General features: G+C 40.9%; 3 protein-coding genes and 7 pseudogenes across 4 annotated transcripts; 2 read left to right on the top strand and 8 right to left on the bottom strand.

Moving 5' to 3' along the window:
• Positions 1 to 3,638: 3,638 nt before the first annotated feature.
• LOC146373462 (odorant receptor 131-2 pseudogene) lies at positions 3,639 to 8,152 on the bottom strand (annotated as a pseudogene).
• Positions 8,153 to 14,832: 6,680 nt separating this feature from the next.
• LOC146373461 (odorant receptor 131-2 pseudogene) lies at positions 14,833 to 15,744 on the bottom strand (annotated as a pseudogene).
• Positions 15,745 to 19,712: 3,968 nt separating this feature from the next.
• Positions 19,713 to 20,711, bottom strand: LOC146373460 (odorant receptor 131-2 pseudogene; annotated as a pseudogene).
• Positions 20,712 to 26,393: 5,682 nt separating this feature from the next.
• On the bottom strand, positions 26,394 to 27,763 carry LOC146373459 (odorant receptor 131-2-like; annotated as a pseudogene).
• Positions 27,764 to 28,180: 417 nt separating this feature from the next.
• LOC146373458 (odorant receptor 131-2 pseudogene) lies at positions 28,181 to 29,103 on the bottom strand (annotated as a pseudogene).
• An 18,163-nt stretch (positions 29,104 to 47,266) lies between these two features.
• Positions 47,267 to 48,214, bottom strand: LOC146373457 (odorant receptor 131-2-like). Its single transcript, XM_084951647.1, has one exon. The coding sequence runs from the start codon at positions 48,212 to 48,214 to the stop codon at positions 47,267 to 47,269; it is 948 nt and encodes a 315-aa protein (XP_084807773.1).
• Positions 48,215 to 55,023: 6,809 nt separating this feature from the next.
• Positions 55,024 to 55,950, bottom strand: LOC146373456 (odorant receptor 131-2 pseudogene; annotated as a pseudogene).
• Positions 55,951 to 60,842: 4,892 nt separating this feature from the next.
• Positions 60,843 to 64,191, bottom strand: LOC146373455 (odorant receptor 131-2 pseudogene; annotated as a pseudogene).
• A 13,979-nt stretch (positions 64,192 to 78,170) lies between these two features.
• On the top strand, positions 78,171 to 82,777 carry LOC146373454 (diablo IAP-binding mitochondrial protein-like). The gene is made up of 6 exons (XM_084951614.1): positions 78,171 to 78,276; positions 78,686 to 78,818; positions 78,925 to 79,047; positions 81,570 to 81,680; positions 81,836 to 81,932; positions 82,285 to 82,777. Exons 1-6 carry the CDS (start codon positions 78,233 to 78,235, stop codon positions 82,488 to 82,490), a joined length of 714 nt encoding a protein of 237 aa, XP_084807740.1. The 5' UTR covers positions 78,171 to 78,232; the 3' UTR covers positions 82,491 to 82,777.
• Positions 82,778 to 87,418: 4,641 nt separating this feature from the next.
• nectin3a (nectin cell adhesion molecule 3a) lies at positions 87,419 to 125,808 on the top strand. 2 transcript variants are annotated; one of them, XM_084950451.1, is made up of 6 exons: positions 87,419 to 87,614; positions 112,113 to 112,460; positions 116,044 to 116,343; positions 118,102 to 118,219; positions 119,482 to 119,633; positions 121,922 to 125,808. In XM_084950451.1, the coding sequence occupies exons 1-6, from the start codon at positions 87,527 to 87,529 to the stop codon at positions 122,575 to 122,577; spliced, it is 1,662 nt and encodes a 553-aa protein (XP_084806577.1). In that variant the 5' UTR covers positions 87,419 to 87,526; the 3' UTR covers positions 122,578 to 125,808. The 2 variants fall into 2 exon arrangements, with proteins under 2 accessions (XP_084806577.1, XP_084806576.1); XM_084950450.1 differs by having other exon boundaries at positions 87,421 to 87,614; positions 112,110 to 112,460.
• The last annotated feature ends 18,371 nt before the right edge of the window (positions 125,809 to 144,179 follow it).

Raw genomic sequence — 144,179 nt, 5'->3', positions numbered from 1 at the left:
CAGAGCCAAACGTCTTCTCCTGCATTCCCTGCAGTTTTCTGAAAAATGACTGTGCATCATTAATTTGAAGCTTACAGCAACTAAGAATAACAATAACACATGAAACTTCCTTCTACTGTGTTGTCATCATCCCCTAGCACCCATTCTCCTCAGTTTCGATGCCTCTAAATAGGTAATTGATGGTATACTCAGGAGACTTTGTAGTAAACTCAACATAACTGACCGAAAAGAATTGAAAAGTTGTTGTTTGCTGAGGAGGCAATCACCTGTAGTTAGTGCAACAAGTGAGACTACATCCCATTATTTTGGCTCTATGTCTTAAAAACTCCTAAAGTGATGTGACTGTGACAGGTACTAGGTCTGTTTGTGAGGTATTCAGTTAAGTGAAAACTGTCCTTTCTTTACTAAGCATTGTCTCTTAATTTTCCATAAATGAGAAAGTTTAAAATAGCAGAGTTTTGTATTTTTTTTCGGCCTTTGATTATATTAAACTGTATAGAGACAAGTGCATAACACATGTAAGAAAGACTTGAAAAACATCAGACATTTATATCCTAAAACTTATCACACATAGATTGACCAGTTGGTAGGTTTACTGATGCTAGGTGCGTTTTAAAGATATGTGGCTACTTCAGCTCATCTGTAACCCACCCAGCAGAGACTTCATGGTCCCATTTGTGGCTAATATAGGTAAAAGAATTTGCTACTAACTTACGAGTCAAAACGGAGAAGAGAAGTCAGATGCAAAATGTATTGTTTTTTCTTCAGGTATTTTTCCTCACTATTTCCTCTTTTAAGTGCACATATCAATTTTTGTTGTATTTTGTCTTGCTAAAGCAGTTAATGAAAAGTGGGTAACTGTCACAGCTGGAAGCCAGAATGTGGAGTGGACCCAAAAACAAATTCAAGCCAAGAAACAGAACTTTGACGTGAACAAGGGTTTTATTTACAGTGGCATGAAGGTACAAGAGGATAAGAACATGAACTGTGAAATACAGTGAATGTGAACTAAGAACAAACTGTGACATACTAGGAAATGTGGGATGGAATAAAATGCCTTTTGTTATTATCTAACCTGCAGAATCCATATTGTACTAACAAACATAGCTTATAGCTTTTAGGCCATATTGAGATGAGCAAACATACTGGCAATCTTTGAACTCTTGACCAGTGTTGCACTTTTATCCCGAATAACACTGCTCCAGATGGCTCGGTGACTCGAGCTTTGGAAGGGCTGAAGAGTCTCTCTAGGACCATGCATGAGCACTCGGGAATTGACAACCCGCTGGAGATGGATGGATGGATGACCTCAGTGTTCGGACAGTGGAAGGGGTTTGTACTTTCAATCATGCTTTCTCTAGCTGTTTTGGTGGGTATTTTGGTGACCTGTGGTTGTTGTCTCATTCCTTGTGCCCGAGGATTGTTAGAAAAGGTCATTACGAAGGCAGTGGACCCTGGGGCGGTGGCCCCAATGTCCTTGATGCCATTGATGGATATGGAAGTAGCTGAGTGGGCCGAGGAGTGACACAACACACAGTATGGTGACCTCTGGTAGGCCAGAGGTCAAGAGAGGGAATTGTGGGATGGAATAAAATGCCTTTTGTTATTATCTAACTTATAGCTTTTAGGCCATATTGAGATGAGCAAACATACTGGCAATCTTTGAACTCTTGTTATGGGAATGACTATAATCATTTTATACATATTGCATCCTGTGCCTATAAAAGAGTTGTAGCTCAGTCCATTAATTGAAGGTCAAGAGCTTTGGCCAGCGATATGTCTGGCCAATCCAGTGTGAGGTTGACTAGAGCTGTGGAAGGAATTGCAACACATGCTTACAAAACACTTATATCAGGTTATTCTTTATTATCTTTTATTTGTTCATATTTTTTTATTAAGTTTTAAGTAGTATCATTTGATTAAAACATTTATTCAATATATTACACATATAGTTTCAGTTGTGTACGTGCTGGCCTTCTGTCTAGTGGAAAGGTTACAAGGTTTAGCTGGTGAGGTGAGAGGTGAAACTGAGTGCATTTCAGGCTGACACATTCACGCACACACCCACACACACACACAGTAGGTAGACTCATTTATAGGTGAGAGGTTAATCATGTTTTTCTTGCAACTGCAAAATTGTGCCTGCAAAAAAGAACAGTTTGTTGCAGAATGTGGACCTGATGTTCCAGACGATAAGCGAGCATTCGGCAGCGACAGGAAGACTTTAAGAGAACCATCATTATTAGCAAAGGCTGATATTAGCTTGGTATAATATCAAGCTAAATGGTAAGACTGCAGTTTTACTGTAAATCAGTCAAAATCCATCCACCCACTTCTGCTTATCCTTTTTCAATTCAATTCAATTCAATTCAATTTTATTTATATAGCGCCAAATCACAACAGCAGTCGCCTCAAGGTGCTTTATATTGCACAGTAGATCGTACAATAATAGATAGAGAGAAAAACCCAACAATCATATGACCCCCTATGAGCTAGCACTTTGGCGACAGTGGGAAGGAAAAACTCCCTTTTAACAGGAAGAAACCTCCGGCAGAACCAAGCTCAGGGAGGGGCGGCCATCTGCTGTGACCGGTTGGGGTGAGAGAAGGAAGACAGGATAAAGACGTGATGTGGAAGAGAGACAGAGATTAATAACAGGTATGATTCAATGCAGAGAGGTCTATTAACACATAATGAGTGAGAAAGGTGACTGGAAAGGAAAAACTCAATGCATCATGGGAATCCCCCGGCAGGCTATGTCTATTGCAGCACAACTAAGGGAGGATTCAGCGTCACCTGGTCCAGCCCTAACTATATGCTTTAGCAAAAAGGAAAGTTTTGAGCCTAATCTTAAAAGGCTCAAAACCAAAAATACAAAATCAAACCAAAACGTGAGAACTGAAAATACTGGGTCAAACTGATCCAGAACCGTGATACTTATTGCTGTGAGGCAACAGTGCTAACCACCGTGCCACCATGCTGCCTTCAGTCAAAACCAAAATCAGTTTTATTTTATTTTTAAACCCAGATTATTAAATACAACAAGTAAACTAATACTTTACTGAATAATTACTGAAAAACATAAATGATAATTGGTTAATTAAGAAAATAAGCTGGCTTAAGGGAAAGAACCACCACAGAGGCTATAGCTTTCTGAGCATCTAATCGCAGTTGTGAACATATTGAGCGATAAATCTGATTTTCCTTTCTGTAACTGAAAATAAATAATTATATCATAAAATAGTAAATTAAAAGATAAATATTTATTTTAAAAAGTGTGCATTGTTATGAACATAGATGTGGGCATTGTGTGTTACTGATTCAACTGGAATATGGCTATATAGTTAGAAACGACTCCCAGATCACATCCTTATTTAGATAGTTTTAAATTCATTCATTTATTTAAAAGGGTAAATTGTCCCTGACAAATAGTTTCTGATTGAAAAGTCAAATGCATAAAGGTTTCCTCTTTTTACAGTAAAACAACACATGACATACACAACAGCTAAACACAAAACCACCTCTTCAAATAGTGGAAAGATAAAGACTAATAAATAATCAATAGGATCAAAATGAGTGAATGCTTTGTTTAACAATGAATGTCAACATTATAATTATAATTGATATAGCATGTCAAATTAGGTTTCTTTTGAACATGATGAAGTAAGCAAAAGATTTTTAAGTGCAAAAAAGAATTTTTCATCCCAGAGTCCATAAATGAGAGGACTCAGACACCTTGGAACAATACTAAATAATAAATAATTAAAATATCTGAAATTTCAAAATTAATTAAAATGAATCTGAAGGACTGTGTTTTCTATAAATGGGGTAGGCAGCTAGATGAGACAGAGGAGCAGCTAGAAAGTATGAAGGATCACTGTTTTGAGGCCTTTGTGTATTGACTTCTTATCCTCTCCTGATGCAGCTTTGGCCACTTTCATTATTTGAACGTATGAGAAAATAATAATAATCTTCATAATCAAGAAATAAAACTGATGTATTGCTGATCAAACTTGATCCTGCCACCTGTAAAGAATAAACAACTCAACAGTGCAAATCACATATTTTCTGTAGTAGTTAAGTGAGACAGTAGCAAAGAACATGGACAGAATAATTATGCATGGTCCAGAGCTGAGAACATGAATGATCAGGATACAGTACATAGTGCTGCGTGTGGAGCAGAGCTGTCCATGACGCAGTGGCATACAAATGGCCACATAGCGCTCCAGAGTCATTGCTGTCAGAGTAACTGGTGTGACAATAGTATACAGAAGCGCAAAAATAGTGATGATTATACACAACCACACTTGTATTGCAAATTGAAAATAGGTTAAGATTACCAGGATATCACTCACAAATAACAAAAGGCTGTCCGACAGTAATGTTACAGAAAATAAGATGTAGCGTGCAGATGTGTGAAAGGATTCTTTTTAAAAAAAATAAAAGTCAGGATAAGCGGGGACTTCCGCTTCCGGCCGATGGAGTAAGTAGCAGTGAAAGGCAGCTCCGCTAAGATTTTTGATTATCCAAACCTCCTGGGACACCTATTGACTCTGATTTGGACTAAGATACAACTGTACAAACTCCTCCTGAACAAAGCGAGTCATGAAGAGTAGTCGGAAATACACGCAAAAAACTTTGTCGTCAATCTCTGCTACATCTGGCGGTGAAGAGCTACAACACGACATGGCGGACGAGAACTCACCAATCTCTATGAGGATCCTTCGGAGCGAATTGCAAGCCTACCGAGACGGTATGATGAATGATATTAAGGCACAGATAGAGAATATGCATGAAAACTTACGTGAGGATATTTCCTCGCTAAGAGAAGAAGCTAAAGCAGACACTGATAAGCTTCGACATGAGCTAACACAGAAAATAGAGGCACTGCATGAAACTCATGCAGAAACAACAAGTATACAGAAGGACATGGAGCGGGCTCTCTGCGACACTACAGACAGGTTGACAGCCTTGGAGAAAGACCACGAGTCTCTAAAGAAAGATTACAACAAGCTGCACGACAAATGCCTGGATTTAGAAAATAGAAGCCGCAGAAAAAATCTGCGTGTGGTGGGCATTAATGAGGATGCAGAGGGGGGAAACCCCAGCCATTTCATGGCAGAGTTTTTCTCAGAAGTGCTCAGGAAAGAAAATGATGATTCGCATATAATAATAGGCCGAGCCCACAGAACCCCCCCCTGAAACCACGGACAGGGGAGCGTCCAAGAGCCATGATAGTCCGCTTGCACTACTACACCGACAGAGAGAAAATTCTGCGAATGTCCAGGGGAAAAGGCCGCCTCTTCTACAAAGGATCACCTGTACACATCTTCCCTGACATGAATCCCGAGGTCAGCAAACTTCGAGCGTCATTCAACCCCGTGAAAGGGAAACTGCGGAATGCTGGCATCCCGTACAGTCTGTACTACCCCGCGAAGCTGACTATAACGGTGAACAACGCTAAGCACTCATTCACGGATCCGCGCGAAGCAGAGAAGTTCGTCAGTACCCACGTCCAGAATCCAGCCACATCTACCGCCTAGGAGAGATAGTGGGTGCCATCTCTACAAACAACATGACCCAGGAGGGAATAGTATATAATAATAGACAATCTTAAGGAGTTAAGTGGTAAGTCTGATGTCTACAGCCTGTAAAAAGCTGGACAAAAATTGTTTTTCTTTTCTTTTCTTTTCCATTTGCAGCTCGATTTTGCTGCAAATGCAAATGAAGAAAGGGTTCTGGTTTGAGTTCATGAGGTTGTTCTTTAGTTTGGTTCAGGAGAGTTGTGAATTTCAGAGGATCACATTTAGAAAGCTCAGAGTAAGATCCATCAACCATTCAGTAACGGTTAATAACTATTGGCACCTCTACTAACAGAGCGCCACAAAATCTTGTCAACTTTGTAACATGGAACTGTAGGGGACTCAGGGGTCCAGTGAAACGTGGAAACATTTTAGCTCACTTAAGAAAAGTAAATGCGGACATAGTCTTTTTGCAAGAAACACATCTAAAAGTACAAGACCACAACAGATTACGATGCAAATGGATAGAACAAATATTTCACTCTACGTTTAATGCTGGAAGCAGAGGCACAGCCATACTGATCAAAAAATCAGTACCATTTACAGCAGCAAAAATACTACCAGACACTCAGGGTAGATATGTTATCGTAACTGGCAAACTTTATGGTCATTTAGTTATGTTAGTAAATATTTACGCTCCAAATGTGGACGATGAGCAATTTATACAGTCGATAATATCAAAGCTTCCGGATATCGACACTCACCAATTAATCATAAGAGGTGATTTTAACTTGGTGTTAAATACTAACCTTGATAGATCATCAAGTAGACCAGCCAAAGTATCTAAATCGGCAAAGGCCTTCCAGGAATTTATGGGAAATTATGGAATTAATAATCCGTGGAGAGTTCAGAATCCTAATGTGCGACAATATTCATTCTATTCTCCGGTCCACCAGACATATACCAGGATAGACTTTTTTTTAATTGACTCTAAATTTCTACCGTCAGTAAAGCACTGTGAATATGGCACAATAATGTTGTCGGATCACAGCCCCCTCCTTTTGCAGCTAGCCCTCGGGTTCAATCACACAGCAAAGATATGGAGATTTGATAATAGTTTATTATCAAATAAACAGGGGATAGAAGACATTAAGAACCAAACTGATTTCTACCTGTCAATTAACAACACTCCGGATATTACCAAGTCTACCTTGTGGGAAGCGCTAAAAGTGTACATTCGGGGGCAGTTAATTTCGCGGAAGAGTCTAATGAATAAACAACAAAGAGAAGAAGAAAGTCGTATAAAAGACAGGATGCAGGAAGTAGACAGACAATACACGGCACGGCCCTCAACAGTCTTGCACAAGAAGAAACTGTCCCTGCAAGCTGATTTAGAATTGATGTATACTACAAGAACAGTTAAGCTTCTAACCAAGGCAAAATATAAATATTATGAACAGGGGGGAAGGATGGGTAAATTTCTAGCACAACAAATCAAGAGACAAGCTGCAACAAGATTGATCACAGAAATTCGCACCAATACGGGACAAATAACGAGGGACCCAAAGGTGATAAATAGTATATTCAAAAGTTTTAATGTAGACTTATACACCTCAGAATCAAAAAAGAACCCCGCACTTTTTGAGATGTTCTTTAACAAGTTTAGTGTACCTGTGATCAACCCAGACAAAGTAGAACAACTCGAAAAATCCATAATTATACAAGAGATACAGCAAGCAATAAATAATTTGCAGAACTCCAAGGCTCCAGGTCTAGACGGTTATACTTCGGAATTTTACAAGGCCTTTAAAGATCATATCTCGCCCCCGTTACTGGAAGTATATAATGAAGCGCTGGACAAAAAAGCCCTACCGCCGACTCTATATCAGGCTAACATTTCTTTGATCTATAAAAAAGAAAAAGATCCTTTAGCCCTGGCTTCATATAGACCGATCAGTTTTATTAATGTAGACAATAAGATACTTGCAAAGATTTTGGCAACATGCCTGGAAACGGTTCTGCCAACGATTATATCTCAGACCAAACAGGATTTATTAAAGACAGGCAGCTGTTTTTTAATATTAGAAGACTTTTAAACATTATCTATACGCAAGACAAGCATAATCCTGATCCTGAAATTTTACTTTCTTTAGATGCGGAGAAGGCCTTCGACAGGGTCGAGTGGGATTATCTCTTCTCGACCCTGTCGAGGTTCGGATTTGGCCCGAAATTTATTTCTCTGGTTAAACTACTATACACCCAACCAAAAGTTTCGGTACAAACAAACAATGTCCACTCCGTCTACTTCGATCTGAATCGTTCAACAAGACAAGGCTGTCCTCTTTCACCTCTGCTTTTTGCATTAGCAATTGAGCCTTTAGCTCTTCTACTGCGCTCAACAGACGAATATACAGGAATCAGAAGGGGAAAAGTAGAACATAAAGTCTCGCTTTATGCAGATGATTTACTACTGTATATCTCTAACCCTGCAAAATCAGTCCCAGTCATCATGGAAATTTTGCAGAATTTTGGAGAAGTGTTAGGATACAAATTGAATTTATCTAAAAGTGTGCTGTTCCCAGTCAACTCTAAAGCAATAGGTAACCCAAGTTGTTTCAATACCTTACCATTTCGGGTTTCTAATCAGTTCCAATATCTTGGAATAAATATCACTCAGGAATATTATGGTTTATTCAAACATAATCTCTCTAAATTATATGATGAAACCAAAAATAACATAGACAAGTGGATTAATTTACCAATTTCACTAGCAGGGAGGATAAACATTGTTAGAATAAATATTTTCTCCAAATTCTTATTTTTATTTCAGTGTATCCCTATTGTGATTAATAAAGCCTTTTTTTAATAAATTAGACTCCTTAATATCCTATTTCTGTCACGGTTCTGGGTCAGTGTTGGCCCAGCATTTTGAGTTTCTTATATTTTGGTCTATTTTTGCATTATGGATTATTTTCTGATGTTCTGGTGCTTTGTTTATTATTATTATTATCATCATTATAGATCTGTTTCAGTTATTCTTGGTGAGGTATCAGTTCTTAGGTTTTGGGTTCTCATGTGTATTGCAGTTTCTGTTCAGTGTCTAGTCTGTCTCTGTGTCGTGTCTGCATCTTTGTTTAGTGGTTTCTTGTTTCCTGTCTTATTGTGAAAGTCTTTGTCTTATGTTAGTGTGTGCAGCTTAGCTTCCCCGTCTCGTTAGCCCTGATCTCTCCCAGCTGTGCCTCCCTCCTGTTGCCCATTCCCTGATTACCACCCTGTGTATATAAGCCCTGTGTTTTCCGTGCTTAGTGTCGCATTGTACCCTCAGATTATGCCTGTGTGTTTTTTGGTTTCTGTATTCACGTCACTTCACGTTTGGTTTTCATGTCAGTAGGGATGGGTATCGAAAACCGGTTCTTGTTGAGAACCGGTTCCCACTGTTTCAATTCCTTGGAATTGTTTGCCATCTTTGCAAACGATTCCCTTATCGATTCCAGTCGCCCCAAATGACGTCACCACGTTGCGGAGCGTCATTTATCTGGCAGGAAACACGGCGCCTAAGCGGCTCAAACGCTCAAAAGTTTGGTTATACTTTACGAGAACGGATGACAACAGGGCAACTTGCAATACTTGAAAAGTAGATATTTCATTTAAGGGAGGAAACACTACGAATATGCAAAAGCATTTGCTCACAAAACACGCGATGACCTTAAATGAATGTCGTGTTTTTAATTCCGCTCCGGACTCATGAATCTCAACCCAGCGGTAACGTTTGCACGTCCTCTCCCGTTAATGCGGCAGGTAAATAATCAACTAACAGTACATATTATGTTAGCGCGATCTGCCTTATTACAAAACCTGCCATTACTGTGCATTTAGGTGACCATGATGAGAGAGACAGACAGAGTCTGGCTCAGATGCTGGCAGTTCTCGCTGCAGTCTACTGGTAGCGTCTCCTTTCAGGCCAGGATAGACAAATGTCACCGAGTAGTGACTAAGTTTGTGGTCAAAGGCTTGAACCCATTTGCCACAGCAGATGCCCCCGATTTTTGGTAAGTGAATGTGTTTAATTGTAGGCAGGGACATTACTGGATATTCTTGTGTAATTGCTACTGAATAATTCATGTTATACTTTGTTATTGCAACAGAAGAATATTTATTTTATAATTTTACATTTACAATTTTTTTTTCCTGGGGACCCTGTGAAACCTCATTGAAGAGCCGTAGGCTGGATCTCTTAAGATCTCACTGTTGGGTTTGTAAGGCCATGTTACTCCTAAATTTCTATCTTGTTCAAAGAGAAGATCTAAAACAAAGTTCTAAGCTAATCGACCTTAGTGTTCTCCTTTTTTAAAAAAAGAATCGATAAGAGAATCGATAAAGAATCGAATCGTTAAACAGAATCGATAAAGAATCGAATCGTTAAACAGAATCGAAAATGGAATCGGAATCGTGAAAATCTTATCAATACCCATCCCTACATGTCAGCAATAAAGCTGAGGTTTTGATTTACAATTCTGTGTTCGAGTCCTGCGCTTGGATCCTCCTCTCCGCCTGCCCGCACACAGAGCCCTGACAGAACGACGCGACCGTAATGGATCCAGCGGACTCACGCTTCGCCTCTGAGGGAGCGAATCTCGCGCTCCTTTGGGATTACTGTTGGAGGGTAGTCCACGCCGCGAGCCCCTACAAGAGGCAGCTGGAGGTAGTATTTTTTGATAATTTTTTGTCATCCACTGCCTCCACTGTCAGTTTTCTAAATATAAATGGACTCAAACAAAAAATAACAGCTCTAAGAGTGAGGCTAAGTTTTGAACTGTTTGGCATGGGCGGCCCAGGGAAAGAGGATTCAGTTGTTCTCCTGGAGGAACTCGCCACTTGGTACTCAAAACGACAGCAGCATTTTTTGCCAAGGTTTATCGCCAAATCGTTTGATCCATCCTTGAAGAAGAAATGCAACCCTCGCCATCATCACCCAACCACACTTCCATTCTCTCCTGTAGTACGGACTGGTGCAGTTTTCATTTCCACACCTTCAGCTCAGTTAGCTGATCAGCAGCCACCTTCAGCTCAGTTAGCTGATCAGCAGCCACCTTCAGCTCAGTTAGCTGATCAGCAGCCACCTTCAGCTCAGTTACCTGCTCAGCAACCACCTGTAGCACAGTTTCCAGTGTCACCTGCTCAGCAGCCACCTTCAGCTAAGTCTCCAGTATTTTCTGCTCAGCAGCCACCTGTAGCACAGTGTCCAGTGTCCCCTGCTCAGCAGCCGCCTGTAGCTCAGTGTCCAGTGTCCCCTGCTCAGCAGCCGCCTGTAGCTCAGTGTCCAGTGTCCCCTGCTCAGCAGCCGCCTGTAGCACAGTTTCCAGTGTCACCTGCTCAGCAGCCACCTTCAGCTAAGTCTCCAGTATTTTCTGCTCAGCAGCCACCTGTAGCACAGTGTCCAGTGTCCCCTGCTCAGCAGCTGCCTGTAGCTCAGTGTCCAGTGTCCCCTGCTCAGCAGCCGCCTGTAGCTCAGTGTCCAGTGTCCCCTGCTCAGCAGCCGCCTGTAGCTCAGTGTCCAGTGTCCCCTGCTCAGCAGCCGCCTGTAGCTCAGTGTCCAGTGTCCCCTGCTCAGCAGCCGCCTGTAGCCCAGTGTCCCCTGCTCAGCAGCCGCCTGTAGCCCAGTGTCCCCTGCTCAGCAGCCGCCTGTAGCCCAGTGTCCCCTGCTCAGCAGCCGCCTGTAGCCCAGTGTCCCCTGCTCAGCAGCCGCCTGTAGCCCAGTGTTCCCTGCTCAGCAGCCGCCTGTAGCCCAGTGTTCCCTGCTCAGCAGCCACCTATAGCCCTGTCACCTACTCCACCACCGCTTTCATCTCAAATTCAGTCACCCGTAGCTCAGTCTTCACCCCCGCTACCCATAGCTCAGGCTCTACCACAATCAGACTTTCTCCAAACCTTGTTACAGTCCATAGCCCAGTCAGTAGCGCAGTTAGTAGAGGAATCATTAGCTTTGTCATCTGCTCAGTCAGCCACTCATCTTCACCATCTTTCAGGGGTCCCTATTGCCTCTGACCCTGCATCCGCTCCAGCTGGAGGGCCCGAGTCGCCCGTCCAGCCTCAAGTGTCGTCAGCTGGAGGGCCCGAGTCGCCCAGCCAGCCTCAGGTTTCGTCAGCTGGGGGTTCGGGAGAACCCAGCCAGCCTCAGGTTTCGTCTGCTGGGGGTTCAGGAGAACCCAGGCAGCCTCATGCCACGTCTGCTGGAGGGTCCTAGGAGCCCACCCAGCACCACGCCTCGTTAGCTGAGGGTCCTGGAGGACCCAGCCAGCACATCCTCACATCTGCTGACGGTTCGGGGAAGTCTGTTCAGCTGTCACCTGCTGAATCTTCCCCCGCGACTTCTACATCACCGCCTGCAGCATCGCCGCCATCAGGTTCCGCAGCCGTCCCGCCGCCGTCAGGTTCCGCAGCCGTCCCACCGCCATCAGGTTCAGCCTCTGTGCCTTCATCCACGCCTGGTCCAGCCTCTGTGTCCTTCGTCTTCGTCTGGTCCAGCTCCGCCTTCGTCTGGTCCAGCTCCGCCTTCGTCTGGTCCTGCCTCGTCTGGTCCTGCCTCGTCTGGTCCTGCGGTTGCCACACCGCCGTCAGAGCCCGCTCGACCTGTTCCGCCTCGCCTCTGCCGGCCGTTTTCCAGGCCTCTAAGTTGGCCCAGCATTTTGAGTTTCTTATATTTTGGTCTATTTTTTGCATTATGGATTATTTTCTGATGTTCTGGTGCTTTGTTTATTGTTGTTATTGTTATTATTATTATTATTATTATTATTATTGTGAAAGTCTTTGTCTTATGTTAGTGTGTGCAGCGTAGCTCCCCGTCTCGTTAGCCCTGATCTCTCCCAGCTGTGTCTTCCTCCTGTTGCCCAGTCCCTGATTACCACCCTGTGTATATAAGCCCTGTGTTTTCCGTGCTCAGTGTCGCGTCGTACCCTCAGATTATGCCTGTGTGTTTTTTGGTTTCTGTATTCACGTCACTTCATGTTTGGTTTTCATGTCAGCAATAAAGCTGAGGTTTTGATTTACAATTCTGTGTTCGAGTCCTGCGCTTGGATCCTCCTCTCCGTCTGCCCGCACACAGAGCCCTGACAATTTCATATGGAACAAAGAATCCAAGAATCAAGAAAGGCTGCCTGCAGAGACCGACATGTCAGGGAGGGATGGGATTACCATGCTTCCGTCTGTATTATTGGTCATGTAATGTTCGTTCCATGTTGTTTTGGTTGCGCACTAAGGGGGCCGACTGGACAACGACGGAGAATGAAAGCTGTTACCCCTCCTCATTAGAGGCTATGATCTATTCAGCTCTCCCTATCCCTAAACATGACTTTAAAAATCCTGTAGTCTCTCACACAATTAAAATCTGGACACAGATAAGGAAACATTTCGGGTTGAGGGAAGCCTCTATACTAACTCCACTCATGAATAACTCAACGTTCACACCATCACTTTCAAATATTTCATTTCTCCAATGGAACCACAAGGGGCTGCACTCAATAAAGGATTTATTCATCAACAAGGTTTTTCCCACATTCCGGCAAATGCAAGAAAAATTTGACTTGCACAGTAATGACTTTTTTCAAATACTTACAGATCAGAAGCTTTGTAAGGAGGCTTTTTCCATCTTTTCCGGATCGGCCCCCAGACTCTGCCTTAGATAACTTATTTCAGTTTGACCCACTAATAACAAAAATTCACAATGCATTGTCACAACTGGATGGAACTGTCACACTTGACTATCTGAGAGAGGCCTGGCAGTGTGACCTGGGTACGAGAATCAGACAAAAGCCCAGGAAAATGTACACTCTTCCTCTGTTTGTATTCGTCATGGACTCTTACAGTTTAAAGTGCTACATAGATTCCATTTATCAAAGTTGAAACTGTCAAAAATGTTCCCCAATGTAAACTCGTCCTACGAAAGATGTAAACAGTAACCTGCTTCACTGGCGCATATGTTTTGGAATTGTCCCTGTATAGCAACATATTGGAATAATGTCTTTCATATCTTGTCTAAAATTCTAAAAAAAACACTTAAGCCAGACCCAATCTGTGCTTTATTTGGAGCGAGGCCGGTTGTTGTAGACCTATCAGCCGCCCAAAATAATGTGATACGTTTTGTGACACTGCTGGCATGCCGTTTAATTCTACTAAATTGGAAACAAAAGGTGCCTCCTACCACATCAGCGTTAATACAAGATGTATTAAGACACTTACAGCTGGAAAGGCTTAAACTCTATTAAGGGGGAGGTTGGAGGAATTCCATTCAACCTGGCAACCTTTTATAGATCTCTTTAATACGGAACAGATATAAATGATCACTGAGCCTCATTGGTAGCTTGATAGATGACATCCTCTGTCCAACGTTCTTACGTTGTTTGTTGTTGCTTTTTTGCCTGTTTATTTATTTATTTTACTTTTTATATTTTACTTTGTTTAATTTTTATTGTATATATGTAATCATTTATATTTGAATCTTTGTTGCCTTTATGATAAAGAAAACTGGAAAACCAAATAAAGAGATTTGGAAAAAACAAAAAGTCAGGATAAGCAACATGTTGATAAAAAGACAAATTGTTAGCAGAATCTGCACAAAGTTTTTGCGAGATCTCGCAAAAAGATCTTGCAAAAGTTCATCTTAGTTTTTTTTTTCTCCCATGTCCCTTGCGGGGCTCCGTAGGATTATGATCAGTACCAAAGAAGTTTGTCAAAATAACATTATTCCATCTTCATCATTCTTCCCCATTCACATAACAGCAATAAAATAAAAGTAGTATTTGTTTTCATATATCATTTGTTTGTCACATAATCCTGACTTTCAATGATATTTTTTAGGTCTTGTCATGTTGCACATACTCAATCATTTGGAAATTTCAGTTAAATTATGTTGCAACAATTCATAACAGATAAAGCTAAATCAATCAAGCTGCAACATCATAAAAACTCTACAATTCATTCTGAGAAAGTGAATCATCTTCTATTAGGAAAAAAAATTCTCTTGGACAAATTGTGTAGATACACTTAACATTTATTTCAATTTTATTTTCTCATTTTAAACTTGTGTGTAAACTACACCTGAAAAGTGACATGTAACTGCAGAGTTTTGTTTAAATGCATAACAATATAGCATCACTGAACATATACAGGAAAGCAAGTTGCAAAACTACTAATAATTTAAAATTAATCATTATTTACATAAAATTACTCTTGCATATTTAAACAGTCATTTCCTGTATGGTCTGAGGAAATATGAATGGCAGCATTTATATTTCTGATGTAACTCAAATTATGTTTATTTTGAACAGGATGAAGTAGGCATAAAACTTTTTAGTACAAGAAAAAAATTTTCATCCCTGAGGCCATAGATCAGAGGACTCAGGCACCTTGGAGCAATACTAAACATAATGTAGTTAGAATATCTGACATCTATAAATAACCTGAAATCAATCTGAAGTACTGCAGTTTCAATGAATGGGCACCACAGCTGAATGAGACAGAGCAGCAACTGGAAAGCATGAAGGATCACTGTTTTGAGTCCTTTATGTGTCAACTTCTTTTTCTCTCCTGATGCAGCTTTGGCCACTTTCATTATTTGAACATATGAGTATGCAATAGTGATGCCCATAATCAAGAAATAACATTGAAACACAGCTGATCGAACATGATCCTGCCATCTGTAAAGAGTAAATGCCACTACACTACATATCATGGATTGCTTGTAGAACTTAAGTGAGGCAGAAGCAAAGAGCATGGACAGAATAATTATACAAGGGGCAGAGCAGACACCATGAATGATCAGGATACAGTACATAGTGCTGCGTGTGGAGCATAGCTGTCCATGACGCAGGGGCATACAAATGGCCACATAGTGCTCCAGAGTCATTGCTGTCAGAGTAACTGGTGTGACAAAAGTATACATAAGCACAAAAATAGTGATGATTATACACAACCACACTTGTATTGTAAATTCAAAATAGGTTAAGATTACCAGGATATCACTCACAAATAACAAAATGCTGTCCGACAGTAATGTTACAGAAAATAAGATGTAGCGTGCAGATGTGTGAAACGATTCTTTTTTTACAAAAGTCAGGATGAGCAACATGTTAATACAAAGAAAAATTATTACCAGAATCTGCACAATAATCATCCGGTCATTAGGTCGCTGCAAAAAAACATTATTCACTGAGCTGTTATCTGCCATGTAGAACTGAAGCACTTCTCAGAGTTGAGAAAGTGTCATTATTAAATGAATTTAAAAAAACAAAAAATTAAGTGCAGTAAAGAAATCTTCTACTGTCTTCTGTAGCCAAATATCTTCTGCTGGACTGCTGAAGTTGTCTCACAGATGACTGTGCATCATTATTTTAAAGGTTACAGCCTTCAAGAACAACGATCACACAAAACCTTGCTACGCAGTGTCGTCAGCTTCCTTTCACACACATTCCCCTCGATGCCACAATATTGATAGATGGAGCACTCGAGAGTTTTTTTTTTTTCTTGTTGCCTGTCCTGTTCCATACTTTAGTAATCAGAATTGTTTTCTGAAGGCCAGGAAAGATGCCCAACGGATTTATTTTTTCAAGTGGAGAAAATATGGCAATGCCATATTGGTCCACTTGATTGATCCATATTATTATTCTTTATTTTATTTTATTTTATTTTATGTTAAGTTATGACAAATTGGACAGACATTTACACAGTAAAGGAGAAAGAGAAAGAAAGAAAGGGAGAAAGAAAAACGGGTGGAAGGGGGGACAGTAAGAGAAGACTGAGAAAATCTGTTGTATCACCTGTTAAAAGAAGAAAAAAGAAAACAAACAACCAGAGAAGAACACAATACAGAGATCAAAGCAACAACGTAGATACATGTAAATAACACTAAATGCTATATATAGAATGTTATTGAGCAGCACGCAAGACTGACAGCGCACGATATGCTTTAAGGTAGCAGCCAAGGAAGATATAGTTTGTGTCTGTGAGCACCAGTGTGTACACCTGTGTGTGTGAGCGCACTTGAGTTCAAAAGGTTTATCCATGTAACGACCTGCTAGAGCAGTGGTGCGGGGAGGGGGGGCAATGGCTCTGCAATGGCGGTATGAAAAAAAGATAATGAATGCTTGCACGCTGCTAGCATAATGAACATGTTTTTGGACTGGGCTCCCACGCAAACACAAAACAGAGGTTGAAGCATCGCCAAATATGCTTTCAAACCAACTTCCTTGCCAGCCAAAAAATAGAACACATAATGAAGCATATCTTGCCTTTGGCTTCACCTGCACAACACCTGTCGTGCCAAGGTAGGTATCTCCGACAGGATTTGTTTCCTCTTTGTCCTTGTAAAACAAAGGGGGGCCTAGCAACAAAGGTTTGGGAACCACTGTGCTAGAGGGTGTAGGGAGCCATAGCCCTGCCCCCCAGAGCATGAAGCAGACATGGAGGAGACCCAGGACCGAACATCCACAGGCCTCCCAGAGTGCAAAAGCCTAAAGACGACCACCGGAGAGGCAACCGCGCCACCTTCCCAGAAAGAGCTGAGGAGAGCACCAGATGTGAGATCACCCTGCAGCCAAGGTGCAGAAGCCTCAGGGAACTACGGTGACGAGCCTGCAGCCTCTGCCAGCAGCCAGTCGTGCCAGAGCGGACCGAGCCCCGGTCCCATAGGCACGAGGTCCGAGGGCACCCAACCTCCCGGAAGGGGCCCGACCCGGCCACGGGTGCCAGGCCCTGCCAAGCTGCCGCTGGGAGTGCATCAGGTACATACCTGAGCGCTCAGCCCCGGACACCGAGAACCACCAACGCACAGACAGCTGAAGACATCAGCCACCAGCAGGGAGTGTGGTGGGGGGAGACAGGCCTCCACACCTAGGGGGGCCTGAGATGTTCCCAGAGAGGCGGCGTCATGTTGCTCCTTGCTGTTCTAAAGTGCATTTATTAAATATGTGTATGTATATATTAGAGATGGACCGATCTGATATTACGTATCGGTATCAGTCCGATACTGACGTAAATTACTGGATCGGATATCGGAGAGAAATAAAAAATGTAATCGATCCATTAAATATCAAAAAAGCACCTCACAAAACTTGCGACATGGCATAACTCGGCTCATAACCGTAGCACGTCGGAGCAGTATGCGTCAAGTGATAGAGTGGCTGTGTGTATTTGTAGCCTCGCTACCAATCCGGCATTTCATCCCCGAGGAAGTTATCCCAGAGAGAAAGCAAGTGTGTAAGTTCATCTCTGAATGTTTGTAAAGCATTCCCGCGTTAAGCTTAACAAGCGATATTTGGAGAAACTGCCTCTTCTCCCTCCCTCTCCTGCTGCTGCTTCAATCATGAAACTGATCAATGATCAGCTGATCGGCTTCTCTGTTGCGAGTCCGTCTCTCTTGTTTGTTTATCGCCCACTTCGCGCCAGATAGAGGAAACCAGCAGCTGAACAACAGCAGCACGTTTAAGCTTAATAATCTGTTGTTAAAATTTATTTAATATTACTTTCTACACCAGGATCCTTTTCTAGGTAGCTGACGGCTGGTAACTGTGCAGGGGCGGATCTAGCAAAGTTTAGCCAGGAGGGCCGATAGGGCATTAACAGGGAAAAGGGGGCACAAAGACATACTTTTCTTTCTTATTCTCATTTAAAATGTCTAGCTTTTAATAAATAATTATCTGAATCTTACACCCAAAGTTTTAATCTGATGTAAAATGTATAGAAGTCCATTACTGTATATAGTAACTATTAAGTCTAATATACCCTAGTAAGCTATAGTACTTTTTCCTTTGGGAAGGTACCATCTGTGCAGTCTGCAATTCTGTTGAAGAAAGATGTTGAATCTATTTAATTATTCTTGAAAAATAATTTATTTCTGTTCATTTTTTTTCACACTGCATCAAATTAAAGTTGATTACATCGATTAAGCATCATGAGGTGGAGGGTGGTTCCCTATTTTTTTTTTTTTTTTTGCTGGGAGTTTTAGAACCCTATTAGTTAGGTTGCTTACTCTTTAAAATACCAGAATAGGTAGGATGGAGTAGGTTTAAGTTTATTAGATTCATCAGTATTGCTGAACTATGAAATATTTTGGGCGCAGTGTATTTTTTGCATACAGGTATAACAGAATAGCTTTAGTGTTTTTTTTTTTGTTTTTTTGTTTTTTTTTACATGAGTATGAACTTAGACAAAAAGCAGCAAGATATTAAAAAACAGTTTTATTTGATTAAAAAACACACTATATCGGATTCATATCGGTATCGGGAGATATCCAAATTTATGATATCGGTATCAGTCATAAAAAAGTGATATCGTGCCATCTCAAGTATGTGTATATGTATATATATATATATATATATATATATATATATATATATATATATATATATATATATAGAGAGAGAGAGAGAGAGAGAGAGAGAGAGAGAGAGAGAGAGAGAGAGAGAGAGAGAGAGTTTGCGGCATCATGGTAGAATTGAACTGAACTCAGGACCTTCTTCCTGTGAGGCAACAGTGCTAACCACCATGCCTTCAGTCAAAACCAAAATCAGTTTTATTTTATTCTTAAACTCAGGTTATTACATACCACAAGTAAACTAATACTTTACTGAATAATTACTGAAAAACATAAATGATAATTGGTTAATTAAGAAAAAAAGCTGGCTTAAGGGAAAGAACCACCACAGAGGCTATAGCTATCTGAGCATCTAATCGCAGTTGTGAACATATTGAGCGATAAATCTGATTTTCCTTTCTGTAACTGAAAATAAATAATTATATCATAAAATAGTAAATTAAAAAATAAATATTTATTTTAAAAAGTGTGCATTGTTATGAACATAGATGTGGGCATTGTGTGTTACTGATTCAACTGGAATATGGCTATATAGTTAGAAACGACTCCCAGATCACATCCTTATTTAGATAGTTTTAAATTCATTCATTTATTTAAAAGGGTAAATTGTCCCTGACAAATAGTTTCTGATTGAAAAGTCAAATGCATAAAGGTTTCCTCTTTTTACAGTAAAACAACACATGACATACACAACAGCTAAACACAAAACCACCTCTTCAAATAGTGGAAAGATAAAGACTAATAAATAATCAATAGGATCAAAATGAATGAATGCTTTGCTTAACAATGAATGTCAACATTATAATTATAATTGATATAGCATGTCAAATTAGGTTTCTTTTGAACATGATGAAGTAAGCAAAAGAGTTTTAAGTGCAAAAAAGAATTTTTCATCCCTGAGTCCATAAATGAGAGGACTCAGACACCTTGGAACAGTACTAAATAATAAATAATTAAAATATCTGAAATTTCGAAATAAATTTAAATGAATCTGAAGGACTGTGTTTTCTATAAATGGGGTAGGCAGCTAGATGAGACAGAGGAGCAGCTAGAAAGTATGAAGGATCACTGTTTTGAGGCCTTTGTGTATTGACTTCTTATCCTCTCCCGATGCAGCTTTGGCCACTTTCATTATTTGAACGTATGAGAAAATAATAATAATCCTTATTGAACATGATCCTGCCACCTGTAAAGAATGAACAACTCAACGGTGCAAATCACATATTTTCTGTAGAACTTAAGTGAGGCAGAAGCAAAGAGCATGGACGGAATAATTATGCATGGTCCAGAGCTGAGAACATGAATGATCAGGATACAGTACATAGTGCTGCGTGTGGAGCACAGCTGTCCATGACGCAGGGGCATACAAATGGCCACATAGCGCTCCAGAGTCATTGCTGTCAGAGTAACTGGTGTGACAATAGTATGCAGAAGCGCAAAAATAGTGATGATTATACACAACCACACTTGTATTGCAAAATGAAAATAGGTTAAGATTACCAGGATATCACTCACAAATAACAAAATGCTGTCCGACAGTAATGTTACAGAAAATAAGATGTAACGTGCAGATGTGTGAAAGGATTCTTTTTTAAAAAAAAATAAAAGTCAGGATAAGCAACATGTTGATAAAAAGATAAATTATTAGCAGAATCTGCACAAAGTTTTTGCGAGATCTCGCAAAAAAGATCTTGCAAAAGTTCATCTTAGTTTTTTTTTTCTCCCATGTCCCTTGCGGGGCTCCGTAGGATTATGATCAGTACCAAAGATGTTTTTCAAAATAACATTATTCCATCTTCATCATTCTTCCCCATTCACATAACAGCAATAAAATAAAAGTAGTATTTGTTTTCATATATCATTTGTTTGTCACATAATCCTGACTTTCAATTATAGTTTTTAGGTCTTGTCATGTTGCACATACTTAATCATTTGGAAATTTCAGTTAAATTATGTTGCAACAATTCATAACAGATAAAGCTAAATCAATCAAGCTGCAACATCATAAAAACTCTACAATTCATTCTGAGAAAGTGAATCATCTTCTATTAGGAAAAAAATCCCTGGGACAAATTGTGTAGATACACTTAACGTTTATTTAAATTTTATTTTCTCATTTTAAACGTAGTTAGTGCAACAAGTGAGACTACATCCCATTATTTTGGCTCTGTGTCTTAAAAACTCCTAAAGTGATGTGACTGTGACAGGTACTAGGTCTGTTTGTGAGGTATTCAGTTAAGTGAAAACTGTCCTTTCTTTACTAAGCATTGTCTCTTAATTTTCCATAAATGAGAAAGTTTAAAATAGCAGAGTTTTGTATTTTTTTTCGGCCTTTGATTATATTAAACTGTATAGAGACAAGTGCATAACACATGTAAGAAAGACTTGAAAAACATCAGACATTTATATCCTAAAACTGATCACACATAGATTGACCAGTTGGTAGGTTTACTGATGCTAGGTGTATTTTAAAGATATGTGGCTACTTCAGCTCATCTGTAACCCACCCAGCAGAGACCTCATGGTCCCATTTGTGGCTAATATAGGTAAAAGAATTTGCTAATAACTTACGATTCAAAACGGAGAAGAGAAGTCAGATGCAAAATGTATTGTTTTTTCTTCAGGCATTTTTCCTCACTATTTCCTCTTTTAAGTGCACATTTCAATTTTTGTTGTATTTTGTCTTGCTAAAGTAGTTAATGAAAAGTGGGTAACTGTCACAGCTGGAAGCCAGAATGTGGAGTGGACCCAAAAACAAATTCAAGCCAAGAAACAGAACTTTGACGTGAACAAGGGTTTTATTTACAGTGGCATGAAGGTACAAGAGGATAAGAACATGAACTGTGAAATACAGTGAATAATAATAAATTTTATTTATGAGCGCCTTTCAAGTCACCCAAGGACACTTTACAATAGGATAAAACACTTAGTAAAACAATGGCAGAATAAGAACAATAAAATAAAAGCACAAGATAAAATGAACAAACAGTGGATTCACAGTGAATATGCAGATTTGAACAGATGAGTTTTGAGTTGGGATTTAAACTGGGGGAGAGAACCAATATTTCTTATTTCAGGGGGCAGAGAGTTCCACAGCCTGGGAGCAGAGCAGCTGAAAGCTCTGCTTCCCATGGTGGTGAGGCGGAAGGAAGGTACAGTAAGCTGGATAGAAGAAGAAGAACGAAGTGAACGGGCAGAACAAGTGGTGGTTAACAGGTCAGAAAGGTAAGAAGGAGCGAGGTTATGAATGGCCTTGAAGGTGAGCAGAAGAAGTTTGAAAATTATCCGGAATTTCACAGGGAGCCAGTGAAGTTCCTGGAGAACAGGGGTGATGTGCTGGTAGGAGGGGGTTCTGGTGATAATGCGAGCAGCAGAGTTCTGAACCAGTTGAAGCTTATGAAGGGATTTTTGGGGGAGACCATGCAGAAGAGAATTGCAGTAGTCAATACGGGAGGTAACAAGACTATGTACAAGAATGGACGTAGACTGGGTGGAAAGAGAAGGAAGCAATCTGTTAATGTTACGTAGATGGAAGTAGGAAGGACGGGTGAGATTATTGATGTGAGATTTATAGGAAAGTGAACTGTCTAGGATGACACCAAGGCTCTTAACCTGAGGAGAAGGGAAAACTGTGGAGTTATCGATGGTGAGTGAGAAATGGTTTGCCTTCAAAAGGTTGGATTTGGTGCCAATAAGGAGGATCTCAGTTTTATCCTCATTGAGCTTTAGAAAATTAGAGGTAAACCAGGATTTTAACTCGGATAGACATTCTGTAAGGGAAGAAGGTGGGAAGGAGGAATCAGGTTTGCAAGAGAGATATAACTGGGTGTCATCAGCAAAACAGTGAAACTGAAGATCAAATTTGCGGAAGATGGTACCTAGAGGGAGAATGTATATTATAAAGAGAAGAGGGCCTAAAACTGAGCCTTGGGGTACACCAGAGGTGACGGGGAATAGACGAGAGCGGAATGATCTTAGTTGAATAAACTGGGAGCGGTCGAGGAGATATGATTGAAACCAGGCGAGGGGTATGTCAGAGATGCCGAGAGAGGAAAGTCTGCTTAGAAGGACAGAGTGAGAAATGGTGTCAAAGGCTGAGCTCAGATCTAAAAGGACGAGGATGGTGAGAAGACCAGAGTCAGCTCCGATTAGAAGATCGTTAGTGACTTTAAGTAGAGCAGTTTCGGTACTGTGACATGAGCGAAAACCAGATTGAAATCTCTCGTAGATGTTATTATTAACCAGGTGTAAATGAAGTTGAGCTGCAACCACTTTTTCAAGTATCTTAGAAATGAAGGGTAGATTGGAAATCGGACGGAGGTTGTTAAAGTTGTTAGGATCTAAAGAAGGTTTTTTCAGTATAGGAGTGACTAGAGCAGTCTTCAATAAGGAGGGAACGATACCGGTGGTGAGAGAAGAGTGAATGATAGCAGAAATGAGTGGGAGTAAAGAAGAGAGGCAGGATTTCACAAGCCCCGTGGGCATGGGGTCAAGATGACATGTGGCAGGCTTTGATTTACATATTAACTCGGAAATATCAGATAAATCAGGAAGATGAAAAGTGGAAAACGGCTCAAAAAGGAGAAAAGGTTCTGGAGAGGGCGTAGACACAACATTTGATCTGAGTTGCTGGTGGATGTTATTGATTTTCGTAGTCCAGAACAGCATCAAGGAGTTGCAGGTTTCAGAGGAATAGAAGTGCGGTGGTAAAGCGTTGGGGGGTTGAATTAGTTTGTTGAAAACTGAAAACAGAGTCCTTGCATTACCCTCATAAGAACTGATAATACCAGAGTAGAAGCTTTGTTTGGCCTTGTTAATGGAGTCTTTATACTGAAGTACGTGGTATTTATAGATTTCTGAATCAACAGTTAAACCAGATTTCTTATATTTACGCTCTAGCTGCCGAGCTTTGGCCTTCAGAGCTCGGAGGTCAGAGGTAAACCAGGGAGCAGAGCGAGCGAAGGAAACAGAGTGGGTTTTTACAGGAGCCAGAGAATCAAGGACAGTGCGTAGACAATTATTATAATATAACAACAAATCATCAGGAGTAGAATAGAAGTCCGGAATCTGAACATTGTCCAAACTGGTAGTGAGAATGTCCATATCAATGTTCTTGATGTTGCGGAACGAGATGAGACGGGTTGGCTTGGTAGAAGAGCAGCAGAGAGTGAGATTAAATGAAAGGAGGAAGTGGTCAGTTATGGGGATTTCAGTAGCAGAAAGATTCGAGGGAGTAAGACTAGAACAGCAGACCAAGTCCAGGGTGTGTCCTTTAGAGTGAGTGGGAAAGTCGATAAATTGTTTAAATTCAGAGCCTTCGAGAATGTGAACTAAGAACAAACTGTGACATACTAGGAAACATGAATGAAGTGGAGACTAGGAAGACAAGCTTTGAGTAAACTGTGAGATGCTATGAACTAGCATGGTGTTACTGGGGTTATTAAATATGCGTATATGGGTGAATGCCTTTATTGATGAAACTTCATTCATTATAAACCTGGTGTCCTATCCTGCAAGTTTTTCAGTTAAAACCATTACTATGAACTTTATTATATCATATCATATCTGTTATTAACCTCTGTCTCTCTTCCACAGCATGTCTTTCATCCTGTTTTCCTTCTGTCACCCCAACCGGTCGCAGCAGATCGCTGCCCCTCCCTGACCCTGGTTCTGCTGCAGGTTTCTTCCTGTTAACAGGGAGTTTTTCCTTCCCACTGTCGCCAAAGTGCTTGCTCATAGGGGGTCATATGATTGTTGGGTTTTTCTCTATACCTATGAAGCGCCTTGAGGTGACTTTTTTTGTGATTTGGCGCTATATAAATAAAATTGAATTGAATTGAATTGAATTATTATTTTAGGCAAAGAGTAAAACATCTGTGCTATAGCTTTAAGAGAACCATCATTATTAGCAAAGGCTGATATTAGCTTGGTATAATATCAAGCTAAATGGTAAGACTGCAGTTTTACTGTAAATCAGTCAAAATCCATCCATCCACTTCTGCTTATCCTTTTTCAATTCAATTCAATTCATTTCAATTTTATTTATATAGCGCCAAATCACAACAGCAGTCGCCTCAAGGCGCTTTATATTGCACAGTAGATCGTACAATAATAGATAGAGAGAAAAACCCAACAATCATATGACCCCCTATGAGCTAGCACTTTGGCGACAGTGGGAAGGAAAAACTCCCTTTTAACAGGAAGAAACCTCCGGCAGAACCAAGCTCAGGGAGGGGCGGCCATCTGTTGTGACCGGTTGGGGTGAGAGAAGGAAGACAGGATAAAGACGTGATGTGGAAGAGAGACAGAGATTAATAACAGGTATGATTCAATGCAGAGAGGTCTATTAACACATAATGAGTGAGAAAGGTGACTGGAAAGGAAAAACTCAATGCATCATGGGAATCCCCCGGCAGGCTATGTCTATTGCAGCACAACTAAGGGAGGATTCAGGGTCACCTGGTCCAGCCCTAACTATATGCTTTAGCAAAAAGGAAAGTTTTGAGCCTAATCTTAAAAGGCTCAAAACCAAAAATACAAAATCAAACCAAAACGTGAGAACTGAAAATACTGGGTCAAACTGATCCAGAACCGTGATACTTATTGCTGTGAGGCAACAGTGCTAACCACCGTGCCACCATGCTGCCTTCAGTCAAAACAAAAAATTAGTTTTATTTTATTTTTAAACCCAGATTATTAAATACAACAAGTAAACTAATACTTTACTGAATAATTACTGAAAAACATAAATGATAATTGGTTAATTAAGAAAAAAAGCTGGCTTAAGGGAAAGAACCACCACAGAGGCTATAGCTTTCTGAGCATCTAATCGCAGTTGTGAACATATTGAGCGATAAATCTGATTTTCCTTTCTGTAACTGAAAATAAATAATTATATCATAAAATAGTAAATTAAAACATAAATATTTATTTTAAAAAGTGAGCATTGTTATGAACATAGATGTGGGCATTGTGTGTTACTGATTCAACTGGAATATGGCTATATAGTTAGAAAAGACTACCAGATCACATCCTTATTTAGATAGTTTTAAATTCATTCATTTATTTAAAAGGGTAAATTGTCCCTGACAAATAGTTTCTGATTGAAAAGTCAAATGCATAAAGGTTTCCTCTTTTTACAGTAAAACAACACATGACATACACAACAGCTAAACACAAAACCACCTCTTCAAATAGTGGAAAGATAAAGACTAATAAATAATCAATAGGATCAAAATGAATGAATGCTTTGCTTAACAATGAATGTCAACATTATAATTATAATTGATATAGCATGTCAAATTAGGTTTCTTTTGAACATGATGAAGTAAGCAAAAGATTTTTAAGTGCAAAAAAGAATTTTTCATCCCTGAGTCCATAAATGAGAGGACTCAGACACCTTGGAACAATACTAAATAATAAATAATTAAAATATCTGAAATTTCAAAATTAATTAAAATGAATCTGAAGGACTGTGTTTTCTATAAATGGGGTAGGCAGCTAGATGAGACAGAGGAGCAGCTAGAAAGTATGAAGGATCACTGTGAAGAGAAAATTGTTAGAAGGCAAAGAAACCTAGACTCAGATATCTTTTTTACATGTACATATACATGGGCGATCCCCCATCACGGTCTGATCTGCTCTGCACCCACGTGTGCAGAACAGATGTGACCCAGAGGAAAACCGCCCAGGGCTCTTAGCACACTCTTTATTTATACTTCAAGCAAGTTTCCACAACAGTAGGAATGGCATGTATGGAACTGATAATATTTCCTTAAAAGGAGAGACCTTTAGCTTGTCTGTTGAAACAGGAGATAGCTTGGTATGTATAGATCTCAAAACATGTCCATAAAAGGAGAGAGAGAGAGACCGTTAACTTGTCTGTTAACACAGGAGGTAGTATCGTATGTCACCGCATTCTTTTGCACATCTGGTTTCACTCCCTTTTCCTGTGGTTTCCAATTCACAAGCTCTCCTTCCTTTAAATGAAGCTACAACTAAACATAACACAAAATTAAAAATCTTTCATCAATCACTGTCTTGAGGCCTTTGTGTATTGACTTCTTATCCTCTCCTGATGCAGCTTTGGCCACTTTCATTATTTGAACATATGAGAAAATAATAATAATCTTCATAATCAAGAAATAAAACTGATGTATTGCTGATCGAACTTAATCCTGCCACCTGTAAAGAATAAACAACTCAACAGTGCAAATCACATATTTTCTGTAGAAGTTAAGTGAGACAGTAGCAAAGAACATGGACGGAATAATTATGCATGGTCCAGAGCTGAGAACATGAATGATCAGGATACAGTACATAGTGCTGCGTGTGGAGCAGAGCTGTCTATGACGCAGGGGCATACAAATGGCCACATAGCGCTCCAGATTCATTGCTGTCAGAGTAACTGGTGTGACAATAGTATACAGAAGCGCAAAAATAGTGATGATTATACACAACCACACTTGTATTGCAAAATGAAAATAGGTTAAGATTACCAGGATATCACTCACAAATAACAAAATGCTGTCCGACAGTAATGTTATAGAAAATAAAATGTAGCGTGCAGATGTGTGAAAGGATTCTTATTTTTTTTTATAAAAGTCAGGATGAGCAACATGTTGATACAAAGACAAATTGTTAGCAGAATCTGCACAAATTTTTTGCGAGATCTCGCAAAAATATCCGTAGGATTATGATCAGTACCATAGAAGTTTTTCAAAATAACATTATTCCATCTTCATCATTTTTCCCCATTCACATAACACCAATAAAATAAAAGTAGTATTTGTTTTCATATATCATTTGTTCGTCACATAATCCTGACTTTCAATGATATTTTTTAGGTCTTGTCATGTTGCACATACTTAATCATTTGGAAATTTCAGTTAAATTATGTTGCAACAATTCATAACAGATAAAGCTAAATCAATCAAGCTGCAACATCATAAAAACTCTACAATTCATTCTGAGAAAGTGAATCATCTTCTATTAGGGAAAAAAATTAGCTTGGACAAATTGTGTAGATACACTTAACATTTATTTCAATTTTATTTTCTCATTTTAAACTTATGTGTAAACTGCACCTGAAAAGTGACATGTAACTGCAGAGTTTTGTTTAAATGCATAACAATATAGCATCACTGAACATATACAGGAAAGCAAGTTGCAAAACTACTAATAATTTAAAATTAATCATTATTTACATAAAATTACTCTTGCATATTTAAACAGTCATTTCCTGTATGGTCTGAGGAAATATGAATGGCAGCATTTATATTTCTGATGTAACTCAAATTGTGTTTATTTTGAACAGGATGAAGTAGGCATAAGACTTTTTAGTACAAGAAAAAAATTTTCATCCCTGAGGCCATAGATCAGAGGACTCAGGCACCTTGGAGCAATACTAAACATAATGTAGTTAGAATATCTGACATCTATAAATAACCTGAAATCAATCTGAAGTACTGCAGTTTCAATGAATGGGCACCACAGCTGAATGAGACAAAGCAGCAACTGGAAAGCATGAAGGATCACTGTTTTGAGTCCTTTATGTGTCAACTTCTTTTTCTCTCCTGATGCAGCTTTGGCCACTTTCATTATTTGAACATATGAGTATGCAATAGTGGTGCCCATAATCAAGAAATAACATTGATACACAGCTGATCGAACATGATCCTGCCATCTGTAAAGAGTAAATGCCTCTACACTACATATCATGGATTGCTTGTAGAACTTCAGTGAGGTGGAAGCAAAGAACATGGACAGAATAATTATACAAGGGGAAGAGCTGAGACCATGAATGAGCAGGATACAGTACATAGTGCTGTGTGTGGAGCAGAGCTGTCCATGACGCAGGGGCATACAAATGGCCACATAGCGCTCCAGAGTCATTGCTGTCAGAGTAACTGGTGTGACAATAGAATACACAAGCACAAAAATAGTGATGATTATACACAACCACACTTGTATTGTAAATTGAAAATAGGTTAAGATTACCAGGATATCACTCACGAATAACAAAATGCTGTCCGACAGTAATGTTACAGAAAATAAGATGTAGCGTGCAGATGTGTGAAACGATTCTTTTTTTACAAAAGTCAGGATGAGCAACATGTTAATACAAAGAAAAATTATTACCAGAATCTGCACAATAATCATCCGGTCATTAGGTCGCTGCAAAAAAACATTATTCACTGAGTTGTTATCTGCCATATAGAACTGAAGCACTTCTCAGAGTTGAGAAAGTGTCATTATTAAATGAATTTAAAAAAACAAAACAAAAATTAAGTGCAGTAAAGAAATCTTCTACTGTCTTCTGTAGCCAAATATCTTCTGCTGGACTGCTGAAGTTGTCTCACAGATGACTGTGCATCATTATTTTAAAGGTTACAGCCTTCAAGAACAACAATCACACAAAACCTTGCTACGCAGTGTCGTCATCTTCCTTTTACATCCATTCCCCTCGATGCCACAATATTAATAGATGGAGCACTCGAGAGTTTTTTTTTTCTTGTTGCCTAACCCGTTCCATACTTTAGTAATCAGAATTGTTTTCTGAAGGCCAGGAAAGATGCCCAGCGGATTTATTTTTTCAAGTGGAGAAAATATGGCAATGCCATATTGGTCCACTTGATTGATCTATATTATTATTGTTTATCTTATTTTATTTTATGTTAAGTTATTACAAATTGGACAGACCATTAGACAGTAAAGGAGAAAGAGAAAGAAAGAAAGGGAGAAAGAAAAACGGGTGGAAAGGGGGACCGTAGGAGAAGACTGAGAAAATCTGTTGTATCACCTGTTAAAAGAAGAAAAAAGAAAACAAACAACCAGAGAACAACACAATACAGAGATCAAAGCAACAACCTAGATACATGTAAATAACACTAAATACTAAATATTAAATGTTACTGAGCAGCACGCAAGACTGACAGCGCACAGTATGCGCATGATATGCTAGCAGTGTCCAAGAATGCTTGGACACTGCTACCATAATGAACATGTTTTTGGACTGGGCTCCCACACAAACACAAAGCAGAGGTTGAAGCATCACCAAATATGTTTCCAAACCAACTTTCTTGCCAGCCAAAATCTAGAACACATAATGAAGCATATCTTGCCTTTGGCTTCACCTGCACAACACCTGTCGTGCCAAGGTTGGTATCCCCGACAGGATTTGTTTCCTCTTTGTGCTTGGAAAAAACAAAGGGGGGCCTAGCAACAAAAGTTTGGGAACCACTATGCTAGAGAGCATAGGGAGCCATAGCCCTGCACCCCAGAGCATGAAGCAGACATGGAAGGTCCCAGGACCGAACATCCACAGGCCTCCCAGAGTGCGAAAGCCTAAAGACGACCACCGGAGAGGCAACCGCGCCACCTTCCCGGAAAGACCTGACGAGAGCACCAGACGTGGGGTCACCCTGCAGCCACAGTGCAGAAGCCACAGGGATCTGCGGTGATGAGCCCGCAGGCTTTGCCAGCAGCCAGTCGTGCCAGAGCGGACCGAGCCCCGGTCCCAGAGGCACTAGGTCTGAGGGCACCCAACCTCCCGGAAGGGACCCGACCCGGCCACAGGTGCCAGGCCCCGCCAAGCTTCCGCCGGGAGTGCATCAGGTAAATACCTGAGCGCTCAGCCCCGGACACCGAGAACCACCAACGTACCGACAGCTGAGGATATCATCCACCAGTAGGGAGTGTGGTGGGTGGAGACAGGCCTCGACACCAAGGGGGCCTGAGATGTTCCCAGAGAGGCGGCGTCATGTTGCTGCTTGCTGTTCTAAAGTGCATTTAAAACACGGGAGGGGCATGGTGCTTCCTGCCAGAAAGCAGTAGTTGTCAGCACGTCCCCTCCTGAGAACCCTCAATTTCTACATGTATTTAAAATTGAGAAGTGGGCACCGGCCCCAGAGGTTAGGTTGGATATACAAACTGTACTCTGGATACCGTACTCCCAAAGCCCTATATGTATGTGTGGCACTCCTGTGAGGGAATGACCACATTAATATTATTTTGTGTAAAACATCCATGTAATGGGACATTTTTCATTACTATATGTATTTATTTTCAGTTTCTTTAAAAGTCCATGTAACAGGGATTCATTTTATGTTAGAAAGCAGTGAGGGCGGAACTTTGGTGGTTGCTCCGGGGTTTCGGGGTGCAGTAAGTGGAGCCCACCTTCCGCTGCTTCCTCAGACACGTTCTGGAGGAAAGCAGAGACGCATCGTGTCTTCCTTACTCTGCTCTTCACCTGCTTTTACAGGTCGGTAAATGGTGCTCGCACCGAAAATGTTGTTTATTGTTACCATGGTTACCCACGTTAATGTGAATGAGAGAGTCCGCCCAAGTTATTTATATGTAAACACGGGAGAAACCAGAGGGGTGTCCCGCGCGGCCGCACCGCAAGCCCGCTCGTTAGGTGGAGCGCTCGTGAAGCAGAGTCCGTGCGCTCCTATGCTCTGTGCAAACGTGTTGTAATGCTCCAATCAAATCAGTTCTGTGAGATGTGAATGTTAATAGTTATGTTAAAGTGACTGAGTAGATAGTGTAACACAAGCACTCTGCGCAACTCTGTGTAGCTAACAGAGGCATTCACAGGTTAATTAAACAAGCTGGGTTTCATGATGCACTAAATAGTGATTTTGCCAGTAAATTACTGAAGGCAACAAATGTGATGTATTTACCGATGCTGTTATTGAATATAACCGTTTAGCCAGTAAGACACTGCAGAAGACAATGTGATGTGTTTATTGATATGATAAAGGAATGTAACTGTTATGGAAAGAAGTGTGAATTTGAGAAACTAAACCAGTTAAAGAGAGTATATTTCACTGAGGATGTGAAATAAGTAAATGTAATTGATGTGAATGAGGAACCAGGTGAACAATATATTGAAAGCTCATGTTTAGTGTTTTTATAGCATTTATTTGTGTGAAATAAATCAGACTCAGACACGTTCTGGAGGAAAGCAGAGACGCATCGTGTCTTCCTTACTCTGCTCTTCACCTGCTTTTACAGGTAACATATTTGTCATTGTGGTCTTCATCCTTGGGACCCGTAACAAATCTTGGGGGCTCGTCCGGGATCGGCGCCACCTTGCGAATGGGGCTGATCCATAAATGACATCTGGGACCAGGACGCGAGCTGATGCCGGCTGAGCGAGCTGGCAGTTGGAGCTGAGACTGATCCATCGTCGTGCTGAGTGGCCCATTGAGAGGGACAGCAAGGAGTTGCAGCCATGGCCGAGGACGGGAGGAAGTGTGGGACATTAGGAGCGCCTACTCACCCTGTCAGCGGGAGAACTCTACAAGGTCGCTAAGAAGGTGGGTCCAGCGGACCCGTGTCAGCCAGAGCTTGACGCGACAGACCAGGAGGGCTGCTTTGACCACATCAGTTCTTTCATGTACAGTAAGCCATTGCTTGAGGCAGAAGATGGTGGGATGGTGGACTTGCTAATGTTAAAAGACTTCATTGATGAGGTGATTGAAAATCGACAAGTATGTGATGATAGTGAGGACGTAGATTCACCTGTTACACAGACATTTACACAAACTCTGCAACCAGCTCACCCCTCAAGTGGCATGGGTGATAGTCCTACACAGCCTGTTCCGGTGACCACGATAGCTAACATGGTTAACCGGCCGCCAGTTGCAGGTACAACTAGTCCGACTGGCCTAGCCAGCTCTATCCCTGATATCACTAACGCCGAGCTGCAGGAGATGTTAAATAGCTATGAGGAGCTTGGTAAAAGACTAAGACAAAGTGTAATGGTCCCCACTGAACAGTCACCTCGACAGCCAACGGGTTTGCTAGTTCAAGCTAACCTAACACATAGCGACCCACTTAAACCCAACCCACCCGGGCAGCCAAGGGCCCAGCCCACTCGTGAGGGGATGATCTCTCTGAGAGACCTCTCTTATCTCCAGAGAAGAGAATTTAGAGTACAAGGTGGTCAAGTTGGTGACCCTTCATCCGACATTAGCTACAACAACATTTGCAAACAGATGGATGAGGGGATTAGAGAAGGCTTCCCTGACGCAGAGATAGTTCGTGGAGTGCTCAGGATAATAAAGCCTGGAACTTTTAAAGATATGCCAATCAATAAAGACGATTTGACTGTACTTGAACTGAAGGGGTTCCTCCAGGCCCACCTGAGAGAGAAAAATAGTACAGAACTCTTTCAGGAATTAATGTGTGCCAGACAAGATGAGAGTGAGACACCACAGCAGTTTCTCTACCGGGTGATAGGGTTGAAGCAGCGGGTCCTCTTCACATCCAAAATGTCTGATGCAGGCATAAAGTACAGTCCAGCTACTGTTCAGGATGTTTTCTTGCACTCGGTCTACCAGGGGCTTGGGTATAAGCACAGTGACATTAGGCGAGAGTTAAAACCTCTGTTGTCAAGCGGAGAGTTGAGTGATGAAACAATCTTGCACCACATAATGAGAATCACTAGCAAGGAAAGTGAGAGGCAAAAGAGAATAGGCTCGTCCCGTCGACAGAACACAACTAGCGCACATAGTGCTCAGTCTGAGCTCAACTCCATCCAGGAATGTAGTAAGCAAGACCGACCAATTGACACGACCAAGACTGACCCGATTAAAGAACTCACAGCTAAAGTTAATGAGCTCGCTGGGCTGGTGGAGGCAATGAGACAACAGACTCTAGCACGAGCCTCAGACCTAGCGAACCCATACTCACAAAACAGGTCAAGAAATAGAAGAGACAAAACCTTTGGGTGTCCAAACTGTGTTGAACAGAACCGTCCAGATTGTTGCCATTGCTTCATCTGTGGGGAAGAGGGTCACAGGGCGGTCAGCTGCTTAAAAAAATCTAAGAACCAGGGAAACGTGAACCGGTCTCTGCAGCAGGGCGCCCAGTGACCGAGTCCAAAAGAGAGCCCCACAGTGAGCGCTTAAGGGAGGTGAGGACCCAACCTAGCCTTAACAGTAGCAAACCCAGTCTCCCCTCACCAGTCACATCAGAAGTAGTTAACTGGCAGCAGGGTGAGGCACTCGCTACGTCTGGTGTTATGGCACCCCACACTAAACGTGGGGCAGTTGCTAAGCTAATTGGTAAGAAAGCTCTCATACAGTGTAATTTGAATGGCTTAGCAGTGAAAGCACTACTTGACACCGGTGCTCAAGTTAGCATCATAAGTCAAGATTGGAAAGACAGATACTTGCCTGACTTAGTCATGCGACCTCTGTCAGAGATCATCGAGGAAATTGATGAGTTGAAAGTGTGCGCAGTCAATGGGGAAACCATACCATTTGATGGCTGGGTACCCATCATGATCAACTTACCGGGGGGTGAAGACCCCAGCCTCTCCGTCAGCACTTGTCAGTACCTTGCCAATGGACAAACCATTGATCGGTTTCAATGTCTTGGAACAGATCATTGAGGGGCAACCAGAGCGGTTGATACCTACTCTTGTTACCTTGCTGTGTAATGCCATCTGTCTTCCCCCTGAGAAAGCTGAGGTGGTCGTAAGCTTCATCCAGACAGCAGAGCCAAGGGCGCTTGAGAACAGGTGAATGGGATGTGATTATCCCTGCTGGACAGGTCACCTGGGTAAAGTGCCGGGTTCCATCAACCGTGAATCCACCTGATTGTTTGGTGCTGTTTGAGGCTGATGAGGGTAACCAGGCCCTAGAGCAGTTGGATGTCTTGACGGGGTTAGTTGAAATACAGAATCCAGCTAAGCCATACGTCACCATTGCTCTGAGTAATGACACCAAACATGATATCACCTTGACAAGGAAGACGGCCCTGGGCACCTTACAGCCGGTTGAATGTATTGTGGAGGCCGAGGCCCCGAACGATTCCCGACCTACCGTAACAGTTCGTGAGGTAACGGTGGAGCCAGCTGAACCTCTCCCAACGTCATGGCATCTGCCAGTGAACCTTGAACATTTGGAGGAGGAACAGAAAGAGATTGTTGAGAGAATGTTGTTCGATGAGTGCAGGGCCTTTGCAAGGGAGGGGAATGATATTGGTTGTAATCCTGATCTGAAAATGGTGATGAACCTAAAGGATGACATACCAGTGCAGAGAGCATATACTTCCATACCTAAGCCGCTGCTACGGGAGGTTAAAGAGTACTTGCAAGACCTCCTGGTGAAGGGATGGATAGTAAGATCCAAGTCCTCTTATGCTGCTCCCATCGTGTGCGTGCGGAAGAAAGACGGTTCACTCCGTCTTTGCATAGACTACCGTCTATTGAACCAGAAAACCGTTCCAGACTGACACCCACTACCTCGGATACGCGACCTGCTTGACACCTTAGGGGGATACTCCTGGTTCAGCATCCTTGATCAAGGCAAGGCTTACCACCAGGGATTTGTGGATGAAGGCTCCCCCCATCTCACCGCCTTCACCACACCCTGGGGCCTATACGAATGGGTGAGAATCCCGTTCGGGCTCACTAATGCACCCGCCGCCTTCCAGAGAAGTATGGAAGAGATCTTAGGTTCGCTGAGGGATGACTGTGGCGTACCATACCTTGACGACATCCTCTGTTACTCACAGTCTTTTGAAGCCCATGTCGAGGTGGTCCGCAAAGTGCTTCAGGTCCTACAGGTCCATGGTGTGAAGCTGCGGCCTGAGAAGTGTGAGCTTTTTAAAGCAGAAGTTCATTATGTGGGGCGCTTAGTTAGCGCTGAGGGCGTCAGGATTGACCCAAAGGATCTGGAGGCTGTCTTGGCTCTGAAGACCAAGTCACCACAGACAGTAGGTGATCTTAGGCGGGTCCTGGGCTTCCTTAGCTACTATCGCTCTTTCATACAGAACTTTTCGAGGATAGCTCAGCCACTGTACGAGCTACTCCAGAGCAAGTCTTCAGAACGGCCCACTCATGGCCGTCAGAGTAAAACCAAAGGGCCCCAAATGCCATCGAGGGCGCCCATAGACTGGACTCCTGAGCATCAGAGGGTACTAGAACAACTGGTCGACATGCTAGTCCATCCTCCAGTGCTAGCATATCCAGACTTTGACCAACCCTTTGTTTTGCACACTGATGCATCCGAGCAGGGACTGGGTGCTGTGCTCTACCAACAGCAGGGTGTGAAGTTGCGCGTCATTGGCTATGGGTCACGAACCCTGTCGCCTGCTGAATGGAACTACCACCTGCACAGTGGCAAGTTGGAGTTCCTGGCTCTTAAATGGGCAGTGTGCGAAAAGTTCAGAGATTGTCTGTTCTACGCACCACACTTCACCATTTACACAGACCATAACCCGCTTACGTATATCATGAGCACAGCTAAGCTGAATGCAGTCGGTCATCGATGGGTCGGGGAATTGTCAGATTTCCGATTTAGCATCAAATACAGGCCAGGAAAAACAAACATAGATGCCGACACGCTGTCCCGCGTTCCTCTGGGTGTGAACAACCTCGCGTCAGTGTGTACCGAAGAGTTGTCACAGGAGGTGGTAAGAGCGGCTTGGGAGGGAGCAAGAGTAGCCCAACCAAAAGAAGTTGCGTGGGCGGCTGTCCTTTTGGCTTCCTCTCGCGACGTCATGCTGCAGCCAGGCGCGGCTCTCCAGGAAGTCAAACCTGATGACCTGATGCAGGCACAAAGGGATGACCCCACAATGAAGGAGGTCATCAGACTTAAAGAGTCTAATGTCAGACTCAGTGAGAGTATCAGGAGGTCGTTAGAAGGATCTGCTTGTAAACTCCTCCGCGAGTGGGACGGATTACACCTCGAAAATGGAATCTTGTACAGACGAACACCCGAACGGAAACAACTAGTCCTACCTCTCCTGTACCAGCCTATGGTATTGAAACATCTTCATGACCAGATGGGTCATGACGGTACTGAGAGGGTCCTTCATCTCGCACAAGAGAGGTTCTATTGGCCTCACATGAAGAGGTGCATAGAGGACTACGTCACTAAGAAATGCTGTTGCATTAAACAAAAGAAACCCACAGTTCATGTGCGTGCACCCATGGGCAACCTGAAGTCCAACTCACCGCTTGAACTTGTCTGTATAGACTACCTACATCTTGAGAAAAGCAAAGGCAGGTATGAATACATTTTGGTGGTGGTCGACCACTTTACACGGTTCGCTCAGGGCTACCCGACCAAGAACAAATCCGGGCAGACTGCAGCTGAGCGGATCTACAATGATTTTATACCTCGCTTCGGGTTCCCCAACAAACTCCATCATGATCAGGGACGAGAGTTCGAAAATGAGCTCTTCCGAACACTTGGGCAGCTCTCAGGGGTTGGTCATTCTCGGACATCCCCATACCACCCCCAGAGTAATCCCGCAGAACGATTCAACCGCACCTTACTGCAGATGTTGCGTACCATGACAGACAAAGAAAAGGAAACATGGAAAGATCATCTCCCACAGGTTGTACACACATATAACTGTACTCGTCATGAGTCCACTGGTTATTCCCCACATTTCTTGCTTTTTGGCTGTCACCCCCGCCTTCCGGTGGATCTTTTGTTCGGCCTGGTTGAGGAAACTGAACCAGTGTTGCACAGGGGGTATGCCGAAAAGTGGCGTAAGAGAATGACAGAGGCCTATCAGGTTGCCACCAAAAATAGCCTCTCGGCTAGTGCTAAGGGGAAGTCGTACTATGATCAGAAGGTCAGGGGAGTGGTACTGAAACCAGGGGACAGAGTGTTGGTGAGGAACTTAGGCGAGCGTGGTGGACCCGGCAAATTACACTCCTACTGGGAGAACAGGATATATGTGGTCAAGGAACAGGTTTCGGATAACCCAGTGTATGTCGTCCATCCAGAGGGTGATGACCAGGGAAGAACTTGGACCCTGCAGTGGAACTTGCTCTTGTTGGTCAATGATTTGCCAGTAGAGTTCCCACCACAACCAACTAAACTAACCTTAACATCGACACACAAACAGACCAATGCCCGAGTGAGGAGTAAAGACAGGGAAGGACGGATAGAAAATGCTGAGACCTCTGATTCAGATGATGACCTGGGCAGTGGCTACTGGCTGAGGGTACCACCAACCCAGGCTGAGTTCAGAACAACCATCCCTTCCGAGAAACAGGCTGTCAGCTAGGACAGATTGGAATCGGGGAGGCAGACGCAGGCTCAGTTTGAAGGAGGATCTGCTCTGAGGCCGAGGGATCTTGAAGAGCCAGGACGAAGGACACCTGTGACAGATGCCAAGGACATTGTTGAGAATCTGTCAGAGATGGCTGGAGCCCACGAGGGAGGTCGATTGGGAAGAGAGGGTCCCATGGCACCTGAGAATGGAGATGAAGTTGGGACTCACCAGTGTGAGGGGAGTAACAGTTCGGCAGCCCTTAGCTTGCCTCATTCAGAGGTAGAACCCGAGTCCCCTCGACATGAGTGCTGTGATGAGCAGGTAGGAGACTCTCAGTCTAACTCACCTGCCCCACTGAGGTGATCCACCTGACAGAGGCGTCCAGGCCAAATGCTCACCTATTCATCTCTAGGTCATCCAACATACCAGTCACGGCCCACTGTAAACATGGTAGATACTTACCTCGTGCCTTCGGCCGCCCTGTGGCCCCCACAACCAAGCCTATCTTCATTTCAAGGCCCACCGGGCATCCAGTTCCCATATATCTCTCTTCTCTACCCCATATGTAGTTATTAGGAAGGAGCCCTAAACTATGGTGGTTACCTAATCCTAGAGAACCAAACATTCCTAAGTGCTTGAAGTTTTAATTTAAGGGTTTTGATTATTCACTGTGTGCGATTTGATAAGAATACAGAGACTTGTAAGTACAAATTTGTTTCAAGTGTCAGGAGCCACTTTTGTTGTAGGGGAGTGTGTGGCACCCCTGTGAGGGAATGACCACATTAATATTATTTTGTGTAAAACACCCATGTAACGGGACATTTTTCATTACTACAGGGAGTGCAGAATTATTAGGCAAGTTGTATTTTTGAGGAATAATTTTATTATTGAACAACAACCATGTTCTCAATGAACCCAAAAAACTCATTAATATCAAAGCTGAATGTTTTTGGAAGTAGTTTTTAGTTTGTTTTTAGTTTTAGCTATTTTAGGGGGATATCTGTGTGTGCAGGTGACTATTACTGTGCATAATTATTAGGCAACTTAACAAAAAACAAATATATACCCATTTCAATTTTTTATTTTTACCAGTGAAACCAATATAACATCTCCACATTCACAAATATACATTTCTGACATTCAAAAACAAAACAAAAACAAATCAGCGACCAATATAGCCACCTTTCTTTGCAAGGACACTCAAAAGCCTGCCATCCATGGATTCTGTCAGTGTTTTGATCTGTTCACCATCAACGTTGCGTGCAGCAGCAACCACAGCCTCCCAGACACTGTTCAGAGAGGTGTACTGTTTTCCCTCCTTGTAAATCTCACATTTGATGATGGACCACAGGTTCTCAATGGGGCTCAGATCAGGTGAACAAGGTGGCCATGTCATTAGTTTTTCTTCTTTTATACCCTTTCTTGCCAGCCACGCTGTGGAGTACTTGGACGCGTGTGATGGAGCATTGTCCTGCATGAAAATCATGTTTTTCTTGAAGGATGCAGACTTCTTCCTGTACCACTGCTTTAAGAAGGTGTCTTCCAGAAACTGGCAGTAGGACTGGGAGTTGAGCTTGACTCCATCCTCAACCCGAAAAGGCCCCACAAGCTCATCTTTGATGATACCAGCCCAAACCAGTACTCCACCTCCACCTTGCTGGCGTCTGAGTCGGACTGGAGCTCTCTGCCCTTTACCAATCCAGCCACGGGCCCATCCATCTGGCCCATCAAGACTCACTCTCATTTCATCAGTCCATAAAACCTTAGAAAAATCAGTCTTGAGATATTTCTTGGCCCAGTCTTGACGTTTCAGCTTGTGTGTCTTGTTCAGTGGTGGTCGTCTTTCAGCCTTTCTTACCTTGGCCATGTCTCTGAGTATTGCACACCTTGTGCTTTTGGGCACTCCAGTGATGTTGCAGCTCTGAAATATGGCCAAACTGGTGGCAAGTGGCATCTTGGCAGCTGCACGCTTGACTTTTCTCAGTTCATGGGCAGTTATTTTGCGCCTTGGTTTTTCCACACGCTTCTTGCGACCCTGTTGACTATTTTGAATGAAACGCTTGATTGTTCGATGATCACGCTTGAGACTGCTGCATCCCTCTGCAAGATATCTCACTATTTTTGACTTTTCTGAGCCTGTCAAGTCCTTCTTTTGACCCATTTTGCCAAACGAAAGGACGTTGCCTAATAATTATGCACACCTGATATAGGGTGTTGATGTCATTAGACCACACCCCTTCTCATTACAGAGATGCACATCACCTAATATGCTTAATTGGTAGTAGGCTTTCGAGCCTATACAGCTTGGAGTAAGACAACATGCATGAAGAGGGTGATGTGGACAAAATACTCATTTGCCTAATAATTCTGCACTCCCTGTATATGTATTTATTTTCAGTTTCTTTAAAAGTCCATGTAACAGGGATTCATTTTATGTTAGAAAGCAGTGAGGGCGGAACTTTGGTGGTTGCTCCGGGGTTTCGGGGTGCAGTAAGTGGAGCCCACCTTCCGCTGCTTCCTCAGACACGTTCTGGAGGAAAGCAGAGACGCATCGTGTCTTCCTTACTCTGCTCTTCACCTGCTTTTACAGGTCGGTAAATGGTGCTCGCACCGAAAATGTTGTTTATTGTTAGCATGGTTACCCACGTTAATGTGAATGAGAGAGTCCGCCCGAGTTATTTATATGTAAACACGGGAGAAACCAGAGGGGTGTCCCGCGCAGCCGCACCGCGAGCCCGCTCGTTAGGTGGAGCGCTCGTGAAGCAGAGTCTGTGCGCTCCTATGCTCTGTGCAAACGTGTTGTAATGCTCCAATCAAATCAGTTCTGTGAGATGTGAATGTTAATAGTTATGTTAAAGTGACTGAGTAGATTAGCTAGTGTAACACAAGCACTCTGAGCAACTCTGTGTAGCTAAATATGTGGTTGTTTTCTCCAAAACAAAACTCAGATAAAAAAAATCACGTAATTCTTTGTTTTTACATTAAGCAGGTCCCAATCAGCCCAAATAGCGAAGAGAAATTAAAAATGCATGCCATGAAAGAGTTTGGTCCCAGGAGGTTAAATCTTTAAATACACAGTATGTACCTAAATTATGGGAAGATGATGTGGTAGTTCCAGCTCTAACTATAAGCTTTATAAAAATGGAGACTTTTGAGCCTAACCTTGAAAGTAGAGGGGGGGTCTCTCTCCCAAATCTAAACTGGTCCTGATTTTGCAGAAGAGGGGCCTGAGAGTTTAAGGCTTTGCCTCTCATATAACTTTTGAATATCCTAGGAGCCACAAGTAAGCCAGCAGTATATGGGAAGAGCATTGTGCTCTTTTGGGATGATGTGGTACTGTCATGGTCAGGCATGCCTTCCCAGGGTTCATCAGCTGGACTATTGTTTTTGTTGTTGTTCTCTCTCTCTCGCTCTCCCACCCCTCTCTGCCTGGGTGGAACTTGTTATGGGTTCCTGCCTTGGCCCAACACATGTGCGAGTCATCGACTCCACCGGTACCCAACCTTTTTTTGCATTACAGACCGGTTTATATCTGACAATATTATCAGGGACTGGCCTTTAAGGTGTTGCGAATAAATAAAACAAAATAAAACCAGTACCGGTACCAAAAAAAGATTTATTCATAACACACGGTAAAAAAAAAGACCCAGGGAAACCAAGTCAACGATAAAAACAATTAATAAAAAATAATGCTAAAAACTGATTAAACCTCTGAAAACCATACATTTCACACCTGAGCCTCAACTCTCGCAGCCTGGTACTAAATGACTCACGGACCGGGCCCAGGGGTTGATCTCCCGCTGATCTACTCCACTGCTGCTCATTATCTCCCTGTTCCTGCAACGAATTGGTGCAACGAATTGGTGCTACTCATCACTGGATTGTTGTACTACTCTCATCAGTGTAGTCCTGGCTCTAACTAAGCTCTTTTCTTCCATCAGTGTTGTCTTCAGTCTAACCTGTGTTTCTCTTTGTGAATAGACCTCCTGGACCCATCCCTCTTCTTCCCTGGAAGTGAACGTGAGTGAGTTTGTGAGTGACCAGCAGATCACAGTGTGTGGCTGACCTACCCTGTTTCCCTGGATTCCCTGGAGCCCCATCCGCTTGCACAGTTCCTCTGCAGATAAGCAGTTAGCTGTTTCACACATAGTCTTTCTAGATTTTTTGAGATAAATGGAAAGTTACCAAAAGGCAGAATGAGGAATGTCATTCAGCAAATACTTATCATAATATTAGCCCATTTGGATTCCAAAGTATGAGTGCAGTGTTGTCTGTTAGTCAGAAAAAAAGTAAAACAGTAAGTAAAAGATTGTGATGTATGTGAACGAGAGATGGTGTAAATTGGGGTACATCAGTGTTAAGGAGTAGTGCTGTACACGAGCTGTGGCGCTGTTAATGGTTAGCATCCGACCGTATTACCTGCTGCGGGAATTCTTGCAAGTCATCGCAATAACTGTTTACATTCTGCAAGCGGCAGATGCGGCAGCAGCATGCGAGACAATTCACACAGTAGTGTCCCAGCTGGAGACATCACACCCCCAAGCTTTCCTTTTCATCCTTGGGGATTTTAATCATGTTTCCTTGTCCTCAACTCTTCCTACTTTCACCCAGTATGTGGATTGTTTTACCAGAGAAAACAAAACACCGGACTTACTGTATGCAAATATGCAAATACCAAGGGTCCATATAGATCATCACCCCTCTCCCCACTAGGTCGCTCAGACCATAACCTGGTCGATCTGGTTCCCTCATACATAACCTGGTGTGTAAATAACCCCCCACCTCTTCAGAGGTAAAGAGGTGAGCATGGCACTGAAAGACTGCTTCCAAACTACAGACTGGGAGGTAATATGCAGCCCACTTTTCTGCTGGAGCAGAAAAGGAGGGCTGTCAGATCTGGAGACAGAGAGGAAATGAGGAGTCCAGAGGAGCTAACGAGAGAGATAAGGAGGGGAAAGGACAGCTACAGGAGGAGCAGCTCCAGCAGAGCAACACCAGAGGTGTGTGGAGAGGACTGAACACCATCACTGGACGGAGCACAGTGAGCAGAGGGGGTCCAGAGCCTGAGGACCTGGATAGTCAGGTTTGGGCTAATAGATTTAACCAATGTGAGTGAAGTTGCCCCCCACTTTCTTCAAATCTAACAAAAGCGGTATCAAACTTTTGTGCTACGTTTGTGCTGGTATGTGCTGCAAAAATTTTCGTTTGTGCCGCTCTCATTTTAAAGATATTAATAAAAATTTCTAGAGGTCATCAGAGGTCAACCAGCCCCCCCACATTGATGGAATCAAACAAAATTGATGTCAGTCAACTGTGCTATGTTTGGGTTGTGCTGCAAAGATTGTCGTTTGTGCTGCTTCTGTCTTAAAGATATCAACGAAAATGTAAAGGTCAAAAGGTCAACCAGCTCCCCCACATCACCCAAATCAAACAAAATTGATGTCAAACGTTTGTGCTGGTTTGTGCTGCTTAAATTTTTATTTTGTGCTGCTATCATTTTAAAAATATTAATAAAATAAAGTATTGATGAGTGCTTAATCATCCAGGCAAGTAAATCCCGAAAGGTTGATTCTGTTCATCTGGACATTTTCAGTGGGAGAAAATTCTCGTCACTCATCCAAATGACTTCTTCAGTCTTAGCTGACAGCAGGTTTCCCCAACCTTATAAACAGTACATGTAGAGTGAAGAGAAATACCACTTTTGTTAGATTTGAAGAACGTGGGGGGGGGGGGCAACTTCACTCACATATTGAACCAGTTTTTAAAAAGGTTTGATCCAGAAGCCCTTCCCTCTCCCATCCACTGGAGCTCTCTCTGCAACCCCCCATAGCACCAAGGACATCAGATGCACCTCACCTGCCCCCCTTTTCCTTCAACCACTCTACTGCCTCCTCCGCCCATGCCAGTCACCAGGAGCCACCCACCCACACCCTATACTACAGCCTCTCCATCACATCTGACCAGGTGCAGAGTCAGTTGAGGAAGATGTAATCTAGGAAGGCCAGGGATCTGGATGAATTCAGCTCCAGACCTCTGAGGGACTGTGCAGATCAACTTTGTGAGGTTATCACATACATCTTTAACCTGAGTCTCAGTCTGGAGAGAGTCCCCATTCTGTGGAAGACCTCCTGCGTGGTGCCAGTCCCAAAGACAATGCACCCCAAGGAGCTGAACCACTTCAGACCTTTTGCACTGACTTCACACCTAATGAAGACCATGGAGAGGATCATACTTCACCACCTTCGCCCACTAGTTGGGAGAGACCTAGACCCACTGTAGTTTGCCTACCAGCCGAACATCGGAGTGCATGATGCTGTCATCTACCTGCTGCTTCTCTCATCTGGAGAGTGCCAGGTGTACTGTGAGAATAATGGGGTTTTTTTTTATTTCTCCGGTGCCTTCAACACCATCCAACCCTCAGTTCTAAGGGGGAAGCTGCAGGGAGCGGGAATGGACCATCAGCTGCTCTCATGGATAATAATAATAATAATAATAATAATAATGGAATGCATTTATATAGCGCTTTTCTAGGCACCCAAAGCGCTTTACAATTCCACTATTCATTCATTCTCACATTCACACACTGGTGGAGGCAAGCTACAGTTGTAGCCACAGCTGCCCTGGGGCAGACTGACAGAAGCGAGGCTGCCATATCTCGCCACTGGCCCCTCTGGCTAGCACCAGTAGGAGGTAGGGTAAAGTGTCTTGCCCAAGGACACAACGACCAGGGCAGAGAGAGCAGGAGGATCTAACCGGCAACCTTCCGGTTACAGATGAGCTTCCCAATCCCCTGAGCCACGGTCGCCCCCGATTGTTGATTACTTACCAGTTGACCCCAGTATGTGAGGCTGAGGGACTGTATGTCTGAGGTGGTAGTCTGTAGCATGGAGGTCTCACAAGGAACAGTACTTGCACCTTTCCTCTTCACCCTTTTATCCTTATAACATGGACACTTGCCATCTCCAGAAGTTCTCAGACAACACCGCCATTGTGAGTCAGGTGTCGGTGGGAAACGAAGTGGAATACAGGGGGGTCATGAATGACTTTTTTAGCTAGTGCGAACAGAACCATCTTCACATCAATGCCAGCAAGACGGAGCTGGTGATTGATTTCAGCAAGAAGCCACCCCCTATTACACCAGTGAACATCCAGGGTTTGGACACTGAAACAGTAGAGGAGTACAAATACCTGGGTCTTCACCTTGGTAACAAACTGGACTGGTCCACAAACAAAAATGCACTCTACAAAAAGGATCTAAGTCAGGGGTCGGCAACCTGTGGCTCCGGAGCCGCATGCGGCTCTTTAGTCCTTATAGTGCGGCTCCGCGTGGTTTGGGAAAATGAATTAGAAGTATTTAGTGTATTTTATTTATGTTAGTTATTTTTTTTTTACTTTTAGTTCTAAATTGTAAGATTATTGTGATATTAAATTCTATTTTATTATTTTTTCATCGCTCAAAATAAGCGTCACACTCGCGGAAGCCGGTATACCCGCCGAAACGCCATACATTTATCGAGACTTTCAACCCCAGGTAGGCCAATTATGGATCTTCGGATCCACATTATGTCAGCAGCTGTTCTCCACCGTGAACTATGTTAAAAACAAACACCGCTCACGCCTCACAGATGACAGCTTACAGTCCTGCGTAAAGATGAAAGTGACTTCGTACAGCCCCGATTTGCAGATGCTGTGCGCATATGGGATATGCGCAGAGGTTCAAGAGCAGAAGTCCCATTGTAAACATATCACGGCAGACCCGACGATGTTTGCATGAACATGCTTTTCAGGATCTCTTTATTGACCAGTTTTCACACACGGTTGCTGACTCATACAGCCAGCTGAAGCTTTTCAGCTCACAGCCCGACATACACCAACAACAGCATAGATAGCACAGACGTTAAGGTGGCGAGGCGTGATTGCGGGTGCCGCTAAGGTGGGTCCGCCTCCCCTGCAGCGGCACTGCAGACAACGCCCCTCCACACACCTTAACCTGGCAAAATACATATTTAGGCAGAATTTTGCAAATATCTATTTTTGATTTTTTTTAGCAGCATAGTGCTTTTTTTCCAATTATTTTTTAAAAGCCAGGTCAAGGCTCCAAAAGCTCAAAGGCGATATAAGGGTGGCGGCTCACAACAGTTTTTGTTTGCTACATGGATCATTTTAGTTCAGCTGGGTGTCTTTCCTTTTGTTATATTTCTTTACGAGTTCAAAATGTGTTAATTACATAAATAAAATGTAACTTTCTCTGTAGCACTTCATGGATTTCATAAGCAACACATCTTAGTTGTTCACACAAAGCATAAAGGTAAAAAAAAACAATATATACAGTGTTATCTTAATTTTAGATGTCAAAAAGTATTTGCAGCTCCCAGTGTTTTGTTTTGCATGGAAACCGGGTCCAAATGGCTCTTTGGGTTTTAAAGGTTGCTGACCCCTGGTCTAAGTCATCTCCACCTGCTACGGCGGCTGAGATCTTTTGGGGTGAACAGGACTCTGCTAAGGAAGTTTTATGACACTGTGGTGGCATCTGCTATTTTTTACGCTGTGGTCTGCTGGAGTGGTGGAATGGCAGAGAGGGACAGGGGGAAACTTAACAAACTGGTCAAGAGGGCCAGCTCTGTCCTGGACTGTCCGCTGAAGTCCATCGAGCAGGTTGGGGAGGAGAGGATGTTGTCTAAGCTAAGATCCATCATGGACAATACCTCCCATCCCCTGCATGAACCTGTATGAGCACTGAGCAGCTCGTTCAGCAGTAGACTTTTACACCCACAGTGTAGGAAGGAGTGCTACTGCAGGTCATTCTTACCAGCAGCTGTCAGACTCTATAACACAGTTGAACTTTTTTTTTTTTGTCTCTGTACAATTTTTATACATATTTCTGTACATTGTTACGTGCATATATGAACTTCAGTTGCTTATGTATATAGGACCGCATTGTGTCTTCCTTCTACATTTTATATTCCCTTTGCTATAAGATCTGTGTAACACCCAAATTTCTCATTCGTGGGATAATAAAGGTTGATTCTATTCTATTCTAAATATTTTTTTATTGTTTAAAGAAGCTACAATCACAAGTACAACATGTTTTGTTTACAAACAAATGTTATTATCTGAACTGCATTTTCAATTCAGTCCAGTTGTATTTATATAGCGCAAAATCACCACAAAAGACTCTACAATAACATAAAGCAAGCTGCCTGTTATCGAAAAAAATTTAAATAAGAACAATAGAAAGGTGAAAAGGGTCATATTATGCACCAGTTTAATATAAGACCAGCAAAGTGAACAGAATGTCTGTTTTTTTTTTTCAGTAAAACTCTGACCATCCCTGGAAATCTGTGGAACATTAGAACCTAATGAATGAACAAGCTGTTGAATGTTTCTTATATAAGCCACAGAGAGCGTAGTATTTCAGTGCATTAACAAACATCTCATCCCTGAGGCCATAAATTAGAGGACTCAAACATCTTGGAGCAAGAATAAAGGTTATGTAATTAAAGTACCTCACATTGATAAATAACATAAAATCAATCTGCAGGACAGCAGCCTCTATAAATGGACACCAGAGCTGAAAAAGACACAGCAGCAGCTGGAAACCATGAAGAACCACTGTACTCAGCCCCTTCCATGTCGACTTCTTATTCTCTCCTGATGCAGCTTTGGCCACTTTCATTATTTGCACATATGAGAAAACAATAGTGATGGACATAATCAAGAAATAAAGCTGACTTATAGCTGACCTAAGATGATCCTGCCATCTGTGAAAAATGAGCATTTCAACAGCACAAATTCTGCTCTGGGTATAGAAGCTGGTGATTGCTGATGCAAAGAAAATAGAAAGGATAACAATGCAGGGAACAGAGCTCAGACCATGAATGATCAGGATGAAGTGCAGAGCTCTCTGTGTTCGGCACAGTTCTGCATGACGGAGGGGAACGCAAATGGCCACGTAACGCTCCAGGGTCATTGCTGTCAGAGTAACTGGTGTGACAAATGTGTACACAGACAAAACAATATATATAATAACACACAACCACACTTGTATGGTGAAACTAAAATAATTCAAAATGAGCAAGATATTGGTCATTAACAAAAAAAGCGAATCAGACGACAATGCAATGGCAAATAAGATGTAACGCATAGTTGTGTAAAAAATATCCTTCATAAAAAATGTTGTGATTAGCAAAAAGTTGATGCATAGAAACACAGAGATAAATACCTGGACTATGATGACCCGATTATTGATGTTGTTTATTGCCAACTGACCACCAATCACTGAGTTATTTGTTGCCATGTATTTCTAACTTTTAGGCAAATATTATTTTGTTTTATATCTTCAAATGTGGAGAGGCCCAAAATTCTAAGAACTTATCTACATATATTATTATATATCTGGTTATAGATTCTAAAACCAAATTCCCCACACACACTATCTAAACCAAAGTTTAAATGATGTCAACCTAAACAGCCTCACAGCTACAAGTGTATCTATTGAGTTAAGTATTCACGGTGCTTGTTGATAATATAATGACATATATCTATAATACCTAAAGATAACAACAAGTCACAAGACATCAGAGAGTCATTTTACCAAACCATCCCTGCGGTAAGTAAAACACATCTGAGGTGTGTGCTGTCACAAGCTGATTTTTATAGCTGAAACTGTAACACAAGAGGGAATGTCACGAAAGGAAGATGTCACCAAAGGAAAAGCATTTGGGAGTCATTTTGTACAACAGATCGATTCAAGTACTAAAATATAAAACTACTGCACATATCAGGTGTCCAGGTTTGACCATCAACTCTTATCTGTCAACACAAATTATTATTATAGTTTGGCAACACAACACCTCACACATAAAATTGAAGAGAACAATGCTACCTGAATGTGCAAAGCATTTCTTTTGTGTGTCCTGTGTGAATCCATTCTTCGAATAGATTTAGTCAAAAATAATTTACTTCTTAAATTGTTCAGCACCTGACTGCAGCGACTTTTAATTAAATGTAGTCCAAATAATTTCCTCAATGAATAGTTAATTCTCTGATTTACTTAACACTAACCTATCAGTCACAAAAGTAACTAATGGAGCGTAAAATTGATAACATTGTGGAGAAGCTCACGGCTCTCCAACAGGAGATCAAGAGACCAGTGTCAGACTGCTAGAACAGCTTTGAAATTCATATGAGTTGTTCGCACTAAAGTAAAAACCAACATCATTTCATGCGGCTACCACTTTGGCGTCAGCTGTGGTCTCAAGGCTGGAGCTGAACAAAAACACCCTGATAACAGACTGTGCATAGACTGTTCTTCCTATCCTACACAAGGCCACCGGGATTGGCTGGAAGACTGTTTACTTAGCCTGGCAGGGCGAAGGACACTGTCTCAGCTAAACTCTGGACACACATACACACACATATACAAACATATGCAGATATCCTTCCCTGGATCCAACGCCTCCTGCCATGTTTACCTCCCTGCCAATGGAGACAGCGGCTCAGCTGGAAGCGCAAAATTGCAGCGTCTGCGAGCACTGTGTGCATTGGCGTCATAGAGGTCCCTTTGCTACGGTTCGGAGCCACGGACCTGTTTTATATATGCGTGGAATAGTTTTCTATACGAGATCGCTGCAAAAAGTGCAGCCTTACCTAATGTCCACCCTACTGTTAATCATTTTATATTAAGATTTTAAAATCTAGTTGGTATTGGTATGGCGAGTAGCCTTCAGTAATAGTAATAAATCACACAGCAACAGTACATTCATGTAGTTGTAAAAAGCATGATAATATATTAAGTGATCCAAAGTATTCAGAATACGTTACTCTCATTAGGTAACTGTTGAGAGATTTTGAGTTTTGTGTTATGTTTATTTGTAGCTTCATTTGAAGGAAGAAGATCTTGTGAATTGGACAATTGCAGGAAAAGGGAGTGAGACCATATGTGCAGAAAAAATGCGCTGTGACATACCAAGCTACCTCCTGTGTCAACAGACAAGCTAACGGTCTCTCCTTTTAAGGAGATGTTATTGAGTTCTACACATACCAAGCTATCTCCTGTTTCAACAGACAAGCTAACGGTCTCTCCTTTTAAGGAGATGTTATTGAATTCTGAACATGCCACACCTACTGCTGTGAAAGCTTACTTGAGTATAAATAAAGAATGTACTGACAGCCCCGCGCGATTCCTCTGTGACACACACACAGTGCACACGTTGGTGCAGTGTCGGGGCATCGTCCATGTACATGTAAAAATATCTGAGACTGAGTTTCTTTGCCTTCTAACAATTTTCTCCTCACAGTAACGTAATGGAATACGTTACAAAATACATTATGGGGCATGTATTCTGTAATCTGTGGTGGAATACATTTTAGAAGTAACCTTCCCAACACTGGTTATGACGCACTGAGCGTCACTTTGCATTTAATTGTTTTAGTTTTTGGTGCAGTGGTTAGCACTATTGCCTCACAGCAAGAAGGTACTGTGTATTTCTATGTGGATTTTGTGTGTTCTCCCAGTGTTTGTGTGGGTTCATACTCTGGGTACCACAGTCCAAAGTCTGGCAACTTGTCCAAGGTGTACCCAGCCTCTGTTCCCCACTGGGTCCTTATCAGGGTTGCAGGGGGCTGATAAGGATAAGTGGAATGGATGAACTGAATTACAATCAGTCAATTTCAGTTAGTGGCACAGTCTGAGGAATGAATAAATGGTAAAGTGCAAGCTGCATCCAGGACAGAGACAGTTGCATTATGATGCTAGAACCCAAAGTGACTTTAGTTTTGTGAATGTCGACCCCAGCCCAGCAGACAGACCCTGAACTTCAACATATAACAAACTGATGAGTAGCCAGGCTGCAGCCTATATTTCTACCTTTTCATGTTTCTGAAGTAGACTCACCGCGACGATCGCTTTAAATTCTCTTTGTGCTGGTTTTTATCTTTTCTTTGTGCTGTCAGCTTTGTGTTCATACCTAAATACTAAGAAAAAGATCATGTTTGTCCTCATTAGGATGGTGTTGGTGTGTGGGAGTAAATAAATAAATAAAACATTTTTTATTTATATAGCACCTTTCTAGACAGAGTCACGAAGTGCTCCACATAGGACAACAAGTCATAAAACATAAAACAGACAGCATAACACATAAAACAAGGCAAAATCTAACCAAAAGCAATTTTAAAAAGGTGAGTTCTGAGTTGTTTTTTTAAAGCGACTACTGAGTCCACTGTTCTTAAGCTTAGAGGGAGAGAGTTCCACAGTCTAGGGGCCACAGTGGCAAAAGCTCGATCACCCTTAATTCTCGTCTTCGTGTGTTGTATAGCAAATGAGCCCTGATCAGATGATCTTAGGGACCTGCTAGGGACATAGGGCTGCAGAAGATCCAAAATATAAGCTGGTGCCAGTCGGTGCAAGGCTCTAAAAGTCAAAACCAGGATCTTAAAATGGACTCTGAATTCAATAGGAAGCCAGTGTAACTGAGATAGCAACAGTGTCACTGGAATATATTTTTAAATGGTAATTATGAAGAAAGTGATTTTAGGTGATTTTAGGGAGAAACACAAAAGTAATATAATGTAATGGATTACTTTTAAGAAAAGGGTTCTGTGTAATATATGCAACACTGATCACAACAAAGTGGGGAAATACCTCCAACAAGCACAAACATTTGACCACACACATGCAGTTAATTTGCGCGAATGTAATGTCTTTCATATACTGCTTAGCAATTGTGGTGACTCTCAAGGCGGAACCAGCGAGAAGCCAATGAGAATTGATAAGAGAATGATAGACTCCAGTGCAGCATTCTATACCGTTTACCATAATATTTTATTACAGCAATTAAACCATGCTGCAGATATTGAAAGTATTGCGCTACAGTGCTTTGAATCATATAGATTCAATTCCATCCATCCATCTGTCCAGGTCCGAGAGGCAGCAGTCTAAGTAGAGATCCCCAGACTTCCTTCTCCTCAACATCATCAAGACATGTAAGTTGACTGCTACATCTCTGCAACATCTCTCTGTATCCAGAAGTTTCCTATGCAATTATTTTAGTTTGCTGTACTTTCTGGTCTTTGCACTTAGAGAGTAGCAGGTAACACAGATGCCAGGGGACTGTTGCACACTTTGTTTTTCTCCATAAGGATTTAGACTGAAAACAAAACATTGATGCTCATTAGCTGATTTTCACTGTTCTCTTATGGCTAATCAGCTTCTGTGGTTAATTGTTTGATTAATTATTTATGCTATTCCTTGCTGATTTTGACTAAATTTGATGGTAAAACAGATAAAGAAAAGTAGCAGTTGGAGAACTATTGATTTATTTTTGAGTTTTTGTAAGACATCACCTTTGTAATCAAAACGATGATCGACATAAGACTTTTATTTTATCTTTATCTTTTTATCTTTATATTGTTTTAGTGTACACTGAGGGCCATGGGAGCATTGCAATTTCAAATTCCTTTGTATGACCTGTACATATGGTTTTTGACAATAAAGCTGACTTTGACTTTGACTTTAAACAATTTGATAGTTTGATCATTTGTTTTTTCCCCCAATACAATAGACATTTAGCAAAGGAAAGAAAGGTAAAGAAAAATACATTTCAATATTCACCTGTTCTGATTCAGTTACATATCGAAAAGCAACTAGAAGAAGTGCACACTTATTTATTCCCACCCGTTCACCATAAGTTATCAGGCAACATTTATTCAGCTTCTTTACAGATATAATCTGCAGTAATTGGTCAAATTAAATGCTGATTACACCAGTCAGCATCAGCAGCAAATTGACTGATTCATTGTTTTTAACGCATTCAATTCACCTCTTTGTGAACCAGTTACATCACTTGTACTAAAAACTAAATCTGTTCTCTGGAACAAGACCTTGCTTGTTTTTGCTGCCAAAATTCACAAATGTCATAAACTGAGAAATAATAAAACACATTCAACAACCAGGATATTGAATCAGAGATCTTGGATGTCATTCCTGGGATCTCCTGGAGCCACTCGCCCAGTTTCAGGACCCTGAGTGCTCTGATTATCAAGGGAACCACCGTTGCCTTCGCACTCTACATCTTCGCTATCACTTCTCTCAGCACTTGTTATTTCTCAAGTTCTTGTGTTTCTCCTTCCTGATGTAGCTATGATAGCAACATCTGTCATTATGGTCATCATCCTCTGCTTGTCAACTGCTACGATGTCCAGTTGGTTTGCCATCATCAGTTTGTCCTTATCTGGAAGTCCCACAGGATCTTAGCTCAGTCCTTGTCAACCACACTTCCAGGACATACTCAGCACAGATATTCCGGTATACCAAGGGTCAGCAACCTCTCTGACGATGAGTGCCGCCTAAAATTTCCTGAGATGTCAATGTGCCATATCAACCCTTGCATTAACAATAAATTTGATAATGCTGCATATCAACAGTTACACACTATATAGAACAACTTTATAGAACTATATTTGTTGACAGATGTTGGCAAAGTGCAGATCAGCTAGTTTCAAAAAACTTTTTTTTTTTATCCATAACAAGAACACCTTAACAGCAAAAGAACAATACAACAGAAAATGCAAATGCTATTTATGGTATCATCATAACAATGATAAGAAAAAATAAACTGGGCCAATATGACATGTTTGTTAATATGTTAGTATTTGTTTTCTGGGGATATACATGCTAATGTGATTCTACCCCTGCTTTGTATTTCCCAGTTCTGTTATCTGGGGATCATACTTAGCACTGAAGGTCTGCCAAACAACACTCTGAAGGCAAACGGGGCATACATGATCTTTCTGTTGCAAGAAAAAACCCCAGGCTTCCATACAAATCGTCATAAAGACTGAGAATTATGTTTTTAAGTTTGCTTTGAGGACATATTTCACAAGATTGACTGGCTAGCAATGTTGCTCTCACTGGTAGGCTAAGTGATTTTTAGCCAATTACAAGTTGAACCCAGTAGTTGGGGTTGTTAGCTAAGATGCCGTCACGAGCTAATATGTGATGTGCACTGGTGGCCCTTAAATTGCAATTAAATTATTTGATGTTTTTACTGAGCCATTTAAAACACTGTATATGATAAACAGTGCATAAATATAACAGAGGCCTTGATGTTGGTCAAGATCAAGCTACTAACCCTTATCTAGTTATAAGCTAAAACACAAAATGATCAGTCATTCATCATGTTGTCAGACAGTTAGGATCTTTTTGGAGATCATGTGAATATAAGCGCAAAGATGAGGCTAAAATGATTCTAAACAGGATGAAATATAGTTTAATGTGCCTTTTTAAATGCAGGCTGCAAACAGTCTGAATATGTTCCAAATGCTGAAATATGTATCTTGAAATCACCATTTAATGATGCTGGGCAACATTTTAAAACTGTAATGCCTGCACCCTCTGTCTGTCTTTGGCTGTGCTGCAGAGGAGTGGTAGTGCAGCTGGCTCAATGGGCAATGCCAGGGAGGCGGATGGAGTAGGTGGAGAGGTTCGCTAATCAACATTTTCCCTTTTTAGTGACTCCAGGACTGAAGAAAAGAGAGGAGTCAGCTGGAGACTTGAGTGGGTGCCAAAAGAAAGCACTGTGTACACTACAATAAACGAAAACACAATCTGAATCTGGTGTGGGTCGTCATGTGTTACATACTGTATGTTAAAATATTGTTTTTGTTGACAAATGTTTATTATATATGCACCTCTCAATGATCATTTATTATGTAAGTCTTTCACAAACATCAGCTCTGGCAGTTTGTTTCATTTCAGCAATGGCATTTAAATGAGTTCACTTTTACAATAACATGGTATTGAACCATACAAAACATTGTATATGACAAGTAGTGCATAAAGATACCAGAGGCCTTGATGTTACCAAAGCTCCAATGAATAAATCACTTCTGTAACCACAGTGAACTACAGTTATATGTTAATAGCTAAACACTGTATTCAGCATAGAACTATTAGTGTGTGTCATGATCCTCAGGTCCAAACGGGGAGACTAAATGATAGAAGATACTGTTTACTTACTTCCTTATGATTGCATTAATGCTCAGTGAGTAGCTTATCCTTTAGCGGAATCATGTGTTTAAGTGTGTTATGTGTTTGGTTAGAAAATGCTAATTTTTTTTTTTCCTGAATAAGTGACAGAGGACATGATATCTTAGTGCAAGGAAAAATTTGTCATCTCTGAGGCCATAAATGAGAGGACTCAGACATCTAGGAGTAAGACTAAACATTATATAATTGAAGTACCGTATCTTAACATACAACATGAAATTAATCTGAAGGACAGCATCTTCAATGAATGGGCACCACAGCTGGATGAGACACAGCAACAGCTGGAAAGCATGAAGAGCCACTGTTCTGAGCCCTTTATGTGTTGACTTTTTGTTCTCTCCTGATGCGGCTTTGGCCACTTTCATTATTTGAATATAAGAGAAAACAATGATAATGCACATAATCAAGAAGTAAAACTGACTTATAGCTGACCTCAGATGACCCTGCCAACTACGTATAATGAACGTCTGCCCAAAGCAAAACTGGTACTGCGTGAAGAAGCTTAAGGATACAGATGCAAAGAAGACGGACAGAATCAAAATACAGGGCACAGAGCTGAGGCCGTGAATGATGAGGATGCACTGCAGAGCGCTGCGTGTGGAGCAAAGCTCTCCATGACGCAGGGGCATACAAATGGCCACATAGCGTTCCAGGGTCATTGCTGTCAAAGTAAATGGTGTGACAAAGTTACACACGGATGACACTGCAAACATAATAAGGCACAATGACACCTGTATAGATAAACGAAAATAGGTCAAGATCAGCAACAAATCTGTCAGAATTAAAATGAGACAATCAGACAGTAATGTGACAGCAAATAAAATGTAGCGCATAGTTCTGTAAAAGGTGTCCTTAATAAAAAAGGTTATGATCAACAAAGTGTTGATGCAAAGGAAAACTCCTACCAAAACCTGAACAATGATGACTTGGTCATTGAGTTGTCGCATTGAGGATTCAACACCAATGAATGAGCTGTTGTCAACCATAAGTTTAAATGTTGTAAATGAATTAAAAAAAGAACCTTAGAGAGTTGTCATTACAAAACAAACACAGTGAGAGACAATTGCCAAAGCGTTCTGACACACAGTTCTTTGTGGTGAATGCTTCCCTCACCTGGAAGGTTTATTTATACATGTGACTCTGAAATGAAGTACCACAATGTCGTCACCACAGCATACTATTTCTCATTGCTATTCGCGATTGGATATTCGCTATATATATATATATATATATATATATATATATATATATATATATATATACATAGCTATTCGCTATTGGATATTCACTATATATGTGTGTATATGAATACATATATATATGGCTCGCGTGTGGAGTGAAGCGGAAAAAAGTGCGAGAAAGAGGGTGAGAGAAAGGGCTCGCGTTGTTCACTTCAAAGATCCGGCTCTAAGAGCCATTTTGTTCACAACCGACACATCACTAAAAGAAGGTGCTCTGGTCAGATGAGACCAAAATGGAACTTTTTGGACAAAATGCAAAACGCTATGTGTGGCGGAAAACTAACACTGCACATCACTCTGAACACACCATCCCCACTGTCAAATATGGTGGTGGCAGCATCATGCTCTGGGGGTGCTTCTCTTCAGCAGGGACAGGGAAGCTGGTCAGAGTTGATGGGAAGAAGGATGGAGCCAAATACAGGGCAATCTTGGAAGAAAACCTCTTGGAGTTACAAAAGACTTGAGACTGGGGTGGAGGTTCACCTTCCAGCAGGACAACGACCCTAAACATAAAGCCAGGGCAACAATGGATGGTTTAAAACAAAACATATCCATGTGTTAGAATGGCCCAGTCAAAGTCCAGATCTAAATCCAATCAAGAATCTGAGGCAAGATCTGAAAACTGCTGTTCACAAACGCTGTCCATCTAATCCAGGGGTGTCAAACTCAAATACACAGTGGGCCAAAATTCAAAACTGGAACAATGTTGCGGGCTAACATTAATATTTATTGAAAAAAAATCTTCCTCCAGATATAAGAATCAATCTTTTCTTATTGACTCAAACAAGTTTTTCTGAAAAACTGAATATGGAACAAGCAAGGCTTAATACTAAACGATATATATATAGATATTAGCTGTATAATACCAGTAGGCCAGCTGTAATAGTAATTTGGTATGGCTTCGCGGGCCAAATGTAATGACACTGCGGGCCAAATGTGGCCCGGGGGCCAGAGTTTGACATCTATGATCTAATCTGACTGAGCTGGAGCTGTTTTGCAAAGAAGAATGGGCAAGGATTTCAGTCTCTGGTTGTGCAAAGCTGGTAGAGACATACCTTAAAAGACTGGCAGCTGTAATTGCAGCAAAAGGTGGTTCTACAAAGTATTGACTCAGGGGGCTGAATAATTACACACACCCCACTTTTCAGTTATTTATTTGTAAAAAATGTTTGGAATCATGTATGATTTCCGTTCCACTTCTCACGTGTACACCACTTTATATTGGTCTTTCACGTGGAATGTCACGATCCTGGGTCTTTTGACCCAGCGTTTTAAGTTTTAGTTTATTTTTGATGTTTATGGTTTATGTTTAAGTTCATTAGGTTATCTAAGTTAATTTGTTTATTAGATTCCCCTTGTGTTTTCAACCCCTGTTAAGTCACCCTTGTCCTTCATGTGTTTCATGTCTGTGTTTCTTATGTTGTCAAGTTCATGTAGTCATGTCTTGTTTCATTATATTTCCTGTTTTATTTTGAAAGAGGTCCTGTGTTCCTGTGTTTTGTTTTACTCTTCCCCTGTGGCGTCGTTATGTTCATGTTGTGTGTACTGTGCCTTTCTGTCCCATGTTTCAGGTCCCTATGTTCTGTCTCCCCAGTCTGTTAAGTTTACATGTCTTGAGTTCAGTCAGTGTGCTTCCTGTTTTACTTTCACAGTCTATGTCCTATGTTAATGTTTCTAGTTTTGCTTCCCTTGTCTCGTCCTGCCTAATTACTCCCAGCTGTGCTCTCGTCCTGTGGCTCATTCCCCCTCGTTATCCCTCAGTGTATTTAAGCCCCATGTTTCTCTTAGTCAGTGTTGCGTCTTCCATCTTAGCTGTGTGATTCTCCCTGTGTTTCCATGTATGATTTAGTGTTAGTTTTCCCAGTTTAGTTTTGTTCTGTTTCCCTTCCACGCCAGCAATAAAGCTATGTTTTTTGAGTTTACTTTTCGTCTCTGCGAGTTTGCGTTTGGGTCCTACTCTTGCCTGCACACAGCCGTATTGGGACATGGAATTCCAATAAAATCGATTCATGTTTGTGGCTGTAATGTGACAAAATGTGGAAAAGTTCAAGGGGGGCAAATACTTTTGCAAGCCAATGTAATCTAGGTGTAACTTTAAGCTTTATCAAATGTGTAATTTTTAAGCCTAATTATAAAATTAGAGAAAGCATTTGTCTTCTAAAGCCAGACTTATGAACTGGGGAGAAGCCTGATAGCTGAAGCCTCTGCCTCCCATTCTACTTTTGGAAATGTGCCTTCTTTGGGGTAACTAACTGATATCGCAAAAAAACAAAAACAAAAAAACAACAACATTCTATTCATCTGGATATTGTGTTTTTTGGTGGGAAAAACGTTTAATCACTCCTCCAAGTCACTTCCTCTGTGTCAGTTGACTCCAGGTTTCCCCAAACCTGCAATTATCAGGGCATCGCAGTGTGGAGAGACGGAAGAGGTGACCCAACCGCAGGACTCATGGGTTGCTGAAGGTTGAGGATGGTGTTTATTATATAGGCAGGATGAACAGAACATGACTGACTGACTGACTGACTGAAAAACACATGTGGAATCAATGATGGCAAGATGAACTGAGAGAGAGAAACTAAGGACTTAAATACACAAGAGTGATAATGATGAGAGATGTGAGAACACAGCTGAACTGAATCTGACTAATCACACACAAGGAGTGGAACAGAACATATTGCACACAGACCGAGGCCAAAATAATAAAACAGGGAACATAAACAAACTGAAAACACTGAGTCAACCTAGGAACCCTGACCCTGACAGCAATTTTGGGGGGGATTTCATTACCTGGATGATTAGCATGCATTTTAACTAACTCATATTACTTGTAAATGGGTAAAGGGGTTTTAAGTTCAATTCTGGATTTAACATGGAGCTAATCAAGTGAAACCTCACTCAATTTGATTTTATTTATATGCCACCACAACAGTCAGCTTGAAGCACTTTATGAGCGATTGTGGCTCAAGAGTTGTCAGTTCGTCTTGTAATCGGAAGGTTGCTGGTTCGAGCCCTGGCTCAAACAGTCTCGGTCGTTGTGTTCTTGGGCAAGACACCTCACCCGTTGCCTACTGGTGGTGGTTGGAGGGCCCGGTGGCGCCAGTGTTCGGCAGCCTTGCCTCTGTCAGTGCGCCCCAGGGCAGCCGTGGCTACAATGTAGCTTGCCAGTACTAGTGTGTGGATGGGTGGATGACTGAGCGTGTAAAGCGCTTTGGAGTCCTTAGGGACTATGTAAAGCGCTATACAAATACAGGCCATTTACCATTTACCATGTTTCAAAGAAAAAAAAACTGTATTACTACAAGGAAAACCCCAATAATCAGATGAACAAGCACTTGACAGTGTCAAGAAAAAACTCCCTTTTAACAGGAAGAAACCTCTGGCAGAACAAGGCTGAAGAAATGGTAGCCATCTGCCATAGGGTTGGGAGAGGAAGAGGGACAAAAGACATAATGTGGAAGAGAGGCAGATATGAAAATAACTATGACTGAATGCAAAGCAGTCTACATAGAGAGTGAAAAGTTGTGAATGAAAAAGCAACATTGGAAAGCCCCCCAACAGCCTAGGCCTATTGCAGAGTAGCTAAATGTGGGTACATGTTCACCTGATCAATCCCTAACTATAAGCTTTATCAAAAGAAAAGTTTTACGCCTAAACTTAAAGAGAGTGTCTTTTCTCCCAAATCCAAACTGGAAGCTCATTCCACAGAAGAGGGGCCTGAGAGCTGAAGGCTCCCATTCTACTTTTTAATAGCCTAGGAACCAAAAGTAAACCAGCAGTCTCAGAGCAAAGTGCTCTATTCAGGAGCTAGTGCACTATGATGTCTTTAAGAAAAGATGGGGCATAATTTATTTTTGACCCTACATGAGAGTAGAAGGATTTTAAATATGATTCTGGATATACCAGCGAGCCAATAAAGAAAAGCCAATATAGGATAAATATGCCCACTCTTTCTGTAAATGGAATTTGTGCTGGCCTCTGCCTGCACTCACATGAAGTTATTTTTCTTTCTTTCAGCCAATTTATTATTCAGTATGACTTGCTCGTAACAGTGGGTTTGTGACAAGGAGAATTTTCACCCTAAGCATGTTAATATGGCGTTATTTTTGTGCCACTATTCTGAGTACACGTAAAAAGAATTTGCAGGTGCAAGTGTTGCATTTTGAGGAGAAATTTATTTTGAGCGAAGAAAAGCTAAATTTGAGTGAACAAAATTCATTGCTGCATGCAAAAAATGTATTTCAGTGTTTGCTATTATCCATACACACACACAATAGCAGCCCCTCTCGCTCAGTTTTTACATTTGCGCTTGCTTGCAATGAATGAATGCTTAGGGTTATGGTTAGCCTAACCCTGGACTTCATTTTTACCTGCTGGTTTTGGGGTCCTGTATTATCATTCCTGACATCATCACAGATTACAAAGACATATGAAAATGCAAAAATCTTTTTAAAAAAAATTAAATGCACAATAAATCCAATCAATTACTCATTTCTGTTTATTGAAAATGTAATCATTTAGAATGACCATTCACTAGTACATTTATTAGTTGATGTATCTCTTTCTCAGTGTGTCTCATGACTCGACATGAAAAAAGACCACAAGATGAATTGAAAAATCCAAATGAGGGACTTGAGTAAAATATCTAGAATACATAATAATAGTGCACTCAGCTCATAAACCGTAAAGGAAATCCAGGGTTCCCAGTTTTAGGAAATATAGAAAAAAATCCTTGTATACCAGTATCATTTTCTAAATGTTCTGCTACCTTTAAATAAAGGTAGCAGAACTTGAACATAGTTTTAAAGACAAAAGACATTTTATAAAAGTGTGACCACGTGAAAGTTTGACCTTATTTAACCACGAAGAAGAGCTCAAAGGTCCAAAATAGTGAGATATTTGGTATCCCCAGCTATAATTCCTATGTCCTTTTATGTTGTAAATACAAACAATGGCAGTAAGAAACATTGTTTTAAATAGCTCTATATAGCATTATTATCATTTGACCTTCAGATTTTAAATCTTTATACAGTACTTTCTTTATGTTGACAATACATACAACACTTGTAACAATCATAGTTTCTAAGTTATAAGGCTTTTTTTTCAAATGTTGACCAAGATATCATTAAGTTGACATTGAAGACCTTGTTGGATGTAGTCCAAATTTTATTGAATTGTTAACATGATCCCACTCTACACGCTTCAAAGTTAAATCAAGGTTCACTCAAAAGTTTTCAAGCTATCATAATTACAGGCAGAATGACATGCACACATGCAAATGCTACTAAAAACATAACTTACTGCAAGACTGATAAGAATGTAAAGAAATTATTTGTTTCATTCTGGTTGCACAACTACAGTGAACTTAATTTTATTGGTACAATCTTCTAAGAGTCTCAAATTAATAAACTATAACGTGCATGCCAATAATAGTTTTAAAAACTATGTTGACATCTTAAGAAAATATAAAAATGAAGCAATAGTTCAATAGTATAACTTCTAGAACCCAACACAGGGGAATTGTATAAATAATTGATGAACCACTTAATCATCACACGATCCGCTAATTATCAACACATTTCTGTTTTGAGTCTAAATCCCTTTGGAGAAAAACAAACTGTGCTATAACCCCTTGTGAAATATTGTTGTTGTTAACTTCTGCTGTCAGAATAAAAACATGACAACAGACTAAATTTCACACACGTGGGATTAACTTTCATCAACAAAAAAAACACATAGCTTAAGGCAAAACAGCTGATTAGAACTGATACACTGAAGGAAAAATTAAGAAAATGTTGCTTATTAATTCCATGACTGATAGATAAGACATGTTGCCATGGTAACCTAGCCTACTTGCTAGAAATGTTTTCTTCAAAAAAAAAAGGCTCAACCCTCCTGAACCAGCTGATGGACACTCACCTTTCTTTATATTTGTATTCATTATTAAAGCAAATGTTGGAACACATTAATTTGCAGAAGTTTATGTTTGTAGAAACACTGAAGTCCCAGATAGATGTTAAGCTGTTATTCTATTTAACATTTGCATTTTAACAATAAAAAAAGTCATCAGTGTAAGGATACAGACAGTGACTATTGGAAAATCATAATTATGATCTCTAAATAAAATTTATCAGCTACATCCTTCTAACTCTATGACTCTGTCGATAGTAAGTCAGGTTGTCAGCCAGCTCCCCTGCAATGAAGCATTTGCCATGTGTTAATCTAGTTATAAGCTAAAACACAACGTGATCAGTCATTCATCATGTTGTCAGACAGATGTCACAGTTAGAATCTTGTTGGAGTGAAGATGCGGCCAAAATAATTCTAAACAGGATGAAATGTAGTCCAAAGTGCTTTTTAAATGCAGGCTACAAACAGTCTGAATGTGTTCTAAATGCTGAAATATTAATGTTGAAATCATCATTAAATGATTCTGGGCAACATTTTAAAAGTTAAAAAATTAAGGTACCAGAGGCCTTGATGTTACTAAAGCTTCAATTAATCAACTGGTTTTCTCACCACAGTGGACTAGTTACACGTTAATAGTTAAACAATGTATTCTGCATAGAAGAATTACTGAGTGTCATGATAATAAGTTCCAGGTGCTGGGAGACTAAATTGATAGAGGATATACTGCTTGCTTAGTTCCTTATCATTACATTAAAGCTCAGTTCCTATCTTGTTCTTTAGTAGAATCATGTGTTGTTAGTTAGAAACCCCAACAGATTTTTTCCTGTGTAAGTGACAGAGGACATGATATCTTAGTGCAAGGAAAAATTTGTCATCTCTGAGGCCATAAATGAGAGGACTCAGACATCTAGGAGTAAGACTAAACATTATATAGTTGAAGTACCGTACATTAACATACAACATGAAATCAATCTGAAGGACAGCAGCTTCAATGAATGGGCACCACAGCTGGATGAGACACAGCAACAGCTGGAAAGCATGAAGAGCCACTGTTCTGAGCCCTTTATGTGTTGACTTTTTGTTCTCTCCTGATGCGGCTTTGGCCACTTTCATTATTTGAATATAAGAGAAAACAATGATAATGCACATAATCAAGAAGTAAAACTGACCTATAGCTGACCTGAGATGACCCTGCCAACTACGTAAAATGAACATCTCCACAGAGCAAACCCGGTACTGTGTGAAGAAGCTTAAGGATACAGATTCAAAGAAGACAGACAGAATCAAAATACAGGGCACAGAGCTGAGGCCGTGAATGATGAGGATGCACTGCAGAGCGCTGCGTGTGGAGCAAAGCTCTCCATGACGCAGGGGCATACAAATGGCCACATAGCGTTCCAGGGTCATTGCTGTCAAAGTAAATGGTGTGACAAAGTTACACACGGATGACACTGCAAACATAATAAGGCACAATGACACCTGTATAGATAAACGAAAATAGCTCAAGATCAGCAACAAATCTGTCAGAATTAAAATGAGACAATCAGACAGTAATGTGACAGCAAATAAGATGTAGCGCATAGTTCTGTAAAAGGTGTCCTTTATAAAAAAGGTTATGATCAACATAGTGTTGATGCAAAGGAAAACTCCTACCAAAACCTGAACAATAATGACTTGGTCATTGAGTTGTCGCATTGAGGATTCAACACCAATGAATGAGCTGTTGCCAACCATAAGTTTAAAAACACTTTTTTCTGCCTCTGAAGACAGAGCCATCCAGGAATAATTTATCTTTGTCTAAAGTGCCCTAAAGCACACATATGTACATCTGCTGCATTGTCATTATAAATCAAACAGACTGAGAGACATAAAGGTAGTTGCCAAACCATTCTACCACAAAACTGCTTTATGCTGAGCTCTGTCTTTAGATTTATTTGTGCATGTGACTCCGAAGTAAATATTCCCACAATGTCATTACCACAGCACACATCTGTTACTGCTAATCCCTGTTGGATTCAATACTGTAAATGATGGGGAAAGTTCATGTTCAACTCTGGAATTGTGGCTTCTGTTATGTTTTTCGTCTGGTACCTAAAATATTTCCTTCCAGAGTAAGTCTCTGTTTAAATATGTGGCCATTGTTTCTGAGTTTAGGCCCAATACTATGACCTCACTTTTGTCCAAATTATAAGGTGTTAGCTGTGCCTGTCTGTATTTTAATTTGTACACATTCAACACACCAAAGTGATTACTCTCCTGTCATCTCAGACAACACTGTCATAAAGATTCATGCCATTTTTCAGCAGATATATATATATATATATATATATATATATATATATATATATATATATATATATATATATATATATATATATATGTGTGTGTATATATATATATATATATATATATATATACACACAATATATATACACAATATATATATGTGTATATATGTGTGTGTATATATATATATGATATAAGGAAATATCCCTCCATAAATCCTCCCTGTCTAGCGTACTTGGGGCTGGAATATAAGAAAGCCCTTTCTCTAATAATTCTATTTGTCTCATAGTGGGTTGGAATAGAGTTGATAAATTTAATATATTACTCTCCTCAGCACGCCAAGTGTGTCTAGAGGATTTCAAATCATGCAACCCATCTGTGGGCAAATGAAAATCCAATTAAATTCTATTAAGTGGATCAGTGAAAGACTGTAAACGGAAGATGGAGGCCTGCTTCTCCTTACAGTGATCCCGAGTAGAATCTGAAGGGAGATCCCCTATATTAGGTTCAGTATGAGTTAAAAATCCAATTGCAACTCGCTGCACCACTGCTTGAATATTCGCCCCGCCGTTTCCTGAGTCCAGTGGATGTTATCTGTGACCGTATGGAATTGGTCCTCGGCTATACGGCTTATCACAGGCAAGCGCTTTAGCGCAAACTCATTCACAATGTCTAAATACTGTTTCTGTTCCCGAGGTAAGAAGTGTGAATAATTAATCAATGGGACGTAAATGTTTGCATTGGGGAAGACAGACTGAGCCTTCCTGTAGAGCATTCTAAGCTGTTTTATGGACGTTTTATGTGGGTCCTGGTCTCTGTTATTGAAACCAAAATTGGTTTGTTACATCTGAATTGCCAGTCCATAATCTTTCTCCCCTTACGGGCCTTATGGGTATTGGGAAAATGTACATATTTGTCTTTCTCTCTCTCTGTCATTTGTTTTGAGTTATTTAGTTTTTGATGTGAGGTTGCCGCTGACACATTTAGGGAGCCCGCACCAAGAGTAATTTTAGGGTCAGATGAGGTCGTCTGCGTCCCACAGTCGGCATTATTGCCCTTGACCAGGCCCTGCATCATCATGCTGTTATTTCCCGTTACTCTTTTAGCGGTGTCTTGCTCCCCTGTTCTTGTGTCCATTACAGCGGCACTCCCTTCAGCTTGCAACCTGTATTTTGCTGCCGTAGCAGTAGAATGAGAGAGAAGATGAGTGTCACTCTCCTGTTCAAAGCCATGAATTTGTAAGCCCGGGTCATTCTGAGAGACCGCCACATTGCTCCTTGCCTGTGTAGGCTGGTGAAGAGATACACTGGTCAATTTTGTGGGTCTAGAATAATGTTTATTTGTTCTTAAACTGCCCTCGCTTTTGCTAAATTTGCCGGCTGTTTCGATCCGATTAACATTACCTTCTGTGAAGTCACCTTCAGATGTTCGAAAGGGGGGTCTGTTTTCTTTCTCCCTATGTTGTCGGTCTCCCTCGCCCGCATCTCCTTGTTGTGAAGGCTGTGGGGCGGAGAGGCAGACCCCTTTTGACTTACATTAGCTTCACGTGTCCCCAAATGGACCTGAGTTGGTGCAGCCGAGTTATTTTCCACAATTGTGGGTATTGGTGTTATAGGGGAGAGGGTCCGATTACGGGTCCCCTCTAGTGGTCTATTCATATGAGGGTCTATTGTTAATTCCTCTCCAAACGGAGTGGATTGAGAGTCCCGTGGAGGTGGATGGACCCTCTCTGGGCCCTGGCTATTCCTCCCTCTGTCATTTAAGGCCGCAGCCGTTGATCTGGTCTGCTTCCCAACTATCACTTTGGGGTAGAGGGACGGGTGATGTTCTTGTTCTGATCTTTGCAATGGTGGAAAATCTCCTTCACTGTCTATGTCAAAATCTGATGTCGATGTTCCCTCCAGTGATATCTCGGGGGATGATTCTACATAAACTGACCTATCAGGTGATTCTCCCTCCCCTGAAAAGAAGTTCTGTATGGTTTCCACAGTAGATTGAGAGAATCTAGCCTTATATCTTTTTCCTGCCCAAGCAATTGGTATTTGGAGAGCATTTTCATTAAAAGAAAGGTTAGCGTAGTTTGTAATCACGCTGATGTAATGTTCTTGCAGCGCCAGCAGGTTGTTCTCTAACCACTGTTCTGTATTCCTCTCTACTGCCCTTTGAACCTCCTCAGAAGGTGAGGCTGGTTTAATGAAGCTCATGAGTTTAATCACTTGTTTTGCCATCCCTCTTGGTGGATTTTTATTTGTAATGGCTAGATCTATGATTGCTTTATGATGGATTGCCTGTATTAATTTGAAATATTGTTTAGTCACGACACTTAATGTTGCCCGTTGCTAGCCTGAGGTTGGATGTATTCTACGGACCCGACATTGAGGACAAAGTGGGTCCCCGAGGAATAGGTTACCCTGCCATCCAGACAACGTCCTGGTTGTTCATCCTCCTGGTTACGCTGTATGTGAAAGTGTCGCCTTTCGTAGCCCAGTGCTTTTCCCACGCACTGTCGCCGAGAGACAAAGGTATGGTTTCTATTTTCCTTGCTTTCATGAACCTGAGACTGGACTGCTCACTCCGGCTGCTGTAGCTTTGGTCAGCTTAACGGACTGGGACCCTGCAGTCAGCTCCTGTTCACTACAGTTACACCTCAAAAAAGACTGTATATGGTTGCATTTTCAAAGGACATTTTGTTGGGACTGACTCGTAGGAACTGGGACTATTACCCTATGAACATTGTAAATTGTGTCATGTTTGTGATACAGTGTTAATCATTCTGGAGAAGAGAATTTCTTTGTTTCATTATTTTATTTGTTTCGTGATTTTTTTTTTGGATCCCCGTCTGTGGCTAGTGTAAACCCAGGGTTTTACAACAGTGGGATCACAATTGCCTGTTTCATTCTTTGAACCTGATTTCTTTTTATTTCTTTTGCATTTTTGTTTCTTGCCATCTATGATTTCAGGGCCCATCATAACTGATGGATGGTAAAGTTCAAATGGCCATCTGAGCAAATTAAAGTTTAACATTGCTTAGAAGAGACCATTTCATGTTTTTGTCTAACCCAAGTTGCCTTGGAGTAGGGGCACCCTAGCTATCTGGTTGGGGTACAGAAAATCGGAGGGAAGGTAGGCTAGGCTGTGTTTATGTCTGATAGTATAGTATACTCCAGGCAGGCATCGTTTCTCAAGATTGAATCCTGGAGCCCCTCTTCTGTGCCTGTAGCAGCCAGACAGCTAAAACCATTCTTACAGAAGTAAGTATCAGGGTCAACTGTACTAGAGGGGGGGGGGAGTCATGGACTCAGATCCCACCACCCTTTAGTCGTTCAGGGCAACCTGTGCGCCTCTTCACCCCTATATAGCGGGGCTAGTAGCCCCTTACACATGGTTTGTATTTTATCCAGCTTCTCTCTCAATAGCATCCTCAGCTTCTGAGCCAGAGGAGACCCAATGGATGGTGATTTTTCCATTTGTTCATTGAGGCAATGATCCAGCATAGTGAGCAAAGGTATGACCTTTGACCCAGACACCCTTTTTTCCTGAGAGAGCTCAGTGGTTGCATCGTTAAATGGTGCTAGGACAACCAGACACTCTGAAATTATACCAAATTCCTCAGATGAAACAGGTGGGATGTCTGTTGTGAGACATCCCACCTGAGTTGAGGCTTCCTTAATTGTCCCTGCACCACTGAAAGCCTCTCCTTACAAAATACAATTAAAAAAGCATACATTAGATTGTCAAGGGAGAAGAACTATACACTTAAGTAGCATTAAAGAAACTGTAATTAAGCCACTTAAGAACTTACCTTTGCACTGGTACTGCTCCTGAAATATCCCACGATCTTCCTGGACTTGGCTCGGATGTCAGAGACCTCAGGGGTCTGGTCAAGGGCCTTCTTCACCACTAAGTTCAGGGTGTGAGCTATGCATATGGCATGTTTGGGTCGTAGCTCCCTTGCACAAGCCCCCATATTGGCAGCCCCATCTGTTACTAGGCATGTGACTGTCAGTAATAGCCCATTCTGTCATGAGTGAGCCTTTCACTTGTGCAATATTTTCTGCAGTGTGTGCATTAGGAAAATATTGCACTCCTAAAACAACAGTGTTTAATGTGCTGGACTCATCAACAAAATGGCAGGTGACTGCAAGATAGGCCTCTGTGTTGATGGAGGTCCACATATCTGATGTCAGACTCACAGCTGCTGCCTTCTCAATGCTGGCCTTAGCTTTCTCCTTCATCTCCTGGTACCTGGCCTCCACCTTGAATTTCAGGGCCTAAAGGAAAGAAAACATTTTGTTTAAAAGTACGACGTGGCTGTGAAGCAGTGTGTAGCTAGGCTAAAGTTCGAACCACTTCCTGAACCAGTCATGTGGTACAGCCGGGCAGCGAGGCTTCGGACGTCATTATTTTCAGCTCCTCCCATAAATGAAGCAAGCCTCGTTACGTGCATCATGGAAACGCCCCCTCAATTACTCAACACAAGCTTTGAAGCCTCTATACAGAACGTCACATCACTACTCAGCACCATCCAGTGACAGCAGACAGATCATCTAACATGTTAACTGCAAAAACAGATGAAAACAGTACAAAGGGTCAAGTACCACATGTGCTGTCAGTGAAAGCTGCAGCTGTTTTCATTGATACATTTAAAGACAAAAAGTCAAAGGATTAATCACTCATGTAACTGTGTCACTAAATATCAGCATTAACAGTACCTTAGTTTAGTGTTTCAGAAAGCTGCTGATCTCAGACCTGCACAGGTTCTGTTTTAAACACTGAATGTACTCATGCATGAAGACCACATGAGATTTTCTCTGATACAATTAAATAAAACCTGATCAAGGTCAAAGGTCGTCACTTGTATGTTGAACTAAAAACTTCTGATCTGGAATTATTTCAGTTTTCTGCCAATAGTGTGTTATTTACCATAAAGTAATTCAGAGTCAATCATACCAGAGTAACCAGAGAACATAATATTAAATATATAACTTTCTACAGGACTGAGTATAATATCTTTATGTAAAAATCCAGAGCCTCTGAGGATTATCCGGGTATTTATAACATCACACAAACCAAAGGTCTCCATCACAGTGTTCATGAAATGCTGGGTGTATCCATCTTCTGGGGCAGGCCTATGGAGGAGTGCTGAAGATTTTCCTGTGAGGGAGCTGCTGGTGAAGATCATGAGTCCTGCTTGATCAATGCGATGAGCTTCAATCTTCCTAGTGTTAAATTATGCCTCTCTCAGTCAGTAAACAGAACATCTGGCACAGGACAGCTGTGATGAAAGAAAGGGAAGATGTTTCTCCAAATCTTTGGACCCAGGAAACCCGGCTTGGTCCTCACTAGTTTCTCCCCAGCGTGAATGAAGCTGTTGATAATAATGTGGAATCTGTTATTAAATGAAAAGAACAAATTAAAATTACACTACTATGAAACCTTCTGCTGCTGTCTTTATTTAAAGTTTCCATGTTAGCAGGCTGTGGAGTGCTCTGTCAGTGTAATTGATCTAAAAGTGTTTAAGTCTTCAGTCTTATGTTAAAATCTCAAAGGACAGCATTAAATTTTTGATATTAACAGTAACTCTGGGCCTCTGTGGATTGGGCAGCTGATCTAATCTCTGTCTAAAACTGGATAACAAAAACTAAGGAGTGCTGAATCATTCATTAATACAGACTATTAGAGTAACAGGTGTGTAGCATCGCTAACTAGCTAGCAACAAGCCTCCAATACATTGTATATGCTAGCGGCTAATCTAGCAAACTAATTAACAACAGAGTGATTTTAGATGTTGTAGAACTATAAGATGATAAGCTGTGTGGTTTTTTTTGTTTTGTTTTTTTGATAATTGTGACATGGCTGTATTTACCTTAATTGAACGAGTCGTCAGTCGTGGTAAACCCATCAGCAGATAAAGGAGCAGCCGGACTACGTAAAAAGTGTAGGGGACGTGTTCGAGGTCACGTCCAGCGGGTGTGTGTGGACGGGAGCGTCACACAGACGCTCCACCTCAAGTCGCTACTGTGCAGACTCTGGCTCCAAAAGTGCAACATGGCTGCGTCGACAAGCGGGATATTTTGGCTTCATTTTTGTACAATGGGATGAAGTGCTGTAGTGTCGTCCATGTTTTCTACAGTCATTGGCTGGGACCTGACAACAGCACCACCTGAAGGAGGCTTCTCTCTCTCTGATAGCTTGTGTTCTGACACCTGAGACCTGACTTTTGAGACCTGACACCTGAGACATGACAACTGACACATGATACCTGACAACTGACACCTGAGACCTGATACCTGACACCTGATACCGGACAGCTTTTTTCCTCAGACCTGAGGATGTCCTAAAATGTACACCGTACTGGAGATAGACAGATGAATTGGTGCTGCAGCTGCAGTGATCCGGACGCTGTACCAGTCCCTCTTGGTGAAGAGACAGCTGAGTGTAAAATGGTAAATGGCCTGTATTTGTTTAGCGCTTTACTTAGTCCCTAAGGACCCCAAAGCACTTTACACTACATTCAGTCATCCACCCAGTCACACACACATTCACACACTGCTGATGGCAAGCTACATTGTAGCCACAGCTTCCCTGGGGCGCACTGACAGAGGCAAGGCTGCCGGACACTGGCGCCACCAGGCCCTCTGACCACCACCAGTAGGCAACGGGTGAAGTGTCTTGCCCAAGGACACAACGACCGAGACTGTCGGAGCCAGGGCTCGAACCGGCAATCTTCCGATTACAAGGCGAACTGCCAACTCTTGAGCCTCGATGCAAGAAAAGCTCTCAATTTAAAAGTTGGTCTACATCCTTTATTCTCCCATTTGGGTAGTGACTAAAAGAACGAGATTGCAGATGCGAGAAGTGGAAATGAGCTTTCTCCAAAGGGTGGCTGGCATTTGACTAGGAGGCCTCCTGGGTGAAGTGTTCCAGGTATGTCCCTGAAATAGTTTCTGTTAATTGATGCAAATGTGTTACTTTTTATTTTTTACCCTGGATGTTTTGTCAAATTTCCTTTAAGTCAGACTGAACTGCATTATTTTGAGTGGCAGTAGTACTTTTGTAGAAAACGTTTGAAAGTCCGCAGCTCGTTGGTCAAGATCAGGGTCAACATTTTTGCATTGCTTTGAAAAGTATTAAAAATGTTAAAATATGAGGAAAAAACATAACAGTATAAAAAAATATATTTTATAGTCATTTTCTGTTATTGGTTTGTTGAATACATAATTTTTTTTCAAAGTCAAAAAAGTGTCCAGGTGAGTAAACATGTTTGCAAACACCATGAAAAATGAGTTGGTAACATTTCAATTACACTGTTTGTTTGTTTTGATTTTTCTTCTCTAAAGAAAAATAAAAACTGTCAGAAATCACAATCACAAATCTTGACAGAAATATTGTTTCATGATTTCATAATTCATACATGAAACAGTTTAAATATAAAACAGCAGTTTTTTTTTTTTGTTTTTTTTTTGTTTTTTTTATGACATTTGAGTGTTGGAATCATTATATCCACATATGTCAGGAAAATGAAACTTTGCTTAGTTTTAAAACATTGCCAAATTACTGCTCAAAGTTTGACCTGCTCATCAGTTTGATGTCATGGGGGAGTTCCAGGTTGTTTGTCATCAGCTGATGTTTTCTTTAATGCAGTCATAATGATGATAATTAGCCAGTTGACTTTATCCCTTTGTGTAATAATAATAACCTCCACTGAAACTAATTAAAAGTGATCATTAATGGGATCATTAATTATTTAAAGACTGCTCTGTTGACTGGCGGTTAATGACAACACATGCAATAGCAGGTAAACAACAGAAGGTTAAAGTTACTGGGGAAAAAATGGTCAACAAAACTTAAATTGAAATTACTTATATTAATGTTAAGATATATTCCTGACTGCTAAATGAGTTTGAAGGTGTGGAGAAATAATCTAATGCTTATATGACAGGATCTATTGCAAAATGTAGGTGTGCAATATCTTTCACACCTTCCTATCTTCATATGACCTTTTAATTTGTTTAATTTGCATCCGTGGACCCTGATCATTTGTGAAGTACAAAAGTTAGTTACATTAAACTTCCAGTGCAGAAAAGTAAATAAGTGGTATTTAAAAATGCAGTCAAACATTTTTTCATACCCACCCCAAGAGCTATAATCAAAGAGAATTTTTTTTCTTTTTGTTCACCATAACTTTTTTAAGCTAGCTTTCAGCATCGTAGCATTATATTGTGATATGTCATAGTTTCAATAAGAAAAATCCGCTAATTTAACATCTCTGTGCAGAAGAACAATCATTCATAACCTGATTTTATCTGATTTCTGAAAAGTCACTTGAGAAAAATTCAGAAACTGCATTTTGGCAAAACTTTAAATGGTCATATCACCATTTGGGATAGGTGGCTGGTCAAAGCAAAAGGTATCCTTATTAGTTTCCCTTTTTTTTTATTCCAGGTCCATGTTTTAGGCATGAGTATATGTCAAAATAATTTTTGAATCATCAAATTTCGCTGAATACAGTTTTATCATTAGAAGCCACTGAAATCAAGACAAAGAAGCTCCTAACCATACATGGAGTGCTTCATCCCAAATCCAGCACCTTGAGACAGTACAAAGCAGACGGAAGGAGGGCAAGGACTAGTGAGATTCAGAACCACCATCCAGGATAAAACAACAAAGATCCATTAGTACATCAGGAAGATAGTTACAACTGATCATGTGCTTAGTGAATACGTTAGGCAGCAGAAACCTGAGCAAGAAGAGAAACCATCATGGAAGGATGGGCCCCTGCATGACAGATAGAAGAAGTGAGAAATATATTATTGATATATAATATACATAATATAATGTTGAGAAATCCTACCTGAAAGACAGCACAGAGGCATTAATCATGGCAGCACGGGAACAAGGTCTTAGCACAAGATCTAAAGAGGCCGGGGTCTGCTATACCAGGCAAGAAGCCAGGTGCAGGCTCTGCAAAGATGCCTCTGAGATAGTCCAGCACATAACAGCTGCAAGATGTTAGCATCCAGGCCATACATGAATGCCATGACCAAGTAGCTGGCATATACAGGAACACCTGTGGTAAGTATGGTCTGGAAGTCCCGAGGACAACATCAGGAAGATGCGAAGCTTGAGAAATACCAAGCACTGAGAGAGGACCTTGAGAAGATGTGGAAGGTGAAGGCAACAGTGGTCTCCATGGTAACAGAGCAATGACCCTCAAATAGGCTTCAGCAGATGCCAACGATGCCATTCAAAATCTCTGCCCAGAAGAGAACAGTCCTAGGAACAACACAGATAAACATGCAGAACCCTCAAGCTCCCGGGCCTCTGAAAAATGACCTGAACTAAAAGGATAAAGACTATTAACAAATATTAAGACATTCTTGTGATTCTTCAGTATGTTGGAACAGTGAAATTTGCAAGAGCCATCTAAGAGCATGGCTTTGCACAACACTCACTTTGTTATTTACACAATCTACAATTAAAAATAAAAATAATCCTGCTTTCTATTTAAAAAAAGACAATCCAATCCAACTTTATTTATAAAGCACTTTAAAATAGCCAGCACAGCACGTACAGTAAGTAAGTTAAGAACAGCCAAAAAATAAAACACAAATACATAAAATTACATTTGAAACAGCCCTATATTAAAAAAAAAAACATAAAACAACATAGAATAAACTAATAAAAAATAAACTAAAAAACAACATCTCACAAGGTGTCAAAGGCCAGCATCGCACTAAAATCAGCATCATCAGCTCACTACAACCAACTAAAAAAAACAACAACAACATCTTACATGGTGTCAAAGGCCATTGGTGAAGAGATGGGTTTTCAGAAGTGATTTAAACACAGGCAGAGAAGAGGCCTGTCTAATCTATAAAGGCAGATCATTCCACAGTTTTGGAGCTGCTACAGTAAAAGCACAATCTCTTCTAAGTTTACGCTCAGTCCTGGGTACATTCAGGAAACAGCTGACCTGAGAGAGCAGGTGGGTGTATAAGGCTGTAGCAGGTCAGAGAGATAAGATGAGGCAAGGCCATGGAGGGCTTTAAAAGCAAAGAATTTTAAAATGAATCCTAAAAGGAATGGGCAGCTAGTGAAGTGAAGCTTCACAGGGGAAATGTGCTCAAACGTTCGAGTGCCAGCTAAAAGACGGGCCGCAGCATTTTGCACCCTCTGTAGATAAGCAATGTATGACGCACTGATCCCTATATAAAGTGCATTATAGTAATCCAGCCGAGTGCTAACAATGGCGTGGATAACTTTCTCAAAGTGCTGCTTTCAAATAATTGGCTTTATTTTAGCCAACTGCCTGAGCTGAAAGAAGCTTGATTTTACGATTGCCTTAATCTGACTGTGAAGCTTCAGTTCAGAATCCACTTTGACCCCCAGGTTTGTGACAGTTGGCTTATTATATTGGGCCAAGGAATCTAAATACACATTGGGGGTCTCAGTGGGACTACCAAAAACCATCACCTCAGTCATTTTGTCAATGAATTTTAAAAAGATAAGAGACATCCAAGCCTTAATGTCATCAAGTCACTGAAGTAATGGCTTTATGGAATAAGTGCCTTTTTTCTTTAGAGGGACATAGATCTGACAGTCATCAGCATAAACGTGAAATGCAATGCTGTGTTTTCTCAGTATAAAACTAAGAGGGAGCAGATACAAAGAAAAGAGGAGGGTGCCTAGAACTGAGCCCTGTAGGACACCACAAAAGAGAGGAGCGGGGGACGACACATGGTCACAGAGACTGACACAAAAAGTTTGCTCTGCCAAGTAGGACTTGAACCACTCCAGTGCTGTGCCCCTAATGCTGTTCCTACTGTTCCAAACTAGAGAGTAAAATGGCATGATCCAGTGTATCAAACGCAGCTGTCAAATCTAAAAGCACAAGAACAACACAGTGGCTAGCGTCAGTAGCTAAAAATATGTCATTAAAAACGTTTAAAAGGGCTGATTCAGTGATATGTAAGGATTTAAAACCGGATTGGAAAACCTCTAAACATTTTGCTTTTCCAGAAAGGTCATTAATTGGCTGTGAACTCTCTTTTCAAGAATTTTCTAAAGAAAAGGTAGTTTGGAGATAGGCCTGTAATTTGCAAGAACCTAGGATCAAGAGCAGGTTTTTTAGTCAGGGGTTTGACAACAGCATGTTTAAAATCTTTAGGGACTACACCTGACAACAAACTGTGGTTTACCAGCTCAAGAACCAACTGTTGGTAACACCTCTTTTAAGAGTCAAGGAGGGACAGCATCATTTGGAGACCCCGCAGGCTTCAAATGACTCTCCTTTAAAGAGGACAGAGGCCATGTCCACACTAACGCATCGTTTTCTCTCTGTTTTGGTCTCCCGTCCACACTGAGACGGCGTTTTGAAAACGCTCTGGAAAATGCATACATTTAAAGCGGAGCTGTCCCGTCACAGTGTGGACACTCGAAAACGCAGACTTTCTAAAACGATGACGCATCTTAGTCATGTGATGCAGTCACGTGACCAATTAAACAAAGATAGCGGAGGGCATTATACAGCAGTTGTTTTGATTGCTCTCAATTTTGACAGCCCTAAAAAGATTAATATCAGTTTGTACATGCTCCAGATGGCTTTTCTTCAAATTCTTTAATTCTCACTCGCTTTTACGCATGCGCAGGACTGGAACGTAAGCGTTTTGGGCCGTTTCAATGTGGACGCACGTGTGGACACGGAGCGTTTTCAGACGAAAAACACAGTTTTCAAATCTATCCGGGCTAGTGTGGACATAGTCAGTGTCACCGGCTCAAACCTGTCAAAGACAGCAGAGCAGGAAGCAGAGACTGTGGGGTCGTGAGCAGAAGGAGAGATTTGAGCCCTGGTGGAGGAGACCTTCTCAATAAAAAAGTGTAAAAAGATTTTCACAGGCTACAGGCAAGGGCTCGATACAGTCAGTATGTGGTGCACTAAGAACAGAGTTAATGGTCTGTTATTAAAACATGCGAGTTGTGACATTTTGACAGATTAATGTCAGAGAAGTGTTTACTTTTGGTACCTTTTACACTTTTTTGATACTGACTCCAACAGTCCTTTAGCATCTGTAATGACACTTGTAGTTTGTCCTTTCTCCATATGCGCTCAGCTCACGGCACTCGCGTCTGACAGCTCGGGTCATGTTGTTCAGCCAGGGCTCAGATTTAGTTTTAGGCAGCCTGGTTTTTAATGGAGCCACAGTACCCAAAGCAGTCCCGCAGGTGGAATAAAACCAAGAGCTCAGTTCCTCAGTCTGGGTGCATAAAAACTCCAGGATTTTATAGCTCTGGTTAAAAACTCATGAAAACTGCTCAGCAGTGGAGGAGTTAAAAATGTGACAGCGCTGAGCAGCAGTACGAGGTTTAACTGAGGTACAGGCAAGAGGAACTACAAACATCACACTACTATGGTCAGAAAACACAGGATCTGTTAAAAACAGAAAAACCATGAGATAAAACAAGATCCAGTGTGTCCACGTTCATGTGTGGGACCGGTCACACATTGCACCAAATTAAAAGAATTGATGAGGTTTAAAATGCCCTTTGCCATGGGCATGTCAGGGCAACACACATGAATATTTAGGAAAAAAGACACACAGGAAGGAATTTCAAATGCATGCATGAGGTGCAAAAATGTGCCAAAAAGACCATAACACTTCTGTTTTTTTTTTCCTACTTTTAGTTTGGGTGTCTTTTTCTAAGGGCCTTTAACTTGTCTGCCTGTCTGTCCATTTGATTTTGATATGCACTGTTTATATATATATATATATATATATATATATATATAAACAGTGCATATCAAACATATATAAACAGTGCTTGTAGCTCTTTAACCACAGGGGGGCGACCTTGTGTGTCTTTGCAGAGCTTTCACTTCATTGTTAGATTAATTTACAGGTACAAGATTGTCCAACACAAGGCACATTCAGGCCTTGTAGAAATTGATATGAAAGCTTTGACAGTTACACAGAAATACCATGGGTGAACACTCCAATTTTAGTATTAGCAGCAGCCATTAATACCATTTAGTCAGAAATCAGAAAGCTGTAATACACTGTTTCAGGGTTTAAACATTGGGGGGGGGGGGGGGGTAAAGAATCAGTCATTGATGTGTGCAACCCAGAGAAGTGCTCACAATCTTAAAGGCCTTTCAAGAGAACAAAGATAATTTTTTTTCTTTTCTTCTTTACATCAAAAGCTATAAAAGGGCAGTTTAAGCAGACCTGATCATACAGAACTGGATATTTGGAGCACTTGACACATAGGAATATGATATTTCCATGAATACCTGCGTCTAATGAAGTCAAGAGTAATATCAAGAGTAAACGTCATGAGTATTGTATATATTAAACTCCTAGAAGAACAAGTCTCTTTGTATCTTTTGATTTTACTGAAGAATTTCCATATCCAACAGTCATACATCATAACATCATATCTTCATCATCATATCTTCATTTTTATTATTAGTTTTTATACTGTGGCAACCCCAATGCAATAACAGCCTAATGTTACGCAAAGTGTAAGATAATGAAGATATAAATTCAAAAAATGCACAAATATGCTCCCAGTGCTTTGTTGCACCCTTGTAGTTTGGATCCTGCTGGCATAGTTCGCATGAGTGAGTACAGAAATGATTTGTATTCTCACAGCAGTAAGTAGTCTAGTCATTATACTGATAGAAAATGTTTTCCGTTTTATTAGATATCCTTTAAAAAGAACAGCGTTATAAATGGATAAATGAATATAGAAATGCACCCTGTATTGTCTGTCCCTCCTCGGCTTCCGTTGGAGCCCTTTGCTCGATGCGTTGTAATTGCGGCCGATCAATATGGCCGCGCTTAGGAAGGGAGCAGTGTATCTCCGTTTCGTCAGGTAAGGCATTAAGGTTGAATAAACATACGTACTGATTTTGTCATCAGGTCGATTTATCCTAGGCTGAACTGACTTTTGAAAAGAAAATCCTTTAGTGTAGGAAAATGATTTTTTGTTCGATATCGCGGTTAACAATGGCAACGGGAAGTTATGAGTCTTAAAGTCATAACTCATCTACGCTTAAATGAGCGTTGTTTTTGTGACTCAATAAAAATGTTAAAAAATGACATTCATTTGTAAATCAGCTTCACTTTTGTTTAAATTTTTTTTATTTGGTTTTTGTTTGTTTGTTTTCTCCCTCGTTGGGCTTTTTGAGCTTTGGTACCTGACCGACTGGTAAAAACGTCATGGATTTCACTGGAATTCTCAGCCTGAAACTGAAAGTATTTATTTTTTGTTGTTTTATCAGGAGTTCCGGTGGTGTCCTGTTGAGCAGCAGAAAGCCTGCAGTCAGTAAACTGGGAAAATGGAGAAATATTCTATACACAGGTGTAGCGTCGTTAGCTGTGGGCGGTGGGCTGTGTGCTGTACCTTTCAAACAGGTGAGTCGGCCTCCCTGCCCCGGCAGTTGTTACAAACTTCACAGCAGTATATATCCTCTACTACCTGACCTACTTTACATGTTTATGTTCTGTGTCTTTGCTGCAGGTTGAACCCCTTTCTCATGACTCCCTAATCAAAAGAGCAGCCTCTCTGGCGACCGACAGCTCAAGCACTTTTCTCTCTCAGACCAGTCTAGCACTAATAGATGCCATCACAGAGTACGCCAAAGTAAGTCTGGCTCTTATGGGAAACTTTCTGTCCAATTAGTAAAATCTAGTCCAAGTTCATGTTTATTGTAGCATTTTTACCATCACAGTTGATGGGAATTTATCTCGATGGGCTCACATATACTGCAAGAAACATCCAACAACACACAACTCTGCACAACATGGTATAAAAATACAAGTTCATGCTATAGATCACCCCATAAAAAACTCCACTGGATCAGTTTTCTTTAAAATGACTTTAGTGGATCAACAGTCCACAGTGCAAGAGGATCATTTAATATACAGCTTAATATATAACTTTTAATTATTATATTTTTTATTGCTATTATAATAAAGATAATAGTATAAATTTCAGTGCATAATACGTTCAGATTATATCATCACAGCTGGATGTAAATAAACTGAATTAATAAAAGGTTCAGTGCGTATTTAAGCTTGGGGGTAGGTAGTACTCCTGAAGTCTGATATTCTGCTACTATTACTCTTGTATCTTGTGCCTGATGGGAGAACATTGAACAGGTTATGTGAAAACTAGTACTACATTTTTCTACTAAAGTATATACTGATCAGCCACAAAATTACAGTTGAGTAGTACCTGCCCAAACAGTTTTCACCTGTTATGACATGGTCGCTCTGTGCCCATGCTCAAATCTTGGCAGCAGATCCTTTGGATCCTGTGTTCTGCATGGTGGTGTGGGCTCCATAGATCAGATCGTTCTAGCCCATCACCTAAAGATTATACTGTGATTGTAGGGGTTTGGAGGCATTATATTGTGTTTTTGCTAATGTTTATTTATTTGGTTTCTTGTGTGTGCCCCTTAATTTTTGCATTAAGTAAACATAATTCAGTTTGTGGCTCCATAATGTAGTACTTAGTATAACAAATTTGATTTAGCAGATTAAAGGATGCTGGTTCAATTCCATTTGAGGAATTCCCCTTTGGGGTTGTGAGAGGAGGGACATCCGGCGTAAAATTCAGCCAAATCACTACCTGCCTACCTGCTGTGATGAGCCCCTGCGAAAAGGCAGTAGCCAAAGTAGCTGCTTGTTCTTTTTCCGACAGAATGCCTTTCCTGTCTGTGGGAAACAGTAGCCCGATCATGCCTTGCTCAAAGCAGTAACATCATCACTCTGTCATCAGCAAAGCAGACAATCACATAATTCAGTATATAAACACCTGGTCCATAGACTCCTCAGTCTAACATCTTGTAAAGATTATTACTGCTGATGACACCCACTGGCAACTATACCTATCATCAAGCGTTGCACAGTTCTAAATAAGAATTAGTAGACTATCAGTAACTATGATCAATACATGTGTTCACGAAATCCTCAAAACATAGCAAGAAAAACTGGTATAAAAACAGCATGCTGTGACTGTTATGAACTGTGTGTTTCAGTAAATACTATTTTCGTTAACATAACCGAGGCTGTTTCAGTTGCTTAGTTCAGTGAGAGAAAAACAAGTAACAATGTCTAAATTTGTCATGTGTAACAAAAAAAACCAAAAAAAAATCTTTCAAAAATTAGTTTTTCAGCATTTTGGGGGAGTTAGTTTCTTTTTTGTCACATCCCCATGAAAAAATTGTTCACACAGCACACTTGTTTTTATTTATTATAAAAACAACACAGTGTCCTTGTAAATAAATGTCAGTAAACGACCTGTGGATCATGTGTCATGTCTGGAACAAATACATCAGTGAGGTATTTTTTTGACCTCTGCAGTGGCATCAATGCTTGCACTGTGGGTATAGCTGGGTTTCACTGTCAAAGAGTTCGCACAAACTATCTGCTGATTCTTTTGCTGTGGTTGCTGCTGACACTGATGATGATCATAATGACATATGTTTTTTGGGCGTTTAGTGTCATCAGGTTTGTTCAGCAGTGTGCTGATCAAACATAGAAGCACCAGAAAAGCCACTTGTGAAAAATGGCATGAAACGAACCACAACATCAGTTAGCTGTGGTCATATGATGTGGCTATTTTGAACCATGTTTCAGAGCAATGTACAGAATATCATGTAAGGCCAGTATCAAGTTTCCCATTCCCAGTGAGTACACATCATGCCTGTTCAAAAATCTGCTTATTAGCTTGATAAATAAAGGTTTATAAAATCACGAGTTTGCAGACTGCAGTGCTTATCCTGCTCAGTGCAACACATTAAACTCCATGTGAAAATGCCTCCAAATATCACTTTGTTCCAACACTTTCATGCTCTCAGATTGCATTATAAATCTAGCAACTGTTTAATCTTGCAGTTAAAACCATTAAAATAAAGTTTAATTTGTTTGAACATGTGCAGTGGAGAAATGGACAACAGTAAAGGGTGACTATGGAGCTGTTTAGGGATGAAGTGAAGAAAAAGACGGGGAAATTGTTGGTGTGACTTAAGATAATGTAAAGGATAAGGTGAAGTGGGGATAGATGTTCTGCTGTGGTGACCCCTGAAGTGTTCCTACTCTATAAAACTATGCAAAGTACTACTAAGTTGTTCTTTAATAAGCTCCTTGTCCTTATTCCAGGCTGTGCACACACTCATTGCCCTACAAAAACGATATCTGGATTCACTGGGAAAACTGACCCCAGCAGAGGAGGATTCAGTCTGGCAGGTGATCATTGGCCAGCGTGCAAAGGTCAGTCTGCATTGCTCTCTTCGGTTAGAAGTATTTAAAGAAAAACATCTCGTTTTGTTTTTTTGTTTTTTCATCATTCTTTGTAAATGTGACCACAGATTTGCAAACAGGTTGCTGTAGATCTGTTTGGGTCTTATTCTGATTTGTCCTGACAGGTTAATGACAGACAGGAAGACTGCAAGCATTTCGAGTCAACCTGGTTCAGTGCAATGAAGCTCTGTGAAGCAGCAGCTGAGGCGGCATACACATCAGGTGTGTTTTAAAAAAAAAAAAAAAAAAAAATCTGAGCTATTTGGCCTGTGTGGTACAACAGTCAGGTTGTAGTGTTGAGGCAAGTTCTCTTAGGGTTCATCTTTTTGAAGCTTTCTACATTGCCATTTGTGGTGGTTTCTGTTCAGGTGCTGACAGTGTTGCACCTTGATCGGTGTATGGATCATTTGCTGTCACTCTGCAGACGGAGAGGTTTTTGCATTTAAACAGAATGGAGATGATGGACAAGGAAGGCTGCCTAATGACTTTAGCTAATGTCTGAACTGGACAGGGTTGTTGTGTAAGTCTTTGAACACTGTGTTTGCATTTGTGTATTTTTTTTTTTTTTTTTCAGGGGCTGAGCATGCATCTGTAACCGCAAGGACGAACATTCAGTTGGCCCAGTCGCAAGTGGAGGAGGCACGAAAACTCTCAATAGATGCCGATAAGAAGTTGGCCGAGACTAAAGTAATGGAGGTTCAAAGGATGGCACAGTATGCCGCCTCCTTAGAGAATAATGAGGAGGAAGAGGTGCCTGAGGCTTATCTAAGAGAAGACTGAAACAAACAGCCACAAGTATCAGAAAACAATAACTTCTCATTATTCTTACACTGTCTTCTTTTATGATGTGTAATATATTTGGTTTGGTCAAACTGATGTGCTAACATCAACAAAAACTTCTGAAAAAGTGAAGGGTATCTATAATTCAGAGCTTCTTGGAAGAGTGTTTCTTTAATGGGTTTTTTTTTTTTTTTTTGGGTTACCAACAGTGAACGAACACAAATCATTTGTATTATGTCAAGATTTATTGCAATAAATACAAACATCCTGTGTAAACAAAATGCAAACTGTTTTTCGTGTTGTTGTTATGATGTTGATCCACAGAAAATGCGTTTATAATTTCTGCTAAAATTGGACAGGAGACCGTGTGTCCACTTTACATTGTTGCCAAACTCAATTGTTAGTGTTTCAAATGAGATGCACGAGTGCCAACTATGCAAACAAAATATCCTCTGTGGTCATTGTGAAAATATTCTGTTTTCTAAAATGACCAGAAGACACTTTGTAAACACAGTAAGTTTGCCCAGATGACTGACTGTCAAGCACCTTCTTTGCGCATTACAATAATTCTTGCATGTTTTGTTTTGTTGTCGCAGTTGAAATGTCTACAGATTCCCACCCGTATGTCCCTCTGAAGAAGTCTTTAAAAACGGCGTTAGCTTGCTTGTTATTTGTATCTCTTGTTTTCACTCAGCAGCTTTACCTTCACTGCTAATTACCCATGTCCTGATTCAGTTCAATAGAGCTTTTAGGCAGGTTTCAAAACCCCTCCTTTGCTTTCCTGTCGTCACGTCATCCACAGCAGCAGTCTTTCCACACCGCCACTGAACAGGAAAAAAGTGAAGACTCAACCTCTGGAAAAACATTAAAAATGTATGAATTATGATGCTTTAAGGAAAAATTTAAAACATGGAAAACACAAGTTATTCATAATTGGATATAATGTCTTTGTTCCCAGGAAAGTTAAAAATGTGATGAAGCAGAGAAACTTGTCTTAGTTTATTTATGCTTATTCCAGCAGATGGCGATCTAAGTCCACTCCACTACACATCTTTGCCCTCTGCTTCAGTGGGATGCATTGCATTTACATTTTCATATCATGCCACATGTATTTTATATATGCAAAATGCAACTCATATTTTACTCCAGCACATGCAGCCGGTATTGATTTGTTTTGAATTAATAGTTGTGATTAAACAGGAGCCCCAGATTGTACTGCATACCTACATTTACATATGGCATTTTGTCCCTGAACTGGTGTCTGCACATAAAGTACAGTGAGACTCTGTATGAATTTTAATTAGTTTGAATTCCAAACACTGTAATTTATTTCTTCAGTTGTTACTTTTATGCATCTCTTAAGAGTTGATTGAATACTGAGTAATTTTAAATAACGTTTTAAAGATGTGCACAGTTATCGGCCTTATCCATAGTATGTCCTCTGTAACAGGTACTCTATCTTAATTTCACATGTACTTTCTTAAGGTCGGTGTGTACTACAGAGGTCATTTCATACAGAGCTCATTATGGGAAAGACCTGTGTGGAGGTGCAAGCACAAGTGTGTAGCGTCAGCAGTGAGGTGACCTCTCCTCGTTGTAGATGGTCAAACCTTGGCAGGAGACTGGACTGAAAGTGTGGCTACAATGGGGGAGGAATGGGTGGGAGGTTTTGAGGTGTGCAAGGGCCAGCTGACCAGTGCGACTAGTAAGGAATGTTGTGTTTAACAAAGGCTGTTTTCACAGACTGTAAAACCAAATTTCCCAGACAGCCTGTGTGGATGTGCAGCCACTGGTCACAGGGGAGGTGGTGCCAGTGCAGCATTGCTTGCCTGGAAGAAAATGTAATAACACTTAGTGAAAAGTATTTTTGCTGCATAAAACCTCAATGAGGTAACCACAATTACAAAGGTCATGGGCCATAAATGCTCATAAACTATTTAGTGCTACTGAGGGGGTTTAAGCATTTATGCAGCAGTATGCATTTATGCCAGTGGTGTGGAATAAGCCTTGCTGAAGCAGTTTTTGCCCAAATTGTTGATATAATTAACACATTAAGAGTTGGATAATCGAAAATAAGATGTGAATTATCATCTCATAAAGACAAGAGGTTGCCTGCTGCACTAACTCTATCGTTTCAATGCAAAGTGCCCCAGGAGGGGAGATTGATTAGTGAAAAGGCCATCACTTTCACCTGGGGATTTATAGCTCTTTGAGGATATAAATAAACCACCAGAGGGTATGAAGGTAGGGGGTACAGTGTGGTGACACATCCCGGGTCATGCTTTAATCACTGTAAAGCTGAGCTATAGCACTGAGAGGGAGTGAGTTCAGTTCTGCAGGAGATGGAGGTTCCCTGCAGAGTTCACATTGTCCTGATGAGGACTCGGAGCTAATAGAGTCTATAAAGACATCACTGCAGAATGAAACTGGTGGCTCAACGCGAGGGAGGCACATCGAAACAAGCATTTTTGCTTATCTTCAGTGAATATGATGTTCGCCTGAAATTGCTGAGCGAGCAAGTTTATCAGCTCAAGCTTCAGCGCGTGATAATAACACAGTGCTGCACACAGCGTCGGATTCCTGAATGTGTAAAAGCTGTAATTATCTCAAAGAAAAGAACAATGCAAGAGTGTTTCATTACCACTTTGTTTTAGGACAGAGTAGTCGAAGTGTGTCTGCATTCACGCTGATGAGTGCACACTTTTTTTCCCCCAGCACTGTACCTGCATGTGATTGCTTTGTCCTTCAGTGACTGATCTCCTGGGGTTTATATTAACTTTCACATTCACTTCCTTGTTTCCACCACAGTTTTAGGATAGTTCAGCATATCTGTGACTGAGTTAACATTAATAAGCTGGTTTTTTAAAAAAAACCTTTGTGTGCACTGAGGCTTGGTTAATGGTACAGCAATGTTAGCATTTCTGGTGTGTGAGGGTGTGTGTAGGGGTTATTGTCAGTTTCCTTTTTTTACGTGCTAAAGGACTGAGGGAGAATGGCTCATTACGCGTATTTTGTGTATTTTACTGTAATTGAGGAGGTTAGAAGGGGCATAAAGTGATTGACTGGACTTGCTAAAGTGAAAGCAGCACTTATATCATCTTACAATCTGCTCAACACCTGCTTATGAAAATGTGATATAAAATAGATTGGGTTTGGTCATTAGAGGGACTGAAGGGTAACCAGTAGGTTGCTGTTTTTAATCTCCACAAAACCCGTGAACCCACTAAAAACATCTTTAGTATATTCTTAAGCAACTTGATGAACCTTTGCCTGTTCAGGTGCTGCACTGAAGATGATAATCATGATTAAAAAGCAAATGGTTATTTGTGCTATAAATCGTTCTGTTCACATTTAATGTCTGTTTGCACAAGTGAGACCTTAAAACAAGGAAATTCCTCACTCATTCCACAAAAAAGAAGAAGAAAAAAACAAGCAAATAAACAAACAAAACTTCATTATATGTGCGGTTTTAGTACTTCTTTCTTTTAAAACTGTTTATGATCCTTATCAGATAGGTTTATATTAACTTAGGGGTGAAATCAATATCTTTTTTAAGCCTAGTCATAGTCAAAATTTGATCCTTTCTAACTGCAAAAGTCCTTTCAGCTGTATCAAGATAGTCTTATGAAACAGTGCCTTGTAATAAATGTAGTACTATTTCATCAATCTTGCGTATGAAAATGTTTTTGACTCCCTCTTGCTAATCCTGCTGTCCCTACAATAACAACAACAATGACTGCTATTGCTAGGGTTGTAATATTACATGTGAAAATAATTAGGCAGTTTAGATGTTTCAACTTTTTTTTCATCACCGGGGAGGTTTTTGATCGGTCCCATATTTTACAGCCCAAACATACAGCAACAGATGGTTTATATGGCCCCACGGAGACCCGATTTCAAATCATGCAGTCAGTCTGGGATTGCGTGAACAGGCAGACGATACCAAGACAGCCTAAATCCACTGAAGCACTATGGCAAGTTATCCAAGATGTTTAGACAACCTCATTTGCTGTGACAGGAAGAACTGACACTGTTTAAAAGATAAAGAGTGCTTATACCAAAAAGTTATACTTTTAGCCGCTTTTTAAATGAAATTAAAAACAAGAATCACCTATTTCTGAAAGCATCCTTTCTTTGCTGTAAAACTAGACTAAGTCGTCTATTTTATGACTGGATTTTTTGGCAGTTAGCCTATTGCATACTTGAATTATACAGTGACATCTAAAAAAAGCTCAAAGCTATCTGAAACGTCAGTTTGGGACAAGTTTTTCCAACACAATCAATACAAGCAAGCCACGATAGATTTTTTTTTCTTAAGACTGGGTTGTCTACTAAGAGTCAGTGCTTGCATTGTAGTATCTGCTCTAGGCTTTGAAGCCCCCTGACATATACCAATGAAATTATAATGAGAGAAAATCTACTACTACAACTACTACTACTACTACTACTAATAATAATAATAATAATAATAATAATAATGAGAAGAAGAAGAAGAAGAAGAAGACGACAAAGAAATGAGCGAAAATAAGAATAAATAACTAAATGGATTTGATATATAAATTTAAAAAAATTCTTAACAATCAAACATCGACAACTGGCTCCACACGAGAAACTAACTGAAATTAAACGTAATAAAATAACAATTAAACATAATTTAGAGTGCTGATCGTGATAGCCCTGCTATCTATATTTATGTTGCCCGAATCTGTATATAAAGTACCAAAAAAAATCCCACAAGCAAACAAACAAACAAAAAGACAAACGGCTCAATGACAAGCATTTCAGAACTGCGCTAAAAGTGTATACACACGGGGACGAGTGGGTCAGCGCGCGTGCGTTCTTAAGTTTCATGTGTGTTTTTTTTTTTTTTTTTTGGTTGACTTGCAGAATGGTACAGCCCACGCGGTTCTGTCGCTATGGAGAGAGGCTCCCCAGGAGCACGAGCCAGAGAGAGAGAGAGAGAGAGAGAGCAGGGACAAGCGAGGAGCGAGGAGAACGGATCCGGGAGTGCCGAGGCGCACAGACACACAGGAATCATGGAGAAAAGATTACCGCTCAGGAGGACTTTGCCATCTAACGGACTGCGACTTTTAATATCCCTCCTCACCTTACACGGACTTACCGGTGAGTTAACGGTTTCTGTATCATCCCTCGCATAATACTTTTGAGGCCATTGAAAGAAGTTGTTGCAGTAGGATTGCTCGGAGAGGGTCCTCACGGATACAGTCCACTACCCAAACCGGCTGGCTAGTTTTGTTGTTTTGTGGTGGGCTCGTCCTGCTGCATTTAAGCTAAGCTTAAGCAGGCTAGTTGTTGCCTGTGGACAGTTATCTTTACGTTAACACTGATGGGAAAGTAGCTGCTGCGTCAGTTGACCGTTAGCTAAAACTCACTCTCCTCCCCCCATTTGAATTCAACTCCGTTAACATCAGTTAACTTCTTTACATCGGAGCGACTGTTACACACAAGCTAACTGTGTTAAGATTTTCAGCTTATTCCAGGAGACACAACTCAGACACGGCACTGATTTGTGTTATGGTGATAATGGGCAGACCTTCGAGCTGAGGTTACTTACAGTATGTCACATCATGACTTGGCTAACATCATTCAGGGCGTTTGGGGGGTTTACCGGCTAGTTTGTCTCCCACCCACATGGTTACAAACTGAGGAGAAGCAGTGATTAGAGGTGCACAGAAATAGACAAGAAATGGAACAATCCGGGTGTCACGTATGGCTAGGAAAAAAAAGAGGCTCCTTTGTAAAAAGTTTGCCAAGTGGTTGGTTACAGATGGATTGGAGGTTATGTGATACATGACAGAAGGAGAGTCAGTGCAGAGTCTTCAGCTTTGGGGTAAGGGGTGGCAGGGGAAATGAAGACATATTTGAGTGCATGCACTGCAGTCGCAGAGTCTGTAGAAGTATTGACCTGCAGTTGGGCTGCATGCCAGCTGAAGCACCTTCCAGCCCCCTCACTGTCCCGAGGAGAGCAGCTGGAGAGCTTTGCTGTGTCTCAGACACAAACACAGATGGATGCTTAAGTAAATACTACCCAGCAATACACCAGTGTTCTTTTCTTTTCTGAATCCAAGAGCAATACAAGAAAGAAAAACTTACTGTATTGCTCATTGTAATGTGTAACATAGTGTTGGGCGGTATGGAAAAAAACCAACTGCATGATGGTATTTTTTTAAGATTCTGGATGGTTCACAATAGATCTATTATTATTACTATTCTTTACAGAAAATGTGCGTTTACATTAACTTTTTCATGGCCATGTGTAAGGTTTATACAAAAAAAAAACAACGCTTCTCTTTTAAACCATTTAAAAGGAAAAAAAGCAATCAAAATAATAAGTAAACCACACTTAGACTCTTATCAGTAGTGCTCATGTGTTCAGTAGACTCGGTCCTTAATAGACTGCTTGTTCTGCTTTTAGGTTAGATGTCAAACTGCCTCCTTAGCATTAATATTTCCACAGCAGAGCTGGGTCTGAAAAAGCCTTGACTAACCTCATATCGTTGCCCTACCTGATTCCCTTTTGCTGTGTGTGAGTAGAGTTCCCTTAGATTTGCCTCCAGTGAAAGTCCAGCACGGATACAGCATGACACAAAGCGAGTCTCATTTCTTTACAACTGAAAAATCAACAATTGACAAACCCAGCTCCTCTCTGGGTCTCAAGTCATTTGGGTTCATCCCCAGTCTTGTTTTTTTCATCCCCCATATGGCTTCACTGTTCTTGAATGTAATGAGGGAAGCCCACCCTTACTTCCCTAGCTGTTGACACATTGTTATGATGTGTTCAAACCATATGCCAACAGAAGTTTTCATGCGGTGTGATTACATACAGAGTGAATTGACAGAACTTTGCGCTACAGGAGTTGGGATGAAGCTGTTTGCTCAACTTGTGACACTCAAAAAAATCCACTTCACTCTACGATAGAGGCAAAAAATAAAGAACAAAGCTTGGAGAAAAGCGAGTGAAATCATAGTAAGGCAAGTCAAGTTTATTTATATAGCACAATTCAACAACAAGGTGATTCAAGTAAGGTCTCAAAATATGTGATCATAGCTTGATTCCAGCTATTGTGTTTATTTTGTCTCTGCCCTCTTTTAAGGGCAAATATTTGTTTGTTTCTAACTTGACTATGTTCATAAGACTAATGCAAGGTCAAACTTTGTGATTTATGTCACAACACTGTGATATTTCTTGGCACCTTTCTGTTTTAGTCATGTAAATGTACTGTTATTAATGCTTTAAGTGGTTTTATCATTAATTATTACGTACCATGATTTTTTTTCCCACATGTTGTGGATTGTTAATATTGTGTATGATTGGAACTGAGTTAATATGGGTATCATCTCAGTACACTCTTCTGCGCTCCTAGTGGCAATATAGTACATGTAAACCACTTGGAAAACCTGAGTGAGCATTTCGCCTGTTCACCATTATTTTCAAAATTCAAACATGCATGAAATTAAGCTCAGGATGCTGCCCAGCACAAGTGTGGCTCCCAATATAACAGTAACTAATGGCCTTTTAAAAGCTGTGCTTTTTGCCTAGACACTTAGAATTACTATTGATTTATCTCTAATTATATTCTTGCTTAATTGCTTGATCCAAACAATATGTGTTACAGTTTTCCAGAGCTTAAGCTGATGTACAGAGATGCCATGTTTTGTCAGATCTGTAATTAAAGAGCAGATATTTTTGCTTTAAAATCCTAGAAGACTGAGCAAAAACTCTCCGAGAAGCCATGTCTTTTCTTAAATTGTATAATATCTGCTCTTATAGTAAACTGATTAATCGGTTGAGCACTTGTCTTTTGCGCCTGTCCTCCTGCTACAGTCAGTTTCATTTCAGTTGCTTTCAACAAATGTTTTTAAAGAAGCCTCTTCATGCCTTTCTTTTTGTGTCTGTACCCACAAAACACTGGTTCATAAATCAGCACAGCAAACCGATAAACAATGCAATGTTGCAATCTGAGCTGATTAGCCTCAAAGGCGTGTTCAAGTGTGTTTGCAGATTTCCAGTCCAACATGGTACCTCTACAGCCAAATTTTCTTAGCATGAACACATACGATAACCTAGCCAGCATTTTTAGTTTTAGGGGTTTTTTTTTTCGGTTTTGTGTTTGGATAAAAATGTGTACAGGTTTTTGACTCGTAAAAACATTGTTAGCAGCCATGTGGTCCTAGGGGACATTGTGATGTAAACACTTTTGAAGTTAGTTTTCTTCACTTCGCTGTAGCGTGTGGACAGGATTTTTGAGGAGGGGATTTGTTAAAAGGCGTGGCCACTGGCTGTGAGGACTGTAATTGAAGACCATAGTTTTGTGGTTCCTTCTCTTGGGGCCACATGATTCACAATCTAAATAAATAATGTAGTAATGGAGCCACCCCAAATTACAGACTCAGAAATAGATTTGAAAAAGCAGTGCAGCGACTGAGCAGATTTGGTCCTTATAAAGCTTAATATGATTCTGGACTCATTAATTGACAGCATGATGTAGCCAAGAAAGTTACTTTGTCATTAGGAATATAATTAAAACAACCGTGGCTTTGCCGCCACATGGTATAGGGCAGATCAGGTCAAGACCCTTTTGTTGGGGGAGGAGATTGGATAACTTAATATAAAGTTACATCCCAGTCTTACTGGCTTTTCTGAGCAATTACAGCGTTAATACCTTGGATCGAGTGATTTAACTTTTTCAGGACTGATTACAGACATTAGTAATTATAGAGGTCGATAACCAATATTTTAATATATATTTTTAAAAAATAGCATGTTATAGGTGTTTTAATGTCTGTTTAAGCCTTATGCACTATTGGGGTTAGCACTGTTGCCTCACAGCAAGAAGGTCCTTGGTTTAAATCCACCATCTGGCCAAGGCCTTTCTATACGGGTACAACGACTGCAGATGTTTGCCTGTCTCTCTGTGTTAGCCCTGCGACAGACTGGTGACTTGTCCATGGTGTACTCTGCCTCTCACCCTGTGGCAGCTGGGATAAGCTCCAGCTACCCTAAATTGGATAAGCAGTAGAAAACTGATGGATGAATATTCAGTGTAGTCTGAAGCTGCCTGCTAACTTAACCACTAGCATAACCCTTTGCCCTTTTGCTGTTTTAGTGTAGCTTTCGCCACTGTGATCCTTTTTCCTTATCTAGTCCCAATATGTCTTGGTTTTCTTCCGCTTTGACAGCATTGTCTTACTTTCACCCCTCCAGCTGGCCTGATAGCAAGCCTGCTATCCTTGTCTTCATTGGATGTCACTGCAAAATATTGCATTTGATCATTAATGCATCTGGGAAACTGTGCATGCTTGTCATGGTTGTGTGGTCGTACAGCAGAAAGAATTGCAGCATTTATTGCAAGGTCAGCTATATCTGCGATATGCAGTCCAAACCACAGCTCCACTACGGGAGCTGCTTCAGACTGTGTTCTGCTCTGTGCTCAGTGGTGATAGGCTTTTGTTCATAGCATGTAAACAATCAGAACATTATGTGGGTAGGACCCTATATCACAGAAAGTCATACAGAGAGAGGCAGTTTTGTATTGTGACAAATCAGCATGCAAAAACACAGAATAATGACCCCAATAATCAGCCTATCCATAGCTAATGCTTAAAAAAACACCCTTTGTCATGATAAATTTTGCACCACTCACTTGATGCTTCTGCTTATTTCAGCTAGTCTCTTTCAAAGAGTGATAGTGATAATTTAGCATGACCTATTGATTTATTTGTCAGTAGATTCAACCATTTCTCTTCATTGCTGATGTTAATTATCCACAGTTGTTATTTGTTATCAGAATTATGAGCAAGAAAAATGGCTTTGAAAGAGCATTTTAGCATTTGGATTCACATGTGTGGGTCACAGCTGTCACATCCATCTGAGCCTCCTTATTTGATCTCAGTTGAGAAGCAGCTGACTGAACACCCCTAATCACATTAAATGCACACAGGGTTTTCTTTTTGAAGGAAGGCCATCAGCAGATGAGTGTGTGGCTTTGTTGTGTAGGCTGGTGTGTAGGCTGTGTGGGGAGTTCAGGGAGCAGTCTGTGGTCACCGGCTCCTGTTGACTCCACCCTTTGCTTCCTCTTCCATGACAGATGTGACTGACTGTCAGAGGCTGTGAATGGCAAGCAGCTTCCTGGTGGTCCTTTAGTGAAAGCAGAGTTGTAAACCGCAGTTTTACCTTTTCAGCAAATTTGTTTGTAATTTAAAAGACATCATCGTCAGTGACACTAAAGTTGCTGTTTGTTATACCTTATAAGTGGGGCATAGAAGATGGCACCACTTTCCATTCATTCCAGTGTGAATAGCTCTCTTTTTGTTTTCTTTCTTCTTGAGTGGGCTAATGCACCAGTACGCTTTGGTATTGACTGCAACATTCCACCAATGTGTTCCAAAGCATTTTGTTGTTTGTTGAACCACTTGTCATTGACATATGAATCTTTCAAAGATCAAAAAGGAGGCACCTAATTCAAGGGGTGAACTGCTGTGCTTTTGCACATTTTGCAATAAAGCACATTTTACACAAATGTGCAAGTAATGCAAGAAAGTCTGAGCGAGCTTGGCTGTGTTAAAGAATAAAGGTGATCTTATCAAATATTGACTTTCAAGAATTATTAGAATTGTAAAAGCTCTATTTTTTGCCTTATATACTGTATACAACCCAATTTCCCATTGTTCTATTGGAGATTATGTATCGGAATTTCAGGAGCGGGACCACGCCTCCAAACACGCTCCTTCCGGTTGTCATCTATATAGGTTCCCCCCAGTTCTGCAAACAGTTCATTCTCGTTTACGTGCCCCACCCTCCCTCCCACCTTGTTTTCAAGGCCTTCGAGGCCTTCCCCAAACCGCAGCTCAATTCATGTCCAAGCATTCACCTTTACCCACTAAAACGCTGTCAAACCTAAAACGAGGACGTGGGCCCAGCTAGTGAAATAAAATATAAAGAAATGAGGGGTGACTTCTGTCACTGACTTCTGATGGTATTTGTTGTTTTATGTCTGTACCAACTTTAGTAGTTACCAGTCATTATGACTGCAGTGCCTGAGTGCTTAGCCATTCAGAATTGGAAGGAAAGGGGAAAATATAGAAAAATACACAAAAAATGCTAATATTAGCAGTACTATTTTTACTAGTGTGTCTTGCCTACTGAATAAATCTTGGATAGACAGGAATCAAATGTTTCAATTACTGAGTCATAGGAAACGGTGCTGTATAAATGTCTTCCAGATATTTCCATGGTTAATTACCTACCGTGAATGAACAGAGGGAAACTTTTTAAACAGTGTTTTTTGTCTGCTGTTTTCAGGAGTCCAGGGTTTTTCCCAGGAAAAACAGAAAGAGTAGATCACATTGTGTAGCTGTTAGGGTCACATGAGCACACTGTTGCTTTACAGTCCATATTAAAAAGCTATACATACTGTATGTATAGCTTTACAGTCCATATTAAAAAGCTATACATACAGTATGTCCACAGTCAGCAATCCAGTTCCCCAGGAGAGGAGCACAGAGGTTATGGGAAACAGGTGTGGCGGCTGAGCTTCATCCGCTCAGTCTCATTTGTTTCACTCTTTTCAAGTGTGGGATGAGCACGCAGTAAGTTGTGTGCACTGACACACCCCCTGCCACCCAGGTGGGAGATTAACACCCACCAGTCAAATACTGGGCAGTGTTGGTCGTAGAGGGGAAGCTATCTGCAGCGTGGTCTCGTCCCCACAAAGTATGGTGAGTAAGGTGCATTAAATTGAATAAGAATAAGCGCACCTTCATATTACTCATCTGCTCAACCGCATCAAATAATCTCCTGTTGTGTTCTGACTGTGTGCCTGAGTGAGTGACATTTTTACCTATGTAGGTAATTACAGTCAAGACTTCTAAAACACATACTGCACTTGAAAGTTTAACAAAATGTGTTGGCCACAGCGTTAAGACAATTTTTTTTTTTGAAAGTAACTGTTCTTTATTCCCAGTTTGCATTGTACACAGTTTTGCTCCTAGTTGGAGAGCAGTTTTGAGAGTGTTTGCAGATCTTTTATACCATAGGTGTCAAACTCTGGCCCGCAGCCTAATTACATTTGGCCCACGAAGCCATACCAAATTACTATTAGAGCTGGCCTACTGGTATTATACAGCTAATATATATATTGTTTAGTATTAAGCTTTGCTTGTTACATATTCAGTTTTTCAGCAAAACTTGTTTGAGTCCATAAGAAAAGATTCATTCTTATATCTAGTGGAAGATTTTTTTTTCAATAAATATTAATGTTAGCCCGCAACTTTGTTCCAGTTTTGAATTTTGGCCCACTGTGTATTTGAGTTTGACACCCCTGTTTTATACAGACTACTGTGGCAACCCGTTAGTAATGAACGTGATTGCAAGGAGGGTTTTGTGACGTGCCCTCTTTGTACTTGATTTCATCGCGCAAGATCCAGCAACCTCCAGAAACTACTTGACACTCCAGGAGGGAAGGGGATCATTAACCGTGTGACTTAGGGCTGTGCGATATGACCAAAATCTCATATCCCGATATAAGAATTCTATCGTCCGATAACGATATAAATCACAAAAATGTAACATTTTCTGTAAATTCTGTGAATCTCGGGCAGCTCGACTTGCAGGAAGTGTTTCCAGCTGCGGGTCATGTACCTGGAGTCGAGTGTTTTAACAGATGCATGAAACGATACATTTTTAGACATAAGTTGTAACAGCCACCGTTTTCTTTGTGAGTATTTATTACACGGCGTGCTGCGGGGAAAAGCCTGTTCTAACGTTTGAGTCGAAGGTTTATTTTTTAGCACCTGGCGGCTCTTTTTTTACTTCTCATCCGTTAATAATCTGCTCTTTCACGTGATTCAGTTTATTTTGAAAAGTCTCAACAGGATCTTGAGCTTTATTGTGAAAGGTTTATGTGGAACATAAACAAGCGGACACGCTTATTTTTTAATAAGCTTATTATAGTTATTTTTTAAAAAGGTATGTAAAGTGGGGCCCTGCAACAGACTGGCGACCTGTCCAGGGTGTACCCCGCCTCTCGCCCTATGACAGCTGGGATAGGCTCCAGCGCCCCCCGCGACCCTGAAAAGGATAAGCGGAAGCGAATGGATGGATGTAAAGTGGGATTTTTTTTTTTTTTTTTTACATATTTAAGAAGTCATGAGTACACCTCCTTTCATGTGCATAGGCTCAAATTCTCTCCTCAAACTCCATCTTTTGTTTATAAGAGGTTGTTTAGTTTTCCTTTTAGCACCAGCCATGTTTTACCCATGTGTGCTCTAATCTCTCTAGCATGATGTTTATTTAGTAATAAAACATGTGATATGCACAGAGAAAGAAAACAGACATTTTATTGAAAGATGTTTTCACCTCCGTCAGTCAGTCGCAATTCTGGCTTTTATCAAAGACCTTATTTACCCTCCTTGATCTAATTCTCATTGTATGGTTCTTTTTTGTGGGGATAATCATTGACATACACCTGAATTAAGCAGTGAAAGCACAGAAATATTTGGCTAATTGGAGGTTGAAAGGTTCAGTTCCTTGTTCCTCCTGTCCTCATATGTGCTTGGGCAAGGTACTGAGCTTCAAATGGCCCCAGTTGCATCCATCTCTGTGTGAGTGTGAAATGGGTAAAAAGCACTTAAAGGCATGTGGAAAAAGAAAAGTCATATATAAATACCAGTTCACTTGCCGTTTACGATTGAACTGTGATCCAAACCCAGAAGTGAGAAGGAAATGTTCACTGCATGCTTTATTTACAATAATATATTTTCTCATGAGTGACAGCCTTAAATTATTTCTTGCATTACCAAGGGTAGAGTTTAAACAACTGTGGAATTTAACATTTATCTGAAACAGCCTGTTTGTCTTTAAGAAAATCAATGCCGTGACACTTTTTGGATTTCACAGTTACTGTTTTATCTACTGTGGTCCAGGTTTTCAGACACTGAAACCCAGGGAAGGAAAACCTGTCTCCTAATTCACACTTTGCTAATTTATCTTTCTGAGCATGGTCCAGAATGCAGATTTGTTGCAGTAAATGCTTCAACACAATACTGCACAGCCCTACTCTTGCTGGTTTTCAGACAGATTGTTCTGTTCCCCTGAGAATCACCGCTACACTACCCATGTCCATGCAGCCCCCTTCTCCATACTTCAGTCTCTCTGCTTCTGTTTTAGTTTCTGATCCCTTCTTCCTTTCAGCTGAATACATTTCCCCACCTTGATTAAAGCAGAAGCAAAGAAGAACAAACAGACTGCAGGTTTTATTACTGTTTAATATTGATGAAGGAAAGTGGACCATATCTGTACACTTTTTTTTCCCCACATTAAGTTACTCTGTCACTGAGGGGATGAGTCATAAATCAGTGCTAATCTCTGAGAAACTTCATGGTTGTTGTTGTTTTTGCCTTGAAAAGAATAATCAACAAAACAAATGGACAGACCGGTTCCTTTTAGGTCTTAAAAGAGTGGAACAATATCAGATTTTTGAGAAACTAAGGCACATACTCTACATCCTAAATGTGTTAGGCAAGCAATAACAGAAATCTTTGTTTTGTACATGTGAGCTTGTGTAACCTAAATTTGTTAAATCTATTTGTTAAAAGTTTGAATCTCTTTTGATTTAACAAATGCAGGTGAATGTGGAGAGTGTGTAGTACGTACGTATGCATTTGCCTGTTTCTCTGAGGTCCCTGTGGATACAAGCTTCAATCAGCTTTGCATTTTGTGTTTTAACAAAAGACCTGAGTGACCCAGACACCTACATATTATCTCCTTGTTCTCTCTGTTCAAAGTGGGTGGCACATCTGAATAGAGAGAAGCGCCTTAATCTGCTGCAGAAAAATGGTGAGAGTATGTGAGTGGGTGTGCCGGAAAAACAAACTTCCTCTTAGCAGGATAATGCTGGGGCAATGCCACACTGACCAAACTACTTACTACTTATATAAACAGGACAGGATTTTGCTGGTTTGCTTTACTTCCTCCCCCTTTTGTAAAACAGCCAATATTGCTCTACACGTGCATAGAAATCATAATATACTAATTGCACTAATTAAAACCCACAGGTGTAATCCTATCTGAGCGATATCTGAGTCTGTCTTTAAGTTATTCCAGGTGTCTGGATAATATTTTGTACGATTTATCTGTTTGATTGTGGTAGAAATCATAAAGGGGATTACTTTAATCAGTAATTGAAATCTGGTTTGTTTAACACTTCGGTTAACTGCTGGTCTATGCTAGCCTATGCTAGGCTATAGCTATATAGCCTCCACCTGGGTGTTTGCAGGGACAGCAAGAGGTCCTTGTGCCACGGGACTCGTGCACCTTAAGAGAGATCATCTCAGTAGCCACAGGGACAGTGAAGAGCTGAAGCCAAAAACCATCTGTTACCTTGGTAGCATGCCACTGAACACCAAACAAAGGCAGCTGCAGGTTCATCCTCAGAAACCTTTTACAACTTTTGCCCTGGATAGATCTTGTTGATCAAAGACTCTTTCCATCATTGCTCAAGTTAAGGTAAACTGTGACTGTGTTTTGGCTTTCACACTTAGTTTATGCCCATTTGTTGCCCTTGCGAAATTTGGCGCATGCCAAGAGTGATATCAGAAATACTGGCAGCAGCACTGTTTTTTGTCTGACACACAGCCGGCACACCCAGGTTGGAACAGATTGGTCTTTACCAGCAATTCAATTACATGTCAGCATAGAAACTTAGATGAAGATGATGCAGCAGTTGAAAAAAGATGATATGTTCGTAAGAAAACTGGGGATGAAAAAGCGTACTGAGGCCAGTACGCTTTAAGCACCAGTGGTCATGGGGCTTTGCTGAGGTTAAAGTTTACACGAGCAATGGCCAATGCATCAAGCATAATCACAGCTTTAAGTTAGGACAAATGCAAATCACCGAAAGAAGAAAGGTTGTGCTTGACTCTGTAATAGTTGGAGCTATAATCTGATAAATTATCCAGCATGGTTATACAATATACTAAAATGTATCAGGATTTTCGTGGACATGTTTTTCAAAACTCAGATCCCATCAGAAGGGATCATATCAGCTTCTCTAGTCCAAACAACACCAGGCATAATGTATTAGTACTGGGCATTTGACTGGAATTAAAACTGTACAATATTTTGCCAACTCTAGCCTGCTGACTTTGCAGCATGAAGTATTTTGCTTCATACTCATATTTAAATTAATATCATAATGTAAAATTATTATTTGGGGAACTTTTTGCAACAGAAAATATGACTGCAGTACACACCCTCAGCCATTGGTCATAATCTTGACATGGTGCTTATGTTGTATGTGCTTCAAGGTTGTGGTTTGGAGTGGCTCACCAATGACTAATTGACTATGTGCACGTTAGCATATGCTACTTCCGGTGCGGAAACTCCTGTGGGGAGCTTTGTTTCCGGTGTCCTATTCGCGCCCTGTTTACGGTCCAAAACAAGTTAAGCAAATGAATGAATCAAGCGGCGATTTACATTTCTATAGATGTCTTGGGCATTTACCCAATATATCTGTAAATGATGTTCATTGACTTGTCGATATTTTTTCCCCGCGCCTCAGAGCAAAAGAGAAAAGGGATTCAAATGTTATATTTCTCAGCTGTCCCTCGTTTATCGCGGGTGTTATGTTCTAAAAATAACCAGCGATAGGTGAAATCAAGTAGCCAATTTTATTTTTTGACGGTGCAAAATGTTTCGTGGACATCATGGACATACAGTACTGCACTTCAGAGTCACACTGCTAGCGATCGATGCAGCGATTCTGTACTGTACAGGAGAGACGGCATGGAGGAGATCGTCTGCAGCGATCAGGAGCAGGACACAATGTGATGTAAAAAAAAGCATGCAAACTTGCACTAAAAAATCCGCGAAACAGCGAGGTGAAAGGTGAACCGCATTATAGTGAGGGACCGCTGTAATTTTGAAGGTAAGTCACAACATACCCTTCGTAAATACTAATGTATAGAAACCATTACCAGCAATCATTCATTTTTTGTGTGGCTTTTTTTCACGGTTTGTTAACATGCTGTGTAGGTGTGTACTTGACTAGCTGATATCGACATAACGGGGAAACATCTGGTTTGACTATTCTTCACCTGTAGTTTGAATGCTGAACATTTGCCTGTTTAAAGGCCAGTCACTATACAGAGATGTGCTTCTGAATGTGGATGATGTGTGTTCTGCATGCAGTAATGCAGTTCTGCTTGTGTTGAGTGATGTAAACAACTGATCGATCTAAACTCTTTAAACGTCAAAATTGATCATTCGATTTTTTATGACACAACAGTGGTGAGTGTTCCCACCTTCTGCTCTTTGTAACTTAACGCGATCTTTCCGTTTTCGATGTTTGGACATGATTTTGGAGTATATCTTCGCAGTAGCGATTGACCGCAAAGTAAAGCTACCAGAAATGTACAACCCCACATCCGGTCTCAAACCAGGAAGTTAGCATTTTCTCGTGCACAGGGTCAATTGTAAAGTAAAAAAAGTATGAAGTTGACCTAGTACTTTTGTAGTCCAAGCAACTCGGAGTCACTTTGTTCTGCTTTTCATTCATTTCATATCAATATTTTAAGCTTATTAGCATGACCACACATGTATTTAAATATGCTTGTGTGGTGTGAATAAAGCACGGCGGGACCAAAGATCATAATTTAGAGCCATTTTATTGATTTCACATCACACCACAACACACCCAAACCCCTGAGTCCCCGTGTTTTTAACTAGGCGGGCGTGATTAAGGATGCCGTGCAGGTGCGTCCGCCCTCCCTGCACGGCACCGCAGACCATGCCCCACCACAGCTTGTAATCACCATTCAAGTTAAGTGTTTAGCTGATTAGAAGATAAAATGGCATAATTGAGTATTTTTCATATCCAGCCACATTATTTTTCCATCTTTGTTGGAGTTAATGAACACAGCTCTTTGTATATACACAGATGATGTCCACTGAGTAGCATTGTTTTTGACATTCATAGGCCTTGGAGATGATAATTTTAAATACTGGTTGTTCGCAGAAATTGGCATCATGCAAGAAATCCAGAATTAGACAATCATGAGAATCATTTGAAAGCAAAACATTGTAATTCCTTCTGGGGGCTGTGGGGAAGTATGTTTCCATTATGTTTGATTGAGTACAGTAGCCCATTTAGACTCAGCGAAAGGCAGTGGAGTCTGTTATCAGTAGAGAACTCATTTTTTTCTTCGCTGTAAAGCCCTCAGCACCACCCAACAAGGGCGGGATCTATTTCTGTCCTAATTTCTTCATCAGGAAATTACAGTAATTTTCAGGGAATAATGACATGTAAATGTGGAGGCAACAGCAGGTACCTAAAAACAAAGTGTGCCTCTAAGGTCATTGCAAGGTTAACATAGTTTAGGAGGCTGTTGTTTTCACCCAACTTCTTTTATTAGCACAGAGCCTGGAGTGGAGGGTTATCCTTGTAGCCATAGTATACTGTCCTTGCTTGGCCTGTTTGGGATTTTAACAAATGCTGTGAATGATTTACTGGGATTAGTTAATCGGATACTAAGCCACCCATGAAGCACACCTTGTTGTTTTGTAGACACTTCACTGGTGCAATGTCTGCCCAGACAAGTCAACAGTTACTATAGCAATGGATTGCTGTGAAATGTTTATACAGGATGTGTCAAACTCATTTTGGTCAAGTCATTGGCCAAATACATTCCAACTTGATCTCAAGCAGGATGCACCTTTTCCCTTTCTTGAAGTCTAAATATATTCACTTGAATAATGTTTTTTTAAAGATGTAATGATGTGTTCAGCAAGATTCCAATTACTCAACTCCCCTAAAAATTTACCAGATTCCAGAAGGTATTATTTCTTTTCAAATTATGTTTCTAATCTATTGAGTAATCCATTTGGAAAGACATGACCTGCAGCCTAAGTGTAATTTTCGTCACTGTGTTGTATAGTGAGAGTGGTCTATGTTAGCACCTACCTGTCAGGGATTTCATACACTTAAGCTCTAATTAAGAAATTCTCAAATTGTTGCCTCTCTATTTTAAAAAAGAGACCTTCAAAATTAAGTTGCTTATTCTCACAGCACAAAGGCATATTCTTCTTCGTCGTCTTCTTTATGCCTCATCCCATGCAAAATCATTTTAATCTGGGAAGAAATTCCATCTGATCCCCCCAGAATCAGATCATTTATACTAAATGAACAGATTTTATCTAATCTGAAAGTAGATAAAACATGTTTATGTTTCTCTGCATCATAGGTACAGTGGGGCAAAAAAGTATTTCGTCAGCCACCGATTGTGCAAGTTCCCCCACCTAAAATGATGACAGAGGTCAGTAATTTGCACCAGAGGTACACTTCAACTGTGAGAGACAGAATGTGAAAAAAAAAAAATCCATGAATCCACATGGTAGGATTTGTAAAGAATTTATTCATAAATCAGGGTGGAAAATAAGTATTTGGTCAATAACAAAAATACAACTCAATACTTTGTAACATAACCTTTGTTGGCAATAACAGAGGTCAAACGTTTACTATAGGTCTTTACCAGGTTTGCACACACAGTAGCTGGTATTTTGGCCCATTCCTCCATGCAGATCTTCTCGAGAGCAGTGATGTTTTGGGGCTGTCGCCGAGCAACACGGACTTTCAACTCCCGCCACAGATTTTCTATGGGGTTGAGGTCTGGAGACTGGCTAGGCCACTCCAGGACTTTCAAATGCTTCTTACGGAGCCACTCCTTTGTTGCCCGGGCGGTGTTTTTTGGATCATTGTCATGTTGGAAGACCCAGCCTCGTTTCATCTTCAAAGTTCTCACTGATGGAAGGAGGTTTTGGCTCAAAATCTCACGATACATGGCCCCATTCATTCTGTCCTTAACACGGATCAGTCGTCCTGTCCCCTTGGCAGAAAAACAGCCCCATAGCATGATGTTTCCACCCCCATGCTTCACAGTAGGTATGGTGTTCTTGGGATGCAACTCAGTATTCTTCTTCCTCCAAACACGACGAGTTGAGTTTATACCAAAAAGTTCTACTTTGGTTTCATCTGACCACATGACATTCTCCCAATCCTCTGCTGTATCATCCATGTGCTCTCTGGCAAACTTCAGACAGGCCTGGACATGCACTGGCTTCAGCAGCGGAACACGTCTGGCACTGCGGGATTTGATTCCCTGCCGTTGTAGTGTGTTACTGATGGTGGCCTTTGTTACTGTGGTCCCAGCTCTCTGCAGGTCATTCACCAGGTCCCCCTGTGTGGTTCTGGGATCTTTGCTCACCGTTCTCATGATCATTTTGATGCCACGGGATGAGATCTTGCGTGGAGCCCCAGATCGAGGGAGATTATCAGTGGTCTTGTATGTCTTCCATTTTCTGATGATTGCTCCCACAGTTGATTTTTTCACACCAAGCTGCTTGCCTATTGTAGATTCACTCTTCCCAGTCTGGTGCAGGTCTACAATACTTTTCCTGGTGTCCTTCGAAAGCTCTTTGGTCTTGGCCATGGCGGAGTTTGGAGTCTGACTGTTTGAGGCTGTGGACAGGTGTCTTTTATACAGATGATGAGTTCAAACAGGTGCCATTCATACAGGTAACGAGTGGGGGACAGAAAAGCTTCTTACAGAAGACGTTACAGGTCTGTGAGAGCCAGAGATTTTCCTTGTTTGAGGTGACCAAATACTTATTTTCCACCCTGATTTACGAATAAATTCTTTACAAATCCTACCATGTGGATTCATGGATTTTTTTTTTCACATTCTGTCTCTCACAGTTGGAGTGTACCTCTGGTGCAAATTACTGACCTCTGTCATCATTTTAAGTGGGGGAACTTGCACAATCGGTGGCTGACTAAATACTTTTTTGCCCCACTGTATTAGATTGGTGTAGTTTTGCAGTGAAACTATGTTGTATCCCATGCTATTGAGGCAGGTTTCTGGAAGTTGGTTGTAGAGAAAATCACAGACAACTAAAACAAGATTTTACTTCAGATTGTGACATATGGATTGGGTGAAAATTGATTTGGTGGCAAAAAATGTTGGCCACCAAATCAATTTTCACCCAAAAAAATAAACACACAAATAACACAAATTAAAAAGTGCAAAGTTGTGACCCATGCCATTGTACTTTAAAGGTCTTTAACTGACAAAGGATTTGTTAAATATACTGAAGTTGTATAAAAAATATAGACCGGTTTAAATGGAAAGCATTTTTTTTTTTCTAATTTAACCCACACGTCTTTTTTGCCTTCTTAGATCAGCTGTGACTTTTGTAAATAGCCTTCTCTGTTCTTTTCCACATGCATGGAAAAATAACATTTCCACCCATCTTTGGGTCATCTAGCAAATTTGCATGCACATACTAAAGTACCGCAAACCCCCACAGCAAACAATAACAAATCCCACACAGTAGGACAGGACACTGTAGGAATGTTTGTCTTCCACTATGTACCAAGCAACACAATGCCCTTCACAGGTCCTACGGCACAGCTATAGTTGATTCTGATGAGAGTTTGCTTTCTGTCATGACGCTCTGTATGCCTACATTATTGATCTTTTTTCTTTTAAGCTCCGATCTTTAATCAAATGTGACTCAGATGTGAAGGACACACAAGTCTGCATTGCTATGGGGGAGCAAAGAGAAAGAGGGTTTTTAAGAGGACAGTGACATGTGAAAGAGGCCTGACCTGCCCCTTTTTTAAAGGCCTGTCAGCCTGTATTTGTCTATGTCATGAATTAGACCCCTGAAAAAAACTCACACCCTCACAGGATATAATACTCGGAAGGAAGGGGGGGTGGTTCACACTGCACAAATATTTCTAACAATAAAAGCATACTATTCACCAATGCGCCACTTGGCCGATCCTGTTTCTAACTGATTAAGGAAGAGTTATAGGTGCCGCAAGAATGAAGAAAAGATGTGGGGGCCTGTGTTTGGCATATAGGCATTGTCTAATGATTTATTTTTCCTTGCTACTACTTTAGAAGCTAACAATACTAAGTGGTTCTGCACTGCCAGTTCACTTTATTATGTTAGCGGTGTTTAAAGTCATAGATGTCTCTCAAATAGAGGACCTGGTACAATGTCTGCGAAAAAAATTCACATGTCCACTTAGATATTAGCGGATAATTATTTTCTGAATTATATTCTGACCTGCTTTTTTGTGTGATATTGGCAGTGTGTGCAAATGAAATTATCAAATGAATGTTAATGAACATTTTTACAATGTGACCTTGATCATCAGAAGGAAGTTTTAATAGTAGGCCAATGGTTCTGTTGGCTTATATGAGAGGGAGAGAGTGTCTGTAAGGAGTATAAATTACTGCACTCATTAAACAGTAATGAAACACTGCCCTTCAACCCACCTACCTCCTACACTCACTTAAAAATCACTGAACCAGGAAAGGGAGCAAGCTGTAGGCTAACAAACTGGAGAGGAGCATGACAGGGATAACCTTTACCTTCAGAATGATCATTTTTCCCACTTCGTTCAGAACAGCTTCAGATATCTACTGTGATGTTATTAGAGTGTAGTCAGCTTCACAGACATGTTTTCATTTATAAACCAAACTGATTTGTTCGATAAGATTTTTTCTTAGACCTGGTATTCTGAGGGTTTTCCATTGACATGTTTCATATGTAGTTCTAAACATGCCTTAAAGTTTGATGCTTGTTAAATATTAATTAAAAACAGAACACAACAAACAGAACACAAAAATGACCGAATCCCTATATTTAGCTGAAAATGTTACAAATGGCAAGGAGCAAGCAACAGTAGGTAACTCAGCACAAACCTGCACTCAGCTTCCTTGCTCTCTGACCTCAGTAAATATTTTCCTGATGAGTTAATGACCTCAGTAACTACTTTCAAGGCTTACTGAATTTTGTATTTCATGATCTCCATTGGAGTCAAAAAGGAGGATAAAAGAAGGCCCACTGTGTAACTTTGTTTCAGTCAGATCTCCACATTACCAGTTGTGTTCACTTTCAAAAAACCACATAAGTGAGGATGGAAAGGCTCAGCTTGAGATTGCCTTTTGTCTTATAAAAATTAAGATGGCAACATCCATCTTTTATGCGCAGTCTTTGGACTGTATATGAAACTGCAGGTTTGATCAATTATGTGAACTTGTTGAATTTTGTCATGTTCCTTTATGTTTATAAACTATGTAAACATTAGACAATTTTTAGCCATGTTATTGTTTCTTTTATTGTTGTAATTGCAATATGTTTGTCTGAAACAGGGCTCTGTTGTAAATGAAACATTAGGTTTTAATAAAACTACCTGTATAAATAAAGGTTAAATACAATAAACAAAGCACATTTAAAACAACAACATTGACCAAAGTGCTGGACATGAACAATAAAATAAGATATACACTCATATACATGCCAGCACACAAGAGTAAATATATTTACAGGATTGCAAAAAATACATGAGACAATACAGCAGACTAAATATCTAAGCTCTCAGTCCAGGATGTAAGCCAAGGAATAAAAAGTATTTTTAAAAATTAGCAATGGGGAGGCCAGCCTAACATTACTTTATCAGTATCATAAGTGTGAGATGTCAACTTAGAGAAACCCAGTATCAGCTCATGTCAAAAGTTAAAATGATCCAGCTCAGATTCATTTTCATGACCTGACATAGATCAGGATGTTTGTTCACTCTTCTGTCTTCACTGCTGAACTTCTACTGAATAGCTGCCCTATTTTCTTGCTTTGTGTTGTATTCATTCTCTGCTCAACTCAGTTTCCTCTTGCTTTTAGTCTTAAACCACACTCCCTCTTGCACAGATCCTATGTCTGCATTCTTCTCCTGTGAGGTCTTCAGATCAGTTCCTCATGAGTGCTGTTTGACATGATAATCTATGCATGGAGTTTGTCTACATGAACCTGACATATTGTCTGTTTTGTTGCTGCCCATGAATGTTGCTGGCTGGATCCCTCTTGTTTCACACTGCTCTGAAACAGACTTAAGGGTTCATTGGGAGGATCTCAAGCCACGAGACTGCTTCCTCAGGGGAGGTCAAGGCTGAAGCTGGGTCGGGTCTCTGATAGGTGGAGATTTTGGCTCGTCTAGTGGCCGACTTGGACTGTTTGAGTGTTGCCAGGCAAAAAGGAAGGTTTTGATTTACCATCGCGTCTTCCGAGCAGCTTGTCGCAATTAGTGATGTCAGCAGGGAAAGAAACAAATATGAGGCATTTCTTCAAAGAGCAAGCGTACTCTTCCCATGAGTTCATTCTTTCCTCGGGTTTCTGAAGAGAAAAGGGGGCAAAAGTGCAGCCTGTTTCTCTTTGGCCAAGTTAGGTTTTGCAGGTCAGGGTGTTCTTTGTGATCTGCAGGCTAAGGTGTCACATTTAAACTGAACCAACTGCATTATAGAGCATCAAAAACAGTGACAACATATAAAGTTGGACGGCATGATAAGTTTTGTTTGTATGTTTATTTCATAAGCCGTACTTTTTAGATGGATAACCAATAATAAACTTAGTGACACATCTGAGCTGTGCCTCAGCTCTGCATTCTATTTTCTTAATTTAAACTGTATAACACTGTTTTTTAACACATTGCTTACATTTAGTTGCCTGCCGTATTTTAGACGATTTATCACAGCGCTCTAGTTTGTGAGCATTGGCTGTGTTTTTCATGGTTGCAGCTAGCAGTGCCAAGTTTCCCCACTCTCCTCCTGGCTGTAGGTATCCCATGAAGAGGCCATCTGTCTCTACTCCCCTAATGGTAAGGGTGGAGTCCTCTTTAAACACCTCCCCCGCACACGCACTGCCACCACCACCCCGTTCCCTCTTATTTTCAAATGCCTACTGCAAAACAAACAGAGCATGGCATAGATGGAGTTTAGTTTCTTTGTGTGCTTTGACTGGCCTGAAAACTGACACGAGTCAGACAAACTACCTACAGTAGCAGTTGGGGTGTCGTGTCAGGTAGCAGCAGAATGTGGAGCATGTTGAAGAGAAGTTGGGTTAGAGACACGTGTCTGCATACATCAGTACAATGTCACGCATGCCAAGTATGTAAGTGTGCTGTAGGAGGGGTTTTATCAGCCTGCCATCTACATTCTTGTTCTGTCATAGATACGTTGTAGGTCTTGATCTCTCTGTCAAGCGTTTGTCTTTTTTTCTTTCGTCAAGCCAAACAAATGAGTTGCACTAGTAAGGTGACAAAAAAGAAAACAGCTGTTGTGATGGCTCAGATGACTGTGGAGTGGAGAATGTGTCTCTGACCCTGATTCTCCCCCACACCAGTGCATCCAGAGGACTCCTATAGAAATAATGCAAACACAGGGCAACAAATGCACTGCAAAGCACATTATAGGACTCAGACTTTTTTTTGTGGGGAAATGAAGTAATGACCCAGAGTGACTTTTCCAAATGTCATTTTCAAGCAGATGGCAAATAAGGCCACCTGGACTAAACAATTCAGGTTAAAAGTTTAGATGCAGTGCAGAGCTGTGTTGGGTCAGTCTGCACACACAGAAAGGTTTGAAAATGTTTGTGAGGAAGAAGAAAAAAACTCAGGAAAGCCCAAATGTGACAGTACAGCACGAACCTTCACAACACAATGCAACATACATTTAAGACTGAGCAGCCATTCAAAGTATATGCCCGACTCGCACACATGTTCACACACTTATTTCTTATTTTGGAAGACAGAAACTCAGTGTGTGTTTGTCCGTGTGTGTATGTGTGTAGTCACTGAAATTACAGGGGACGTAATGGAGCACGGGGAGCCTCAGCCTCATTGGCTGTATTCCTCAGAAACCAAGATAGCATTGCTGTGGCTTACCGCTCACATTCATGCCAGCAACTCAAAATACCAGCCAGTGGACCACTTTTATAAGCTTTACTCCATACACATCCGAGACAACGGACAAAGTGGAACTTTATGGCTCCCAAATATAACTTACTCTGCAAGCATGTCAAGAAATCCAAGAAATACTGTTTGATTATTTTGAATAAAATCACCTTCTTATGTTTTATGTATGCAACTTTTTCACAAAGTTTAAGGTGGATGTATTCTGCTTTTCAACCTGAAGCAGGGCTGTAAGTCTTTGTACGACTCTGAAAAATGAGTAAACGTGCGTCAATCAATCACTCATTGGTGTGATTGTTCTAGAAAAAAAAAAAAAAACAGGAAGGATTTTTTTCCATTTAGAGCAGCGGTCCCCAACCCCCGGGCCTCGGACCGGTACCGGTCCGTGAGTCGTTTGGTACCGGGCCGCGAGAGTTGAGGCTCAGGTGTGAAATGTATAGTTTTCAGGGTTTTTATCGGTTTTCAGCGTTATTTTGTTATCGTTTTTATCGTTTACTCGGTTTTCCTGGGTCTTTTCACGTGTGTTATGAATAAATCTTCTTTTTTTCGGTGCCGGTACTAGTTTTATTTTGTTGTATTTATCCGCGACACCTTAAAGGCCGGTCCATGAAAATATTGTCGGGCATAAACCGGTCCGTGGCGCAAAAAAGGTTGGAGACCGCTGATTTAGAGCACTAGCCAGAAACCTGCAATTTAAGATTTATTTCAGGTTACCTTTCCAAGATACAGCATTCATTCCCACCAAACTAGATGTTTTTGTTTGTTTTGTTTAAACACAGCCGTATGCCTGTCAGCAGTGATCTGTAAAGTGATAGGGATGAGAATCTTTGGCAATAAAAATATCCAGTTCTGATTGTTGGTGTCATGGTTTGATCAATTCAAAAAGGAGAAAGAGGATTTCTTTGTTTTGGTTCTTAGTTCTGTACACAGTAGGGTTGGCACTAGGGCTGGGCTATATCATACCGTTCACGGTAATACCGGTGTAATGTTGGGCAACGATAAGAAAATGAAATATCACGATAGAATATGGGTAAAACGCGCATGCGCAGTGCCTTTGTTTACATACGCACATGGCGGCGACGCAGAATGAGAAGAGCGAAAGTGGATCGTTAACTGAAACGGATGAACCAGAATTGGTTTGTAAAAATGCTGCAACTTCAGTGGTGTGGAACTGGTTTGGCTTTCATCCGTCAGATACACAACAAAGCACTATTTTTGGTAGAGCATGCTAGCGGGCCGTCGTTATTACCATGTTTTTTGGAAAACACGGCACACTTAAAATCAATCCTTTGATTTTTCTGAAAATCGACAGCGCCCCTTATAATCCCGTGTGCCTTATGTATGAATTCTGGTTGTGTTTACTGACCTTGAAACGATTTTATGTGGCACACGGCGCTCGAAAATCTGTCAAATGTTTCAGTACGACTTTGCTAAGCTACGAACCCGCACCGCTTGATGGATTGTCGGAGCGTTACAGCTATCGTAGGCAGGAGCTTCGCGGAGTGATACGTAGGGTGCTTCAACATAATATTACCATGTTGTGTGTGTGTATAACCTCTTTTTAAGTTTTGTGGCTATTATACATGGTTATGCTGAGGATATGTCGGCCAATTTCCACTGGAAATGCCTTTTAGTTAAACTGTCAGCAAGGATTTGCATTTGCACTGTTAATTTTTTATATAACTTTAATGCACTTAAAAAAGCTGCTTGTTTAAGTGCAAATACATTGATGTTTTTTCTTTTTTGCACTAATAAAGTTGAGGAGTTGTAAAGTGTTTTGTCTAGTGTCAATTATATCGTCAGTTATATCGTTATCGCAAATTTTCAAATGTATATCGTGATAAATATTTTTGGTCATATCGCCCTGCTCTAGTTGGCACATTTACTCTGTACTCCATAGGCTGATGTGTTCTTCTTTGGGGCAGCATAGGATTTTTGCATGCACCCATTGTATTATCATTATCCATCCATGCACAATGCACAATGTGTGTGGCACCCATCAGTACAACGCTTGTATACAATGTGCCAAACCATTGACTCCTATCATTTGGGGGCGACCGTGGCTCAGGGGGTTGGGAAGCGTATCTGTAACCGGAAGGTCGCCGGTTCGATCCCCGGGCTCTCTGTCTGGTCGTTGTGTCCTTGGGCAAGACACTTCACCTACCGCCTACTGGTGATGGCCAGAGGGGCCGATGGCGCGATATGGCAGCCTCGCTTCTGTCAGTCTGCCCCAGGGCAGCTGTGGCTACAACTGTAGCTTGCCTCCACCAGTGTGTGAATGCGAGAGTGAATGAATAGTGGCATTGTAAAGCGCTTTGGGTGCCTTGAAAAGCGCTATATAAATCCAATCCATTATTATTATTATTATTATTTGCCTGCTGAGCTGCAAAGGAAACTTAGCTGAATGTTAAGTAGTGCTGATTATGTCATTTTCTGATTAAGACGTGTTTACAGAAAATTACAGAAAATGTTGGTGGGCACGAGGCTCATTGTGACACACAACGAGCCTCGTGCCTACCAATTTCTGAAATTACCGTTAGCTAGAGCCTGGTGAACTCTATCATACTTGCAGATGCAGTAACTACATATTATTAGTAACACCAATTACAGACAAATGCAGAGAAAGCTCCTTCTGTAAAACTTATTTGTTTAGGTTATTTTTATATAGCTTATAAATAGTATATTGTTAGTTTTTTGTTGTAGAGTTTGTTTCTATTATTTTGTAAGAAACAAAATGGTGTCATCAGCATAAGGCAGTGGTCACACACTTATGGTTGGTTTGTGATGTACAACTAGGCTAATCCTAGTATACGCCTCTTTTAATAGCTATTGGTTCTCATATGTGTTAAAAGGTTGTCAAATCTATCTTTTTTTCAAGATGAATCTTTTGACACATACAGATATGATACAAATGTGAAGACACAACCATTCATTTCACCAAACTGGAACTTTTTGCTTTGGTACTGTATTAGTTTTTCTGTCTACAGTATTCAGATGGTCATTAATGTTCAAAGCCAAGTTTACGGGTTGCATTAAAAAAACTGTGGTGGGCCTTAATTCAAATTAAGGGCCTCATAAAAATAAGCAATGAAGCCATCCGCTGGCTTGCTTTGTTTCATCTCCTTCCAGTAAATTGTTTTCTTGCTTGTTTAAAAGGTGCTCTGATAATTAGCAAAAGGGACAGGCTGAGTGTCCTGTGGTGAGAGTGTGTTGCTTGTTAAGAGCAACCCAGAACCCAGAAGATATTTGCTCTGCTTTTCAACCACAGGAAGAAACATGAATGAAACAAATGGCTGTTAGTGTGACCTTGGGAAAACTACTCAGAATGTTCTGATATATTGCTCCATTATGTTTGGTGCACACTGCTAACATTAGAAAATTGGTCCAACATCTCACATAAGTGGGCAAAAAATGTGTTGTAGTGCAGTTAGATACCACATGCCTTGTGAGTATATGCTGATGTTCTGTTTCCGAGAGTTGACACAATCCTCCAGAAAAAAATCTTCCTGAATTAGCTCATCTCAGCTACTGTTTTTCAAATTTAATATCGTCTGGTGATAGTACATCTATATCAGTGTTGTTACAACTGAAAAACTGGATGAGGAGACGCAAATTGAATCTATGTGACTTACCAGACAATTTTCTTCCACTGCTACACACCAGAGAATTAAAAAAAATCTCTTAATCCAATGAAGTGACATTGTCATGAGAAATTCATTTTCCCATTTTAATTATAAGATGAAACTCTGTCTTTTGTATTTCTGAATCCCAACTCTGTTTTTTCTCTCAGCAGGTGTGAGCAGTAACCAGGTAGTTGTTCCTGAAAAAGTGAATGCAGTGCTGGGAAAGAACATCACACTGGGCTGCCGAATAGAAGTGGGTCCCAGCCTCAGCTTCACGCAGAGCTCCTGGGAGCGTCGTCTTCCTTCAGGCACTATTACCCTGGCGGTATTTAATCCCGAGTTTGGAACCTCATATTCTTCACAATATGAAAAACGTATCTCATTTGTTTCCCCTTCAATACGAGATGCCACCATTACCCTTGAAGGAGTTGACTTTACGGATATCGGGTCCTACACCTGCAAAGTGGCTACATTTCCTTTGGGCAATACACAAGCATCCACCCATGTTAATGTTTTAGGTAAAGTACTGCTTTCTCACTTCACTTCCTCACTGAGTGGTTCTTCATATTGTCCTTAAATTTCGCTTTTTAATGAAGGTCATTGTTTGTTGTGATTAAGCAAAGCCTAGGTGAGCACTCAGTGTCTGCCATGGAGGAAACAACGGCTCCCTGAAGCAACCTAACGTTTAAATTACAGCCTGGACACATGCCATGTACATTTAAATCCCTGCAGGAATCTGAAGCTGCATAAAGGCTGCTTTGGTGTGGTCCCACCTATCTCCCTCCCCCACTGTTACTTTAAAAGAAAAGCCAATGTAACTGTTTTTATATTCACAACATTATATCAAAATGTTTCACAGAGTTTCCATGGCATCCTCTGTAAAGTCACTTAGGCCCTACATGCAAGACACAAAACGGAAACCTTCTCATTCAGCAAGCACATAAATATAATGCAGCAAGTTCAGAGTGTCCCAGCTCAATGCAACTTAGTTGCTTGCAACAACAGTTTAATTGTAGGGTGTGACACAGGGTGACTCTCATGACATTTAGTTGCGTTTTGCTAAACTGGATTACAACTACAGTCTGCACCTCTTTCCCTCAAGGCTGTGACAATTGTTGATAGTTTTCTCTCCTTTAACCATTTGTCCATTATGTCCTTAAGTGATAATCAAAGCAAGGTTATTTGCCAGGTCACTAAACTAAAAATGAAAACTACCTGTGGATCCCTTCTGAGCTTCCAAATAAAATAAACAAAACAAAGCCGTATTATATTTTAATGGGTTTTCCCATTATTATGTTCTTATTTTATCCAAACACAAAGCATACATAGAAAGCAGCATATGTTCCTTTACATAGAAGTTTCTCACTGTAGCCTCACTTTCCAGAGGAGCAGAAACACTGAACTTTCCCTGTGGTCAGCGTATGTTTCAAGCCCTAAATTGGTGCCGTTGCTGAGAGGAGGAGATTGCAGTGTAGGCAGCAGCAGGTTCTCATCTCCCTCCAGAGACTGAAGGAGACTCTGATGTCTAATGAGCAGTACATTAAGTGCTGCTGTGACAGCCATGGTGTCTAGAACCTCACAGGGTTCAGTTACAGCTTTCTGTCTTCTCTGAACACCTTCTTGCATATTTTGTTTTTGTTTTTTGGGGGGTGGGTGGGTCTTATATGGATGCATATATCCACACTCAAACACAAAAGCACATCCTTAGTCCTACTTTACATTTCAGATGTAATTAGGGTGTGGTGTATATTCTTTGCAGTATGATACATGTCAAGTGGAATGTAGATTATCCCACAGGGTATTTTTCTGTGAGAGTGCACATCACGATTACAACACCAAAAGTCAGCAGGTTCAGAGAGGAGTGCCTTCCTCATCTCTGCTTTGTTTAGAGGTGACTTTTACAGTTTCCTCCGCCACTCTTTTGATCATGCAGCCCCGCTGTAACAAGTCCAATGTGAACAACAACCACAGCAAACAAGAATTTCTGAATAAAACAAAGGTTTCTGGAGAAAACGTCATGGTTAATCCAGCATACGATTGTGTACATAATATTGGTTTTCCAGTGTAAATCAAAGTTGTTTTAGTTTCAGCTTCAGTTTGTAAGTTAACTTAAGATTCACAGTTTTGATTCCTGTTTATATTCTGAGGTTTATGCGAAGACAGACGACTGCGTTTTCGTTCCTTTCAAGTGGACTAAAGTAAATCAATGATACTTTCAAGCCCATGAATAATGCACCAAAGTCACGACAAACTTCATAATGATCAACAGGTGCAACAGACGTCGGGTTAATTTCAAACCTCACACAGTCTTGATGCAAAACTTGCTATGAATAGTATCAGTATCGTGAGGCACAATCTGAATAATTGTATTAGCTTTCTCACGTTCTTTCATTTTATCTTTGTGTCAACAGCAACTCATAAAAAGGGCCAAAGCTTTTAAGGAACAGTTCAACAGGAAATGTTCTATGCTTTGTGAGCCAAAAGTCCTCGACATTAAACAATAGGAAAGAACCAAAGGAGGAAATTTTGACACATGACCCATTGTTTTCAGATACTTGCAGGGCAAAAGGAAAACTACTGAAAAAATAATTGGCTGTCTTTTAAACAAAACACACTAAATTGCTGGCAAGATGTAAGTGTGTACTAATAAATGGTCCTGCTGATAACTCTTTAGAGGTTTAAGCTCCTCTGACTGTTCATATGGCCCAAATTGCAACTCTGTTCTTGAGAAAAGAGCCCAGCAAAGAGATGGCTTTTTCCAGTCTGTTGCCATACCCGAACTACTGCTTCAAACAGTTAATATTTCCAATTTGTATTTTTTTATGCTAGATTTTACCGTAAAAATGTCCAAGTGTTTAAGTGCATGGCCATTGACCATGCTGTTAAACCTTTTCTTTATAGAGCTTTCCACTCAGCGTTTAGTCTGCATTTGTGGACAGGAAAGGGCCAGAGCAGCCAGCTTGCTGAAGGGAAATCGTTACCCTTTCCCCCAACAGATTTCAACTCATCCAAAGCGTCCCCCTCCCTTTTTGACAGCAACTTCAAATTAACACCCCTGACTGATTTAGGTATTCTGATGCTTCAGCCAGCTCGCGTCCGAACACAGAGCTGCTACTGTTTATAGTCAGAGGCCTGCAAGGAGGGGCAGGGAGGAGGGAGTGAATAATGTGAGGTAGAGGACTAAGAGCAGCGTCCCCACCCCAGGACAGGAGACGCCAGGTTATTTTTGGAAAAAGGCGGTGCCGGTAGTTATTTGAATTTGTTGTTGGAACTCCTGCCTGTCTGGGGTGTCTTAAAGATGATGGCCTCGCCTTGCAGCGCGTGCCCCCGTGCACCACCTTTAAAACTGTCACCGCTGTAGTAAGTGGAACAGCTGTTAGTCTTCATTTAAAAGAGGCAGCTAGGGGGGAGATGGTTCAGATTGTGCACTGCGGGACAAAGAATAAGGCAATGGTTTGTGATATGTTTATTTTGTGATAGATTAGAATAAGACAAACAGTTTTTACTGCTTTACACAACAGGTAGCGAGTTGAATTCTAGTCATGTCCCCCTCACATGGATCTGTTTTGTTTCTCTGTTGAGAAAATCCTTGTTGCGTTTAAACATTGAGTCGTTCTCAGGAAGCTGGTGTATCATTACTTCACCTCTAAAGTGCTGAGAAGAGTACGGTAACTCAGCTCCTCGTCTTCCAGTACAACAAAGTCAAATATAAACACAGCACAGTGTTGGCTGCACAGTGTTTTTCTTCAAAGTCACATGCCTGCTTCAGGTATTGATGCACTTTTCACAGAACAGGACTAATGGAGGTTACTGCTTTGTATTACCTTCACTCAGACATACTTTATGTTTGACACACAGCAATAAAGAAGTCTCCACAGAAATGTGTACATATAATTGAATAGCGTGGTTCATTAATTTTTAAAGCATATAGGTGAAATGGAAGAAGTCAATCTGTGCTCTTTTGGCAGTTAAGTACACTGAAGCCTCCGGGCATTATTTATTCATATTCGTTCACAACGGGATCGATATTCATTTTGTAATCTTCCCCCCGTTCTGTCATTTCTTCCCCCTCCTCCTTCTCTTCACTCTGCCTTTACACAGTGGAGCCAAAAGTGTACGTGTCCGCAGGCCCCACAGCTCTGCTGGACGGTGGAAATGAGTCACTGGTGGCCACCTGCATTGCAGAGCGTGGTCTTCCTGAAGCCGAGGTCTTCTGGGAGACGGAGCTGTACGGGCGATCTGAGAAGCAGAGTCAGAATGAGGCAAACGGCATCACCACCGTACATGTGCGCTACATGTGGCAGCCACGGAGCTCCGCCCAGGGGAAGACACTCACCTGTGTGGTGAGACACCCAGCCCTGCAGACAGAGTTTCGCATACCCTACATGCTAAATGTCCAGTGTAAGTAATGAAACATAAGACCTCCTTCCAATATAGATACCTTAGTTTTGGCTAACTGCAGATACACAGTGTGGCTGTAATACCAGTGGCTGTAATTGGCTGTATTCCTGCTGAGGAAGAGCCTAGGAATCATCCTTGCGGGCTTAAATTAACATTGGTTTTCTAACTTTGTTTAAATAAAATGTAGCAGTTAATAAAATGTACTGATTCTGTATTAATTAGTAAAATAAGAGATAAAAACAGGCTCAAGGTAAATTTAAAGCACATTATCATAGTCTTGTCTTGAATGTTTAGGCTGCTCCATACTGCTGTCATGGAAGAGGCACTAAAACACTGTTGTGTCAACTCACATGACCATAGATTTCAGTTAAGTAAAAAAAAAATTCTCCCAACACACAAAGAAAAGCTGCTGGCATAGCTGTGTGAAATCCCTCCAAAGTGCTGATAGCTTCCTTCATGCTATGTTATCTCTCAGACTAGTTGCTGATACTGAAATACATCTACCACTTTGATCTGGCATGCAAATATCAAATCTTTGCATCCTTGTTTTTAATGTCAACACTGAGGCTGCTAATGCAGATAAATAAAATTATTAATCATCACTTTAAAAAATCAGCTGTCTTTAAAACAAAACAAAAGTCTCAAACACAGCTGAAAATGTATGTAGAGGTAAAAGTATCAAATATAATCCTGCAGCCACTGCACTGAAATGCTTTTACAATATAGAACAAAATAATCATCATTATTATAACACTATATTTTTAGCCCTAAAACAACCAGTGTATTTTATCAATATTAACCCGTGCTGCTGCCTTGATTTGCAATGAGCATGCTCAGTAAATGTTTCTTCCTTGCCTATAAAAGAGCAATTTAGGAGTCGTCTTAATGTTCTAATCATTGATGCATACTTCCTTGGCGAGCAGTAACGTTACTCTGTGTTTGGACTGTGTGAGTGCAGGCTAATGAAGGTGTTTTATGAAATATTGATCAGACCTCAGCAGGAATTCAAGTAGCAGACTCGGGCTGCTGGGGGCAGCGGATGGAGACGCAGAAAAATCAAGGTTAATATGGGAAGAAAGGAGCTTCCCAGCTCAATAAATCACACCAAGTGCAGAGGCAAGGGATTCTAAGTGCAAAAGAAGCACAATTTCAACGTTGAACCGTGTGAAAAGGGTCAGCGGACATTGTGGGCCAAGACATCTTCTTGTGCGAAATAATGAGTTCCTCATTTATCCTCCAGAGAAATCAAAATGAAAAATTGGATATCTAAGACAGTGTTTGCCATGTTTTATTACAGTGGCATGTGCTGGGCTTCATTTAGGCATCCTCCGTCTTCCTTGATTTTTTTTTTCCCCTTTGTCGTGGCGACGCAGTAGAGTGTATTATTAGCTGCAGTTCATCTGCTGTCTGAGTCTGTCATTTTCGAACTTTCCACCAACCCAGGATCATTTGTTTGTTCGCTTGGCTCGCTTTCACCAACAGATCCTGTGCCCTGTTACAGTCCTGCAAAGCCTTTTCTTTGTCGTCGTTTGCTGCTGTGCTTTATAATACGTGCTTTGTTTCCTCCGGAAAAGCTCATTTGTCATCAAGCTGCAGGGATCACAATGACTGATTGTTAAGTCCAAGTCTTTTAACTTGAAAAAGAAAAAAAGAGAATAAATGATGGTCAGTGTGACCAACCCAACTGCAGGAGGAGGTTAAAAAAAGTACAGTAAAATTGTGATTTTTAAAGATTTTTTATTGTATTTTGTTTTACAGTTGCACCAGCGGTATCCATCATGGGAATTAGCAAAAATTGGTACGCTGGCCAAGCAAATGTGAAATTAAACTGTGAAGCCAAGGCCAACCCAGCTGCGCGTCAGTTCACATGGACCAGGTCAGTATGCCTCAACAGTCTCTGATATGTGAAATACAAAAAAATGCATTATATCTCTCACACACATTATTATACTGGTCAATCAAATAGCTCAATAATTAACACAGTTACTTGCAAACTGTGAAAAGCTTCTTTCAGTTGTAATTCAAATGGATAAACTGACTAAATGTGGAATAAACTAAATCTGCAGTACCCAGGCAGGGGATTAATTTGGAAAGGAAAGTGCTGAAGGCAATCCAAGAGCATTATTGCAAAACAGAATGCATTAATCATTTCATCTAAGTTATCTTGTTTGCACAGCACCACCAGCTATAGATCTAAATTTGGACTTAAGGAATTCAAGACCAGGTACTGCTTAGACTCAGCTGTTGTAACCTTTGCAGCGCTGAGTAGTGTTTGAGTGCTGTAAAAGCGACGCCCTTGTCAACTCATAAACCCGAGAAAAATCTTTTGTTGTCTTAAAGCAGTCGGGAGTTTATATTCATGATCTGCACTACTGAAGAATGTAAATAATAGAAGCCAGGGGTCAATACTCTCTATGGGTCATCAAGTAAAATGTCACTAACACGGAAGTACACTGAAACTTGTGTGTTAGCTTAGTTGATCAGTAGCTAGTCCAATACCGGGCTCAAGGGACTCTTTATTAGCAATTACTACGGGACTGATCAGCTGTTGTTTGGTTCATTTGCATATACCTAAGCTGGGTTTAAACAAACCTCAGTGAAGCAATGAAGTGAAGAAGCCTCAGTCTATAAATTACCTCCAGCATAACTTTCGGGCCTGGACACTGGAGCTGTCGAATGCACTGCTGCGCCCATCGGGAAGACTCCCTGCTATAAATAAAAAGATTCCAAACAGTTCATGCATCAGAGCAGCGCTGGCCTATTGGCAGCTCTTTGTCATCATCTTGCTTTGAAAACAAGGACTATGCTCTCATTTGGGCTGACAGCCTCAGTAAAGTCTAGACAGCCAACCTCTTTTGGGCCAGACCTTGTGTTCATGCAGAAAGCTTTTTCCTCTCAAGTGATGGCAGAGCAGGCAGCTCAGATTATCATGTGATCTTATAATAGTTGCACCAGGAAAACTGGACCAACAGCGAAGTGATGTCATCGCAAGTCTTGAATAGCCTTTTTCAGTTGTACATCGAAAATGATTTATCTTAAATATGAAGTAGTGATGGTTTTTTTTCCATTCCTGCAGGCTTTTTTCTCTGTTGTACAGCACGCTGAAATGTCTGTCTGTCATGTTTAATTTGTGTACAGGTTGGATGGCTTGATGCCTGAGGGTGTTGAGATCTCAAACAATAGCCTTGCTTTCACTCGGCCATTGGAGCGCAATGATTCTGGAGTCTATCACTGCGAAGTGACGAATGACATCGGTACCAGCAGTCAGGTTGTGAACATCTGGGTACAAGGTATTTTTTCTCCCTTTTCTCTCTCTCTAGCTGTTTAATAGCTCTCTTGTTGCGGTTTTTTTTTTTTTTTTTTTTTGGTTGTGTTGTTTAACCATCTTCAGGGTTTTCACAAGAAAAGTTGTTTGACTAATTTAGACAACTAGTAAATTAGTTGCCAGGAAGGTCCCTAAAAATAAATCAAAACAGCCATTGTATTAGAACCAAGAGGGGTCAGCTTAGCCCCTGCAATCAGATTAGAGTGAAAACCCTGATGTGATCTCAGGAAATCTTGAAAGCTTACTCACTCTGAAACTAAAATGAATAACTGCCTTTTTGCATTTTTCATGCTTTCCTCATGTAGGATTAAATTCTTTTTTTAAATCAGGGCCCATATCAACACTTTTAGCAGAGCTAAGTCTTTATATACGTATAAATGCCCCTGCCCTGATCCGCTTTCACACATTCCTGGCAACAGAGGAGCACGGGGTGCGGATAGAGTATCAGTACCAAACATTTCCAGTGTTGTGGCTTTGGCAACATTAGATGTTTCAGATAAGGAAGCGGGTGTTTACCCCTACTTGCTCAGCAGAGTACGCACTCATGTAGCCTTTCTCTGTGTTTTGTTTGAGGTCAAGTTTCACAGCAGGACCTAGTGAATTGTGCTTGCAGATTTGCAGTACACACAAGTTTGTTTTTGTACACCAAGAAATATGTTATTGAGGAGTTTTTTTTTACAGCAGCAGCAGTTGCACAAATTATGATCGAATTAGTTTAATTGAGCACTTCAGAAATGAGACTATCAAGTAGAGAAAACCTCTTAATTGTATACTGGGGTTTCCCTGCAGTTGGATTTGTTGAATGTTGTAGATCCATTGATATAAATTCTTGTCATAAAACATGCAGCTCACTGAACTGCCCCCGTCTGCCATCAGGGTGCGGATCCTGAGAACTCTACATCATTTTATTTTCATTTCTCCTCTCCTTCTTTTAATCCTATTCCAAACAAAGCTACTGCTGCTTTTGGCCACGTATTCCTCTAACACACGCAGTCTTTTTGGTTTCCCATTGTCGAAAGGAGTGAGCTGGAGATGTCCCAAAAAAGTCTGTCAAGCTCCATCTGCGTACAGTCCTGGTTTGGAGTCCCGCTCCAAACAAAAGCACAGCTGACATCCTGTCCGAGATGGACTTGCGCTGAGCAATTATCTTGCTTCTCTTGTCAGATATTACAACTTGGACATGCGGCCCCTCGCCTCTCTGTCCTGTAGAGATAGTTGGGTTGAGCTCAGTTATATTTCCTCCACACACCCTCACCCTCCCCGGAGCTGTTTGGTGTAGCTGTTTCACATTCCCAGTTGCGTACGCAGCCTTGTGGTTTTTGGCCGCTCGTCTCTCAAATGATCAGCTACATAGTTGCAGACGCTTGTAATCTGCGTGGGGTTAAAATGTGCCGCTGCAGGGTGGGATTGATGGTGACTGATGAAGGAAAATGATTGCCAGTATATCGGTTCTCAACCTTGATCTGTCTTCCTTTTCCTCTCTCCTGCTTTTGCTTTACTCCTGATCCTTCAGGCTCACACACTGTGTGTAATTGTAGGTAATTAGATTCTTACTCAGTTACCAAATCATGGAAATCATTATAGCTCTATGGGGATTCAGATTTTGATAACTAGTACTTAAGAACCTCCTGGTGATGCAGACCTTTTATTAGTGCGAGTCATATTGCTTTGTAGTCGGGCCTTTGATGTGCCTGCGCACTGATCGACAAGTAGTGTCAGACTGCTCTTCGTTTCAGAAGCTGGAGGTCATCATGGAAGCACTTATCCTGACCTTGAGCTCCAGGCAGCCCTTTCCTCTGCAGCTGTAGCAGAGAGCAAATCAGATGCAGGAACCTCACATCGATCAGTGTTTCATCTTCTCACATGACTTCCCCACAGCAGAGTTTAGAGGGGAAAAAAGGGGGAGAGCTAATCACACTTTCTCTGATGCGTAGGAGTGCACGTCCTCCGATCCCTCTCCGTCTCACTGTCATGTTCACGCACACATTGACATTTAACACTTAACCTCTTTCTGCCCTGCTCATTTCCCCCCCGTTTTGCTCTACAGCACAGCTTTCAGCAGGCTCTCTCTCTCTCTCTCAAGAGAGGCATGTGTCTGTGCAGTGTTGGTATAAATTGATCTAAAAATCATTCGCACTTGCTTTGCTACAGAACATAAAGTGTAGTCTTTCTTCCTTTCAGTTTTATGACTCGTCTCTCCATCTGCTGTCTTTCCTCTCTGGTTTAAATCATTTCATCACATTTGCTCTGCAGATCCTCCCCCCACCACTGCAGCCGCCAGCACCACTGCCTCTGTCCTCCACGATACCCCTGGAACCGGCACTGCCGTGGACCAGCGGAGAGCCCCGTTCAGCTCCCCCACCTTGGCGTCCTTACACGACAGCAGCCTGGGTACTATCGTTGGTGGGGCAGTGGGAGGAGTTCTCTTCCTGATCCTCTTGCTGATCCTTGGCGGGGCTTGCTATATGCACCAACGTCGAACCTTCAGAGGGGACTACTACACCAAACAGTATTTGGGACCCTCCGACATGCAGAAGGAATCTCAGCTGGACGTGCTGCAGCCGCACGAGCTGCAAGAGGTCTACGGGGACAAAACGAGCAAAGGTAGCCAGGATCTGAAACCCAAATTGGGTGGAGATATCATTTACCCCGACTACACACCTGAGCGCAAAGACAGGGACGACTGGGTCGACAGGGGAGATGCCAACAGGGGTTTCAAGGAGGGAAACTACTACCCAGATCACTACAACAGCCAAAACATGCACCCCTGCGGGCCTCCTGTGCACAGCCCCATAGTCAACAACGGCTCCCCCTATCTCCCGGAGGACTGCTATGACAATGGTACAGACAGCGACTACGTCTCCCACATGGACGGATCTGTGATTTCACGCAGGGAGTGGTATGTTTGAAGAAACAAGCAAATGGAGGGGGGAGAAATGGACAGCTGACTGAGAATAATTTGACAAATGACAGATTTAAATATCATTAAAAGCTGTGTCATTTCAGTTAAAGGATAAAAGAACATTTCTCAGCTCAGTCTCACAATGAGCTCTTTGAACAATACTGCTCTGCCTTGATTTTAACCACTTAAACCTTAAGGACATGGACATGGATTGCGTTTCACTTTTGTGGCATTTCAAGGAGCTGCAAATATGCTGGAGCGCCTCGGTGATATTATCTGTGTAGGTTTAAGAGGCTTCAGCGTACAGTGACGTTTCATCTGATGTGAATGAGGTTTTTCGTTCTCATGTTTGCTACCTGTCTTTGTCGCAGGTCACATGTCAGGTGTTCAAAGCCTTGTCAGTGAAGTATTTATTGCCCTGACTGACTGAGCTCTGCTCCCATTAAATTCTGTGGCATTAAAAAAAAATGATCTCATGATTGCTTACAGCCTTTTCGTACAGGCGAGCTGTTTATCATGACCACGATCAGTATTTCTAGCAAATTATATTGCATGGTTTTGTTTTGGGTTTTTTGTTTTCCAAAGTATGTTTGTAAGTGAAAGGGAAAGTCGTGTTCAAAAGGGAGAATTACACAGGCATTGTACCAAAGGAAAGAAAGCTGACGTTACATAGAGACGCTGCCCCCGTGCACAGCTCTTCTGTGGCTTTTCTCATTTCACAGCATCTCCTGGAACTTATTTTGTTATATAGTTGTTGTTTGTAAAATGCCAGGCCTGGTTGATTTGGAAACACCCATGGATTTGATGTCACAGCAGCTATGTACAAAGCAAAGGGGGCTAGTAAACCGCTCAACTCAACACACCTGATCTGATAAAACTGCGAATGGAAAAAAAAAAAATCAGTCATTGCTATCTGCCATGGTTTTTTGGAAGACGGTTTCTTTAAATATGAGACAGCAGAAAATGTTTGACACTTTAGGGCCTTACGTTTAGGTTAGCAGCACAGTAATAGCAGACTAATTAAAAACTATAATCAGTGAATGTAGCTACTTTGAATGGCTAATCCAGAAAAAGCGCAGACCTTAAGTAGAATTAAAACATTTGCTTTGATATTAACTTTATTTTACTCAGTGGAGAAATGTGTTAATTCAGTCACATTCATGCAGTGAAAAGCACAACTCTGTTATTACAGTTGTGAGCAAACATCAAAAGAAGCCACCCGGGCCTTGGCCTATCCCACTTAGCCATGATAACAGGCTGTGATGCTGTCTTTTCCATTTTCCCTCCTCACTATCCTCGGATTTCTGTCGGTAAGACCAACACCAATAGGGGTTTTTTTTTTTTAAACTTCACTTCAAAGTAATGTGTTATAAATACCAGATGTGACTGTAACGGCTGTCATCATCTAACATTACGCGGCTCCATAAACCACCAACAGTTTCACTGCTCCCGCTCGACACTCTAGTGTCGTGATTCATTATTGTAAATAAGCAACAAACGGAGAAGGAGAACTAATAAACTGATCCTTCAGTTTCAGATTGGATGTGTTTGTTTAAAGTGTGATTATTTGAGTAGCTTGGAAACGTCGCGAGCAGTTGACGTCACTACTGTACAGGCCCTAATGCTGGGGTTTGGCTCCTCTGAGGATATGCAGCGATCATGGAAAGGGGAAACTTAATCCATGAATGAAAAAATCAGAACCATGTAGGTTAAAGCTGTCTCTGCAATGGCTCCCCAAGGGAAATATATATATTTTCTTCTTTTTTCCTACAAACAACAAAAAACTTGGAACAAACCCCAGCAATATTAAGTTAAGCTAAAAAGTCGACATCATCAGTGATCTCATCTGTTCCTGCTTGATTTGACCTCAGCCATTTGTTTCCTCAGGAATGATACATGAATCAAAGTGACCTATGCCAAGTCTCGCATGAATGGGAAAACGTACCCTTTTGGAAACCTACCACTTTAGTCAGCTTGTGTGTTTGCAGCTAGAGAAAAGTCTGTGAATATGTATTAAAGTCAGATCAGGACAGGAGGTCAGGTGTATTTATTATTATGAGGTTTAATAGATTTTGGACACACTTAAAAAAACCAAAAATATTTCTCCGCCCTTGATTTCTCATGCCAGAGCTTTGGTTGAAGGTTTAGAAGCTGAGAATAAACTACTTTAATCTCTTCAGCTCGCTCTCACTCTCATCGCCAAAACACACACACCCGCCCGCCACACATCTGCCACTGCAGCCCACATTCAAGGAGCAGTCCTTGCCTCAGACTTCAGGCTTTTTAATTAACTTTTATTTTTTTCCCCCCGTCATCACACTCGGCGACAGAAGTGCCCGGGCTCTCTGATATATAGCACGTCCATGTCTGCATGTGCGTTTTGTTTCTTTTTTTTTTCTATGGCCGATGATTCATAGCTGTCTGCTTCAGTTTCTTATTCAGTCTCAGCTACATCTCAGAAAGACAAAAATGAGCTGGAGTGATGAATGTTTTTTTGTTTGTTTTTGTAGTTGTTTGCATGTAAATGAAACTATTTGCTTTTTATTTCTCACCACAAATGTTTCTATACGTGTACATATTGGGATTAGGTTTCGTTTAGGATTAGCTGTTCTCTCGGTTTGGTTTAAATGTTGGTGTACAGTTTGTTCTGGATTCCCCTACTGAATAGTTGGTGCCTTAAATGGGCTGAGCAATGCACAAGCTTAGGAACTTAAAACTATTAATATCATTAAAGAGGAGGACTGACTGGTTCTTTAATATGTATTTCATCTCCATATTTAAGATTTGCTGTTATCAAAGCATTAGAGTTGACAAAAGGTTGATTGTCATGCCTTATACGTTTTAAAAGAAGGACACATGTAACAAGTTGGTTACTGAGAGAATTGCAATAAGCAAAGTTTCACTGGGAATTTAGTCAAGCCAGATTCATAGAAAATATTATTGTCCTGTAAATATGCTGGCTTTTTTATCATTATTATTATTGAAGAATCTTATTTTTTGTATGAGGTCTGTAATTTTCTGAGTATTAGTTTATCTTTCGAGCATTGAGGAGCTTGTCTCATGATAACATAGGCGGCGATCCTGTTTTCACTGCATTTTGTATTTGTTCTTGAGAGTTTGTGACCAATTATTTTGTACATTGTCATTTGAATGATTGATGTCTCACATGAATTGGAGATGGAAGTTTGATAGATTGTATTATGTTCCTTTGTTTGCAATAAAAACCACCATTATTGCACTCTGTTGTGTCCTGGGATTCTGTTTTTGCAAAGGATTTTAAATTGTTTTACTTTATTTATCTTGCATAGAGGTTTCCCTTATCAAATTAAAGCCTGTCAGTAAGACACAAGACTAGTACAATAGCCTTGCAAACCTTACAGTTAAGTCCAATTGAGATGTGATGGGCATGCAGACTTTCAGCTTTAATTCAGTGGTTTCAGTCTCAGCTGACTGCAGGTTTCCCCAACAAGAAGGCCCTGAGTAAATGTGGTTGTCCCAGCTGGACATTGTCAAAGCTGGGAAGGCACCTAAAGAAACCTCCAGCCGATCCAGGAGAGAAGGACAACTGCTGCCTAAGCAAAAATCCATAGTGATCACCTATGTGTCAGGAATATCGGAACAGCTGAGACGCATTTTTTCTAAACACAGTCTCTGTGGCTTTTAAACCCCAAATCAGGCTGGGCCCAAAATTGGTCCACCCCAAGGATCGGGTTCCCCGACACAAACAGAGTAACATAGTGTACGCTGTTAAGTGCCAGGAGGATTGCCAGGATTTATACATCAGGGAAACCAAACAATCTCTTGTGAAGCGGATGGCACAACACAGAAGAGCTACCTCGTCAGGCCAGGACTCTGCAGTCTATTTACACCTACAGGCCAGTGGACCCTCTTTCAATGATGATGTACACAGAGGACAGAGAGGATCGCTAGTTTGAGTGCAGAGTCAAGGAGGCCATTTACGTGAAAAGGGAAAGACCATCTCTGAAAAGCATAGTAATGATCAAGGAACTGACCTCACAGGCCATTGCTCATTCAGTGGGCTGGTTTCAGTTATTGTGCAAATGTACTGTTTACAAGGTTGGGGAAACCTGCAGTCAGCTGAGACTGAAGAAGTCACTTGGATGAGTGACGAAACGTTTCTCCCATTGAAAACGCTACGTCCAGATGAACAGAATCAACCTTTTGGGAGTTCTTCTTAATCTTTCATAAAATAAAGTGCTAACAGTGTTCACCTGATATGTAACTACATGTCAATAAACTGTCCAATTAATTCTGATCTGAAAGTACGGGTCCAATGAGCTTGTGATCTCATTCATTGCCTTTGAAATAGCTGCTTTAAGAATAGGGACGAGGTCTGCGACCACTTGCAGTCAGTTGAGGTTAAGCGGTCAATTGCATGCAATCTGTTTGCGATGAATCGGAAATTCGTAAATCTGCTGCTGGCTACAGACACAGAAATTCACATTCACTTCTTAGATTCTGACTGACTGATTGATTGAAATATGCCTGTGCTTATAAATTAAACAGCAACCTTTGCAATCAGTCTGTCTGCGTGATTGCAGTCAGCGTGAGTCAGACTGGAGCTGTTTGGAAACAGGTCCTAACAGACAACCGGCGCAACTGCCTTGCAATTGCAAGTGGTTGCTGAGAGACTGAGGCTGTTGGATGTTGATTGCCGCAACTACTTACATTCTGTTGTTGACAGCAAAAATACTACATGCAATTATCAGGCAACCAGCAGTTTATTTCTAGTACCAGGGACATTGCTGTCCTCCTATAGTTTAAGTTGTAATGCAATGTGATTGTTCGTTATTATTATTATTTGATTTTAAATCCATCGTGGTGGTGTACAGAGGCAAAATTACAAAAAATATTATTGTCATTTATCTCCACACACACTTGTTAAATGTAAAGTCGGGGGTCGGTTTTGTTGAAGAAAGTGTCTCAGTCAGTGTTGACAAGTCTTCATGTTTCTTTGTGTAATGTTTCACTTGTGGTGGAAAGTTAATTCTTAATCTTGGAAACAAGATTTGAAAAACAATAGTTGTGTTCAGGTTTAAAGGTCCACCATCCTAACACTAGCCCCAAAGAACAGCTAGTTTCATTTTCAGCTTTGCTCTATTAGAGAGAGAATATTTTTTTGTATGTGATTGAACTTGTTTAATTCTCTAGTCCCAGTGTAGATATGATTTTAAATATAGCCAAATTGTGGCAGTGAATGTCATTGATTTCAATCAGATTAGGATCAATGGGGGTTAGTCAGTTTCCATCTTGGGGTCTTTGTGGTTTTCCTTGAGCCCATTACTAACCACCATGTGCAGTGCGGTGCAGCACATTGTCCTGCTGGGCATTGGGGACCTTTGTTAGGTGTGTGTGCTTGTCTTCAGCAATGTTTAGGTATGTGGTACATGCCAAAGTTTAATCTGAAGGAGTTGCCAAGACCCAAAATTTTCTGGTCAGTGTTATGCAGATCATCTGTCAGCGGATATTGCTGATTGGGGGACATTACAGACTTGTGTCCATTGGATGTCTGATCATGGATGGATGGATGGATGGAATTCTTCCACACATGAAGTGAAGAGGTCATTGAAGCCAGAAACCATTAATCTCTGCCACCTTCCTCCTCTTCCACTATCCACACCTGTGTAGTTACTAACTGACCCATCTCACAAGGCTCTCCATCCTGTCCAACTCACCACCCTCTTCATCACTGGTTCACAGAGAGAAGAGAGCGATGCCGCTGCGTTTTTGTCACACCCGCACCAAATGCAGGGCTACTGACCACCCACAACTCCCCCTTGTCACCCATCAGTCCTCAAAGAATAAGTTGTTTCTCTTTAAATACTGTGAACTTCTCACACTGAAATTATGCCCTGAAAACATTTACAAAGGAATTTACAATGGCATCCCTAATCCAGGCCCTCCTACTCTAAGTGCCTGTGTTTAATCCCCAGCGTTAACCTGGCTTTGGGAGTGCCGCTCACTATCAATATGTGTTGTTTAGCAAAGTGACAATCGCTCCCTCTGGTCCAGATTAAGCGGAGAAGGAGAAACCAGATACTTAATCCTTTGTGGCATGGAAAGAAAACTCCCTTCTTGGACTTCACTTTCATCACCTCAGGGTCCACGTCTGCCAGAACCAAAAGCACTCACTCTATTATCACAGTGTTGCCTGACTGGGATAACCCCTGCCTAATCCATCACTGCTACCATCTGCATGTTTGTGCAGGCAGGGTGGGTAAATAACGCCGTGTTGGTGGGCTTGGGTTACTTCTTGTTTTTCCTTTCTTAAGTTTTTGGCAGATGGCTGCAAGGGGCATTTTTTCACACATAATGAATCAGTCAGCAAATGTGTTTAGTTTTGTTACCTCGTAAACCACAGCGGGTTCCTTCAGCATTCCTTACAGACCCCACCCAAAGAAGTTCACGTCAAAATGGGGATTCTCCATCAGACTTCAACAAGTTAAGTTTTCAAGTTTTCTCCCCCCTTGTTAGTAACAGCATTAACTTTATGTTGTACATTTCATTGAAGTGAGAGGTAGCCACGTGTATTTAGTTCTGTGACCCTATTCTTCTTCTTTGAAAACAGAGGTTTTAGCTAATGAACACGACCGCAGCCCCGGGGAGCTCACATCAAAGGCCACAGCTGACTGAGCTGAACAGACAAATTGTTTGAACGCATGGATTTGGAAATAATGAACTACTGCAGAGGGTGGGAGAGTGTGGAGCAGTTACAACAAAAATGTTGTCACATGGCCCGCGGTCTCACCGGCCCTGTCTCGGTGTGAAGCGTGTGAGGCTTCGGGGCAGGGGCCAACTGTAACGGCAAATACTGGGAACAGAAAAAAAAACGTGTTTGACATAAACAGCTACACTTGTTTTTCTTTAGAGTGTTCACATTTTACTTAATGTTTTGATATTGAACCTTGATTTCGCTGTAGTTGTTTCCCAGTACATAAGATGACATGGAAATGCAGATGTTCAGATTTCAACAGTGGATCATTGGCAGCTTGTGTGTAAAAGGTGTCACATGCTGCAATGAATCCGCCTCTGCAGCTCCTCTCAGGTTTATTGACCTTAACACTGTGGTTCAGCTCTTTGTTTTGGTTTTCCACCAAAAATCTTTACTGTTTTGGCTCATTTTAAAGCTCTCATGGGATTGTTGGTGCCTGCTCTGTTGGCTGGCAATTTTTTTTCTCCATGTCTAGTCATGGTTCAGTAATGACCGAACCAATGTTTGTTCTTCAGTGTCCTTCTTACACTTCCTAGAAAGAGAAAGTTTGTGTTAAAGAATTGTTTTCAGCTACTTCTTAATCAGCTATGATAAAATAAAATAAATTACATGTGCTCAAATGTCAAGAATGTGAAGAGAAAAAAAGGCTCACCCGGTCCTTTTCCTGGTGATGTTGACACTGGGGACAGAGAGGCGATGTTGGTGACTGTGCTTCAGCGGGAAATCTAGACCATACCTCTGTGGTAACTCCATCCTATCAGAAACCCTATGATGTAACATACGCCATCTGATTTGGACCTCCCCAGAAATTTAACTACACATTGTATCAACACAGCCTGGAAATATGATTGGCCTAACGAGTACAGTCGATTACTCCTGTGCATGTCTGGCTACTTTTTTCCACTGTTTTTTAATTTAGCAGTAAGAGAATAACAATCATCATCTCTCAGTCATTATTACTATAAGGAGTAATAATCATAGCATCAATATAAGGGATCACAAACATCAGCAAATCCCTGGAGGGAGATTGCTGAAAATATCCCAATGGATCTGAGGGAATGTACAAAGAAGTGGACATATATATAAAAACAGCATTTTATTTGTTTCCATCTGCTGGCATTGCAAATAGAACATAGGGCATGACCATAAGGTAATTAGCAGACAATGCACAAAAAATGTCAGCAGTGATATTATGCAGGTTACATTGTACGTTCTACAAAGATTCACAGCAGAAGTCTAAAGCAGTGAAGTGTGACAGATTAAGTTCATAATGCAAACAAATGAGAGAGAGAGGTGCATAAATGTAAACGGTTTCAAAGCGTTGGCTCAAGTAATCAAAGTCTGTTTACGTGGCGAAGACACTGAGGCCGTCTGTTTGCAACCATGTGCTAACCATATTAGTTGTTTAAACAAAAACAAACACAGATGCATTTTTAAAAAAAAATTCATTTCAGTAATTTGATTAGAGCAATACTTCTCACTTTGTAAGAGACTAGACCTTTGTTCTGCATGGAAACAACATCAACATCTGTCTGTTTGTAGTTGAGTTTTGACCAGGAACATGATGCCAGGCATTGCTGAGATGAAACATATGGTATCTCAAGGCAAGCATCCATCCACTGGTCATTTAGAGGGTGCAGTTAAATACTCATAGGCTATATATAAAAGAATAAATGTAGCCAGGCTGGCGTCACCCATTGGTTTTGGTCATTGCAATCTTGTTTTTTCAGGCTAGACAGCTGAACTGAGCTATGACCACCTAGAACTAGTGTTAACCAGCTAGCTCCGGTAGCAAACCGCAAAATTCATTGTGATTCAGGTTTAAAAAACGAAACACAGAAACCAAAACAACAACCCTTTCAGCAACTTTTAGTGTAAACAGATGCTGTAAAGTTGGGCATTTTAACATAGCATGGGTGATTTTGGAGTCAAACTCAAGTAGCCGTTTATGGACGGGCAGCTTTAAACAGGATTCACTCTAAAGAGCCAAAAAACATTTTGACTCTCAAAGTGACAACAAATGTGAATCCAAATGAGTCATTTTGATTTACATAAGCTGAATGTGTAAATGTAAAACATGATAATCTATTTTCTGCTGTCCCAAAATGCTCAAAAGTTGTCAACTTTGGTCCTTAAAGACCTCAGAAAACATTTAAAGTTCATCTGGGGAAATCAAATGTCCTGAAAAAGATGATGTGATACAACTACTGAAAGGACCCTGCCCAGAGATTTGTTTTTGTTTCGATTATAACACAAATTTCAGGCCACATTTTGTTTTTTTATTCTTGATATTTATTTTTAAAGGATCCCACAACAAATTAAGGAGTAAGGAAGTTAGTGAAGTAACTCTTTACACAACTAGTCATTAACTTGAGAAAGTCTATTGTCCATAAACAAATGACAAAAAACTCCATTCTGTCCTTAAGTTTTCCTTCACGGTATGGTTGGAAAAGTGGTGCTGTCTGCTAAGAGGGCTACTGTTTCACTCTGCCTTTTGGTGATTTACATGCCATAAGTGTAGGTTTTCATTGTTACAATGGAGAATTTAAATGATGCCGTATATCACCGACATGACTGCCGCAATGGAAACCGTCTTCATTATCCACTTTCTACTGCAGTGTAGAAAGAAAAGAGTATACAAATTTTGCCTATACAAAAGCTTCCAGGAGACAAGGGGTTCTTATCTGAAGCAGGGCATATTTAGAAACCCTGCTGCATCACCTTTAAGCAATAGATTTGACTTGTTTGCTGTATAAATGGCTGTACTTCCGACAAAGGAGAGAGGCTGGGCACTGTGACAAAACCCCCTTTGTGCAGTGAGTCCTCAGAGACTGAGAGCAAAGACAATGAAGGTTTTCATCGATGAGCCGCATTGTTACTCTGGATTGCACTGAGGGCCATTCACAGATCAGATCCCGTGTGCGGTTCCCAGCCCGCTCTGCTGCCATGAAAAAGCTTGCTGCTGTGAGGCTGCGTTTCTCTCTGCTGACTCAGAAAGTTTTCCAGAGACACTTTAAGGAAAAGTACTTAGAGCAGCATATCGTGTTGTACAATATAAAGTTAAATGGGGAAGACAGAGTGGTTTTCTCAGGAGTCCATTAAATATAGTATAAACATACAGGTTGGGGGAGTGTAGCAGTGAGAAAACATCCATCAGATTATTTGTCGAGGAGAACGGCTATCACTGCAGCCACCTTTAAAGACAAAAAAGCACTCATGTCAGGGTGAAAGGAGCAGACAGTTACCTGTGTGGTTTTTATATAAACCAGCTTCTAATTGGGCTCCGGGCATGCCACAACCTCTGATCAGAATGGGTGGGCAGCCATGTTACTGGGCGGTGACAGAGAGACCCCCACATCCCCCTCCATTGTTCTGCAGTGCTGAAGCAGATATAATCTTCAGTGAATTTTAATCCCTCCAAAACAATGCAGTGGTCCCTGGGAAGTCACCGTAGGGTATATAAAAGGTAACAACAACACACATTTGGAGCAGACTGAAATGCCGTTAGGAGTCGACTGCACCTGCATATTTATTTGTGAAAGATATATGAGGTGCCTGGAGAAACTGCTTGTTTTATCATTTTAGGGCATCTGTCCAGTAACTGTCAGGATAGTTCAATAAAACGCAAAAATGTCAAACTGCTGGTGACGCTGGAGGACAAGTCAGAGGATCCCAAAAGTCATTAGAATACGTCATCCAGGAACTGTGAATAGCCATTTTGGAGATGCTAAGATATTTCACTGTGAGAACTTTGAAACTCCAGAGATGGGTCAGTTTAAGTACACAGTGATTTGAGCTGCTCTCAGAAAGCTGGACATTCTGATGTGTGCCACCTGGAAAATTTTCAACACCAAACAAGTCCAAGCTGCAGTTTAAGTAACATGAAACAAAAAAGGAAGGGTGACCCTCTTAATTCAGATGAGAATTTGCTCTCTTCCTCTGGTCGAACATTGTATTTTTTCTTCAGTACAGTAAGCACACAATCACCCAAGGTCGCTGTGATTGTTAACTAGTGTGGTCATGGAAACACTCTGCATATCTTTAACTAGTCTATATGGCCTCCTCTAAGACTGAGATTGAGGACCTCCAACAGTGCATTTAAAGGGCACTTTTTTGTTTGTTCACTGGGGTTGCATGTTTACACCAGCTGGGCCAGACATTGTCATTTCCATTTGCATATTTGAGTTGAGCATGTTTGAGGCCTTGCTGCTGCTTGGTGAACCACAAGAACTGCGGGCATTTCCAGGATTTTTTAAATGGGGTTGCACAGGGAGCCTAAAAACTGGCCCGTGAGGGTGGGACAGCCCATGGAAAATAACCACATTCTATCAGAAATAAATATAGAACAAAACCACTTTAAAACTGCATGGAAGTTCAACCAGATACCATGCACAGACCTCCTTCCTCCATATACATGTATTAGGAGAGGGGCCTTCCCTTGGCACTGAGGCACAACATTCAACCACAAGATAACGGAGTTAACAAAATGCAGTGTGATTATAACCATTAATCTATTTTATCAAAAAGTAGTAAAAGAACACTGTCTCACACGTCTTTTGTTTCAGGTTCACCTTTGCAAAGTAGAGAAATTAGGGAATTGTGGGTAGTAGATTAAACCGCTGTGGAGCAGAATACACCATATTTCATCTATGATTATCACAGAAGCTTTAAGTGTATTATTACATTATTTAACATTGTATAGTTAAAGTGCTGTGAAAAAGTATTTGCCGCTTCCCGATTTCTTGTTTTTCAGATCATCCGTTAAATTTTAATATTATACAAAACTAAAGTGACCCTGGCAAGCACAAAAAGTGACCTTGTGCTTGCCAAGCAGTTGTAACCATTACACCGTGGACCTATGTAGAATTTTTTTTTAAAACTAAACCTAATAGATGCTTGTTACACTTTTGGCAGCAAGAACTATAAAGAAGTGTTTGTGATTATTGTTTGTAAGAATTTTGGTCCACTCATCTTTGCATAATTGTTTTAATTCAGCCACTCTGAAGGATTTTTGACTATGATTGGCCTGTTAAGGTTATACCAAATCATCTCAATTGTATTTAAGTGTGAATTTTAAATAGGCCACTCCAAAACCTTCATTTTGTTTCAGAGGTGGATCCTGCTGCATAACCAAAGTGTGCTTGAGCAGAATTCATGGTTCCATCAATTGTCTAGGCCCTGAAGCAGCAAAGCAGCCCAAGACCACCACACTAGCACCACAATCTGTGACTGTTGACTATTCTTTTCATGAAATGGAGTGTTACTTTTATGCCAGATGTGATGGGATGCAAACATTCCAAAATCGGAACTTTTGTTCCATCAGTCCACTGAATATTTTCCCAAAAGTTTTGGGGATCATCAAGATGTTTTTTGGGGGAGGTTGGCAAATATGAGACAAGCCTTCGTGTTCTTTTGGTCAGAATTGAGTTTCACCTTTGAACTCTTCCAGTCTCTTTCTTATTGTTCAATCCTGAACTCTGACCTTAACTGAGGTAAGTGAGGCCTGCGGCTCTTTAGATGTTGTCCTGGGTTCTTTTGTGACCTTCTGAATGAGCTGTTGATGGGCTCTTGGAGTAATTTTGGTAGGCAAGCCATTCCTGGCAAGAATTGCCACTGTTCTTTCCAGTTATTTTCCATTTCTGGATAATGTGGTTCACTGGAGTTCCAAAGCTGGAACCCTTTGCAGACTGACAGATGTCAATGACTTGTTTCTCAGCTGTTTCTGTAGTTTGTGACATGATATGCTTTTTGACATTTTTACTCTGCTTCACATTGTCTAAATGGTTCAGTTTCAGTCATTTCTTGATTTAACAAGTCAATAGGCAGGTCAAGCTGGATAGTGAAACTGAACTCAGCTTTCCAAAAAAATATAGTTAAACATAGTTCATTCATAATTTATTAAATTGAAAATGATCTTGGATTATTTTTCATTCTTGTTAATTAATGAGGGAAAATGGGATTTGTGGGGCTTTAACTTCTTTGTCTGAGAACAATTGTGGGAGAGAAACAGTCATAGGGTCACTAAAGTCAATGGAATACATCCTCCAGCCACAATGAATATCTGTCCATTGTTTTAGTCTTGACCAAAGATCCCCTGATCACCCGATAAACACTGTCATCCTCAGGGCCATGCTGCTGGCCTGCCTAAAAAAGACCTCTCCACTACCATCGATCATTATCTGTCTGCATTTCCATCTGTCTTTCTGTTGTTCTCTGGATCCTCTGTTGTTATTTTTAGTGTTCAATCTCTGTCTCCTTCACCTGCCTGCGTCTGTCAGTCTGCTACTTCTACAAGGCCCAATAAGCAGTATCTAATGTGACTGAGCGGACACCCACCGCTCCTGCTGCACGCTTCCTTCGAACAGCTGGACCTGCAGTCTGACAGCCGGACCGGCAGTCCACACTCCGCTCTGATCCCACCGACTCTGTGCATTTGTGCATGTGACGGCGCTCGTCATGTGACTTCTGCCCGGTGTCAGAGCTTATCAGCCAGCAGACCACCAGCAGAGGCTGTTGATGTTTGTTCCAAGTTCTCAGAGCAGATCAGTGGTCATAAAACTTAACCTCAAAGCCCCTGCCAGCTCACCTTATTCTGAATCAGTCTGCTGGTTTGGCTTTTATCTTTTATTATCTGTTTAACTCTGATTTGTGTTGGCCGTCTTCATTTTCCAGTCTTCCCCTTGAGTCTTTTGTCAAGCTGTTTCCCTGTTTCCTGACGTGATTCCTGCCTGGGACAGATGAGCTTGTCACACTCAGCTGTTCCTCTGGATGATGTATCACCAGCACTTGGGCTTGCAGTCGGGACATATGCTTTTTTTGTTAGAACAACATCGGCGAGACTTTAACATATCTGAATTATAGCTGTGATTTAGTGCAGGGTCAGACAGAGCAGTCACAATTCAAAGCAGCAGAAGCCAGCATCATTATAACTTGAGTCATGTTGTCATTTCATGACTCATGTTGTTGTGTCATTTTGGTTTGGATATTTTAACTACATCTGCCATTGCTGCGTGCTCATATCTATATGCATTTCTCCCATTCTCCGCTTATGTTATTTTATGCACGTCCATATTTTCCTCTTTTTCTTAAAATTATCATTCAGTTTCACTTTTGTTGAGAGGCTTTGGTAATTTACCGCAGTAATATCATATTTTGAAGCCTATCTCCTCCTTTCATCATTCTTGACTGCGTGAAGAAAAAATAAGTGCAATAATAACAAATCTCCACAAATTCCTTTCCACTTGCATATCCTAGTATGGTGAAAAAGAATGTTTTCATTGCACTCTAAATATATTCTTACTGCGTCCCCAAGAATTAAGAGAGTAAATAGCAGCCAGATGCTGCTATTCAAATGCTTGATTAATTAATCATCAGTGAGCATGACCACATCTATAATAAAGACTTATAGATGTCCTTTGCACAGATAAGACCAAAGTGAAGATTTTCGGCCAGAATGCACAGAACCAGCATGTCAGCACAAACATCTCAAGCCAGCTGTCAAGCATGGTGGTAGAGGGTTGATGATTTGGCCTTGTTTTGCAACTTCTGTAACAACTGTTTTGGAACTTTGCAGTAATTGAGTTGACCATGAATTCCTCTGTATAACAAAGCATTCTAAAATCAAATGGAAAGCAACCTGAGAGCTAAAGCTTGGCATAAACTGTGTCACTAAACAAGACAATGATCCCAAGCACACCATCAAATCTACAAAACAGTGGCTGAAAAAGAAAAGAATCCAGGTGTTGCTGTCACCCAGTTAAGGTCCAGATCTCAACCTGATTGAAATACTTCAGTGAGACTTTAAGAGAACTACATAAACTACAAATCTTAGTGAATTGAAGCAATGTTGTAAAGAAGAGTGGACCAAAATTCTTAAAAAAAACAACAACATGAAAAACTCATAAAGTTATAGAGAAGATGATTGCTTCATGTTAGTGCTGCTATAGCGTGTAATTAGTTTTTCAGAGGACTTTTTAGTGTCCTTTACAAAGAGCACAGAGTGCCAGTGGTAATCCAGAGCAAATTGTGCTGCTGTCCAGTTAACCTGAGGGCCTCAAGTTAGCTCAGTTATAAAATCAAGAGGCGTTCGCTGCATCAGTGGTTGCATAATAGATCAAAACTCACCAGTCATACAACCAAAATCAGTACAAGATGAATGAGGTACAGAATCAGAATCTCCTCAGAATCATTTCCCGATTGACCACATGACTTACTTCCCCTCTACTTTAAATTAGGGCACTTTTGACTTAATTAAACACAACCATGATCATATACAGAACCAGGGATGACAAAGCAGCAGAGACAAAAGGAGGAGAAGAACTCTTTTGTGCTAACCACAACACGAGCGTGTGTAGCAGGAGACCTGAGAATGAAGCAAAGCACAACTCATGTCAAAATGGATAAATTACTTGAAACAGAGAGGTTCGGGGGGTGCAGCAGGAGGCCCATTTAGGAGCTTTTAAAGTTGAACAGCATGAAGTCTTAATTACTGAGACTTAACACTGGCCAGTGCTCCGCTCACGCTGCGATGGTCAGGAGTTGGAGGCTGCTGCCCCCATGGCTTCAGAGGAAGGAGAGAAGACTAAAAAATGAAGCCTGAGCAGAGCATATTCACTGTTTTTATCAGCAGGTGGGGGATATAATAAAGGCTGGTTAAACTTAATTCCATTCTTGGATTTTTAGATAAAAGGCCTGATCCTGTTTGCCACTCGGTGTCAGGATGAGATGTGTTTCTAACAAATTACACTTTCTCTCCACCTTTTATCCTCCCGTCAGAATGAACCTTCATGCACACTGGAGTTTATTGGCGGTAATGATCGCAGGTTACTCCCTGCTGATCAATCGTGTTAATACTGTTTGTTCAGATTGAGGTGGGTGGGGTCACTTATTTGGAAATATACTGTGTCCGAAGCTCTGCAAGCACTGGTAAGAGTGCAAATGAGAACAGGGATAGACATGTGTTCATTCCGCCTGGGATGACAGGGTTCACATGTGTCTTTATCTCTTTAATGCTCTTCACAACGGATAGAATCATATTTAATATTATAAAATGAATCACACAGGCAGAGCAAACAGACTTTAGGTTTACAACAAGGTCCTATAATAGCAACTGTTTTCTGTTTTTATAAAGAGCAGTGGAAGATTCAGCAAAGAAGACTTTCTACATCCTGAGATGTTAATTTGTGGGTGGTCACTGGTTTGCCTAAATGCTTTAAAAATTAGCCAAATCTAGAAAAAAAACATTGTTCTACATAGAGGTGAATATGGTTGGATGATGAACAATAACCAATATTATCGCTGTTCCTGTTTTAAGAAGAACAATTTGTACTCACTATCTACCTGTTGGTCTCACAGAAGCCAACACAACTGAATCACAAACTTCTGGGATGGTCTGTACCACACAGCAAAACATAATATTAGTCAGATAATTAATTTAAAATTCTCCAAAAGGCTCCAACAGCACAAACCCACAGTGAAGAAGCTCAGTTTAGTGACTAGAGTCAGCTTCAGCTGCCTGTATTGGACATCTTTCCATCAATGTAGCTACGTCCCAAACTCCAGTATCGGAGTAGTACGGATGCCTTATTTAAAAAAAAGATTAGGCTTCAGCATGTTCTCAACAGAATTTTATTCATGAAACTATGGAAACTGCAGCTATAGTTAAGTGTAATAGGCATCCATGATTTAGAACATAGATGGAAGAATACTGGAGCAATTAGCAGTCTGCAAAAAATATTGAAGGTGCTGAGTGTAAGCTTCTTACTGTGAAACGTTTCCCCCTCATCACTTCAGATGATTCCTCTCCAGTTCCCCTTGGTTCACTTCTAGTAAAACTCCATTGTTGCATTTTGCATGCAGGGACTGTTAATTTACCCAATTACTAGATGTGGAGATGACTAGTGAAGTGTAACTGCATCTATTAGAGCTTGCGGTACCACTTCACTACATTTTTCTTAAAGTTAAAACGTGATATGAGCTGTTATATTATTACTGTCATGTGATGCATGAAAATTCCCATAATCACCAGATTAAAAATACCTCTAAACTGAGCAATTTGAATGGTACTTACACATGAATGCATTCGAATCTATCACGTCAAAGTGTGCAAAGCTCAAAGACTTTCACTGTTCTGCTACTTTTTTCTGCTTTCTGTATATTGAGCATTTCCTTCCACATCTCAGGAGTTTAAATGATGCATTCAAATGCTGTCTCCCAGTGTTTACCTTTAAGCTTCTCTTAGTCATGGTTCCCAGGTCCTATTTTATGCTTACTTGTGAATACTACAAGCTAATTTTGTGTGCTAACTGCCTAATGGCCATGTTGCTCTTGTTAAACACATAATGTTTCTCAAGAGAATTAGTGTGTAATTTGGTATTTTCAGTATTTGTATTTCTCAAATTATTAGCAGCAATTTTATTTGTTTCATTAAGTAGGAATGTAAATAAAATCTCACCTGACTTGAACTCCCCATCACAGCACAGTCGGGACTCTTTCTTTCCCTAATTAGCTGAACATCCGGGTGTCTCCTGTGGTGGTATCAGAACAAATGTCACAGGGCATTCTTCTTTTGGCTGATGTACGTGTATGTTCTTGTGTAAAAATCTCCCCGGGCTTTGTTACCTTTGGAGGTCATGAATTGGCCCGTCAGCAGCCGTGATGATACACTTTCATTTCAGCCAGTAATCCCACAGCGCAATAAAACTGTCTGGCCTCTGCGTCTGGCTCCAGTCAGACCAGCTTTACTCAAAAAAATGTCCCAGCCCTCCCCCCTCGATATTATTAAGTGGAATGTAAATCCCAAAATACAAGTTTAGATCTCCTTTTTCCTCTAAAGGTTACATGTCATTACAAAAAAACTATTTGCCAGGAGATGGAGAGACAGTAATCATATATAGGTCGTGTGTTATAATGAGGGAGTGCATGTCAAACCAAACCAAGACACCAGCAAGGACAGAGGTCACTGCAGTGTGGTCAAGCTGTGTTTGGGTTGGCAGAGAAGCTGCAGCTTTGTGCAAAAAGTGGGTCTCTGTGTTGAGGCATTATCTCACAGCTGGTTTTGCTAGAATTTTCAAAACAAACAAGTTATTGGATTTTCTGCCCCTGCCCTGCATGTCATCTTTGTAGAAAAGTGAAACAGCTTGAGAAAAAAAGAAAAGAAAATTAATAATTAATTAAATTATGTGAAATTCTTTCCAGTTCTTCAACTTTAGAGATGCCATAATGTGAATAAAATGTATGACCCTTTCAAAGCATAAGGCTTGTGCTATGATCAATAAATTATTGAGCGACAACAAAACACTCACAGTGACTACAAACTCACTCAACTGCTAAATCCTCAGTGTTTTTAAGTTTGCTGTTGGTTGTTAGTTTTGTGCTCAAAGTTGAAAACCACCCCAAAGAGACTTCAGCGCTATGGTGACATTGATTCTTCTGTAGCAACAGTACCGTGCAGGTAGAACTAGATCCTACAGTGCTAACAGCTTGAGTCCCCGTCACTGCCTTTTAGTTGAAGATCAGGCTCTGGCTGTTGGGCTGCAACTTGTTTTTGCCACCACTCTGGCTTCTCTGGTTCTTGTTCTGTGTTAGCACGTTTGTGTTAGCATATAATATACCTGTTTATGTCCTTGTTGCACTTTACCATGGTGTTCTTGTCCTTTTGTTCAATAGAAATACAAGTAATTTCCATATTTCCACTCCTCAAAAGATATAAATCCCTTCGCCATTTTCCTCCTCCATAGACGAAAACCAAAATCAGATGATTAAAAGGCACGGCTGATGTTTTTTGTCTTTATATCTGGCTGTCATCCAGATAACTGAAGAATCTTCAGGAAATCTTAGGAAACTAGCAGCAATTTGATTATTAAATTTAATGCAGAAACTCATTAAAAACTTAACCCAGGAATGAATTACACCCAACACTACCAACTACTCATTTGCCTTCGAAGTAAGATATACACTTTTTGAAATGTGCTGGTTTTCATGCTACCCTTCTAGTGAGCCCCGAGCAAAGTTTGAGGAGAAAGGGCGACGCCTGAATCGTGAATCATCCTCTGAGAGTCATGAATTTACCATAGTTTGTGCTAATCAGTTTGGTATTTGTTAATATATTTCTTTTGGGAACAAAATGTTTGACAGACCAAAAAGTACAGCAAAAACAAACAAAGAAACCAAGAGCAAAATTCCCCGGTCATCCAATATTCACTACCAAGGACCATAAACTCAATCATAATAAGATGACGTATATTGAAAGATGATAATCGATGGGTGGTAAGCGCTAATCTCTTCCTGAGAATGCCGTTTGGGGCCTCACTGGAGATCAGCAGCATTTCACAGGGCCTGATGCCACTGAGGAAGTGTTACAACCTGAGAGAAACAGGCATAGAAATGAGTACAAGAACAAACTGGGGCAATAAGGCTTTTATTGATGTATGACTGGAAACGGAGTATATGAGGCTGAACTCAGTACATGAGCAGAAACACATTCATCACACACAAAAAACTCTTGCACTGCAGTGACAGACCGTCTCTAAACTGAGTGCTGCCACTCAATACAGAAAATATGAAACTTACTGATGACCTCAGTTTCCCTCAAACAGATCCATTTCATGCAGTGATACTCGTGATACTGAAATACAAACTTTATGTATCAAATAGCACATGTATCACTTATCCGGTCTGTAAAAAATGACTTCCTCGCTCTACATGTGAACCAGACATATTAAAAAGAACGTGAACTTTTAGGACAGTGATTCTCGAAATGGGCCCATACAGTGGTGTAGTGGGTAGCACTATTGCCTCACAGTAAGAAGGTCTGGGGTTTGAATCCACTGCCAGACCGGAGTTTGAAGTTTTCATGTTCTCCCAATGTCTGCATGGGTTCTTTCTAGGATTCCTCTCACCGGCCAAAGCAACCACTCACATGTTTTACAGGTTAATTAGTGAGTCTAAGTATTGGCTATAGGCTTGAATGAGAGCGTGAATAATTTGTCACTGTGTTAGTCCTGTAACTGGATGGATGGGTGTCACTGATCAGTCTGTAGGCCTGTGTGACTGAGACCTAGACAGCCTAACAAAAAAAGTAATCAGGTGACGCTAACCTGTTAAAAAGTAATGCATTACACTCAACACGGTGACAGTGTTTAACTCATGAACACAATTTAGCAGAGGAGTTTTAGTGGCTGCCATTATACTGCTAATAATTTATGACATGGTGCCATAGCTTATGAGGCAGTAATAATCAGAATATGGGACTTTTATTACTCCTTTTATTTCTTGTTTGGCATATATATTAACGATAATGACTTATGTCTTAAACCAAGGCTTCACCATTTAACATACACTTAATGTTTTACAGTACACATATATAATGACACTGAATTAAAAGAAACTATTTGAAGCTTACTGTGGATACCAGATAGCTGGAATTTATGGCCTCAGACTTCTGAGGCTTGCGTGGTTAGGAAAATGCTGGACTGATTCTTGACAAATGTCTCTTATACCCACAGGGCATCATCAGCAGGATAATCACTTAACATTAAGCAGGAAATGCTGAGTCAGTGTAGGTAAGATGAAGGTCAGCTGCAGCCAGATTCATAGAGAGCGATCACTTGGGTACAATGAAGATCCTTCCTGAAAAGTCTTGTTTGAAATGGTTTCCGCTGATAAGTTTGGGATATGTAATTCCAGCCATCAGAGGTCAAAGGTTTGGATTCTCTTTTAGATTTTGTCATTGCTATGTTAAATTGCGTGTGAACACTGATGGCCCTGCAGTACAGTGTGCTGCAAGAATGCACTGCCTGAGGACTCATTGCGTGCACAAGAGGCGCCAAAGAGATTTTTGAGGGTCTGCATCGTCTATGTGTGTGGTTAATGGTTTTTCACACTTGCTGATGAACTGCAAACCACCTCAGCAGAGGATTATTTATCATGACCAAGTGCTTTTAAGGCTACATACAACACTGTTTGTTGATTTAGGGTCAGTTTTACTGACAACAGAAATGATGCGAACTCTAGAGAGGCAGGAATCATGTTGTCTATACTTTAGGGTATAATTGTGTGTTACAGCTGTGCGCTCTCTGTCAGGTAGTGGCTAATGATGAAAGAAATACTCTTAACTACAACTACCATTACAACCAGATATAAATACTTATTAACAGTGGTAATATAACCAAAATGATAGAGATAGAAGCAGAGATATGTAGGACTACCCTAGTTGTAAATAAGTATAGTCGAACTACGATTACTGGTACAATATTATGTCATTTGTTGCTGCTGGAAGGCATGTTTACAGTCCCCAGGCAAATTACTAGGTCCACTTTGTTAGGACCAGGTAGGACCTGGTCAGAACAGGATCAGAGCTGCCCTAATGTTTCATGGCCTAGACTCAACAAGGTGCTCGAAACATTCCTCAAAGTTTGTTCATTTACACTTAATAGCATCAAACATTTTTTGCAGGTTTTTAATCTGGACATCCGTGTAGCCAGCCAATCTGTAAATCTCCCATTAAACCATACCTACAGGATCTCTATTCAAATATGGTGACTGGGGCAGACATTTGAGTGCAATCAATGTTATGTTCAAGACTCTAGCTTGAGATAGCTGATAGTTGAAAACATTGATACAAGGCAGAATGGATCCGTGGTTTCATGTCGTTTAAACCAAATTCTGACCATACTGGCCAAATGTTCCAGCAGATATTCAATTCAATTCAATTCAATTTTATTTATATAGCGCCAAATCACAACAAAAGTCGCCTCAAGGCGCTTCATAGATACAGAGAAAAACCCAACAATCATATGACCCCCTATGAGCAAGCACTTTGGCGACAGTGGGAAGGAAAAACTCCCTTTTAACAGGAAGAAACCTCCGGCAGAACC

This window comes from Perissodus microlepis, chromosome 14 (genome assembly GCF_051167445.1).
Source record: "Perissodus microlepis isolate ML-2025 ecotype Zambia chromosome 14, ASM5116744v1, whole genome shotgun sequence".
Lineage (NCBI taxonomy): Eukaryota > Metazoa > Chordata > Actinopteri > Cichliformes > Cichlidae > Perissodus > Perissodus microlepis.
This window is presented reverse-complemented; position numbering and strand designations above follow the sequence as displayed.

What these genes read in the sequence shown, in the direction of transcription:
- LOC146373457 (XM_084951647.1), bottom strand. Translation starts at nt 48,214, where the DNA reads ATGGCAACAAATAACTCAGTGATTGGTGGTCAGTTGGCAATAAACAAC.
- nectin3a (XM_084950450.1), top strand. Translation starts at nt 87,527, where the DNA reads ATGGAGAAAAGATTACCGCTCAGGAGGACTTTGCCATCTAACGGACTG. An exon ending in CACCCATGTTAATGTTTTAG is followed by an intron (nt 112,461 to 116,043) that starts GTAAAGTACTGC and finishes GCCTTTACACAG; the next exon opens with TGGAGCCAAAAGTGTACGTG. An exon ending in CTACATGCTAAATGTCCAGT is followed by an intron (nt 116,344 to 118,101) that starts GTAAGTAATGAA and finishes TTTGTTTTACAG; the next exon opens with TTGCACCAGCGGTATCCATC.
- LOC146373454 (XM_084951614.1), top strand. Translation starts at nt 78,233, where the DNA reads ATGGCCGCGCTTAGGAAGGGAGCAGTGTATCTCCGTTTCGTCAG. An exon ending in GTGTATCTCCGTTTCGTCAG is followed by an intron (nt 78,277 to 78,685) that starts GTAAGGCATTAA and finishes TTGTTTTATCAG; the next exon opens with GAGTTCCGGTGGTGTCCTGT. An exon ending in TCATTGGCCAGCGTGCAAAG is followed by an intron (nt 81,681 to 81,835) that starts GTCAGTCTGCAT and finishes TTGTCCTGACAG; the next exon opens with GTTAATGACAGACAGGAAGA.